The following is a 142,602-nucleotide window of genomic DNA, read 5'->3' on the forward strand; positions in this document are numbered from 1 at the left end:
TGCTAGTCTAAAGGATAGCAATGGTACACTTCAAGAGAAATTCTTATGTTTGGATGAAACCCATAAAACTCTTGAAGTGCAATTTGATGCCCTTCGGAATAACTCATCCTCTTCTAATGATGCAACCTCACTCTCTAATACTTTTACTAGTAATGGTTGCTCTTGTTGTTACAATATTGATATAAATTCTTGTGCTACTAATGCTCAATTCTTGCAAGCATTGCAAAAAGAGAATGTGAGGTCAAATGCCTTGGTTAAGTATGGGTGCATCAAGATATATAAATCTAAGGATGCATTATACAAGACAATTGAGGCCAAAAATAATAAGCAAAAGAGAGGGCTTGAATTTGATATGCACACAAAGCAAGCCTAGTGAGCGTGTGGTGATGAATGATAAGGAGTGCCTCAAGTTTATCGATGGAGGCAAGCAAAATGACCCCACCACACAAGCCAAGCAACCAAAGGGTCATGCACCTCAGTCTACCGTTTATGCATCTTATGTTTTGAAGAGGAACCACCGTGGTAAAATGGTTGCTCTAGATGTTGGTGCCCGCACAAAAGATTGAGTTATCAAAAGGAATATGTGGGCGTCAAAAGTGCTTGTGACTAACGTTAAAGGTACCAAGCAAATTTGGGTACCTAAAATAAAAGCATAAATTTGTAGGTATACTCCTCCAGTAGATCAAGTTAGATGCTTGATAGTGGATGCACAAATCGTGTGACCAGAAATAAGGAGATGTTCTCATCATTTGAGGAAAATGAAGGATCTCATAACAATATCGTCTTTGATGATGATGGGAAAGAAGAGGTAATTGTCTTAGGTAAAATTGCTATCTCTAATGATCATTCTATCTCAAATATCTTGTTACTTAAATCTCTTAGTTACAATTTATTATCCGTATTACAACTTTATGAGATGGGTTACAACTGTCTTTTTACTAATGAGGGTGTGACTGTCTTTAGAAGGGAAGACGCCTCAATAGTTTTCACTGGATGATTGAAGGGTAAACTTTATCTTGTTGATTTTTCAACGGATGAAGTGAGGCCTAAGACTTGCTTAATTACTAAGTCTAGCATGGGTTGGCTATGACATTTTCAACTAGCCTATGTTGGTATGAGGAATTTATCTAAACTTGTAAAGGAGGAGCACATCTAAGGACTTATAAATGTTTCTTTTGAGAAAGATAGAATTTATAGTGCATGTCAAGCGGACAAGAAAATTAGAGCTCCTCACCCCGCCAAGAATGTGATGGCGACCACAAGGCCATTGAAACTCCTATACATGGATTTATTTGTATCAATCGCGTACATAAGTATTGGCGGTAACAAATATTATTTAGTTATTGTTGATGACTATTCTTGTTTCACTTGGATATTCTTTTTGCATGATAAAAGTGAAACACAAGCCATATTCAAGAAATTTGCTAGAAGAGCTCACAATGTATTTGATATGAAGATCAAAAGGGTGAGAAGCGAAAATAGAAGTGAATTCAAGAACACTCAAGTTGAAGAGTTTCTTGATGAAGAAGGGATCAAGCATGAGTTCTCTGCACCCTACTCCCCTTAACAAAATAGGGTTGTCGAGAGGAAGAATATGAGTCTCATAGAGTCGGCAAGGACTATGCTTGATGAGTACAAGATTTCGGATCAATTTTGGGCGGAGACCATCAACACCGCATGCCATACCATCAACTGATTATATCTCTAAAAGATTTTGAAGAAGATCGCTTATGAGCTTATAACTGGTAACAATTCTAATGTATCTTACTTTAGAGTTTTTGGTAGTAAATATTTTATTCCAAATAAGAAGATAAAGAGTTTTATGTTTGCTGCTAAAGTACATGAAGGTTTCTTGCTTGGTTATGGATCAAATGCATACGCCTATCGTGTTTTCAACAAAATCACTGGTTGTGTTGAAATCATGCGTGACATGACATTTTATGAATCTAACGGCTTCCAAGTGAAGCAAATTGATCCTAATGTTTTAGGCGATGAAGAATTCGAGGCAATTAAGAAGATGATAATAGGTAAAATCAAGCCCAAAGAGCACCAAGTGCAACAAGTGGCCAATAATGATCAGGTTCATTCATCATCATCAACTCAAGTGGAGCCATCAATATCAACTCAAGATCAAGACCAAAGTCAAGATCAAGATCAAAATTATGCTCATGATGACTCCAATAAATTTCTTGATAATGATAAAGTGGAAGACATTTAACCCCCAATCCCAAGTGCCACATTCAAGAGTTCATCAAAGCATCCAAAGAGATCACCCGGTTGATAATATCCTTGGTGATATACAAAAGGGGGTAACAACTAGTTCTAAAATTGTAAATTTTTGTGAATATTACTATTTTATTTCCTCTTTAGAACCTTTAAAGGTACAAGATGCACTTGGAGATCCGAATTGTGTAATAGCCATGCAAGAAGAGCTCAATAATTTCAAGAGAAATGAAGTTTGGTCATTGGTGGAAAGACCCAATCAAAATATGATTGACACAAAATGGGTCTTTTAGAAAAAGCTAGATGAGAAAGGCATCGTGACAAGAAACAAGGTGATGTTAGTTGCTCAAGCCTTCACACAAATAAAATGTTTGGATTTTGGTGAGATTTATGCTCCCGTAGCTATGCTTGAGTCAATTCGCGTATTACTTGCCTATGCTATTCATCATGATTTTAAGTTATAACAAATGGACGTGAAGATCGCCTTTCTTAATGGACCAATATTTGAATTGGTATTTGTGGAGCAACCACTTGAATTTGAAGAACCCAAATATCCTCATCATATGTATAAACTCCATAAGTCACTCTATGGGCTTAAGCAAGTATCTAGAGCATGGCATGAATGCCTTAGATTTTCTTGTTAAAAAGGGGTTTGAGATCGGTAAAGCCGATACTACTCTTTTCACTAAGAAAGTTGATAATGATTTATTTGTTTGCCAAATTTATGTCGTTGATATTATATTTGGTTCTACTAATCAACTCTTTTGTGAAGAATTTTGTAGGATTACGACTAAAAGGTTTGAGATGTCAATGATGGGGGAGTTGAAGTTCTTCTTAGGATTTCAAATCAAACAACTCAAGGAAGGCACATTCATATGTCAAACCAAATACATCAAGGATATGCTCAAGAAGTTTGACATGAATAATGACAAACCCATCAAGACTCCCATGCAAGCAAATGCACATCTCGATCTCAATGGAGATAGAAGTGCCGTGGATCAAAAAGTATATCGTTCAATGATTGGTTCTTTATTTTACCTTTGTGCATCTAGGGTCGATATTATGCTTAGTGTGTGCATGTGTGTAAGATTTTGAGCCGCTCCAAAAGAGTTCCATTTAGAGGCCATTAAGAGAATTCTTATATATTTGGTTCAACCTTTAACCTTATCGGCTATTTGGATTCTGATTATGTCGGTTGCAAAGTGGATAGAAAAAGTACATCCGAGACTTGTCAATTCTTTGGTAGGTCCTTGGTTTGGTAATCAAAAAAGCAAAATTCCGTAGCCCTATCCACCGCCAAAGTCGAGTATATTACCGCGGGCGCTTGTTGTGCTCAATTACTTTAGATGAGGCAAACCTTGAGAGACTATGGCTACAACATGACCAAAGTCTCACTTTTGTGTGACAATGAGAGTGCCATAAAAATAGCCAACAATTCTGTACAACACTCAAGAACCAAACATATAGACATTTAATACTATTTCTTGAGAGACCACTCAACCAAAGGGGATATCAATACTCGCCATGTAAGAACCAAAAAACAACTAGCCAATATCCTCACCAAGACACTAGACGAGAAAATGTTTTGCGAGTTGAGAAGTGAGCCAAATATCCTAGATTTTTGTAACGTGGCTTGATATATTGCATAAAATTGATTGTTTTAGCTTTATAGCTTTGGTAGCTAGAAGTTTGCAAACATGTCATTTTAGTGCTATTTTCCAAAAGATTTGGTTCTTTGATCTTTTGATCATATTTTGCTGCTTGTGATTATAATTATGTATTTTTGTTTGTTGGCTGATCACAAGTGGTGAAAGTATCTTATATGTCTAACTATCCAATCTCTAAAAGATCCGTGTCAAATTTTATCTTCAAAATTAGTTCTGGCCTTCTCCAGAACCCAGAGTGTCTGGCCTAGCCCAAAGTATCTAGATTCTGGAGGCCCTTAGTCTCTATCCTATTGTGTCGAGTTGACAGAACCCGGAGTCTCTGGGCTCACCCGGATACTATGAATTCTATCACTCAACTCGGAGTGTCTGAGTTCCCCTCCGGTTTGGATTTAAATTCCAACCCGGAGTCTCTGGGTCCACCCAGATACTCTAGGTTATCCAGGCTTTAACCTCCACCCCGAGGAGTTACATCTCATTCTATCTCTTTCACTCCTATCTCTTCCTCTCACCATAGACACCTCCCCTCCGGTGATATAGGGTATCCACCGTGGGATTTTCAAGCTTTTCATAAAGTGACTTCATTTCTTGGTCGGATTCTCTGGCCCACTCTCTGGATTGACTCCAGGTGCTTCGTTTGACCTAAGGTAAATCTCAAGACTGATTCATCTGATCTCTCAATGTTGTGCTTTATAGTCGAATCCCTTTGGTAAAGATGATGCTTATCCATCCTAGATTCATGTCTCTCAAGGGTTTTGAAATGCTTTGGATAAATCCTCAAGCCCTAGCCTTTTTGCCTCAGAGTCGAGCAACCCAGAGTATCCGGGTTGTCCAACATCAGTTCATCAAGTCTTTGCTCATCCTTTCCAATTCCTGTGCAAATCTTTCTTGCATCTCAAGTATGTTATCCTTGTCTATCTTAGAAAAGATCAAGATGGGCCATGACAAGTTTGACTGTCAAACCTATAAAAGGTGAATAAAAGCTAAGTTTGATCAGCAAACTCAAAGCAACGTTCCTCCATAGCTAGCTGAGTCTGGAGGCAATGGTAGAGGTGGTGGCCAAGGCCATGTTTGAAAAGTTGTTCGAAAAGTGCAGGCCTCTTCAGGTGGAATCCATATTGATGAGGTGGCTCAAACATTCAATGCACCTCATGGTAGTGCTTTTCCACAAAGAGGAGGAAGGGGTGTAGCAGGGATAGGAAGAGGCAAAGGCAAAATATTTGCATCTGGCTCAAGGGCACAAGATGAGGAGATAAAAGAGGATGTGGATGAACACGACAAAAGTCCTGTCTTAGGACCATTAAAGCTTCATAGACCATACAGAGCAAGCCTTTTAACTCAGATGCCCAGAAAAATTGTAGATTACATGAAAAGGTCCGGCGGGGTGAAGAAGGAAAGATATGAAGATGCATTTGAATAAGATAAGAGTATGACAGATCATCGCTTTTGGAATGACTTTCAAGTAGATTTCTATGAAAGTGTGATTCTCAAGAAGAAGAAGCCAATCACCCTAATGCAATGGATTGACTAGGACTACATAGCAAGTAAGGATGATCCTACCTTCAATGAGGTCATAGCAACTTGTGAGGACAAAAAGGGTCAAAAGAATCATGGGTTTGAAGTATGATTGGAGTGTTGAGGTCATAGCCCAATTTTATGTCAAACTCCACTATGATTATGAGGAGAACCAAATAATGTATTGGATGATAGAAGGAGAAAGATATCAGATCAAATATAGAAACTTTAGTCACTTGTTTGGATTTGATGTCCGTAACACTAGCAAGATCAAAATCCATATTGAGAAATAACTCTCTTCTAAAGAAATGGATTTCACGTATGAGAACCAAGGTGAAGTGACTTATGGCACAACAAAAGACATGAGGCCATTTTACAAGTGTCTTAATTCCTTGTTCTGCCTCACTCTAGATCCTAAAAGTGGTGATGCCACTACTGTCCAAGGTATAATGAGGAACTTGCTTGGTCGGATGTCCAATGAGAGTGAACCTTTCAGTGTGATGGATTTTCATTAGGAAGAAATACATACTACTTCCCACACACCTAGTAGAAGTTGTGCCTATGCTCCGTATATTATGCATATGATCGAGAAGGTCACCAAGAAGAATTTCTTTAAGGAAGTGAAGCATGAGCCCTATAGTATTAGGTTGGTAAGCTCAAAATCATTTACTTCTATTCCACCTTCAGCTCCTAGTGAAGCACAAAGGGAAGCACCTATGCATCTTCCTCTCATGGCTCACCATCCTTTATCAAAAGCGTCCTGAAGACTATTTACAATATTTGCACCTATAGTATTGTGAAGATAAAGGTACACAAAGACAAGACAAATTTGAGATCGAGGAAGGAAGAGGCAAAAAACCATTCATACTCATTTGAGGATTGAGCCTCCTTGCTCTCCAATCGCCTATGAAGAAGAAGTAAGCGAGCCCAAAGCGTTTGAGAACCCGTGGGCTTGGTATGATGAGGCCCAAGCTGCGGCAGGGGGTGCTGAAACCTCTCATGCTCAAGATGAGGAAGAAGAGACCGAGGAAGAGGAAGAAGACTTGGGTGCTACTGAAGAAAGCTCTCCAGAAGATGATGATGGCAACAGAGATAGAGAAAGAGATGAGGACTATGAAGAGGACAACGAGTAGATCTTTATATTTGCTTCTCTTTCCTTTTTGGTGCTTGATGCCAAAGGGGGGAGAGAAATCTTGTTTCAGCTGTCTATTCTATTCAGAGTCTTCGGGTTGGGCAATGTCCTGTCTCATTTATCTGTTTAAACTATTTATCGCTTTCGTTGGATATGTAAGACTATAGTAATAATGTGTGATGAACCATGTGGTGTGCTTGTCGTTGAACTTTAATTTGTAAGAACTTAATTATGTTAGTGTGATGCTATGAGATGTTTGGTATAATGTTTGTTTCTCTATTTTTTTAATTATGTTATATACCATACCATACGCATCACGTACTATCATATTCAGTCACATTCTTTGCACCCCATGGATGCTAAGATATATGGGAGCTCTTGCAATTTTTTTTAAATATGTGCCTTGATCTTAAATTTAAATTTATCTAATGCACACATTTAGGGGAGCTCACATATATCTTAGAATTCAAAATCTTTATTTTAAATATCTTTTGTAAGTTTTAATTGTGTTGTCATCAATCACAAAAAGGGAAAGATTGAAAGTGCATTTAGGCTCCTTATGTGGGTTTTGGATAATTGATAACAAACGATTAAGGGAATAATGAATTTATTGAGGTTATGAACAGGTTTTAGTCCTTTAGATAAAGTTAAAAGGCGCTGGTGTCTCTCAAAAAGAAAAGAGAAGTGGCACATAGTTACTCATAGGTTTAAATTCATTTTATTTTCGAATTTGAGTTTAGAAAGGTCGTGAAATCAAGAGGGATTCATGTTGATAGTTTTTAAGGTGTCTTAGTGCTTGAGTTACCCTTTTAGACCTAAAAGTTGAGAGACACAATCATCCATAAACATCAGGGTAGTTGCAAAAGTTGTCAGAACCCGGAGTCTCTGGGTTAGACCGGATACTCCGGATTCTGGACAGTAACCTGGAGTCTTTGAGTTAGACTTCGAGCCGGGCTTGAGTGCCCAACCTGGACTCTTCGGGTTAGCCCGGTTGCTCCAGATTTTTCACAGTAGACCGAAGTCTCCAAGTTAGACTTCGAGCCAAGCTCTCGGTTTGGACTTGAGTGCCCAACCTAGAGTCTTCGGGTGAATCCAGATACTCCAGGTCAGTACAAAAAGTACTATAACGGCTGGTTTGGTGGGCTAGGTTTAAATACCCCTCTCACCCCCTCCTTCATTTGCTGCTGAACTAACTCGAGACAAACTCTTTCATAGCCATTCAATAGCCCCTCCAACTCCTTTAGTGCTTTAAATCTTGCTAGATTTTGAGAGTTGAGTTGGGACAGTGAGATTGAGTGCTAGTGAGCTTAATTACATTCATTGAGCACTTGAGTTCATCGTCAAGCCATCGATTGACTTTTTTACTCTTGGAGCTTAGAGCTCCTAGACGGTTAGGTGTCGCTTAGAGAGCACTCAAGCTTGTAGAGTGCCTCGGGAAGTTTGTGAAGGTTCTTCTCACCTCCGCAAGGGAAGAGGAACTCTTGAGTAAGCCCAAGTTCGATCTTCGTGGTCGCTTGGTGAGGACAAGGGTTGAAAGAGACCCGACTCTTTGTGAGCACCTCAACAGAGACGTAGGGTCATTTGATCCGAACTTCGGGAAACAAATTCTTGTCTCCTTTAGATTCTTGCATGTTTTCCTTGTTCTATTTTTTGGGGGGGTTTGCCTCGATCTACTTGTTTGTCAGGCTATAATTACAGGTGGTTGGTTAAAAGAAGCTCTTATATCATTTAGAACTTGCGGGAACCTTTATATCCAACTAGACTTGCTTAGTTTTGATCACTTTTCATTGTCCTGTACAGGCCGAACTATCCAGGTTAGGTCGGAGTCTCCGGTCTCCAGATTAAACCGGAGTGTCCGGATTCTGTTAATCTGTTGTGAAGTTTTCAGAAAATGCCTATTCACCCCCCCTTTAGGCGACATCATATACATTCAATATCATATATGCCATCGTTCATTCAGTGAACATGTTTATTATGATTGTTATGGAATGATCATTGTACGAGTCAATGGTTCGAATAGAATCACAAAACAAAAACAAGGTACATGAAAGCTATTATAATAGTAACAATAACATAGTAGCATGAAGAAAGACAATAATATAACACCTTGAAACTAGCAATGATGTAGCTACTTACAGGTTACATCCCCTCTTAGGGACGAGGCCCCTGGTCGCATTCGTCCTCAACACCTTGCGCCTCCGTGCTATCACCTAGTTAGTTGCGTATGTCACATGGTCTGGTGGAACGATTAGCCGCTCAGGCCATCCAGTGGGTGATGGAGTAATGTACTTGTCCTGGGAGGGCTATGTCCCCGGGAGTGGCACGCCAGGTAGCTGCGACACACTGATCTCGTTGCTTTGTCCAAAGATGAAGTTGTACCTAGGGACCTGAGTAACGTCCCTGCTAAGCAGCTTCATGTAGCTACCATGCACATCTACGTCATGAAGATCGTCGATCTCTGCACATGGAATAAAAAAAACATGTGAGCATTGATAAACTATGACATACGCAACAAGTTGTTATGCATGAAGTGATAAATCGTACCTGAGCTGAGGACACGAGAACTCGAAGGACCCGAGTCCGCGGAGGAAGGATGTGTCACCCTGCTGGAGGCATAGAAGCGGTCACCGCCACAGGTTAAGGGTGGCCTAGACGCTGTGATTCCATAGCGAGGGTCATCAACGCTAGAGAATGAAAGCTGTGGCAACATGCCACTGTACTAGGGGTGACTAGCCCCGGTGAAGGACCGTCTCGCCGTAGTAGGGGTCGAAGAGGAAGTCGGGACGGAAGACGTCCTCGACAGATCGACAGTGAAGGTCTGTCGTTCCAGTGGGTGCCGCGGCTTAGTGAAGGTGGTGGATGGGCGTGCTGGGATAGGAGCCGACGCTCGTGGTCCTATTGTAACATCTGATGATGAACTACAGCTTATCGATTAGAAGACCTTGGCCACGTTCTAGATAATCTGGTCAAACGACGCGCTCATCTCGGCCCTAGGGACCTCGCCACCATTGTCGAGCAACAGCTTCAACGCACGTGTCTCGACACTAATCTGGTGCAGTATGTCCCTTTGCAAAGGAAAGCTTAATTACACATCTTTTTACAATCTATTGTAGCAAATGAGGACGTGTGTAGTGTTATTCATACCTCAAGAGAATGTGTATGGTCCCTGTGTGTCGAGTACGTGTCGTGCACGTCCGCCACATACTGTAAAAGCTTGGCCGGTGTGTACGTGACCCGGATCCGCGTCCGAGGCATGAACCATGAGAGGTACTCTATGTACGTATCCTCAGAGTGTGGTTGATTCTCGTCCATGATGTGCTCAATAGCTTGGTCCCATTCATCAATCCACCGCTGCACACGCGATGCAAACATGCTTGTGGAATGAGCTCCCTCCATGTTAACCTGCAAAAACATATATACGTGAAAACAGGTGTAGTTACAATATTAAACACATGTGTATGTTGATAGGCACTGACCTAGTCACTTGTAGGGGAATGCTTGGAACTTCCTGAACTACCGCATCACGCGACACAGTGAGTACTCCTCGACATAGATGTCGAAGATGAGGGGCGCAAGTCGTGAGCTAGTACTTCTGATCACATAAGTAGAGCACCTAAAGTCCTAGCAGCGCGCATCGATGTACCTCGGCCTCCGTGTATGGACTCTAGCGGACATAGTCCATCGTCAACTCATTGAACTGGTGAACAAAGTTCGGGTACGCGCGATGTGTTGCACGCTGGACCAACTCAGCTATGCAACCAAACTAAGTTAGAGAAAAAAAGAAGTAATGAACATATACGTACACAGGTAGCATATCACTTACCCTATGTTTGCACTACAAGGACCCCATGGCCGGGCCGTCGACGCCATCCACAGTGAACTAGTATGTGCTATGGTCAACAACAGGCCTACAGATGGTGTTACGCTCGTATGAACACATCTGAAGCAGCAGGGGACAACCAATGAGGATCACGTTGATGTCGGTCTTCGTGTAGCCGTCACACAGGTCGTGGTACATCACAACCAGCATAGCTGAAGCCCAACTGTACTGCGGGACCTCCCCTGGGTTGATGTCTGCAACCTCTTTGGCATAGGGAATCATGCTCCTCGAGACCGTGTTGTCGTGGGTCTCGGTGAACATGACCCACCCGAACAATCACATGAGGTACGCCTTCATGTGGCGGAAGATGTTCTCATCACCAGCCTATGGGTGGATGTTGTCCGCCTATAAAAGAAGGAACAAGTATCAATATCTTCATCCGTTAGTAACGTAAAGGAGGTGAGAATACAATATAAGACATATGTACAACAAACTAAATGAGAAAGGTCTTCGTCGGGTCGTGCTTCTCAGTCCCTGGAAAAGGTCTAAATGAGGCTATGCCATCCCTTCGTTCAACGACAGAGAAGCGAGCCAACATCTCATCGCGTCAGTCCACGTCCACGTCCCTAGCCCCAACAGTAGCACATGCGCAAGGCAATTCCATTAGGAGTGAGACATCCTCAAGCGTGGGCATCATCTCGCCACACGCGAGGTGGAATGTGTGCGTCTCAGAATGCCACCTATCGATGGGAGTAGTGAGAAGGGCCCTGTCGTAGCTGAACTGCATGGCCGCATCAGAGGCCCCCGTCAATGCGTCCACCTCCATCAGCTAGTTGTGGGGAACCGTCCAAATAGGATAATCAATTTCCATAATCACACCCACAATGATTAACCAAAATACCATTCTGGTAGTCCCGTCATGTGTTTACTTTCAGGATCGGAACACATGCCTTTAATACAAGCACATCATCACAAGACATAATAAATAGCGAGTAAGTAAATTAAGTTACAAGTCCTCAAGTAGATTAAACTTTACAACAAAATACATGATTTGAACACTTGTTAGAGTAGTTATACAGCGAAATAAGTTACGTGATGACAAAGATGGATAGCGTCGTTTGCCCTAAGACGCAACCCCAAACTAACAACACATGAGTAGAATGGCACTACTCCTACCCATGACAAAGTAACACGACGAGTGTAAAGTAGCCAAAAACTAAATCTTCCTCACCTGAAAAGCAAATAAAGAACGTGAGTACGAAGGTACTCGCAAGATTTAATTTATAATGGACACTTATAAATATCCCGACTTCAAGGAGAATGCAATTGGATAAATTAACAAGGACTCAGCCACAAATGTTAAGTAACTTCATATGCAAAAGCAATTTGGACTCAAGTGTAAGCATATACACCTAACCAAAACACACTTGTATCCTAAGATCATCAACATAACAAAGCTGTAACTTGTACCATATCAACTCCTTATCAACACCACCAACCACTTCCCAACATACCATCACAACATCCCAATATCGAGAACCCTACGATTGATGTAAATAGACAGAAGCATGTCATAACCGAGAGCGCAACAATTTGAATTGATCTTACACCCTGTAAGAGGATACATCTTTACCCACACGACACGAGGACCATTCGGCTTATGTCAACCGCTAAAGTGCACACAAGGGGGTACTCGTATCAATCCTTTTCAATTGAGCACCGACCATTTGAACATGCACCTATATGTACGGAGCTCCACTAGGGCTACTCACGGAGCACCCTAGTTACGCCTAAAAGTGTGGAGGTAGCTAGAATTATTCCTTGAGCAAACTAGATACCTCTACAGGCCTATTATGCCCACAACACCTTTACGATGTTACCTCTATAAGCCTATTATGCCCACGACATCATAGGCCAACCAGTCAAAAGGTCACAACTATAAAAGGTATTCGGCATATCTACTATTATATCGATATGTGGGTAAATACGAAAAGTGCTAAAGCCAACAACAACAACGAAAGATGCTTAATCGATTCAAGCGAGCCTATAGCATCGGAGACTCCCTTATCGAGCCATCCTTATTGCCCACCCGAATTTCATCTCATCCTTACTAACTTACACATCTCATCATCATTATTGTATTTGTTAAATAAGAGTAAGCCCTAAGCTCACGAATGATGGTCGAACCACCGCTCGGCTTCTACCGATGACATAAGCCTTGCTAAGCATGACATATTCATTTTAAGTTAGACCATTGAGTGTTATACCTAGGATTACAATGGATCAAGAGATACCAAGTAAGGATAATACAATAATTAGGATCTACTCCAAAAACCCAACCTCAACTAACTATCATGTGTGACATACATATAGCATACTTTACCAAATTAAAGACAACATATAATCTAAAGTAATGGGTGCAACATGTTTAGATGTGTGCCTTGATCCACAGTTGCTTTACACACAAAGTTACAATCCGGTTCCACCTCAAGAATACCCCTGTCGCTCTTTGGTTCATCGATCACTAAAAGGAAGAACGGTGCATCACAATCAACATGACAAAATGCTATGAGAAATGCACCAAATGCCATGAAAATTTAATGGAGGATGTGGTACTGAGTAAAGATCAAAATGCAACAAGATTCACTTGGATTGAAGTAAATATGCTCATGGAATAAATTATTTATTTAAGATCTATCCAAAAAGGACCTTAATTAAGCTAGATATTAAGATTAAATGAGCTTAAATAATCTAAATAGAACTTTCATACCAAATTATATTTTTTCTAGATGTCACTGATCATAATATGAATTTTTCAAGTGGTTTCATAATTTTAGGACATGTTATTAATTAAATGTGATTTAATTAAATTGAAACACATTTAATTAATTATTTATTTATCAGAAAATATTTCGGGAGTTACAAAATTTTTAACATGTAATTCATACTCATACGAAGCTAACGCAACCAGTTTCATGATTTTTGGAGTTCGTATGAATTAATTACAAAATATAAAAGCTATCAAGAAAGTAAATAAAAAGGAAAATCGTCTGATGAACAGTAGCTTTGTAAGTTCCGATCCTCGGGTGGGAACATCCAATGTGGTTAGAACATCCGATGCGGTCAGGACATTGGTATTTTACGAAAATAGGGTTCTTGGGTTGCAGCTCTATTTAATCGAAAGTTCCGATATAAAAGTTGGAACTTTCAATCGGGTCAGATATTCTAGACTTATACGAAAACGAGGCTCTCAGTTGGGTTAACTCGAGGTTAATTGGAAGTTCCGATCCAAAATTCAGAACTTTAGATGCTTCCAATTTTCCTAATTTCGCGAAGAACTCTAGGTCGATTCGATTTTATGTCTCACTAACTCAAAGGAAAGATGGTTTTACACTAGTACATGAGTTCTAGTCTTCATCCAACAACAAAATATGCATGAATCCCTAGCTCTATCTCATCCATTCTCCTCCTACTATGTCATTTCATCAAGAACAAAAAGTACTTCGCAACCTCTAAAACACAACTGTAAATCCTATCCAAAGCCAAAAGAATTCGTGCATTCCCACCATAGGAGCCTAAGGAACTTACCCAACATTCCTCGTTGCGATTGGTGACCTTCGGTTGGAGAAGAAATGGAGGAAATGGCTTGGAGAAGAGAATCCAAGGTGCTGAAATTTCAGAAAAGAGGGATGACGAAAATTGATTGCGAAACCTCCAAATCTCCATGCATGCAAGAATTTCTTAATGGATGGAGAGCTAGAGAGGTGGGGAACTCGGTGGTGTGATATGCAAATCATGCTTTAGCTTCTAGAAGGCAGATTTTCAGGGTGGAGAGGGAGAGCTTGGGAGAGAGGAGGAAGGAGTTGCTGCTTTGCTTTCTTGGGCAGCTCGAGTGGGAGGGGAGAGAGTGAGAAAGTGAGGGAGGGGTGGGCTACTGGTGGAGCCGAGTGGGAGAAGGAGAAAAGGGGTGGGGCCGGCCAGGGGGTTCAACTCGCTAGAGAGAAGCTAATTTTAGCTGCGAACTTTTATAAAAGAAACATGAGCAACGATTATAACTTCTAAGTGAGACTTAACTAAGCGAAAATTCTAACATCGGGTACTTTCAAAAATACAAAGCCATTATCAAACCACCATTTTAATTAACAAGCAAATCTAAAATACTTAATGATTAAACATGATGCTTATGATGTATGATCATGCTTAATGACATGATTAAGGAATTAGGACGTGACACCGGCATATTGGAAGTAGGCCAGCAGCACGCAACCTACAAATATAATACAATTAGAAATGAATACCGATAAAAATTGGTATGAAACGTTAGACAAACCTCAGGATCCAGCGCTCGTCAATCCTCGTGAGCTCATCTGGCACATGAGGTCATAATACCAGGAGCTCCTCAGCCTGCGCCGTGGTGCAATACGAATGATGCTTAACGTCGAGTTCAGAGTCAAGCAGCTCCAGTTGCGCCATACCTGCATGTTCATAAGTTATTTACATTTATATATGCAAAACAAACACAGAGTAAGAAGTGTTGACCACTCTAGATCTAGTCTAAGTTGGTCTTTATTTATGAGAATTGAACAAGTAAACCTCTAACATATAATATGACATAATAGATTATTCAAATCTTACATAAATATGCGAACAAATCATAACCTAACACGTTACAACCTTACACATAATGACCGTCTCAGTACTAAAATAGTAAAGTATAATATTGTGTCCCGTGTACTTGTCGGTAAAAAAAGTGTCGTCGATGCACATGATAGACCCACAATGCTTGAAAGCTTCGATACATGCTCCTAATGCGAAGAAAGATCGTTTCAGGATGTACTTGCTAGGTTTGGATAACAATATATATTTATCAATGTAGTAATACGTTTCTGGGTTCTTTGGAGCAATGATCTGTAGCAAATGTGGCAGATTGTCATATGACGCTTCGTAGGTCGTGAATCTCATCTCAATTACTTTCCTCTTCGCCCTCCATGTCTTGTTGTAGTTGATAGTGTAATTTACCTAATTATGGATCCTGTTTCGTAGTTCAGGTTGTTCACAATATGGACGTACATCACATTAGCGACAAAGGCTGAGGTGATGTTACTATAGCTAGGCTCAAGTTCGTCTATCATGCAAGTGTGGTCGACCATAATCAACACCTTCCAATAGTCAGCCCACTTCCCCTTAAAGCTGTGAACCCTCCACGGGCAACCTGCCTTCACGCACTTGATATCATATTCTTTTTTGCTTAACTTCACAACATAAAACTACCGTCGAAGTGATGTCACCCATTGAGTCACTGTATTCTTTATGGCCTAACTGGTAGGACACCTAGTACCCTGGGTCACCTTATTCTGCATATACTCTAAGGCCGCCTGATTCTCCTCATTCACCACAAATTGTTGAAGTTTGGATTGTTCTAGTGCGCGGGGGCAGGAGCATCGTCCTTATCATTCGAGATGTCATACTCAGGGGATTCGTCAGCCTGAAGATCATCTCGCTCTATCTGTTCAATTAGAGAAGGGATTCATTCCCCCTCGTCTCCCTCATCGGTCGGTTCAGTCGAATACTCTGATGAATGTGCACCATCCATATCAAAATCATCCTCATACTCTTCTTCATCACCCTCCTCCTCCTCGTACCCCCCACTCTGTATCTCTCCCACTGCCTCCTTATTCTTCCATTGCACAAGCAACATAGGAGGCCAACCTCTGTGCATAACATCATGCAGATACCTCTTCTATACTGAATCTTCTCAGAGTGGGTACACCTCCTACTATACATCATCTCTCACTTGGTGGCCCACAATACTAATGGTCATCTTTTGAACCTCGGGATCTATTTAAAACCCCGCATCGACCAAGCGTACAATTATCCGACGCTTTTGTACATAGGTCTAGAGATATCCTTATCTATTGAGTGAAATATAGACAGTACTATCCCTTTCGAACCATATATTATTTCATTATCCCCATAAACAATACTAAAATACCACATATCTGACATACCTGACAACCATCGATAAAAATATTAACATTATTGCGACAAAATAAAAATAATTATGTAAAACTACATCTATAATAAAAAATTGATTACAAATATAATCTAATATGTAATCGATACTGCAACAAAATATTCCTAAATCGCTACATCAAACACATCTAAATCATATATTTATCAAACCAGTTATAACTATATTATGTACAAATCCTACATCTATTACCTAACATATATCTAAATACTACATCTAATTACTAAAACATAAGTATAAAAATAATATAATCGCTAGACTATATCCAACTCTAATTCTAAAACTAGATCTACATTCTAACCTACGTCTAGTGACTATCCTATCACGTTTATAAAAAATTCTACATCTAGCATCTAACCTATATCAAAATCTAGCACCAGTGACTATTTTACCGAATTTATAAAACAAAATCAGAGGAAAAGTATACCTCCTTCCTTAGGTAAGACTTCACCATACAATTCCCCCTCTCTCCTCCCCTCCTCTCCTCTGCTCTCCTCTTGGCTATATTGATATGAAATGAACGGGTGACATACACAGAGCTGGCGCGACCGGATTAAATACCTAAAAAATCTCGCACATTCAACAGACGAGAACTTTTGGTGGATCCGAAGCTACAAAGATCTTGCACGTTCAGCTGATGAGATCTAGCACACTGAAAACGGATAAAATATTCCTTTCTTCATTATTTAATGTATTAAATATTAGAGTTTATAAGTTCTTGCCTGTTGAACGAGCGACGACAGGCTCCGCATACAATCTTCTTAAATGGTGATGTACTTTTAAAAATATTAAAATATATATACATATATATATAATTCCGCCCTCCGGCATCTGTCGTCCTCAAGGCACAAACGCAACGCATAGACGCGCACGCGCGCGCTCTGCAACGAACCAAGAGGAGAGGAGAGGAGGGTCAAGAGAGAGGGGAGAGAACAGAGCAAGAAGCCAAGAAGATGGCCGCCGTCCCCGTCCCTGACGGCGTCTCCTCCTGCGAAAGCACCAACATGCGCCGCGCCGACCATCTCCTTCCGCTTCCCTGCATCGGCGAGCCCACTGCCGCCTCCCGCGTCTCGCCGGGCTCCTCCCCGGCCCGCTCCGAGGCCTCGGGGGGCGCCGCGTGCTACGCCGCCGACGCCGAGCCGGAGCCCGAGGTCGAGGCCTCCGCCGGGAGGAGCACGCAGATGCTGCTCGCGATGGCCGCCATGGGCGGACGCGGCGGGCACTACGGCCGCCGCCCGGCCTCGTCCTACGGCAGCTGCGCCGCGTGGAGCGCCGGGTCGCTCACCCACCACCGCCCCGCCTCGCCGTCCCCGATCTGCAGTCCCGTGAGCAGCCGCGGCGGCGGCGACGACCGCGAGCCCCACGGCGGCGATGACGCCTCTTCGTTCGTCACGCCACGGCTGGTCAGTTTTCTTGTTCTTTTGCGTTGTTCCGGACATGTTCTTGCTCGAGACGGAGGTGGCTCCGATCAATGGTTATTGGTTCTTGATTTGGCCTGCGTTTGATCTTCGTTGCTTAATAGTTTGCGGTTATTGAATGCTGTTGGAATATGGCGATATATTGTGTTCGTTTTTTTTTTCTGGAGTAGAGGTGGTTTCTTGGATGGAGGTGCTTAGATTCTTCCATGACTTCCAGGAACAAATGGCTCTATTTCTTTCCATTGTCTCGTGTTTTGCATAAATTCTTCATGGGTTAATATTGCTGGAGTAGTGGAATTGTTTGGAAATTCCCAGGCTACACTGACAGGCAGCAAAGCTTGCACCTTTGACGATTTGGGCTTCTTGTCTCATTTCTGCTTGCCGATTCTGGAAAGGGCCAAAAATTAGAGCAATATTTGTTCACTCATCTTGATTGTTGCATTTATTTGTTAACTTCTGCATCATCTAACCAAAAATGGATTACTTAGTGTCTGATTCCATCCAATTGTTACATGTAGGTGCAAGCTTTTTATGCATTTTGTTAGTATATTCTTTATCCGTTTGATCTTTCATAGCCCATATTTAACAAAGAAATCAACAAGCCAAAACTACTACCGCAGGAAGATGGGCAAGGGAGGTTGCCAACCAGAGCAGATCTCATGAAGCCTTCTGCTACGCCGCGAAACATCAGACTACAGACACCCAGGCACCCTTCTCTGTTGGATAGGAGAGGTAGCACTTTTTGCTCTTCTCCGTTTATAGATCAACCACACATTTTTCTTGCAATGCATATTCAATAAACCGTTTTCAAATATGCAGTTGAGGGGGCCAATCAAGCGCCTCCAAGATTCATCCACAGGGCCACGCCTGCTAGATTGATGCGCCGAGCTCGCTCGTCACATAATTACCGTCAACGTGTGGGGGCAATAGATGCTATCAATGAATGGAGATTGCCCAAAGTCAGTGAAGAGGAAGATGAGGCAGGGGATCAGAAGGATTGGCAGACTGATACTGTATCATCTCTCATATCCTCAGGTATTGGTCAGAATCTCACCAGGTTCATCAGATCTTCAGCATAATCTGAACTTAGGGATAATTCTGTATGTTGCAGCTCGTGATTGGAACTTTGAGTCTCATGGTGCCTTTAAGGGTAGAAATCATAGCGGTGGTGCATTTGACCATTCAGATGGTGAGAATTGTCCAGTTGGAGCGCAACGGATGGAGAGACGGCTCCCGAGCTCTGTGTTAAAACCTCAAGGCAATTTTGTCCATGCCAAGTTGGTTGCCTGGAAGGATGCACAGGTTGCAAAGCTCATTGAAAAGTAATCCCCTTATCTTTCAGTACATCAAAATTTGATACTTGCTAGCAATCAATTTTGGACTTGCTCAGAGCAAGAATCATAGTATAGCAAGATTGTATTGTTATGATGACCAGGCCTTATTCTCGAATGGCCTTTTAGCTGATTAAATGTAGCACAATATTACTTTATCCTGAAATTGTGTTTGAAATAACAAGCTCAATCCATTGTTGGTGTGGGTATGAACACGTGTGAGTTGTCAATATGCTATAATTCTTAATTTTTTTAGTGTCATAGCACACAGGATGCCATCACTGATAGCATTCATTGGATAACTAATTTTTGCTTTCTATGTTCATTAGGAGGTCTTTTAACTTATCTAATCAGAGCACTAATGTTACTTAAATCAATTAGGCTGAAAAGGAAAGAAGCCGATATTGATGATTGGCAGAAGAATAAGATTGCAAAGGCCAGGCAGAAAATGAGACAAACGGAGGTACACTTGACAACTGCGGTTCTATTTGAAATTAATAGAAACCCTTTCCCAGTTTCACACCCATTTTTGTACCTCGATTGAAAACAGGTGAAGTTGGAGAACAAGAGAGCGCAAGCAGGAGAGAAGATGCAGAAGGCGATAAAACATGCACAAAGGAAAGCTGATAAGAAGAAAGTCAAGGAGCAGGCAGCCACTGCCAATCAGATAGCTGGTGTTGAGAGAGCACTGGTGAAGATGTCAAGGACAGGGAAGCTCCCGTGGTCACTGGCTTTTCTGTGATCTAGTTCTTCATTTCTGCTAGTCCAAGAGAAGCTGATTTGCCAAACCGTGAAAGCTATTGGTGATGCTGGCAAGAGTGATTGATTGAAATCAGCTGGTAAATACTTGGAATCAGTACATAACGGATTCATAAAGAAAAAGGAGATACTGGTGGTTGGCCATTCTTGATGGTGGAAGTTTTAGGTCATGCAACACTTATCAGTATCTGAACACTGTTTTTGAACATGGCATGAACAACTGGGGGTGAATTGTAGTACTTTCCCTTTTGTTCAGCGTTCACTGTTCTGAGAAATAACATCCTTTCTGTTTCATTGTAATATATGATACTGGTATATTGACAACTTTGCAGTGTTAGTGTACAGTAGCACTTAGGATTTATGAGTGTGAACAAAGTGTTCATAAGATCATACTCATAAATCCGAAGTACTACTGTACACTAACACTGCAACATCCAACTGACCCATAAAGTCCTGGAATACATGAATTGGAACTGTGAGACATCCATGAATTGCATGAAACAGTTTGCTCTTCAAATAAAAGAGCAACCCAACCCAATCCATCTTTTCTTTCTTTTTGCTTCGGGGAATATCATGACATGGAGGGATTAATTAATACAAATGCCATCTGTTCGCATTGCCGGTTTGCGTGATCTCCATCCACGTTTAAGAAACATGCATGGTTGTGATGAGAAAATTATATAGCATTTATCGACTGATTGGCATAAAGTAGTATCAATTGAAACTGAGATCCAGCTTGGAACCTTCTAAATTGAACGGTGTCATTCCAAAATCAACAATTTAAAGCTGCAAAGGTGAGAATTCTAGTGCAGATGACGAATCTGCAGATCATATTGGTTAAACTTGCAGACCATTTCAAAATCAACTGTAGTTCTAACGCTCATTTGGTTTTGCTAATAGTGCCGCTGAGTACAACGGAACGTATGGAACACACGGGCTACCGTGTGACGCTTCGGAGAGAGTTCGGATGACACGCACGTCCCTGCGATCCACGTCGTAGGCCCTCGGCACCCGCTCTGAGCCATAGAAGAAGAAGAAGAAGATCATATTGCAGTCCGGATGAATCGAAACCACGGCTTCAAGCGGTCGAGACCCCGGTCCGAACAGACCCGACGCGCTGACGTTGTGCTCCAGCTCAGGGTCCATCCCGCGCCGCCGTTGTCCTTGAGAACGTAGACCGATAGCACGTCCGCGTCCCCTTGGTCGGGGCGGCCATGTAGAGCAAGCGCCCCTTGGGAGCGGCCAACGAAGCCGCGACGGCCCCACACAAGGGTCACCCTCGGCGCCTCGCCCGCCGGGACCACGCGGATCAGCCTCCAAGCCTGGCCCGTTCGTGGCGGAGTGTAGGAAGCCATTCAGGTAGGCGAAGCGGCCGGTGCCAACGACACGGCGGCGCCATAAGCTCGCCTCCAGAACCCATCTCCCGGTCTCGGACGAGTAGATCTTCCACCGCCTCAACGAGGTGGTGAGCCGCATCCACCAGCTGAAACACGTGGAAGTGCGAGGCGGCGGCCGGGTCGAAGGCTAGAGCAGCGAAGCGGGTCGTGCTGGAGCCGGCGGCACGGCTGGGTTCAGGCAGCTTAACCCACTCCTTCGTTGTGGCGTTGCACACGATGTCTAGTGATGCAGCGTAGGAGGAGCCCGTTGCACGAGTCCAGCAGCTCGATGCTTCCCCTGCTGTAGCTAGGGGGCAGGAAGGAGAAGTCGGAATCGACCGGAGGCAAACCTGCCCAGATAGAAGACAAGCCGGCGAAGCTCCAGGCTGAGTGGTAGATGGTGTGGACACGGAGGAAGAAGGCTGAGAGAGTGCGCGAGCCGGCACGGTGGGCAGGGTGGGAGATGAGGCGCCGCCGCACTTGCAGCGGCAGAGCGACCTAGGCGGCAGCCGCGATAGGATCTCCACGGTGAGGTCCTCCACCCCCAGGATAGGTGAAACCGAACCGCAGCGTGGCAAAACTAGACAAACCGCACCAGGCAGGATTGGATCTCTCACTTCGAAATAACTCAAGGGAAAAACTGGCTAATTGTATTGATCATGAATATATTTATGAGTTCAACTTGAATCCATAGCCATGCAGTTATAGGATGAGAAAATTGGAACCTAAAACCGTAACGGATTTGAACTCTTAAACATATATACGAGGAATACTGTGACTCCATATGCATTGTCTCGGCAGGAGATCTGATCTCATACAGGCTTTCCGTTCATACCCTCAACCATAACGCATAAGCATGCATCAAAACGAGAAGACCGCCGGACAAGGAGAGAAATGTGAATACGCCGTAACTGATAACCAGAGCAAGCCTGAGTCTCGGACCACATTCGGATACATCACTAGAGAGACATTTTTCAGGTTCTGACCGTCTCATTGACAAAATTGAAGAAGGTAGCATATGCAATACCAACATAAACACCAACACGTGTCATCAAATTGTTTCTCCCTATCATATATCACAGAAAGGGAATTCAGAATTGTACAAAACAAATATTGCCCAACTTGAACAAACATTACTCAGGTTCGGACCATCTTATTGACAAATTGAACAAGCAGATAGCATATGCAATACCATCATAATTTCCAACGCCTGATCTCAAATTGTTTCTCCCTATCATTGTCACAATCAGGGCATTCAGAATTGTACAAAACAAATATAGCCCAGACTTTTGCAATGTATCCTTGCATATTTTTATGGAAGGATATCAGAAGACATGAACTCAAAACCTGGAAAGCTCTAACGCGACCAAGATTGTAGCTGGAGTAAAAAAAAAAGTGTAGCACCACAGACATTCATTTTGTTTACTACTCTACAAAATCCAATCAGTCAAATAGCACAACATGAGCATGTCTCCCAGCGTTTTATCACCTTCGAACAAACTGACCCATCTCTATATAAAACAAAGAAATAAAGCATACATCAGAGGAGTGGACATCTAACCAGAGTAAATGAGTAATCATTCTTCAATTATAAGTGTGAAGCATACACTGCTGCATATTAGGCCTAACAGTAGAAAAAAGGAGTTTACAAGTTTGAGCCTAAAGCATAAAATTTATGACTACAACGTCTGTTGCAGTAATAAGTGTGCATCGTTGCCACAATATCCAAGCACCCACCTTAAGACATTGTGTAAATGTTTCACGTATCATCATTTTCATCTGACAAAAGAAGAAGAATCATATGTAAACTACAACGGCAGCCAGATGTACGAAACTTTCTTTGTCGAATTAAATTTCAAGCAAGCATGCGACTGTCTGAAGATGCAAACAAGATAGTCTTGAACAATTATGCAAAGGGAGAGAAAAATTGCATAAATGATAATTTAAACATTGCGCATAGAACGATTAAGGAACTATCAGCTATTGACTATAACGTCGGAAAAAGAAGTAACTTTATTCCATCAAGCTATAAGTCAATAGAGGCAGCTAGTAATTCTAGGTAAATAACAAAACATAGTCTTCAGCTACAATTTGACATGTTTAGGCACTCATTCTTGATGATTGTGCGAAGCAAAACAGCAAGCTCCAAGTAAAACCTTTCATGAACTAGCAAAGTCATGTGCCTGCAGAAACCAAATGTCTTGCTTAATTGACCTCAATTCATGAAAGAATGTTTTTTTTTTTGAATAAGTGAATTTGGAATCCATGAATCATTATAGCTTGGAAAAGACTATAATGCTTTGTGTTGCAAAGGCAATGCAGAGACCTGAAAATTAGTTTTTTCTTTGAACCGGAGACTATGTGATGGTCTGTTGATGGATAAAGAACATCGTGAAAATAAGCTGCAATCCAAAATATCTGACACATAGTCTTATTCCTACCCAGACATGAAAAAATATCCCTAAGAAAATAAATGGATCAGGGTACACCACACAAAGTTTCATCATGGGAACACAACAAACAAATAATTATGCCACAATGTTGATCTGTGTGGCATTATTTCATATGCATGCACAACAATGTCGTAATTAAATGTAATCAGTTAAACATAGTCAGGATAACATTTCGCTGTTAGAGCAGAATAAACGCTGCCTCCTTTAAATACAGATCAAAAGGCAGCATCAGTTCATTCAACATGCACTACAAGTAACTATATCAACCCGCGAAGGAGAGAAAATACATGGACACCGTTCTCACCCAAACGAAAAAACACAGACAAGAGCATAATCTTACGATGTTAAAGCCCGGGATAGGTGCGACAGAGGATACCCTGAGAGAGAGCGCTGCAGGTCCGGGACGCCGTGCTCAGCCGTGACGTCAGCCTCGCAGCCGCCACCGCACTGTGCAGCGGAAACAACGACATTCCAGTGCAGCACCCGAGCTCCACCGGCATCCTGCAATCCACCACAAGCCGCCACCAGAAACCCATCCATCACAGATCCGGCACCACCGCACTATCACCCCGAGTACAGCAACAGCAAGAGAACAGCGGAGTGGTGGCTGTTACCTGGAGAAGCACGGAGCGCGGCGGGCCGCGGCGGCGGCGGCGGCGCGGGCGGCGGAGGAGGCGGAGTGGGGCGCCGCCGCCGAGCGTCTGGCGGCGGAGGCCATGCGGGCGGCGGCTCGGAAGCAGGTCGAGGCCATCTCGCCGCGGGGCCGGGGTACGGATACGTGGGAGGTGGATGAGCTAGGTGGAGGATGGCGATGCGATGCGGCGGCGGCGGCGGCGGCGCCACGAGTTGGATCAGGATGGTTTCCTTTCCTTCGAGAAGGGGTGGGAGTGTTGGGCCGTAGAGCCCATTGTAACGGGCTGAATGGGCCTAGAGGCGAGTGAAGCCTTTGTTCGATATTTTTCTGGGCTTTTATGGGCCTATATGAATCCAACCTTATTTTGTTGGGCTTCCATGAGTTCCTGTCGCGAGTTTTTTATATTTTTATATTTTTTTCATTAAATATTTAAATAAATAGACTCCTGACGAAAAGATTTGCAGAAATAGATGCTTACTATCCTCAGAAAGGACGGGTGGGGCTAACCACCATCTGAGAGGACGGGTAGGAGGTAACCGCCCTTCCAGGGAGCGGGTAGGCCTAGATATGGCAAAATTAGTTTGTTTTTTTTTAATTTTATGTTTGTATTGCTCAATATTAAAAACAGTGAACATTCGTTAGGTGAAAATTATTTGAAGTTGATATGTTACAAATTTTGAATCAAAATGGTAAAAAAGTGGCCAATACGACATCATGGATTAGTGATATTTTGGAAATTCTGGATCATTGTAAATTTGTCGATATTTGATGTAAAATTGTATCAATAATTTTTTAGTGATGTATTGTTGGGAGGATGAAAAATCAAATTTTGTGAACAAATTATACATGTGAAGCACTCGTAGCATATTATCCGACATGGAGGTTACAAACAGCGACAAACATGACATGGGACATACATTGGCAAACATTACATGGGACTCTAACCTAATAGCGACAAACATGGCAGGAAGAAGACACGACGAAAAAAAAATGATGGCATGTACGGTACGCATAAAGATCTACTTAATAGCGTGCCACTCCTAATCATAACATGCCTTAGTGAGTGAAAACATATCGGGTTATATTAGATGCTCTCTATTGAGTGCACCTAGGATATTTGCCCTTTCTCAGGGCATCGGGACCTGCCACCTTTGCACGACGGGTCCTCCCCTGCTTCCTTGCCCTCTCAGCTTCGCAAGCCTGAGCCGCGGTATGGTCCTACGTTGCTTTCCTCATGCGCTCTTCTTCCTACCGTTTCAGCCGTAGTTCTCCTTGTTATTGCTCGTACTCCTGGCGTGCATAAGCTTTCCTCCTCCGCCGTATGGTCATGTCGACCTACCGCTTCTGATCTTTATTTTGCTCAATATCGAGCCATTCAATGAAGTCACAGATAGGCGGAGGAGACTAGACAAATAAAACAAGATGAAAGATCAGTAAATAATGCGTGAAGTCAGGAACAAGATGTGGAAAGTGCCACATGGCTAATTTATGTCGCTATACCGATGGGTACTCATACGGTCCGTGTTGAGACTTATTGTATTGGTAGTTGGAACACATGAAGAAGCATAGGCCATAGGTGTAGGAGATATCCTGGGACTCGCGAAGCCTACAAAGGTCGCCACAGAAGCACATCGGTGGTTTGACCTCCTGAGGGATGAAAATCCCCCAATGTTTCTTGGATGGACTTAGTGGAGCTGAGGAAGACATTGCAGCTGAGAGAGCTAAGAAATGAGTGGTGTATCCATAGATGAAAGTGTGGTTATTTATGGTGGCGGGGGGGGGGGGGTAGGTGCATGGAGTGAGTGTATGGGTTTGGCGGGGATGGAGCATTGGATTCCTTATTCAAGAATGAAAAAGTTGTGGCATTGATGCTGAGCAGAGATTCTATATATCAAGATACATGTGTTGTCATTTAATTTATGGTTAAAGCTCTCCCGTGTGGTCACTTCTTGTCTACAGCCTGCGCCAGGACAAAGGTGTTATCATTTCATGGTTAAAGTTGAGTCGTGTGGTCATTTCGTGTCTACAGATTATGCGAGGACAGAGGTGTTGTCATTTCATGGTTAAAGTTGAGTTGTGTGGTCACTTCGTGTCTAAAGCTAGACTCTCGACAGAGGTTTCGAGTGGTTACTTCGTGTATAAGTAGCTTTGTAAGAAATACTTTTCTAGATCTATCGTGAACAGTTCATACAAAACCGAGGACGATAGAAAGTAGCGTGTGATCACGTTGGATTAAGAAATGCAACTAGCGTGCGGTCACATTGGAATAAGAAATATAGTTATGACATGGTAAGTAGACCATAGAGAGTAGACATGTCCGAATATGTAGAAATAGTTCGCTAATCGAAGATGCATATGTAAGTTACAAAAGTAAAGGTACAATCCTATTGTTGTCTCCCCCGCTGATATCAGCCGATCCCACCATCATGGTCCTGATGCCGCTAGTTCGCCCTCACGTGCCCCCTAGAGTAGGTCAAGACGTCAGGTGGACCAACCTGCCTGGTAGGCCTAGTAGGGATCAAAGATGTTGAGGCATCCTCCTGGGTGTGCTGTGTCTGAAGTAGAGCACTGGGCAGCTGGGACTGCGCGACGATGTCGTAGTCCAGTGTGCTCCCGAAGAAGTCCCTCACGAGGTCGAACGGGGGGTCTGGCCCAGGCTCATCCTCCTGACTCGGGTATGACGACAACGAAGGTTCCGTCGACGTCCATGTGTACTGACTGGAGGTGCCTATGAACAGATGAATTTATTAGATACGGAAAATATGCAAATGAAAGTATTTGTATAAAATGCAATATTATACATGTGTGGTATGCAGGTGCAGATGCAGCAGTAGATGGCCAAACCTGCGTGCTGTAGTAGGGGGCGAATGGTGGTGGTGTGACCGGTCAAGGTGCAGCTGAAGACAGCTCGGTCTCATCACCGTAGTAACATGTGGACAATATTAGATATATTATTGAATATGTTGAATACGGCAATGTAGTGTCACCCATTACCTGAGAGGAACGTCCCTTCCAGGCAAATGATGGGTCGATAGTGCCTAAATAATTTGATGGTTGCCGAAAATGCAAAGAAAGCACGCTGCAATACTCGTTTCTCGCTATACTTCACATCAGTTGAGGGGTAATACTTCATGTCATAGTAACTTCTAGGGTTTGTTGCACATATTGTGGCTAATTGACACGGTAGATTGTGATATGAATCTTCATATATCCCAAACGTCATCTCAATAGCCTTCTGTTTCATCCTCCATGCCTTCGCGTAGTTTATTGTATACTGAAATATTTCCTCAATAGCACGGATTATTGATCGTGGCTCATACTTTAGGTTGTCCATAATCTCCTCATACATAACATTACCAACAAAAACAGATAATAGGTTTCGGTGGGAGAATTCTATTTTCAATGTAATAATTATACTCCCTAACTATTAAGTATTGCCAGTAGTCAACCCACTTCCCCTGAATATATGCACCCGCCAAGGACAATCAGGCACCAAACACTCTATGTCCCAAGGACACTCTATGTCTCTCTCTCTCTTTCAATCTTTATCTATCTGTATTTCTTTCTGTATGTTTGTATGTATATATGTGTGAATTTATGTTTGTATGTGTATATATATGTATGTATGCTTCTCTCTATATGTTTTTCTTTTTTATATCTCTCTTATGTTGTTTGTTTCTTTTTTTTTGTCTGTTATACTGATTTTGATTTTAGAATCTATGAGATATTTGCTTTGTTTTTAAGATTGCAGCATGTGGTGATGTCCCCCCTGATCAGAGCACCTAATCTTGACCATTTTATGTAGGTGATAGAGGTCATGATGCACGAGATTAGCACCTAATACTACTCTCACCTAGTACAGTATCCAGAGATTGGAAATAGGCTAAAAGCAGTTAGTAGCGGAGACAATACCTGCTACTAAATGAAGACAACCTTTCAGATTTAAACATATGAAACAAAGGGAGTTTGCCATGCAGTTGTCTAATTACAAGATGCAGTAGATTTAAGCATATGGTCTTCTTTCTTTTTTGAGTTCCTTATGTATTTTAGGTTTTTTATTCTTCTGCAAGTTGATCTATGATGCTAGGCTTTTTTTTTTTGGCTGTGATTCCGTGTTAAAAGTAATGTTGGCTGTTTGGCCATTTTTTGGTTCCTTTTGTTTTTTGGTTTTAGTCTTTGCACCTGTTTGTATGTTATCGGGTTTGGGTTGCTATGCAGATCCGTTTTAGACAGATGCGGTGGCAGTGTTTTGTTTGTTGGGTTTTAAGTGTTTTAAACTAATAGCACACTTGGCAGCTGATGATTGGTTCAAAATCTAACAGACCCTATTTATTGATCATGGGCTGAAACTGTTTTTGTACAATTTCAAAAGAAAGAAAGAAACCGCCTTGCTCTTTGATTCCAGATAAGTGCCTGAGCAGATAAACCATGGGCATGTGTTCCAACTTCGGAGTGCTGTCACTGTGCAAAGGTGGATACACATGAACTGTGAAGAAAGCAGTAACACTTTACTCACCAAGGGCAACTGGGCAAGTGAAACAGTCAGAATCAAGGCTTCAGCCAACTGGACAAGGGATGTGCGAGCCATATGCCATAGATTCCAAATCCGCAATGCAGACGTGCTTCCTCAATCATTAGCGCAAAGCGATGAGGTAAAGAACAATTGGGGCGTTGTTAGCGTGGCACGGCAGAGCCCTGCGTCTGAATAATAATGCAGAGGGGCATGACAGCACACCTAATCTCTCTTCAATTAGTGGCCAGGAGACACGCATCATGGCCCAAAAGTGCTAACCACTGCACTTCAAAAATGTGCGCGTTGCAGGTTAGTACAAACTGGCCGTTCGCACAAAAGAACCTACCTCCGTTTTAATACTTGTCCACTTTGATCACTTTATTTTTTATAAATACTACACGTTTTTTAAGATTTTATTTCTAATTTTGCTCTTAATAATACCTACCATAACATCATAGGCACACCATAAAAAAAATCTGTAGACCATATTGAATTTTGAGTAGCACGGCCCACGCGCCAGACGGCTGCGCGAATTCCTTCCAAAAATTTCACCATTTCACTCATGAGCCCCAACTTTTTACTAAGGGGCATTTTTGTCACTTCATTAAAAAATGATGTTGTCTTGGGATTTGTGCTTTGGTCAAAGTGGTCAGTTAAATAGAAATGAGGTTGGTAGTATGAAAAATTACAAGGTTCTCGCGGTTTCGTTAGGATGGAAAATTGTGAAGACTTGTGCATGACAAGTGCACAAACCTTACATATTTGGCAAGACTTTGACTTGAACAAAAAAAGATAAGGGAAGGATAAGATGCTAGCCAAAAAAGAAGAGGAAACAAAACAGAGCTAGCGTGATGCACTTCGTGTTAGAACTCATAACTTCAAAGCTATGTTCCTAAAACAAAATTATTGGTGATGGTTGAAACTATATAGTAAAGTTATCTGGTTATCTATTATATTATTATAAAAAAGAAGTTACCATATTCACTCTTAATATCACGAAATTACCATGTCAGTCTTAAAAAGAAAAGATCTAAACCACTTATTATTATGAACATCTAATGATCTAGATTAAATCAAATGTCCATATCAAATACGATTAATAAATACCAAAATTTAGAATTAAAAATTATGAAAATATATCTATCTACTATATTATTATTTGAGGAAAAAATGAGCCACTACGTTCACTTTTGAAGTCACAAAATTACCACGTTAATCAGAAAAAAGAAAAAGATCTAGTCCACTCATTGTTACGAACATCTAACGGTCTAGATTAAATCAAAGGTTCATATCAAATATGATTAGTAAATAGCAAAATTTAGAATTAAAAATTATGAAACTATATCTATCTACTATATTATTATTTGAGGGGAAAAGGAGCAACCACATTCACTTTTGAAGTCACGAAATTACCATGTTAATTAGAAAAAAAAAAGATCTAGATCACTCATTGTTATGAACATCTAACGGTCTAGATCAAACTGAAAAACTCATATCAAATATGATTAATAAATAGCTAAATTCAGAAACCAAAGAATTCATATCAAATACAATTAATAAATACTAAATTCGGAATTAAGAATTATGGAAAATTATCATTTCGATTTCCATACGGTTTTTGAAGCAAAATATCTAAATAAAGAGTCCAAATAAAATAAAATTAATAATGATTAAAATTGGGGTTAGAATAGAAAAAATAAAGACCCATATCAAATACAGTCTTATAAAAAATCAAATTATTGTAAAAATCAATACTAAATAAAAAGTTCATGTAAAATACAATTAATAAATAACTAAAATTTATAATTAAAAAATCAAAATTCTTACTTAGATAATAGATTAAAAAGCATTGTGTTTGTCAAGGTCGTCATATCAAGCAAGGAGTAGGGAAGGAAATATTTTGATTTTGGTTAGACTGCCTACACCTGACGTACAATTTTGACAGTTGATTAAAATATATACGAATCGAACTAATATGTATATATGATTTAGGTATAAGTTTGGAACATAAATAATTTTCTTTTCCACTAATATAGTTTTTATTTTTACTCTAATTTTATGCTTTTTAACTAAATGACACTAACCTTATAAAAACTAAAGAAACTAATTTTTAATTAAAAATTATCGTGACAAAATATTACAGGAAAGCTAGCAACTATACTAGCTTGGACCACTTTACTAGTTATATTATTATTTGAGGAGCAAAATGAGCCACCATGTTCACTATCAAGGTCACGAAATTATCACATTAATTGAAAAAAGAAAAAGATATAGACCACTCATTGTTATGAACATCTAACAGTCTAGATTAAACCAAAGAGCTCATATCAAATACGATTAATAAATAGCTAAATTTTGAAACCAAATAGTTTATATCAAATATGATTAATAAATACCTAAATTCAAAATTAAAATTATGAAAAATTAGCAGTTCGATTTCCATACAACTTGAGAAGCAAAATATATAAATAAAGAGTCAAAAAATAAAATAAATAATAATTAAATTGGGGTTAGAATAGAAAATTAAGGATCCATATCAAATATAGTCTTATAAAGATTCAAATACCTAAATAAAGAGTCCATGTAAAATACAATTAATCAATAGCTAAAATTTATAATAAAAATAATGAAATAAATTCAAAATACTTATTAAGATAATAGATTAAGAAGCATTATATACCTTAAGGTTGTCATTGATCAAAACGTATACGAATCAAACTAATATGTGTATATGATTTGGGTAGAAGTTTGGAGTATAAATATTTTTTTTCCACTAACATAATTTTTTATTTTTTCTTTTAGTTTATGCATTTTGTAACGAAATGACACTAACCTCGTAAAAAACTAAAGAGACTAATTTTTAATTAAAGGTTATTATGACAAAATATTGTACCGAGGTTAGCTATACGCTAGTTGAGTAAAAAAGATGCCCCTTGCTACAAAATTCCACTTCTGTTATTGTATAATCATATTACTGTGCTTTAGATCATTTACAACTTTGGTGTCATCAGGACCCTATTTGAAATGAGAAGGGAAGCATCATATTTAATTGTGACAAGATTTAACAAGATACCAAAAGGCTGGTCCTAATCATACGTGCTTATCTAATGAAGTTATTGCCACCAATTACAGAACTATCGTATGGTTGTGATGCTCAATTGCTATGCCTGACGTGAACACAACGGTTTTACTATTCTTTGACTCACCGATCTCAAAATGGAGAACGCTCATTTGGTTCATGTCACGATCGCTGATTCGTACTATCTAGAATGGCAGGCAAAGCTGATTGGACAGATAGGCTGGAAGTGCACTGATGACGATCGATGCGAGGGCAATGATCATTAGCCAGATTACGGCAAAAATTCGATTTTGTACAACATACGTATTTACTGAAATAGATAACTATTTTCCGTATTTACAATTTTAGCATATGTATTCGGCGTACGGTGTGCCGAAAACGAATTTTCGGAACACGGTGTACCGAAAAAGTCATTTTCGGCACACCGTGTGCCGAATACAACAAAAAGCGTATTTTGGCACACGGTGTGCCGAATACCAACTGTATTTGGCACACCGTGTGCCAAAATACGCTTTTTCTTCGTACTCCTTCCATTTATGTGATTTGACTGTGTAATTTATGTAACAAAATTAAAAATTTGCTAATCTAAAACATTTTTAAATGCATGAGTAAAAAAATAGTCTTTAAGGCGACCAATAGTCTTAACAGGGTATATTCGAACATGCGCAAGATTAATAAGGTATCAGTGATCATCTTAAAATGGCAATAGAAAGTGATGATGTAGATTAACGAAATCGTCGAGGCATTAGTGGCATGAAATCGTCGTCGTCATCGTCCGGAGGTATCACGATTGGAGCACGTGCTCTTGTATGGTTCGTTGAACCTTGTACCGTGTGGCTGTAGCTGGTGGAACGTCGAGGCATAGGTGGCATGAAATAGTTGTCATCGTTGTCGTCCGGAGGTATTACGGTTCGAGCACGTGCTCTTGTATTGTTCGTTGAACCTTCTCCTGTGTGGCTAGTGGAACGCCGAGGCATTGGTGGCATGAAATCGTCGTCGTCGTCTTCGTCTTCAGGTATCGTGGTAGTAGGATGTGCTCTTGTAGTAAGAGTTGAACCTTCTCCTGTGTGGCTGGTGGAACGCCGAGGCATTAGTGGCATCAAATTGTCATCAGCTCTTGTACCCCTTGGATTCGCTGATCTTCGTCGTCTTCGACGCGAACCAGGCAGCACACCCTCGCCGAAGAGCATTTGCATTGTCAAGAGGTGTGGTATTTCTTTAATGATTAACTCCGCGTCTTCTGGGAATGCCTAAAGTAGAAGATGGGTATTCGAATCAATAACAATAAGACAACTATGGTGATGAAATAGAAAATGACGAACCTGTATGTGGGATGCATACTGGTCGGGCAACATCGTCATCCTTCGTTGCCTCATACAGAAACCCAGTAAAGAAGGATGGTCGGCTAGTTCGCAAACCCTGAGGTATTCGGCGGCGCTCATGTAATAGAGCCCTAAGGTCGTCGATTGTTACATGTAGAAGTGGAACGGTGAACGCAGAACATGGCGGTCTTGTATTCAATTTAGACACAGCTTGTATGGCATAGTACAAATGAGTACATAATATAGTGAATATCACTTAGTACAGATGAGTACACAAAATAGATGAGTACACAATATATTGCACGAGCTCTTTAACGATGCCAACGCCGCAAGAAATCCTCAGGAGTGTAAGCGTCTGGCAGGTGTGTGGCCCTCATCCCAGCCGCCTGAGTTGGCCCCTGCCACGTGTGCCCTTGGTCCTCATCTTCGTCTTCATGATGTGTTCCAACTCCGCCGAATGTGTATCCAGAACCGCTAACTCGGCCCTGCATATACCACGCTGTAGGATCGTCATGCGGGAGTGTGCCTGCCGGTAGTACGTGCTCGGTGGGAGTTTGAAATGATGAAGTCCCAGCTTCCTGGTACCAGTGTGAATCCCCTGGTGCATCGGGATATTGGGGGTATTGGCCGCTCAGTAGCTCGGTGAAGCTGCTCGCTTGCAATGCACCAGCTCAGTCAAAATGTTGAGTGCCACTCCAGGTGGGCGTCTGCTGTGTGCAGTCAATGACATCCTCGTGGTGAGTTGATAATCCTGGTGGAGTTGTCTGCGTAGCCTGAGTAGGTTGTGTGAACGGAGGGGGCTGGGAACACAGTATGCACTCCTCAGGAGCGGGAGCTTCAGGTATCACCTCCTCGGCTCCAGCAGAAGAACGTGTCCCATGATGTGCCGCAGATGAAGGGGCCTCCCGTGAATGTGCCTCATGAGCACTGGATGAGCGCCTGCTGTGGGAGGCACGGGACGGGTCCATGACGGGTACGTTGTATCCCCTATAACGCGGGGCGCAACCACCTAGTCCACGTATCGCGGAGAGGGTGCCTATCCCTTCGCGTGGCTGACCCACTCGCTTCCCCATGTTCATGCTCCGCATGCCTATGCATTTCGATCCCCGCTTCGGTCTATTGTTGTTGAGGGTTATGTCAGTAATACGGATGAGAAACTAATGAAAATCGTTATAAGTACAACATCACTTACCACCACATGTAGAAGCCGGGCATGATCTTCGGGGAAGGGTCTAGGGGCTGGCTGTACGCTGCCGCTGAGTAAGGTGGGACGCGTTCGTGATTGATACCACGCAAGGTACTCCCAGTACGAGCTATCGTCGTACTATCCCGCAGGAACAACAACATCCACTGGGCCAGACTCCATCTACCGGGTTATGTGTTCTGCATTAATCTTTGACCAGTCATGGGTGCTTACGTTTCCTTGGGCACTCCTCTTGTATGTGACATAAATAGTTAAAATTTTGTAACATAAAAATGGTACATACAGTAACACACTTACTCGTGCGCCTGACCAGCGTCTCGTGGGGGAGGCACTGGCACCAACTGACGATGACCAAACTTCCTCTGCACACGGTCAGGAGAATACACTTCTACATTGTTCATATAAAGCAAAAAACATCTAGTCATCCATAGGTCAGAGTCACGGAAACAAGATGGTGCGATGAGGCCGCTAGTCGTAATTTTGGCCACTCGTTCACTACGCCATGGATCCCACTCCACAAGATCGGCGCTGAGGACATCAAGGTCACTGATCACTCGGGAGTAGTTTCCATGGTCTTGGTGGTGACTCCATCGCAGCCTGGCTTGAAGCCACCTATAACCCATCGTTGGCCTCATGTCATCGGCGACGCCGTCAGAGATGGGAACTAGATAGTAGGTCTTGCTCACCCACGGTCGACACACCGGGAGATAATCCTAGCTCCAGAGCTGTAGAAGGTGTAGACAGCCAGAAATAGATCACATCTTCGTTGACCGTTGGGTTGCGACACACAATCCTTTGTATGTAGCAGCCAACACAGCAGATCCCCAACTGTAATGTGTCGGCTCGTACGGACATGATGTGAGCTCACATGCTAACTATACAATATGCGGAAGTACATAATCGCCTGCCATGTTGCAAAACATTATGCCTCCAAGCAAGATGTACAAGTACACCTCGTAATGCTGCATAACTATTGCCTCGTCCGCATCCGGTGGGCAAGGGCTGAACTGTGGTAGGCCATGAATCCATGACATGGAAATCCCTACATCTTTCATGTCATAATGCACGTTAAACCTACAAGATGCAGAGAATCAATGAACCACGAACAACACTGCAAAACAAACGTAAATGACCAAATAACTAATTAGATGTATGTTACATACGTACTCTATTTTAGCCAATACATTAGCACGGAATAAATACTATACTTGCTCTAATTACATTTTTTATTCTAAGTATTACAGTTAATGTTACACTATAGTTGCTTCTGTTGCGAGATAATAGAATATACAAATAGTATACCTACTCTATTTTACCAACTTAATATCATTTATCCAATTTATTCGAACGATCTACTTGCTCTAATTACATTTTCTATTCTAAATATTACGATTAATATTACACTATAGTTGCTTTTATTGCGCGATCATAAAATATGCAAATATTGTACCTACTCTATTTTTCCAACTTAATATCATTTATCCAATGTATTCGAACAGAATAAATACTATACTTACTCTAATTATATTTTTATTCTAAGTATTACAGTTAATGTTACACTATAGTTGCTTTTGTTGCGAGATAATAGAATATACAAATAGTATACCTACTCTACTTTACCAACTTAATATCGTTTATCCAATTTATTCGAATGGTCCACTTGCTCTAATTACATTTTCTAATCTAAATATTACGATTACTATTACACTATAGTAACATCTATTACGAGATCATACAATATGCAAATCTTACACCTACTCTATTTTAGCAACTTAATATCTACATGCTATAACTATATTTTCTAATCTAAATATAAGTACATACATAATCTATGATTCAAATAACTAGCTGATTCTATTACGACATCATAAAATATGCAAATATTATACCTACTATATTTTATCAACTTTATAAATATAAGTACTTACTACTAAGGAAGGCTGTCATGCTGTACCGCAGCTCCTCGTGCTCGACTGCTCGCGCTAATCTGCTGCTCTACTATGCTCTCCTCCCTACTCTCCTCCCTGCTCACCTCTCTGCTCTCCTCTGCTCGCAGCTCCAAACGCAAATTAGCGCAAGCCGTTGTGCTCTCCGCTGCTCGCCTCTACGCTGCAATTTAAAGGCTCAATGAGCAGACAAGAAAACAAGTGCCATGTGGGAGAGCAGACATGCAAACATGCGCCATGCGGGAGAGCAGACATGCAGCGTGTGGGAGAAAGCAAAAAGCGAAAAGGACAAAGTAAAAAGGAAATGAAAAAAAAGAAAAGTAAAGCGCGACGTGACTTGACGTGACGCAAAAGTGTATTTCGGCACACGGTGTGCCGAATACAGTTGGTATTCGGCACACTGTGTGCCAAAATATGTTTTTTGTTGTATTCGGCACACGGTGTGCCGAAAAAAAAATGACTTTTTCGGTACACCGTGTTCCGAAAATCTGTTTTCGGCATACCGTATGCCGAATACATGTGCTAAAATTGTAAATACGAAAAATAGTTATCTATTTAAGCAAATACGGTCACGCATGTTGTACAAAATCGAATTTTTGCCCCAGATTACAGAACAAAATCCTTCCTAACTATTGTGGTATTGTCATGCATGCCTCTAAAAAGGGAAAAAAAACATTTGTCTTGCATGTTTGCCAAATAAGAAATTTCCTGTTTACCTTGTGACTAAAACTAACAATTGTGATCACTCCAAATAAAATTAACACTTGTGATTATTACACAATACCAAATAAGAAATTTCCTGTTTACCTTGTGACTAAAACTAACACTTGTGATTACTCCAATCCCTTAACACTTGTGACATTGTGCAACTCTTCTGCATTGTTTACCGATTGACCAACTAAGAAATTTCCAAGTATTTGCAACAACAGGACTTCATATTTCATGAAAAGGAAAAGGCAAGGCCGCTGAAGAAACGTCGAGATAACATATCCTCCAAATGACAGCCCATCGGACGCTACCAGCCACTCAAATGCATCACTGACAAAATATTTAACCGTTACATGAGATAACATATCCTCTTATTAAGGTCTTCAGCATAGCCATTGCCTTTTATACTCACATGGCCTGCCTAGAAGCTCAGGATAACAACAAGCATTTGAATAAAGCAAAGTGCGTCTGCCCGGGCGGGCCGGTACCAATCATGGAATAAGCTAGTACTCTAAATGGAATTAAAATGTTTGTGGCGATCATCCACACCGCCCAGAATACTCTAATCCGCAGTTGAGGTCGACCATTAAGCAGATTAGCGCGATGCCGCGTGTATAAAAGTGGCCTAAGCCCATTGAACTTCCTGCACCAGTGAACTGCAATCCATAAGCTAGCTCTCTTGAGTGCAGAGACCTAAATTTTTAAGGGTGGCACCAGGAGAATAAGTGAAAGCAAGATGGTGAAGCTCGCATTCGGAAGCGTCGGAGACTCCTTCAGCGCCACCTCCATCAAGGCTTACGTGGCCGAGTTCATCGCCACCCTCCTCTTCGTCTTCGCCGGAGTCGGTTCCGCCATCGCCTACGGTGAGTCCCCTCCGGCGATCTTTAGCCGTGTTGAACACTTACTTCTGTAGTTCAATACACATGCTAATAAGCAAGTGTGCATGCGCGTGTACGTGCAGGGCAACTGACCAATGGCGGCGCGCTCGACCCGGCCGGTCTCGTGGCGATCGCGATCGCGCACGCGTTGGCCCTCTTCGTCGGCGTCTCCATCGCCGCCAACATCTCCGGCGGCCACCTCAACCCCGCCGTGACCTTTGGCCTCGCCGTCGGCGGCCACATCACCATCCTCACCGGGCTCTTCTACTGGGTCGCTCAGCTGCTCGGCGCGTCCGTCGCCTGCTTCCTCCTCAAGTTCGTCACCCACGGCAAGGCCATCCCGACCCACGGCGTCACCGGCATCAACGAGCTGGAGGGCGTGGTGTTCGAGATCATCATCACCTTCGCGCTAGTGTACACCGTGTACGCCACCGCCGCGGACCCCAAGAAGGGCACCCTCGGCACCATCGCTCCCATCGCCATCGGCTTCATCGTCGGTGCCAACATCCTCGCCGCGGGACCCTTCAGCGGCGGCTCCATGAACCCCGCCCGCTCCTTCGGCCCCGCTGTCGCTGCTGGCAACTTCGCCGGCAACTGGGTCTACTGGGTCGGCCCTCTCATCGGCGGAGGCCTCGCCGGGCTCATCTACGGCGACGTGTTCATCGGCGGCTCCTACCAGCAGATCGCCGACCAGGAGTACTCATAAGGAGGATGAACTGAACCGAGTGCAGCGTGTCCATCTGCGTCGTTTGCTTTGCTCTTCGCCACGCGACATGGTCACGAATGTGTTTGTACGAATCATGTGCCGTCCATGGTCTTGTGTTCCCTTTCCTTCCATTTTTGGTTAAAAAATATCGATGTAAAGATCTCGTCCGATCTGCGGTTCTCGTTTGCAAGGAAAAAAAACGTGATTTGCCTTCGGTTTCGTTTATACATTGATTTCTTGTTCCTTTGTGGTTTTCACACATGTGTGCCCCAAAATTGTGGCGGTTACAATTTGAAGGATCAGAACGGTGACTAAAGAGTGGTGAATATGAGTTTTTTTAAAAATTCTTCAAAAATAACAATGTCTATATCCAATTTGCACCGACACGCCTCAAGAACGAATCACAAATAAGTGCAACAAAATGCACAGCGGAAACAATACGAAGAGTACTCACAGTGAACACTAAAAGTTCTCCGATCAGATAAACAATACTCCGACCAGTACTGATGAAGAGTGCTCCGATCAGCACTGATGAACAGTACTCCGACCAATACTAATGAACAGTGACTCTGACCAGTACACTGACCTACAGAAAGGTCTAGAAAAGATCTGATTGCTAAAAACACTGTTCACAAAATTCCAGATAGAAACTGAAAGTTCCGAACTGATAGCAGAACTGATACCAAATCTTTAAGAACAAGATATTAACAGGAGGGAGATCAACAACATCACGAATTTGCTAAACAATTGATGGATAGAAATAAGAACATAGTAAGATTCATAGATACATAGCTTGGAAGTCACCCTTCATCCTCCCACTCTTGATGAGATTAAGTTTTGAGCTATGAACCTAACTTCTCTCTCTTGAAACTCTAACTAAGCCTAAGAAATATTCAGAAAATAGGTCTTAGAGAGGTGTTGACGTGTATTTTTGCACCAGCCCTCTCCCATATATATAGGTAATTGGAAAATTTTCAAAATGGCCCTAAAGACTAATACATAAATATTATCCTCAAAGGGCAAAATGGTCCTTGTCCATCGGATGGACTCGACGCCTTCACCACTCTGTTTCGTCTCTAAGCAAGCTTTGTGATGGTGCCATGCATCCTTCGACTCCACCCCCGATTTTGAGAAAAAATTGACAAAAACTGCCTTGCATGCTTCTCCAAGCATGACTCCTGCACGTCAACACGTGTACGACCTCTACCATGACCTTTGACGCCTTCAAGTCTTTGCGCTCCCTCCACCGGACCACCTCTTGATTTGCCATCGTCTTTCCATCTTGACTTGGTCGATGCCATCTTCATTATCACCTTTTCTTCCCACAATGTTTTCTTGTGCCCTCCTTGTGAGCGATGTGGATCGCCCATGGCTCCACCTAGTCTATCACGGTTGTCGGCACCAAGCCTCCACTTGCCTTTCACCGCCCTACCGTTGACCACCATGTCGTATCAATACACCTACACATCATGAGCCAAGAAATATGTCTCCCCACCATCCTTTGTTTTCACCCTCGGTTAGCCATGAACATAATCAAACATAACTGAAACATGCTGTGCAAACCGAAGGCTCCAGATAATAATTCCATCAATCACTCATCATTAACAACACAATTCTCTCTTGTGTTCTCAATCTCCCCTAATGATTGCATTGACAACACTAGAACACAAAGATATTAAATTGTAATTATAAAAGAAAAGAAATTCATCTAAGTGACCAAAAGCCAATGAAAAGCAAACACAAGGTCATTTAAATGAGAAAAACAAGAAAAGCTGGAGAAAAACAAGGATTCTCAAAGAATTGGGTAAAAGCTTAGTGCAGCCAAGAAAAAACAAAAACTCACTCAAAAGCAACGGTTTTCAAGATAATAGTTAACAAATGATTGCAACCATGCAAAATGAGTACAAGCTCCCCCTCAATTTGTGAACACTTTGGCAAAAATGGATGCAAAACTCCTCCTTTCTTGTGCATCTCTCATTTTCTCTCCTTTTTGGCACTTCCAGGAAAACTCTCCACCTTTCTTCCCCTTTCATGTAATATCTCCCCCTTTGGCAATGCAAACATCAAGCTCACAAGCAAGCATGCCATGAAATAGGGTGCATATGAGGTGCAAACCTACAAAACTTCATATATAGATCACAAAGCACTTACAAGGACTAGTAATGTCAAAGCACTACGAGAAGTAAAGAATATAGCTCAAAGGCGCATAAATTCTCAAAGTGATACTATGTCACAAGCACTAGAAGCAAAATAAGTTTTGATCATGTCTTTCAAATTATCAAAAGACGTCACCTCGCAAGCATCCACAATTCCATGATCAGTACAAGGATTAAGTAAAAACTAGTGTTATGTCAAGCTTACACTAGTCAACCACATTCCACCTGATGAGCTTTGCAAACACTCACATATTAATCCAAGCCTTAGTTTGACGAGGTGACAAAACATAATCAGCACACTTAAGTAGCACAAATTACCTTTTTCATTAGTTGATCAATTATTATGGCCCATCTATCCATCCCAATCGAGCACATACCAACGAGCACTGCTCAGAGGAGCTGCTCGACCATCCAGCAAATACTCACGAGCCACCTACGTCCACGTACAAGTCACACACGACCGCGTACAGGACATCAACGACCACAGTTAAAGAACACTAGCGACCACAGACGAGTACATGCGACCACTCACACAAACACGCTATGATGAGCACTAGTGTCCACAGACGGTACATGGTGGTTATAGGGATTTTTCTCAAATCAATTTTAGCCACCATGGGTTCATTTCCTTGGCAAGCCACATGAAGCTTTCATTATGATTATTCAATACTTGATCATTCATTTTGATTGACTTAACAAGTGAAACAAAAAATACACAAATTTTCACAAGGCCAAAGCAAGTTGTGCCTTTTCGACATAAAAGAGCACAAGCTCTTCCAAAGGTTAATCGTAGGCTAAACATTTACAAAGACAAAGAATATAGTGCAATATTCCTTAATCCGTTGAGCTGAATAAGGAGGCTAGCACAAGCTTTTCACAAAAATAGGCTTAATTCAAGAACTGATCATGTTAAAGCAAATACTCTTGGTGACAAGTGATTAAGTTCAATTTTCACATTTATTATAGCATATCTTCGGAAAGACAAACTTGCTCAACATATTTTATATCATATCTCAAAAAGAGCCTAAGCATGCACATATTGTTATGCAATTACTTCACTTAAAGCAAATTTATAACTAGTACACGAAAGTGCTATGAATATATACGAGAAGCTCACTAAAATGCATTTTGCACATGATGATCATATGATACATGGTGAGATGCAATGCATAAAAGGAATACACAAAAGTACACAATCTTACAAGAGAACCAAAAACTCCCCAAATCAAAATGGAAAGCATACACCAAGTTCCCCTCGCAAACGAGCAGCTTAGTGAATATATCTGCAAGCTGTTTATGGGTATCCACATGGCAAAGATCAATATCACCCTTTTCATAATGGCCTCTCAAGAAATGAAATCTCACATCTATGTGTTTGGTCTTTGAGTGAAGCACGGGGTTTTTGGCAACACTTATGGCACTGGTGTTGTCATATAACAGTGGTACACTTTGGAAGCTCAACCCAAAATTCTTTAAAATAGCAATCATCCATAATAGCTGGGAGCAACAACTAGCGGTTGTGACATATTCGGTTTTAGTGGTGGATTGGGGTACACTGGATTGTTTGTGGGAAGACCAACAGACAAGAGAGGACCCAAGAAACTGACAAGTTTCAGAAGTGGACTTGCGATCGATACGATACCCAGCAAAATCCGCATCAAAGTAACTGTGAAGTGTGAGTATCGCTGATGCAGAGTACCACAGACCATACTCAAGAGTAAAATGAGATACCTCATAATCCTCTTGACTACTTGGCGATGTGATGTTCTCGGAGAAGCTTGAAAACAAGCGCACAAACACACAACGAATTATATGTCTGACCTCATAGCAGTTAAGTACAAAAGGGAGCCAATCATGCTCCGGTACTCCTTTTGATCCACTGCTTCTCCATCTTTATCCATATCTAGAGCTACCAACACAAACATGGGAGTTGACATGGTCTTTGCATTTGTCATGTCAAACTTCCACAACACATGTTTGGTATACTTGCTCTGGTAGACGAAGGTGCCTTTCTTGGTTTGCTTGACTTGAAGTCCAAGGAAGAAATTTAGCTCATCCATCATGGACATTTCAAATTCTCTGCTCATAGTCTCTGCAAATTTGGCAACTAAAGCATGAGATGAATCAACAAAAATGATATCATCCACATACATCTGAACCAAAAGAAAGTTATTACCATGCTTGAGGAGAAACAATGTTTTATCCATCGAACCCATTTCAAATCTATTTTTGAGCAAAAAGGTTTTCAACCTAGCATACCAAGTTCTAGGGGCTTGTTTTAACCCATACAAGGTTTTGTGGAGCCTGTACACTCTGTTTGGGTGTTTTGGGTTCTTTAAACCTGGGGGTTGTCTAACATACATTTCCTCCTCTATGTACCTATTCAGAAAAGTACTCTTGACATCCATCTGAAAAAGCTTGAAACCCTTAGAGGGTGCAAAAGCTAAAAGTATTATAATGGCTTCTAACCGGACAGCAAGGGCAAAAGTTTCCTCATTGTCTATACCCTATTTTGGCTATATCCCTAGGCCACCAGCCTAGCCTTGTTTCTCACAACTAGACCATCCTCTCACTATTTTTTTTTTTTTGAAAATCCATTTTGTACCTATGGGATGACACCCTTTGGGAGACTCAACTAGGATCCAAACTTGGTTTTGCTTAAATTTTTCTAGCTCCTCATGCATAGCATTAACCCAATTTGAATCAGATAGCGCATGTCCAACATCTTTGGGCTCAAAATTAGCAACAAAAGTAGAATGAGCAAAGTGGTATATCTAATTTGACCTTGACCATGTAGTACGTTCATGCAACCCACCAATCATTTGTTGTGAGGGATGTCGGTGTTGAATGTGCCGAGGTGCTTCTCTTGCTGAAGTAGCCTCCCCATCAACTACAGCTGGAGCTTCTGCTTAATTATGCAGTGGAGCAGCAAATGTGGAAGCAGTGGTAGCATCAGGACCAATTGTAGGACCTTATATTGATGTAGTGGAAGCATCTAGTGATGGATGGAAACCCACATCATCATCATCATCAACTGGAGCTGGAAAGTCCTTATAGATAAAGATGCTCTCACTCAATTCATGTTCACCTGCAGTCACAAAAGTAAGGGTTGTGCATGGCATAGTTTCATCGAAAGTAACATCACATATTTTCATGATTTTGTTAGTTTCTAAGTTAAGCACGACTATGTAAGGCATAACCAAGAAATATGTCATCTGAAGAGCGGGACTCAAATTTGTCCAAATTACCTTGCTTGAGAATGAAGCACCTGTATCCAAATACAAGAAAGTGACTCGCCTTGGGTGCCCTTCCAAATCTTAGCTCATAGGAAGTTATGTTCAAGATCGAACGCAAGGAAATCCGATTAGAAACATGGCAAGTGGTGTTAATTGTCTTGGCCCAATACTTTCTATGAGTCCTATGCTCATCGTGCATCGTTCTAGCCATCTCAACAAGGGTTCGATTTTTTCTTTCAACCACACTATTCTGTTGAGGCACATAAGGTGAACAAAATTGATGCTCTAGTCCATGTTTAGCAAAAAAGCCTAAAATTGAGAAGTTTTGAATTCCTTACCATTGTCACTGCGAATAGCTCTCATGGTATTGCGAGAAAATTCATTCTTAAACCTTCAAATCAAATCTCAAAAATGGGAAAATGCCTCATCTTTTGCTTCCATAAAAAACATCCAAGAGTACCTCGAAAAATCGTCAACGATCACAAAAATATATCACTTTCCACCTGTCGAACGCACACGGGATGGACCAACGGTGTCCATATGCTAAAGCTCTCCCGAGTGGTCATTCATCACCTGTTTAACAGGTGGGTGAGAAGCAGCAATCATCTTTTCATGACAACAAGGGGCACAAACCAATTTTTTTTCAAACTTAAGCTTGGGAAATCCTTGGATAAGGTCAAGAGCACTCAAATGAGGCGTAAATCAAAGCTCATTTGACCAACCCTCCTATGCCACTTCCAAAGCTCAGAGGTCAAGCTGGCCATTAAGCAACGAGAAGAACCAAAAGACATTGAAAATTCCATTTTGAACACTCAGCCAGCTGGAGAAATACCACACACAAGATCACCAGAAGAATCATTAACACGGGAAGCATTTCTCTTAAAGTGCACTTCAAAGCTATCCTCAAGAAGTTACAAAACTGAAAGTAAATTGTACTTCAAGTTGTCGACCAAAACGACATCATTGAGTATAAAGTAATTATTTACCTTGATGGCACCAACTAATATTACTTTTCCTTTGTTGTCATCCCCAAAAGTGATAAATTCTTTTTGTATCACTCAGGTGAAGTTGGAGAACCATTTGGGATTTCCGATCATGTGGCGCGAACAGCTAGAATCTATGATCCACATGTTCTCCAAGCCTCCGTCCTCCTGCTAATAATGGGAGAAATTATGAGCGAATGACTCAACACTGGGGTTAGTGAAATATGAAGCATTCCAGTGTCGAGCCACACGTCCAAAAGCAGGATTAGAACAATAATACTCATTCTTTCTCACAGGCGGGGAGTGAGAACCATGATAAGGAAAACGTGGTCCGCCAAAGCATTGAGAATCACGACCACGAGCACGTGATCCATAGCATTATAGAGCATGACCAGGTCCATGCTGGGCAAAAGTACTACCTGTAAACATGCGACCAGTTCCACCACGACGAGAGCGAGCAGCTTGTTTGTGGCTAACCTGATGAAAAGGTGCACGTACACCTTGGGCAGTATAGTACATGTCCCGGTTGTTCCACTCAAACTCATGGCTCTTGTTTCTTTTACGCCTGAAACAAAACTCGACTAGGTGGCCCTCACGGTGACAGTACTCACATTGATATCTAACTCCTCTGTTAGGTTTGGGATTCACTCTAGGAGGCTATCTTAGCTGTTTAGGCTTGCCTTTCTCAGGAATTGGTGGTAAGGTGTCAAGCCTGATTTGATACTCGTTGGGTTTGGGTATCCACATCTGTTTCTTGGGAGGAATTTTGGGTGGCACAACTAGGATAACCTCACACTTGTTTTGTGTGTTGGTGGCAATGGATTTCTCACAAGCACTCACTTCATAAGCATTGCACTCCCCAATCTTTCCATACTCATAAGGCACTCTGGTGTAGTCACGCCCAATGCTAGCCCTATCCTCTCTCTTGAACTGTTCCACAATCATACCCAACTGTGGTTCTCCAGTCGACACCCAACTCAACACAGACCTATGTAGCTTGTTCTCATCTTCCTATCTAAGCATTTCAACTTGACAAGTATACAATTCATTTAACAAGAAATCACATGTACCAAGGGCAGAGATAACAACCTTAAAGCAAGTAGCATTAGCTAGTTTTTTCTTGAAATCTTTTAAGCTTAGCATAGTTATCAGAAAGCTCAGATTTCAAGATTGAGTAATTTTTGCAAGCTTCTAGCAAAATGGGCCTAAATTTAAATTATTCTGAAACAAGCTTACCTTTCTCAATTTTCATCTATCATAGAGGTGTGCCTAATTTGTAGATCATACATTTGAATCATGTAAACACCATAAGTATCACATTCTGTCTCATATACAATTGTGGAAGCAGATTTTAGCAATTTAAGTTTTATGGTAGCATTTTCAAATTTCTTCTTGTATTCTCTAAGCTCACGCATAGCTAACTTGAGATTGCGATCTTGAGCTACTAAAGCATCTTCTAGTTCATCTACTTTCACAGAGAGCTCATTGGCAGAAAGTTGTACCTCCGAGTCAAGCTCGGAGTCATTGTTGTCGTCGACCATGAAGCACAAGCTGTTGAGGTTGTCGATGATCTTCTTCTTGTCCTCATCCTCACTTGAGCTTGAGGAATCATCATCGCTGGAGTTGATGTCAAAGTCGCTGAGGGAGGCAAGGAAGGCACATTCCTTCGCCTTGAACTTCTTGCAGAAGTACTTCTTTAAAGCCTCACGATCAAAGTACTTCTTCTTGTTGTACTTAGGCTTGTCAGCCTCGACCTTCTTCTTCTTCTTGGGGCAGTTGGCGATGAAGTGGTTCGGATCGTCGCACTCGAAACAACCCTTTGAGTTGCCTGTCCTTCGGTTCCTTCTATTGTCATAGAAGCGGTTGAACTTCTTCGTGATCAGTGCTAGCTCCTCATCTCCAGGAGCATCCACCTGTTCTTCTATGACAAAAACTAGAGATGATAAAGCAAAACCAAACTGTGAGATGTTAGCAAAACCAAAACTATCACTCGACTGGCCACCTCCTGAAACCACGCCTATACTCTGAAAGTTTGGTGGATTCTCATATTTGGCTCTAGTCTCATTGTCAATCTCGATTGATCTAACATTACTATACTACTTATCCACAGTGAGAGTCTCATAGTTGGGGGATCAATGATAGCAGTGATATTTACCTCTCAAACCTTGCAATCTAGATTATAAGGCAGTTTTATAGCTCTCTTGTGATCATCATAGGGAAGTCTACCGTTCGTTCTCATCTTGTTCACTATCCCCTGAAAGCTGCTAAACATGGACTCTACACTCTCACCAGGCAATTATCTAAAGTTCTCATACTCTCTTTGATATGTGTTTAACAACCTGGCCGTGACCTGTGTGGTTCCCTCATGGAAGTTTTGCAATCGTGTCCAAATAGCATAAGCAGTAGTAAGATCAGAGACGATCAAACTTAGAGTGACTCAAGTTAGAGAAGAGAATGTTTCTCGCCTTGCTATTAGCTTCGAACTCATCAACTTGAGCTTGGCTAATACGAACATGGAGAACCACAAATTGAGTGTTCTAAACTACGCTCCACACTGCAGATCCTTGGCTTTCAAGGTAGGATCTCATGCGAGTTTTCCAGTAGGCATGGTCAGAACCATCAAAATACAGAACTTTGCTTCCTCGTTCCATTGTCGTCTTTTTGGATCACAAAGCCGATAAATGTGTGGTGATCCTTGACTAGACTCTGATACCAATTAAAGGACCAGAACGACGACTAGAATGGGGTGAATAGGAGCCTTTTTAAAAAATCTTCAAAAAGAACAAAGCATATGTCCAATTTGCATCCGACGCACCTCAAGAATGAATCACAACTAAGTGCAACAAAATGCACAACAGAAACAATACAAAATAGTGCTCACAGCAAACACCAAAAGTTCTCCGATCATATAAACAGTACTCCGATCAGCACTGATGAATAGTACTCTGACTAGCACTGATAAATAGTACTCTGACCAGCACTGATGAACAGCAATCTATCCAGTACTGATGAACAGTAACTCAACCAGTACACCGACCAACAGGAAGGTCCGAAAAAAGATCTGGTTGCTGAAAACACTGTTCACGAAAGTTTACGATAGAAACCGGAAGTTCTGAACTGATAGCAGAACTGAAAAACAATAGCACATAACTCAAAATCTAAACAAAAAATCCACCCAACATATGGTCCAAATCCAACAAAATTTTAGCCAAAACTTATCACGTACATGGCGAATCTTTGTCCAAAAGATCTCCTCAAAGAGATAAAGATTATACCCTCAATTTCGTGGATTTGACCAGTATCACACCGAGAGAGAAATTTTAGAAAAAATCAACTGAAATGTGCTTGTGTGACGAAATCATTTTGGAATCACTCGGGATGTTCTCACATATGTCCTAGCAACCTTTTTCTCCAACAAAATCACTCGAAAACACTGCCAAAAGCAAAGAGTGGGAAATCAACCAAATCTTCAAGAACAAGAGATTAACAGGAGGGAGATCAACAACATCACAAATTTGCTAAACAGCTGATGGATAGAAATAAGAACATAGCAAGATTCATAGATACATGGCTTGGAAGCCACCCTTCATCCTCCCACTCTTGATGAGATTAAGTTTTAAGCTATGAATTCTAACTTCTCTCTCTTGAAATTCTAACCAAGCCTAAGAAATATCCAAATAAAAATAGGTCCTGGAGATGTATTGACACGCATTTTTGCACCAACCCTCTCCCATATATATATAGTCAATTGGACAATTCCCAAAATGTCCCTAAAGACTAATACATAGATATTTTCTCCAAAGGGCAAAATGGTCCAACTATTTTATTGTCCATCAGATGGACTCAGCGCCTTTACCACTCTGCTTCGTCTCCAAGCAAGCTTCATGATGGTGACGCGCATCTTCTGACTCTGCCCCCGGTTTTGAGGAAAAATTGGCAAAAATCGTATTGCATGCTTCTCCAAGCATAACTCCTCCATGTAGACGTGTGTCCAACCTCCACCATGACCTTTGACGCCTTCAAGTCTTTGTGCTCCTGTCACCGGGCCACCTCTTGACTTACCATCACCTTTCCACCTTGATTTCAACGCCGTCTTCATTATCATCTTTTCTTCCCACTATGTTTTCTTGCACCCTCCATGTGAGCGATGTGGATCGCCCATGGCTCCACCCGGCCTAGCATGGTCCGTTGGCACCAAACCTCCACTTGCCCTTCACCGTCTTGCTGTTGACTGTCATGTCATATCCATACACCTACAAATCATGAGCTAAGAAACATGTTTCTCCATCATCCTCTGTTTTCACTCTGGTTAGCCATGAACATAATCAAACATAATTGAAACATGTTGTGCAAACCGAAGGCTCCAAATAACAATTCTATCAATCACTCATCATTAACAACACAATTCTCTCTTGTGTTCTCAAGAGAGAATTGTGATGGAACGGAACTACGTTAGTAAACGCTGGTAACTACCACACACACTTCTACTGCACAGGCGTGCCTCTTCTCCCTTTTAAAACAAGTGAGAGGTCTATCAATTTCACGATTGGGAATTCTTCAATGGCTCATAAACAAGAAGAAGAAAACGTGTGATTAGTTTGCATTCATGGCGTCTGTCACGAGGGTCTGCTCGTAGCAGTGCTTCTTGCCGTCGGCACTCCGATCTTACCTCGCCGAGTTCATCTCCACCTTCCTCTTTGTGTTCACCACTGCCGTCTCTGCACGACCGTCGATTCCCCCTTCGCTGTCCCACCAAACATTAGTTACTCACAAACTGGAGTATCTCAGTTGGTTATGGTTTTTATGGTGGAACCTATTCATCCAAATTCGAGTTTTAAACTCAACACGGATGCTTATACGTATTTCTAAAGAAGAAATAATATATGCACACGTAGGTGTTTTAATGGTAAAAATGTGTGCGCATCCAACCTTGTACTTTAGAAAAACCGTAGTTACTCACCTACTTGATGCACCCTGTAAGTATGCTCACGCTCAACGTCACCTCCGACGCCTCATCCCTAGTGGCCACCGCCGTGTGGCCCAGGCGTTTGCACCCTTCGTCGCGGTGTTCATCGCGGCCGACGCGTTGAGCGGCCATGCCAACCCTGCCATCATTCGCCTTCGCCATCGGGGGCCGCATTGCCGTGCCGACCACCGTCCTCTACTGGACCGCGCAGTTGCACAGCGCCACCCTCACCTGCCTCGTCGTCCACATGCTCTCCGCCAGCCAGGTAACAAAACCACTCATCATCCCATCAGCACAGAATGCACTTATCTAGTGCACATATCCGCATTATTCGGCATAACGTGTGACAAGTGACAACGATGACTAAACACATATCTGCAGGCCGTGCCGACGACGAGGGTCACCATGGACATGACCGGGTTCGGCGCGTCGATCCTGGAGGCCGTGACCACGTTCATGCTGGTGTACACGGTCCGCACTGCTTAGACCCCCGAGTCCGGGCGGGCGGCAGGAGTAGGGGTGCCACGGAGACGGCAATGTGCGTGCTGGCCACGGGCTCGCTCACATGCGCGTCCATGAACCCCGCACGGTCCTTTGGGCCAGTGGTCGTCAGCGGGGACTTCAAGTACCAGCATCTCGTGTACCCGGCCTCGGCGCTGTCGGAGTCGCGGCTCGGGAGCGTGGAGATGGTGGTGATACGTTTCCGATCATACCAGCCTAGACTGCCTAGTTGCCTTCGCATGATGTGACCTTTCGATGTTTAGCCCATGCCTTACTAGGCCTTTGGACCCGTTGGTGTAGCTTAGTGTGACGTCGTAGTTTTTTCTTCTTTTTTTAAGGACTGTGACATGTTGTAATAGTAATCGTTGTTCGAATGATTTCATCGGTGCTACGTGAAGTCGTGAACCGGTGGTGATCTACGCATAAGAAAAATAAGTTAACGTTGTGATCTTCTCACCACGCCATGTCGTAGATCTTGATGAGAACCTTGCCATGCCACAGCTATTTTTCCTGTGAAAATGTGGTAGCACTGCGGCCGGCAGCGGCAATGTGCTTGTCAAGAGGGAAGTAAACACCATGATAGATAGATGATTTTGTTAGCTTTTCTCAGTACAAACAGGAAAACTTAGCTCGGTATATCTTCGTCCTAGATTCGCCCCCTTACTTGCAGCTTACCAGTGTGCCGCGACACATGGCAAATGGCACCAGATGTTCGCTGATCCACCCCTCTTTGTGACTCGTGTCAGTTTGCTCCGACAATATCGGCGTCAGATTCACCGGTAAGAATAAACTAGCAGAGAATGTACACTGGAAGGCTCACGAGTCCGAGGTGTTCCTTATACCCTCGACATTTTTATATGCAGCAACGCAGACAAACCCCGACGCGCCTGTCTCCCTCATGCCCTCCCACCCCGCCGGTGCAGCGTACGCAGACGGCAAATGGCCACTCCGAAAGCAACGCTATTTACGTGTCGCTCGCTACGGGGGAGGCAGCGGTGTCAGAGGCGAAGCGTTGGTGTTTCCTGCCGCACACGCAGCCTCTTTCCCGTGCTTCCGTGTCGCCGTGGCCTCCGAGCGCCCAATAAGTAGGCGGCGGGTATCACCGGCCGGATGCAACCAATGTGAAGAACACTGCGGTAGGAAGGCAACGGTTGAAGAAACGAGTATGGAGGATCACTTGTTGCTCATGGACGGCGCCCAGACTGGTGCTCTGGCGGTGCAGTCGCCGATGGAACCCATGGAGTTCCTGTCGCGGTCGTGGAGCGTCTCGGCCTCGGAGATATCCAAGGTGCTGACCGGCGGCGTCGGTGGGAGGCGGAGCTCCAACTTCGTTGCCGACCGCCTGTCCGGGATGCTCATGTCGGAGACGCTCGCGCTCGCCGCAACCTCCGGCACCAACTTCAGCCCTCGCAAAAGCGTAAGAAATTCGATCGAGATGTGGCTCGTTTCTGCAATGCTAATGCAGTTGAACCAATGGATTTGGTGTTGCGTGATTTACTGTACAGACTCTCAGGAGCAGGAGCGCGATCTCCGCGCACCACCAGGTCCACCACACGGTCCACACGATCGAGAGGTGGTTTCACCACCGGGACGCGAGCAGCAGGGTGGACAAGGCCCGCACCGAGAGGGCGCGCGTGCACGCCGCGGTCTCCGTGGCGAGCGTGGCGGCCGCGGTAGCCGCCGTGGCCGCGGGCGCCGCAAGCCCGGAGGTGGACACCGAGGGCGCCCAGATGGACACCGCGCTAGCGTCCGCGATGCAGCTTCTGGCCTCGCACTGCATCGAGATCGCCGAGCTCTCTGGGGCCGACCACGACCAGGTGGCCTCCGCCGTGGAGTCCGCCGTCGACGTGCGGAGCTCTGGGGATCTCTTGACCCTGACCGCCGCCACAGCCACAGGTTAGTGATCAGTGAGCACACAAGCAATTGCAATTGCATTTTAGCTGCATGCTGAGGCGTCACACTCCGCCAATCGTGACAGCTCTCAGAGGAGCCACGGCGCTGAGGCAGCCAGTGCAGCGGGAGGCGAGGAGCAAAGCGGCCGTGGCGTCGTATGAGAAGTCCGGCAACTGCCGTGCTGACATCTGGTGCAAGGAAGGGACGCTGCTGAAACGCAACCACAAAGGTAAGCAACAATCGTTCTTTCCGACGCTACACGCCGGACGTACGTGACACAACTTTTGTGTAATTCAAATTGAACCGTCGTCGCCAAAGGCGCTCTGCACTGGAAGCAAGTGGCCGTCTACATCAACAAGAAGTCGCAGGTGATGGTGAAGCTCAAGAGCAAGCACATCGGCGGCGCCTTCTCCAAGAAGAAGAAGGGCGTCGTGTACGGCGTCTACGACGACATGCTGTCGTGCCCGGCGCACGGGGGCGGCATGCCAGGTTTAGCGGCAGAGACATGCCACTTCGGGCTGAGGACGGCGCAGGGCCTGCTCGAGTTCCAGTGCGAGAGCAGGATGCAGAGGCTGGATTGGGTGGAATCGGTGAAGAACCTGCTCCGGCAGGTGGCCGTCGGGACTGCTCAACTCGAGCAGTCCTTCGAGTCCCTCAGGCTTAGTGCCTCGTGAGTTTGCGTGCGTGTTGCGTGTAAATTTGCCTCCGTTTGTCGTTCGGTTTTAACATTTGGAGCAACCGGGGTGTGATTTGCAGAATAATGTGCAGAGTTGTAAGCAGGTGGTAAATGTTAGTGCCAAGATGCTGGTCTATCTATCCTATTTGTCCAATCTCTGTAAACCTCGAGTTGAGCTAGTTGTTACTCCTTTTTTTGCGAATGTTTAGTCATTACTGTGATGCAAACATTTACAATCTAATATTCAAATTGGCTGCTTCTTTAACGGGCCGCATGTTCTATGGACTGGGTCTGCATTACAGAGCTCGGCGCAACAACCAACTTTTTTTTGAGAAACAAGCGATTTTTGTGATTTGCATAAAGATTCTAGGCACCTGCACGGTGACATGAACAGAAGTACCTAGCCGCCAAGCAGGTGGATGTGGACTCAGCAGGCTCAAGCCAGCGAAGACGTGGAGCGGCGGCGGTAGTTACATCATCCGGCGGTAGTGTCGTGGAGATTAATTGGGCTGGTATTGAAATCCAATATAGGAGCATTCAGACAACAGTATCCACAAACAAAAACAAAGAAATTAGGTACAGCTAGAGACCAGAAACAAGATACAAGCAGCAGATTTAGAAAACTAAGTACAACCATTATACACGACTTGATCAGACACAGAGTAGCTAAACAACACAACAACAAAGATGGAAGCAGCTCCACCACAGCAGATACTAGCAGTATAAACAAATGGGGTGATAGAACCACTGCAAATCATTGGTAGACTTCCAACCTTCTAGTCTTATCCTCCAAGTAGGAACCCAGAACATAGAAGTTAAATCTCCCAGACATTAGATTGGGCAGTATGACTAGGTTGAAAGCCGTTGCAACACTCCATAGTTGCACTAGAGCCGCGTCACGTTTCTCCTTGTCGCCTTCCTTGAGCAAGATTTTTCACTTCTGCAAGTAAGAAAGACTGTTTAGAAGAATATCAATCGACCTGTTGGGGAATATCCTCTCAATCGCTATTTTGTTATGAACCCGCCATATCGCCTAGCACAACCCTGCAAAGAGGAGCAGACCCAGATTTGATGATAGATTAAGTTTCTAACTTAGCCAACCAATAGAAAATTCATCAAGGTTCCTAGTTTGTCTAGGCCAACCAAAACATTCCCTAAATCCACTCCATCTGAAGGTAGTAAGAACGCATTGGAAGAAAATATGATTCGCATTTTCTTTATTGCCACAGATACAGCAGGCATCACTACCCTTCTAATCTCTTTTTTTAAGTGGTTGTCATTTGAAGTCTATTGTTAAACATCTGTCAGATAAAATCTTAATTTTTGGGGGAACTTTGATTTTCCAAAAATTTCACTAATTGTGCTTCTTATCCTACCATCCAAGATAAAACGGTATATGAGGATTTAGTTGTGAAATTCCTAGACTTCTCTAACACCCAGTCTATTTCGTCGTTCAGCTCATCCAAGTGAATAGAGTTTATCAACGTCCTCAACTCTTCAACACTCCCTAACTCTCAGGGGTCAGAGCTCTCCTGAAATTGATCCTGAAGGTGTCGTTATCAAAGCAATCATCCACCTAGGCAGTTGCATCCAAGGTCATATTATAAAGATCAGGGAATTGGACTTTAAGGGGGTGGTATGAACCCATGTGTCAGTCCAAAATCTAATCCTTTTTCCATTGAGAACTTTGTAGACGACCCCCAATGAAAAAGATGCTTAACCTTATGTAGACCTTGCCGTAATTAAGAGGAACCTTTCCTCTTAGAGCTAAAGAAATACCCATCTCTCATGCACTTTGCCCTTAACAGTTTGCACCAGAGGTCATCTCCATTATTCAAGATTTTCTAAATCCATTTCACTATTAGGAATAGATTCATCACCTATATAAGTTGATGATACCTAGACCTAAGTATCCTAAGCACCTCTCCAGAAAAATTTGGCCCTGATAGAGTTCATTTTGCTATGGAGGAGATAAAAACCCATGATGTACATGAGGAGACTACTCAAGCAGGTGTTAGCTAAAACAAGCCTCCCCTAATGACATGTTTTTCCCTTTCTAAGGATCCAGTCTTTTCCAAAGCTTTTGTACCAAGGTATCAAAAGCAGCCAGGCCTATACGCTGATCATCAATTGGAATCCCAATATATTTGATTAACATGACCCCTAATTTGCAGTTGAGCATATTGGCATATTTATCTTTTGTTGTTTGGTCAACCCTAAACACAAAAGCCTCACTTTTATGGAAGTTTATTTTATATTCAGACATCCATTCAAAACATTACAAGATGACTTTCATATTCAAAATGCTATCCTCCAAACAATTAGTCATAATCACTGTATCATCTACATATTGGATATGTGTAATGCCCCATGGAATAAGATGTTCCATCAAACCTGAGACCAGACCTCTATCCCTAGTCTTATTCATCATTGAGTCCTAGTCTTATTCATCATTGAGTCCAGAACCTTTGCCACTAGGTTGAAGAGAATAGAAGACAAGGGATCCCCTGTTTAAAGCCTTGGTATGTGTAGCGAAAATAGCCTTATTAGGCTATGATTATAATTTTAATGATTAATGACAATATAGTCATTAAAATTAACATGTTTGTCAAAAATATATATGTTAGTAGGTTTTATAGAAGCAATACATCAAGAAGCCACCACAGCTAAGATAAAGTTTGATTGAATTAGAGAAGTTCCAAGAGAATGGACCTCACCGAAAGGTCTGATGTAGAGGAATTTGTACTCACCGGAGCATTGTGCATAGAGACTGATAGCCTCACCAGATATTTCAGTGAATATGACATGAACTAGAGTATTTCTGATAAAGAGGGAGAATGCTGAGAACCTCACCGGTGATCTGCACAGGGTAATACCGGAGCATTTCTTGTAGAAAAGAATGCAAGTATAGAAGACTGAAGATCAATCCACCGAAAGGTCCAGTGCTTTGTTTGTGCATACCGGAGTATAGCACCAGAGCATTTCTTGTAGAGGTTACTGCAAGTGCTGAAAAATGAAGATCAACTCACCGCATAGTACGGTGATCATAGAGATAGTTGCACCAGAGCATTTTCAAGGAAAAGGAGAGAAGGTTTAACTCACCGGAAGATCCAATGTGAATGGAATGAACACTGGAGCATTTTAAACAGAGAGGCTGTAAAGGCTTAGATAGCTAAAGATAACTCACCGAAAGGTCCGGTGATGAATTTGAAGGCACACCGGAGTGTCCGATGTTCACAGGGATTTTGAGTGGAAGTCCAACAGCTAGATTCTGAGGTTGTACTCACCCGATGATACAGTGTTAGTACTACTGTTCTCACCGCATCATCCAGTGTTAACAACTTTTCTGAGCCATTGGAAAAACGACTAGTTGGCGGGTTTGAGGCTATAAATACCCCTCCACTCAGTCATTTGAAGGTGTGGCATGCTGCTGGAGTCTAGAGGAAGCTCATGTACACTTGAGACATCTAAGCCACCAAAATTCTTAAAGTAATTATTCAAGGCAATTAAGTACAAGATTAGAGAGTGTTTAGTGCTTATAGGTCTAGAGTGAGTTGTAGCTAGGTGCTACAGCTTAAAGAAGGAATCAATGAGTAATTCTAGCTTATACCGAGTGATACATCGACGCTTAGAGTCTTGGTGACTCATCGGCATCTTGGGTCTTGGTGACTCAAGCTTGTTGACCCTCCGACTTGGTGTTGAGCGGCGGCAAGACGCGTGTACGGGGACACGGAGACTCTTGCCTTGGTGGCTCAAGCTCCGAAGTGATCACGGTGCCAAGTGACCAGATGATAGGCTAATGGTGAGACCTTGTCTTGGTGGTTTGGTGGCTCATCATGTTTGAGACTTTGTCTTGGTGACTTGGTGTAGTTCAAAAGTCATGACCAAAAGAGTCGTGCCAACCGGGAGCATATCTTTTTGTGAAGCTCCAATGTGAACTAGGGGTGACATTCATACCATCGATACAACAGGATAAAAATCTCTTGTGTCGAGTTTGTCTCTCTACCTTATTTAGGTTTTCACATTTATATACTTGCAATTTACCTTGCTAGAGTATGTTGCAAATCCTCTTGAGCGGTAGAGTAGACACACTAAATAAATATAGAGCATATTTAAATAGAAATTGAGATAGTTTTATCCTGTGAAGTTTTTAGAGCCAATTTTATTTAGGTTTCTAAGTGTCCTAATTCACCCTATTCTTAGGACGTCACCGTTCATCACAGTATGTTTTAAAATAAGAGCCCCTTTGTCCATTTACATTAATGCAGACATGACCTCCTTGAACTGTTTGCATCACCTAATGTGTCCATCTTTTGGAAAAACCCTTCTTAATTATAACTTCTTTGAGAAAATCTCATCTAATCTTATCATAGGTTTTTTTTTTCCAAAGTCAATCTTGGAAGAAGCCCCTGTTTTTTAAATGTCTTAGCTCATGGATAATCTCATGAACAATGACCACCCTGTTCAAGGTGTTCCTCCCCTTGATAAAAGCTGACTGACATTCATCGATAACCCTATCAGTCATAGGGCTCAGCCTATCAATCATCATCTTTGTGAAGGCTTTGTAGTCCATATTTAGAAGGCAAATGGGTATATATTTTCTAATATTATTGGTCTCTTTTTTTTGGAATCAGAATTATAATTCTGTAGTTAAGTCTCTTGATATCCAAATTGCCATCATTGAAGTCTTGTAACATGGCATACATATCACCCGTGATAACATGCCAAAATTTCTGGAAAAAATGAACTCTAAACCCATTAGGACTGGAGCAGAGTCCACCCCATGGTGGTCTGGATTGCCCTATCTAAGTCCTCTCTCTTAAAGGGGTTCCAAGGACTCCTTGTCCTGAGGAGCAACTTGCTTATTCTGACTCCAAAACTAAAGCTTGGAGTAGATCCCTTTATCTAATTGGGAACCAAATAAGTGCTTATAGAACTCTATGATATGCTTCATAATATCCTTTTGTTCCCTCACCACTCCAGAATCAGTCTCCAGCTGCATTATTTGGTTTTTCCTCTTCCTTCCATTAGCACAAAGGTGGAAGAACTTAGTATTAAATCCCCATGGAGAATCCAGTCTAGCCCACCTCTCCTCTGCCAATAAATCTTCTCCATGAGATAAAGTTTTTTCTATATCTAGCTCGATTTGGTATCTATTATTCTATTCCTCAACAAATGAACCCTCTTTATCTGCTTTGGCATACAAGCTCTCCGAGTCCTGGGAGAGGAGTTTCTTTTGAGCTTTACTTGACCCATTTATTTGCCTACTCCACCTAACAAAGAATTATCTGTTTTTAATAGGCACCTAGGCCATCAATCTAGTGAATAGATTTTCTCAAATATTCTTTCTTTAAAGGAGACCCATTTTCCCTCGAACAGGTCCTTAATCCCAGGCTAAAGCAACCACTGCTTCTCAAAGAAGAAGTATTTTGGCTCCTCACTTTGGCCTCCCCTGAGTCCAAGATGATGGACTATGCTCAGATCCCACTGCGTTAATGCTCCATGCACTATATAGAGGGAATCTTTCCTCCCATTCAGTGGTGATCAAAATTCTGTCAAAGTTCACCATCACAGGGTTTTCTTGTTTGTTAGTCTATGTAAATTGCTCCCTAGATCTTTGAATTTCCCATAATTGGTAGTTACCAATGAAGTAATTAAACATCCCTAACAAATGGTAATTCACATTGCCATTGTTTTTATCAGTAGTTGACCTTATCAAGTTGAAGTCACTGCCCATAACAATGGTCATGGGTTCATCCTCACAATAAGATCTTAGTTCTTGAAGGAAGTGCTCAGACCAGCTATGGTCTATAGGACCATACACAGTTATTAGGTTCCACTGAAGTTAGTGCTTTTGTTCCTTAAGATCATATTGATAAAGTAGTTACCAATGTGATATCCCTTCATTTCAATGGTTTCCTCCCTCACACCCATGAGGATTCCACCTAAATGCCCATTCGTAGGCAACCGTTTCCAAGTGAAAGGGATGTGACTAGAAATATCAGCTAGTTCCTTACTAGTGAAATCATTCTTAATGGTCTCTTGTAACCCCACACCATCCAATCTTTCCTGCAAAATATAATCTCAAATTTGTTTTCTTCTGGATGGTTTACCTAGCCCTCTAACATTCCAAATTAGAGTTCTTATGAGCACTCCTACATCTTCTAGGCTTAGGAGCTTGTTTATCCAAGTCTAAGTTCTTATCCTTCACTGCCCCATAGCCTCAGATAGTGTTATCAATGATCTTCATAAGATCAGCTGAGTTTCCTTCCTCACCATGAGAGGAGGTTTTCTCAGCAAGTTTGGCTAAATACTCCTTGTAATTAACTTCTGCTATGGCTACCCTAGCCCTTTCTTCAGACTTAAAAGCTAAGATAAGTTCAGTTGGATTATCTACTTCTACATCAAACTTATTGATAACTTCAGCAAGATATATATCAGAAGCATTATTCAGCATAACAAATAGATTGTTAGAGGGAGTACCTATTTTTTCATGGTTCTTGACTCTCAGTCTGTTGAGAGTGTCTTGCCCATTTGTCGCAGACTCTATCCTGTGCCCTTGGTTTCACTTCGCACTGTTGACCGCCAGGGTTCTACGCCGTGTTGTGCCAGGCCTTCTCTTGATTTTTTCCTGTCTCGGCGCCCAATTGCTTTGTGGTCTTATATTTGGAGTATCATTCGTCATAGGATGGTTAGCCAGGAGTTGCCGTGCCTACCGCCGTCTCCTAGCCGAGGCCTGGCGCACGCTTAGTGCATCTTTGAGCATTGCCGATCTGACGCATTAGGGCAAAACTTTGAGTAGAAATAATTCTAGTATTATTTTAATATACATATGATAATATACAAAAATTTATATAATCATATAAACAAATTAAAAAATCTTCAACCTGATGTCAGTGTACCACCTGCATATAGTTTCGTTCGTGGAAGTGTCGTGGCATGCTCTCTTCCATGTCGCGTTACGAGATCGACGTATGGTGCGTGATGACACCAATTAATCTGACTCGTGGTTCAGGTTTGCATGCCCGATTCTGAATCCGCCGCAGGCGAGAAGAGAACTCACGGATGAGAAGAAAAAAAAACTCACGGATCATGAGATGATGAAAACCGAGGTTATTACGTGCCTTGATTTGCTTGGCTTCATGCACGTTCTCAAAAACGGATTTGAGAATAATCACTGGGTTTGACAGCATTGCTAAACGCTGATTACTAGGCAGAGTAGCGTGTGTGAACTCTGAAAGCAACTGCGTGTGGGACCGGAAGTTTAAGGGGGAGCCACGTCGGCCAACCTCCGTACACACGTGGGAATACGGCCATCTTTGGCTCTTTGCTGTGCAGGATATTACGGCTGGCAAATGCCAACGTGGATAAATTCCACCCAAGAACGAGAAACGGAGGAAGCAATGTTTGGGGGATGAAAAATCGTTGGCGCACAGTAGAAGCTACACGGTCATGAGTTGTTCTTTTTTTTCTTGTTACTTCCGATCAGAAGCAATAATATGATTTTTCTGTGAAACAGGGCAAAATTCTGTTTACGACATATGCGCCAAACGGTTCATTGTTTACTTGCAAATTCACATAAAAAACTTTATCAAATGAGGATATCCTTCTTTCAAAATATATAGATTATACCTATTCCATTATGCTACTGGATTTCTATTACCTATATGTACTGCAGCATTTTTAGCTTATTCCTGCAGAACTTATTATTATTGTAAACTAACTCGGTTTACATTATACTCGTAGATAGGTTGGGATTAGAAATTCTGCATAGAAGTATTGTACCATGAAGAGATGTTTTTAATTAAACTCATTATTTTTATAAAAAGTGACATAGTATTCCTTGAAAGTATAACAATTACGGAAGTTATAAAAAGTAACAAAGATTTTTAGACCATTACAGAAAAATGAGAAAACTAACTTGACTCATCAATCATTTACTAAAAGAGTATAAAAGAATTCAACCAATAAGAAGCTCAATAGCCCAAGAAACCGCAGGAAGTAGTTTGGTGACCCCTAGCAATACCCAACCTCTCTCTAGAATCTAGATATATGAGGGAGTGTAACAGATAGATTCGTTGGTTCATTTTTGCAACGCCTCAAAAGCCCAAATTTGGTCCTGCTCCCACTACGCGGAAGCGGTCGGAGACAAGAGAAGGGGATTGGATAGAGCGTGCGCAGGCAAGGAGACCACGAACTCGACGATAAGCTCTCCGCCATGAGGAACCCGCCGGGCAGGCACCTCCTCCGCCTCACCAGCCGTGCCGTGCGCTCCTCCTCCTCCTCGTCGGCGCTCGGCGGCGGCGGCGCTTCCACCTCCGCCGCGTCCCCGCGCCCGCGCACAGTCGCCGGGGGACGGCCCCTGCGCGCCAGCTCGCCGCCCCCGCCCTCCGCGGTTGCCGCCGCCGCGTACTGGGATTCCCGCTCGCTCCGCCGCGACGGGGAGGAGGACTGGGAGGAGGTCGTCGCCCCTGGTCCCGGAGAGGCGGCGGAGGATGAGGAGGACGAAGAGTACAGGGTGGTGTTCTGGTCCCCACCCACCATAGACGAGGTCACCGGCGCAGTCACCAGCATCCAGCAGTAAGATTTGCTTGCTCACCTCGTTAAAGAAGATTTTATTTTCGTTCACTCGCTTAGATTGGATCCAACTGTGCGTTTTGACGTTCCTTGTGTTGGTGATGGGCGTGAAGCGTGATTGTTAGGGCCCAAGTTAACCTTGCTTACATGGATTGGATTAGATTGGAGCTGTTCTTTTATGCAGTTTGATGCGAGGTAGTTAATTTCTAGATTAGATGGGGACTTAGGAGCCTTCCATGCTCCAGTTAATTGATTAGTTGGAGTTAGCATCCTTTTGTCGTCATTAGTGTTTAATCTGGGCTCTAATTGCCGTGGTCAACTGGTCATAATTGTATTTCTATTATAGGATGCTGTTTTAGGCTTGTTTCCCTGCCGTAGTTGGCTGGAGTTCAGGGGAGTTGCACGGAGGGATGCCCATTGCAACTTGAATACCATTACTTGTCACGCAGAATTCATGAACAATTATGAATGTGGTCCTAACGATGCTGTGTTTCTTGAATCGTTGGATCGTTCTGCGGCATGTACGGCATGGTAGGCTGTGATGTATGGATTGTTATTGAATGTTTGGATCCACCTAAGTACATTAACTTTCAATTAGGGTTAGTAGACACAATATGATGAATTAAAGTTGCAATTATGATAACTGCTCAGCCTCAGTGTTTGTTTGCTTGCAACCTTTTCCAACCCTATGGGTTGCATTTCTTGAATACATCATTCATTCCTTCCTTGTTAAGTGATCCCCAAAAGTAGCTTTCTTGTGCTATCAAATGGTACATTTAGGTTTTAACAAAAAGATCAAAATTTGCTATCTTTTGTGGTTTTGACGTTTTATACTTACATATTTTTTTCTCGCATTCACAGCATTGTGGCAATGTTTGAATGTTTGCTCATTTTGTACAGTGTGAAAAGAACCTTTTTTCTTAAATGAAGCTGCTATGTACCTTTGCTCAGTAACTAATACCAAAAAGGTGAGCTTTATATATAGTTGCTGTTTATTGCTCCCACTAATTGAGTTACCTGTTTTGTTCAGGGTATTTGAGAATCCTTTTGGCTTGGATTCAGATATAACCGACAGACAAATAGCATTACTGTCCACCTCAGGACATTCATCTGGCGATTCATCAGGATCAGATGACTGGATTGAACCTGCTGCGTATGTTCTCAACTCAACTGCTCTTCTTTCAAGGGAACATAGGAATGTTTTGGATGCTTTCCGTATATTGCAGAAGGATCCTGCTGTTCAGGTCTGAACTTAACCATTTTTTTATGTATTCCAAAACTTTTAGATAGTAACATTATTAATCGCATCATGTTACACTCCCCTATCAAATTTTGATGCTATTCGTGACTTCTGATCCGAGCTTTCACCTAGAAGTTTCTGAACCGCTGGTCTCTTCATCGCTATGTTAACCTTGTCCTTCATGCAGAAAATGGTTATGTCCTTGTCATGTGATAAGGCTGTATGGGATGCTGTCATGAATAATGAGTCAGTTCAAGATTTCAGGAGATCCTTACATGATGGTACGCTATACTAAGCTTTCATGCACATTCATGACTATGCACTCATGTGTTTGTTAAACCACACAGCAGCATTGTGATGACCTTTTGATCTTTAGATGTGTAACATTTGCAAGAAACTTGCTACTTTTGATTGTTTGTCTTTATGTCTTGTCTTACTGCAATCAACCTCATTTTCAGGGAAAGAAAATGATAATAAGGGAAACAGTGATGGTCCTGCTGAAGTGCTTAAGTGGATCCTGGACTGTGCCCAGGCGAAAATAGTGGAATTCCTTGAGAATGTAATGAAGATTGTCAACATGCTGATCCGCCCCCACGGTGATGAGAAGACTGATATGTACAGTGATGCGGTGAAGGCATCCTTCATGCTCACGGTGTTCGTCTTCATCGTGGTGGCCATTGCTCGTATCAAGTGAGCACAACAATCCGTCGACTTTACATTTATATTTCGTGGTCTCTTAGTTATACACGGGAGCACCTCTAGTCAGCTTACCTTAATCAAAATTGATGTCAGCCTTAGCTTCACCCCAGAATTTGCATTTGCTACTGTGACAGTGTCATTGTGGTGTGGGGAGTTACCATATATCGTAGTAATTACAACATTTTTTTATCCTTTCCTTCAACGTACTTATCCTTTTCATTTCCTGGTGCTTTTGACTACAGTTCTGAACATTGGGATTTCTATGTGTGGTGATGCAAAGATTCTGCAAGCCGTTTGTGTATTGTTTGTAGGAGAACATATCAAAGCTTCATAATCACATCCACACGAAATTTATACATTTATTCTTGGGCTGTACCATTTCACCCTGGCAGATCATGCAAGGGAACGGTTGTTTTAGGTCCCTTTTTTTCCATTTGTGTGCTCAATCCTTGGAGCCATATACGTTCGGTTCTTTGACAGCCGGGGTTGAACTCTAGACCAGCCGCAGTGCTCAAGCAACTGCACTCGTCTCGGGTCGTCGGATGGACCTCGCGCTTCCTGCTCCAGCGTCAGCAGATTGTGTTTTGCAGTTCTGCATTCCGGTTTAAGCAAAACATTTGAATTGACACGACTCATTGTCTGAATAAAATTGCACATAATTGATTTGAACCAACTCACGAATTACATGAAGTTAAAATCTTTCATGGAAACACAAAAATCTTAAAGATTCAAAATCACAGCCAAACGGCCGCGAGTGTAAAATCATTCGAACCAATGCCACCACTCAGTATCTCCCACAGAAAAGATAGCGAGGCTCACGAGAAGTCTATAAGCATTAGCCGGTGATCATAGTGCCGGTTCCCTCGTCCGTAAGGATCTCCAGCAGCAGCGAGTGCGGGACGCGGCCGTCGATGATGCTCGCGGTGCGCACCCCCTGCGCGATCGCGCGGACGCAGCACTCCACCTTGGGGATCATCCCGCCGCCCACCTTCCCCTCGGCCACCATCCGCCGCACCCCGGCGACGTCGACCTCCTTCACCAGGCTCCCGGGGTCGTCGCGATCCGCGAGTATGCCGGACACGTCAGTGAGCAGCAGCAGCTTCTCGGCGCCCACCGCCGCCGCGATCTCCCCGGCCGCCGTGTCGGCATTGATGTTGTAGGCTTGCCCGGTCTCGTCGGCGGCCACGGTGGCGATGACCGGGATGTGGCCGGACGCGATGATGGGGTGGAGCACTGTAGGGTCGACGCGCGACACCTCGCCGACGAAGCCGAGGGAGGCGGCGTCGGGGGAGGGCCGCGCGGTGAGGAGGCGCGCGTCCTTGCCGCAGAGGCCGACGGCAGTTGCCCCCGCGAGGCTGATGAGAGAGACGAGCTGCTTGTTTACCTTACCGACCAGCACCATCTCCACGACCTCCATGGTGACCGCGTCGGTGACGCGGAGCCCGTTGCGGAACTGCGGCTCGACGCCGACGCGCGCCAGCCAGGAGTTGATCTCCGGCCCCCCGCCGTGCACGAGCACGGGGCGGAGGCCGACACAGGACAGGAGGACCAGGTCGCGGATCACCGACGCCTGCAGCTCCGCCGACTTCATCGCCGCCCCGCCGTACTTCACCACCACCGTCTTGCCCTTGAACCGCTGGATGAACGGGAGCGCCTCCGACAGCACGTCCACGCGGCTCACCGCCGCGGCCGCGGCCGGGGGCGACGAGGGCTGCGCCGCCGCCACCGATGCGGCGGAGACGCGGAGGACCCCGCGGCGGCGGGAGGAGGATGACGAGGCGAGGGGCGCGACGCGGTTGGCGGCCGGGCCGGACCTCGGGAGCGACGTAGAGGGGGCGACGAGGGAGGGGCGGGGCTTCGCTAGGAGCATGGCTGCGACTGGGGCCACGGTGTTCGACGAAATGCCTCGCCCGGGCCGCGGCTTCGGGCTCTTAGTGGGAGGGGTTTGGTGCTCGGGCGTTGGACCTTGGACGTGTGCCGATGCGGCGCGGCGGAAGATGGTACTTGTAATGGGCACGGCGGCGGAGTTGGTGGCGACTCCCGGAGTAGGTGCAACCGGCTGCGGTTGACCGGAGAACATGTTTCCTTTCGGTATCGACCGGATGTGGTCAATGTGGAGTTTGCTATTTCGTGCTCCATAGTTAACAGTACATTTGAATAAGGAATTTGTACCAAAATCTAATTCGGCACAATTCACATTGCAACAAACCTCTACGCTATTTGATACAGATAGAAAGATGCAAGCAGGCAGACTGTTTATTTATTTTAAGATTTATGCAGAAAGTAGATAAAAATAATAATAAAATATATGAAAGAATCAACGGATATATATGTATCAGTGGGATAAATGAACGAACATGAACGACATATGAATTTGCATTTCTCTTCCTTTTTGCCCTGTTACTTCATCGATGATCCATGCGACACCAGAGTTCACTTCTATTTATCCTCCCTGCCATCCAGAGGCTGACACTCCGGACCCACACCACGCCTCAAGCATGCTTGCAAACAGCTTGGGCATGCACGCAACTCACGTGATGACCCTTCCGGTCATTTGCCGGAAAGTTCACAGTGCCTCTCCTGCCGCTGCCGGCGCATTCCTGCTAGGCGCCTTCTCTTCAGGCTTGCGCATCCCCTTGTCTTTTCCTCTTGCGCCTTGCTACCTCTTCAGTCATGACATAAGTCACAAGAGTTTTGGTTCATATGAACTATCTTTTCTTAGAAGATGAACTATGTGTATTATGAAGCTGGTTCGATAAATTTGTAAGATCACAACTACAACAGAATAAAATCGAGTAAATTTCATAGATCCACTAATACTTCACGCAAGCTATCACAAACCCATCAACTTTTGTGCCTATTTTATAGACACACCAATACTTGGGACAGCCGTCTCACAAACCCACTATTTTTGCTCTCCTCTCGTTTCCTGTTCACCCACCCCCACATGTCAGCGACTCACCAACGTGGTCACACTATGCATATGGTGTGACTGAGTCATGCCAAAGATGAACAGGAAACGGGAGGAGAGCAAAAGTGTTGGGTTTATGAGATGACTGCCCTAAGTATTGGTGGGTCTGTGAAATATGTATAAAAGTTGGTGTTTCTGATAGTTCGCCACAAGTATTGGGGGAAATCTTCTGTGCAAGTCGTGTTTTGGGTGCAAACACGTGACCTCAGCCGTCCGATCCACATCCAACGAGCCAAACTGATCCCACCATCCCGACAACGGCTTTTCATAGAACTTCCCCACCCCCCTCTCGCACAAATTCAATATTTTGTGACATGGTCCCTCTCCTTCTCCACCTGCTGCCACAATCAAAATTCCCCAATCTCCATCTCCTTCCCCGCCCGTCGCCACAACCTAGGAACTGAAACGCTCAGGCTACGCAGTGCGACTGTGACACATTGGACAGTGAAGCCCTGAATGTCAACGGGTGCGGCAAATGGTGCAACACCCTAGATGGCTACGGTAACGCCCTCGACATTGACAGGGGTGACAAGAAATGGATCGACGGTGATGCCCTGGACGTGGACGGGCGCCACAGAGACATGCTCAACGATGACGGACTGCTAAACACAATCTGCCGATGGTGACAATGGTCTAGGGGGAAGGGTGCAAGCGGAGCGCAGCTGGCATACCAGCAGAGTATGAGCTTCAGGAGCTTGGTGGAGAGTGACTCACTCAAGTTCCGCCCTGATAACTCTGACGACATGGTGGTCTTTGGCGCTCTACGAGATGCGTTCGACTACGGCTGGATGCCCGATGGCTCCTTCACGTAGGTCAAGCCCGAGTCATTGCCATCCCTAGGCTCGTTGTACTCGTACGGGGGTTCGTGCTTCAACATCATGGAGCCGGAACCACATTGAATGTACTAGATATCACTTAAGGGGAATAGGTGTTCCTGAAAATTAAAAATTGTGTAGGAAACATGCCCTTAGTGAGATTGCAATATTTACTTTAGGGCATGTATGCGACTTTGGTGATTAATGACAACATAGTCAATAGTGTAGCAAAAATGATTCTATTAGACTATGATTATAATTTTGATGATTTAATGAAAACATAGTTAATAAAACTTACATGTTTGTTAAGTATATGTTTTATTAGGCCACTGTAGTTGGGACAAAGTTTAGTTGAATTGGAGAAGTCTCAGGAAAAATATATTCATCGGATGGTTCAGCGCTGGAAGAATTGTACTCACCAAAGCATTGCGTCCAGAGGCTGTTAGCCTCATAGGATGGTTTGGTGCTCATGAATGTATACGCTGGAGCAATTATGATAGGAGATGAGGAATAACTTCACCGGATGATCTGATGTTCAATAGACAGTTTACACCTGAGCATTTTGCTTCTGGGCAGAGGAAATTCAAGGCACCAGAAGGTCCAACGATCAAAGAGAATGCACAACAGACTATTTCTTACAGAAAAGAATTTAAACATAAAAAATAAAGATCAACTCATCAAAAGTTCTGACATTTGTGTTGTACACACATGATATTTCACAGTTTACTCAACAAAATCAATCTGGCCTGACAGGGCCTATTGCTGTCTCAGGCAGGGCTTGGATAGCAGGTTGTTGGCTGAGCTCAACTGTTCGGCCTAAGCCCAGCCTAGTTTCTTTTTCCATGTCAAAAGTGAAAGGAAAGGCCCATAAAAAAAATAGACCCGAGCACCCTTGCTGGATTTGGCCTGGACAGCCATTCTAGGAACGACTTCACCCAAGTACTAAATTCTCATGAGGACGGCCCAATATCATAGCCTAAATTTGTTGGGCTATGTGCCTGTGGGTTTACCCCGGTTATGAATATTTAACATTTTGGATAAGATCTTATAAACTTCTAAAACTTTGAGTATCTACTCTCCCCAGTTCGAAATAAGTGTTGTTTTAATATAACACAATCTCCGAAATACAATTTTTACTATTATTTTTTATAATATAGTGATAAAATTAGTAAAATTATATTATTATGAAAGTATGTTTCTAGACAAATCTACTCGTGTTATTTCAAGTATCAAAACTCAATACATTGTAGCTAAAGTTTGAAATAGTTGACTGAACCTAACATAAAATGACACTTATTTTAGACTAGAGGGAGTATAATTTTAAAAATATTTAGTTTGGACACATGAAAGTCACATGTGTAGTTGTCGTGAAAAACACTTTCATAATCTCATATATTTTTTGTCTTTTATAAATATATTTAATAGTAAATAGTGGTCAAATGCACTGTCTTACGTATAAAACGTCAAATATTTTTTTACCAGATGGAGTATATTATTTGGAATATCCAAATCGTTACAGAACATAGTCACATGCCATGCATAGGTTTTAGCTCTTGTTTTGTAACTTATAACGGCTATATGCAGGTTTTATCTGGTGCTTAGCATTGTTTTTGTACATTTGTTTAATCTTTGTTTTGGCGGAGAGTGAAATTGTAGTCAAATGCCGTGCGTGCTTCAGCAGAATACGAACTTCTAGCTAGTTTGGACAATACTTATGTCGGTTGAAACGCTCGCCATGTATTTGGCGTTGTCGGCATACGCTGCATGTGCAAGTGCTGATTATGAGTAGGATCACCAATATTTGTGGTTTGTGGGTGTGTGTTTTGGCCAGGCCCGCTTATAAAATCTGAGTTTTTTTTTCTCGAATACGTAGCAGAGTTATGTATCATTGAATTAAAAAGAAGTAAAGTAATTATAGACGGGTTTACATAACGACCCTCAGCGAGTCACAAAAGCTGCTCGTTCGAGAAAATATAGATGAAGTATTACACGATTAGGTAGCTACCAACAACTAACCCAAGTGGTAATCAAGTGATCAAGCCAAAAGAACGCAGCCTAGCTATGTTGGTCACTAAGTGCTTTGCCCCAGCCTCGTACCACCGACCAATGTCACCTCTTATGAGAGCTACCAAGGAGTCCGAGGAGATACAACGATCGTTGAAGATGATGTCGTTGTGCGATAACCAGAGCCTCCAACAAGTGAGAAGGACTAACGAGTCTACTCCTTTGCGAAATTCAGTAGCAACTCGACGTCGTAGGTCAAGCCACCAATCAATGAGTGGAGTTTCCGCCATCGGCACTTGGACCCCCAATATCTGCCACCATGCTTGTCTAGCCAAAGTGCAATGAAGAAGCAAATGGTCGGTAGTTTCTAGTAGTTGCGAACAATGTGTGCAAGAATCATTCACCTGGAGTCCATGGCAGCGCCTATAAACTGTCGTCCAGAGCCGGTCATGAAGACCAAGCCATACAAAGAATTGAACGTTGGCAGGAGCCTAAGTTTTCTATACCAAAGAAGCACCTTCAAATCGGATAGAGCCTTGGAATATTGCATGATATGCCAACTTGGATGTATAATTTCCTGTAGTCGTCCATTTCCAGGTTACACGGTCGCATCATTGCTCGAGGTGACTGAATCAATGTGTTGCCAAACATGCAGATATTGTACAAGCATCGGTACAGATAGAGAACTAGTAACGTCTCTAACCCAACGTCGATTGTTCAACTCCTCCTTCACTGTCCTTTTCTTGGCGGTAGAGGGAGCAACACAATTGAACAGCTCACGCGCGACAGCTTTGATAGGTTGGCCATTGATCCAGGGTCGGTCCAAAAGAAAATGGAGGTGCCATCACCCACCTCAAACCTGATTGATGCCTCAAATAGTGCGACAACCTCTCTTTTGTGATGTAATGGGAGCAAAGCCCATGGTTTCGAAGGGTCACTCCGTTGGCACCAAAGCCATTTGAGGCAAAGAGAAAACCTAGCTAGTCGGAGGTCTTGAATGCCAAGTACTCCGAATCCCAACGGCCGGCAAACACGAGGCCAGGAGAGGGAGCAGCAACCTCCTGTCATTGCTCTATCCCCCGCCCATAAGAAAGCATTTTGGATCTTGTCAATCTCCTTGATCATCCACGGGGGCACTGCGATCCACAGGGGAGAGCTTCATTGATTGAGTTGATGTCCTCCTTGGAACAATATATGGGGACAACAACACACTTGTCCAAATTAGTTCTTAAGCCTGAAGCCTCCCCAAAGAAATCGAGAATGGCCAAATGTGCATGAATGTCCTGCAGAGTTGGCGACAAGAAAACAACTGCGTCATCCGCATAAAGGGAACAACAATGAAGGATTGATCCGTGTCCCATAGGATCAATGACGGCTACCTCACAAGCCAATGTCAGCAGGTGGGCAAGGGTGCCCATGACTAACACGAACAAGAAGAGGGGGATTGAATCACCTTGCATCAAGCCTCTGGCATGAACAATTGTAGGCCTGGGCACAGAATTGAGGAGAATTCGCATTATCGAAGAGCTCAAGATTGCTTTGATCCAACTGCACCAACAAGGTCTGAACCCCCATGCTCTCAGGGCCTCTAAGAGGAAGGCCCAATTGACCGAAAGCAACATCTTCGGTCGCTTGATTTTCTTTAGCAACTTTACGGTGGCATGAACTAGCTTGAAGTTGTCATGTATGCATCGTCTGGTGATGAAAGGGCTTTGGCTGCACGTGGTGAGCGAATTGAGACAAGGAGCAAGCCGGATGGCGATGGCCTTGGTTATTATCTTGCCTACATTGCGTATTAGGCTAATGGGTCAAAAATCAGAGGCAGTGATAGCTTCTTCCTTCTTCGGTAGCAAGGTGACCAAAGCATTATTCAGTCGCACTAATCCCCTGCAATCACCAATGGTGAAGGCACAGATGGCCAGAAGAACATCATTCTTTACAACCGACCAAGCATCTTGGTAGAATTCAACGTGAACCCGTCGAGCCCCAGAGCCTTGTTGAAGGGCATGCACCTGACAGTCACCTCAATTTCCTCCCTGGTGAAAGGAGAATCCAGTGAACCCAAGTCGATGGGGGAAATCCTGAGCTTTGGAAGGTCGATGGTGAAATGTCTTGGCAGAGCCACCCGCAAGATATAGTTGAAATGAGAAAACAATGCTTCCTCCATAGCCGAGTAGGAGGAAGCTAGGCCGACCGGCGTGGAAAAGAAGAGATAAGACTCCTCGCGCAAAACTTCGCAAATGAATGAAACAGCCAGGTGTCTGCATCACCATCCCACAGCCAGGCGACTCTAGAGTGACTCCTTTCGATTGCGCGATCAAGGGAGGACAAGCTAAGGCAGAAGAGCTTGAGATGCTTGCGGAGGCCGGACTCAGCAGACATGAGAGGCCTGCCATCTTGGGTCGTCTCTAGACGAGTGATTACCTCTTGTGCTAGAAGAAGCTATTCTTTGAGGTTGCCAATAGTTTTGCTATTCCAGCGTTGTAGCTCCTTGGCGATGCGCGTAAGCAGAATATAAAGCTGCAAAAGAGGAGGTTTAGATTGCTCATCTGGTTTGAGCAACCAGTCTCACTCAATGACTTGACAAAAGCTAGACATCTTTACCCAAAAGGCCTCGAGCTGAAAACGTTTCCACCTTTGGGAGAAGACTGAAGTTGAGAGGAGAAATAGGCAATGATTGGAGCAATCGAAGGACAGTGCTTGCAAGAAGCAGTCTGGAAAGGCCACATCCCAATATGAGGACACTAGAGCTTGATTAAGATGCACCAAATGGGGATAGCCCGTTCGTTAGACCAAGTGTAACGCCTGCCAAAAAGTTGCAAATCCTTCAACTCCTGGTTGAAAAAGGACGTTCCAACTAAGAATATTAATGTTATCCATCCAGAGAGTCAACTGGTAGCAAGAGGCGCCGCTCAAGCCAGAGGCCCTGTGGGCGATGCCGTCACACCGGATAGGATACCCTGGGCGAGGAAAAGTTCATGGATTGCCTGAATATGATGATCAATCAGTGGCTGCTCAAAAATGCGTCAATCAGTGGCTGCTCAAAAATGCGAAGGTAGCTCTAGTGAAGGCGGGGCGATATAGCCTCGCCATCCTTTATGAGACCTAGGCGGCGCATCAGCAGGATCTCCCCCCATTTGGACGGGTGCACGACAGAGATTTGAGCCTGGGCGGCCAAACGCACACTCCTCTTGGAGCCCTACTTGGGAACTGGCGCATGCCTACGGAGAGGCATCGCGGGAGGGGCAGGGACTTCCCTGGTTAGGCCAAGAAGGAAAGACCAGACCGTTGGTCCCTCGGTGACTGGAGCTTCGACATTGCTCGCTATGTCAGCATGTACCACAATATGATGAGGATGAAACCTACGGTACATGTTGGTCATCCAGCAACGTGCCCTGGAACAACGCCTCGAACCCAGCAACAATATTGGGCTCCTAGTGCTTATCTACGCGGAAGCTAAGGTGGGTCGATGTCCACGGCCTGCTGGGGATGGGCTACCGGTAGTGTGGCCTAAGCCAATGCATGAGACAACAGCCGAAGCAAGAGACCTCGCAAGCTTTGGACCCAAAGTAGGCCTGAGGACCTTGCGACACCTCAAGTACACTAGTACACGAGCACAACGTATCGTTCGCGCATGGGATGAGGCTAGGCATAGGCCACCGAACTATCGTGGGAGATGCGCTTCTCAGTCACGAGACTAGAGACGCGCTCCATAGAACTCAACCTAGAGAATTGCTCCTCTGTCATAGGGTCAAAGCCCCTAGCAATGGCCTCATCATGAGTTGGGAATAAAAGGACAATAGGGTCCGTCTGTGTAGCCTGCGACACGCCGAAAGATGTCAGCATGTGATGCGAGCCCTTTGTTCCTGCCGGGGGCACTGGAATAGAAACCGCCTTGGGAGGCGAGCCATGGACCGAGCCAAAGGAAATGTTCTCCGAATTCAATGGCGTTGGAAGAACTCCAGTTGCCCAGCAAACACCCTGAGCACGACCACCCATCGGTGAGGAGGTCCCCGTCCAAAGGCAGGTAAAGGAGAGACGATAGTCGCCTTCCCCGAGGCAAGCCAGAATGACCCAAACCACTGGCTAGACAACCGTCGAATTCCTTGTTGCCGTCTTCTGAAGGAATTGAGTCATCGCTGCTCGGTGACAAAGGAACTCGAAACTCATCTAGAGAGACGAGGCAGACAGAGATGTTGTATCGCAGCGACCTCTTCTCCATGATGTAAGGCGGGAGATTGCCAAAGAGCTGCTGCATGGAAGGATCATCATACCAAAGCACACAGTTCAGCTTTGTCACCTTCATCACAACATTGTTGGAGAAGCTTTGAGGTTGGTCACACCAAGCAACAACATGCAAATTCGGAAGGTCCGCACGATCCGCCAAGATGACCTCGTCGTCGAACCTCTCAACCTGGTAGTGATAACCAAGTAGCTGTTGTGCCGTGGTCACCGACCAGGTGTGAGGTGGGATGTCGCGTAAGAAAACAATCACACAGTAGGCCAGAACAACACCAGTCATGTATGCCAACCTCTTCCATGGCTAAAAGAACCAACGTACATAAGCAAGAAGAGGCTTGCCATTGGAACCTAAGATGGCGTCATGTACAGCTTGAGATGTATAGATGACAAGGAAGCTGTTAGGGAAGAAGATCTTGATGCTGAAATCCTCCGTCGGGATTGAGAGGCCGCTTAAGAGGAGTTTGGAGAGCTCAAGCGTCGTGAAACCCTAGCGAGCATGATCAGCGTAGGCGAGGAGCGCCCACCAGAGTTGATTTTCCTCCGCGTAGAACGCACCCGTCCAAGGGACGATGCAACGGACTGGAGAGGGTGCAACACCAGCGACAACAACCTCCTGATTGGAGTTCAGAGAGCCTTTGATCCACCTCCCCCTCCCCCGCTCTGGAGCCGACACAACGGAGAAGGAGGAGCCATGTTTGCCCAAGGGGAGCCTGGTGGAGTTGGCCCCAGAGCCATGGATTCGAACGACATGGAGTCGGACCTGGTGGGGTGAGGTAGGGTGGGAGATGTGGCTACCGAGCCAACCGGCATGGAACCGTTGGGCGAGATTCAGGCGAACTGGCGGCAATGACTAGAGTCCCTGTACCCCGAGGAGGCAGTCTGAGGCCGCTTTTAGTTCTTGGCATGGTGCCAGAACCCTCGACAACAGAAGCATAGGGGGGGACAACAGTCCACTCGACGGTGCATCCAAGACAAACAATTGAGGCACTGACTGTCCAACGCAGCGGGTAAGCTCCGCTTAGGCGGGGAGGGTGGCTTACAATTTTTGCCAATCTGCGGGGAATGACGTCGGTGACGATCGGTGACCAAGGTCTAAATGTCGCTAGGGGCCCGGTCATACGGGATAGCCGTCGGTTGGGGAAGAGGTTGGCGGCGAGGGAGAGCCATGGCAGATTGGGCCCTCTTAGCGGCAACCATGAAGCCATGAGTAGAAACCTGGCTGGAGAAGAGTGTAGGCCGTTCCTCGTGAAGGACGGCCTTCCCTTTCAACTCTGACGGCAACCGGACAGCAGATGGAGGTGAAACAACCTGGTGCGGCACAGACGGAGAACGCGCTGACGAGGGAGAAGCAAAACGAGGGGTGCCATCAAGACAATGTTGCACCTTTGTCCTTTCCGAGCTCGACGCATCAGGCCAGAATGAGCGAGCAAGCGAGAAGAGACAGAAGGATGTTTCTAAGTGCAAAGGTGGCTGCAGCTCCGGTGAAGAGATGGCGGTGGACGTCAGGCTCGGGGTGCGACCCAACGGAGGTGAGCAGGGGAGTCTCCACTCTCATGGGTACCAGCTCACACCAAGCAACAACACGCCTCCTGAGCTTTTTACAATCTCCGATTTCTGGCAGTAGTAGCACATTGATGGCTCCATCTGTTCCTTTGTGGAGACAAGTTGGTAAAGATTGCAGCAGTATCAACCTCTCTCCCATGCCTTTTTTTTGTCATACTGCTATACTGGTGAGTGAGTCATGTCGATCGGTGATGCCTGCATTGAATTGCGTATTGAAGCCTGGATATGCTCTGCGTTTCACTGGGATGGCGATTTACCGTAAGCTTCGTCTGTTGCTTCCCTGTGGTGCGGGGGTAGCTGGTCTCGACGGCCAGACAGGGGTCAGTCATGTCATGAAAGGCAATGCCATGCGCTTTGAATGGACGACTTGCACATCATTCGTGTTTTGACCGTGTGGCAACGGCTGCTACCAGTGTGCGCTGTCTGGCCATTTGTTCAGGCTCGTGTTTAAGCTTCGTGCCAATCTGGTTTTAAGTACAACTGAGAAGCGGACTGTATCAGGAACTCAGAATTCAGGTCTTGTTTTTCTTGGAGCTCTCCATAGTCCATGTCCATCCTCTGCAACAGTTACACTCTCCTCTGCGGAGGCAGCGCGTCATGTGGGCTGCCGCCTGCCGGCAAGCAGCGCGGCCGTCTACAGAAGAGCAGAGGAGCTCGCCTCGCCATCTCGTGTTTCAAGTTTTGCAGTATAGCTAAGCTGCATAAGCTCCACCACAATCATCCAAGAAACCACTTTCCAAGGGAATGAACCTCAGAATCCTCTTGGAGCACGCAGCGCAGTTGACTCGCCGTGTGGTCCTCCTCTCGGTACAGAGTCGATTGCGGAGTACACCGCAGCATCCCTGCTCCGGTGTCCGGACCAGCATTTCCAGGCGTCCAGCTACCACCACACGTCCCACCGTGCTCCACAGGCATTTAAAGGCCATTCCCCACTCTCACTTTCCCATTGATTCAGCGCGCACAGAGTAAGAGCGTCCCCATAAACAGGATTGTTCCCGACGCCGAACAGTCGCCGACGCGTCTGCACCGCCTGCGACCGCATCCCTGGGCCGGCCGGTGAGCCCCGCTGCTCCGACAAATCGCGCGACGATTCATTGACGCCGCAGCGCTGCGCTAGCTACGTACGCTCCCGTCACGAGCTGCCCGCCCTGCATGCACGCGCGCAGTCCAGCCAAACGGTGACGGCGCCCGAATATTCTTGATCGCGATCGTGCACGCAGCTGCGCGTAGTGCTTGGATATTACACGATCGATCGACTGACTGGGCATCCACGTCATTCACGTCGCGGTAGGTGCTCCGTGAAAATCGTGAGAAACTCGTTCCACTTGCCTGGCCGGCGCAGCGGCCGGCCACGCCTCCCCCTTTCTCCCTTTCCTGTAGTGGACGCACATGGACGGGCTGAGAGCACCACACCGAGAAATCATGTGGACGCCGCGCCGGGCTAGCCGAATGAATGATGGGTGCACGGAACTTCGGCTGTGACGCTGAGACACTCACCTGCTAGCACTATTGCTGGCATGAGAATACTCCTTCCGTTTAGAAAAGTTAAACTTTATATATTTTTTAAAAAGTTAAACTTTATATATTTTAACTAATATTTAATTAAATTATAAGAATGTTTAATGTATAAAAATTATACAATTAAGTTCATAATTTAAAATAATTTTATATTATATATTTTTTAGCTATAAACGATATATTTTGTAAGAAAATCTTAATTAAAATTCAACTTTGAAGACAAGACAAAAAATATAATTATTATTTTTGAATGAAAAGAGTACCTTTAATCAACCCCAATTATTTTCCCAGATAGGTTGCTGAAACCATTTCCTTCTCCTGTCTCCTCACTCGTATCACATGGAACTTTTCTCCATAACAATGCATGTGAAATGGAGCCAGCCTTGGCAGGTTCATGGACCTGTAAAAAGCTTTGTGTCACGTACAACAGCAACTAATGTTGTTCAAAAAGATCACTCTGATCATCTGGTGCAGCGGTGCCAAACACTTGCATGGGCATTCCATGCTCTGGGAGGTGGCCCAGAGTCCGTAGACTTTGCCTCCGACGCGCTCTGTGCACTGTTCCCAGATGCCCAGTACAAAAAGGAATTTATGCGCACGTACACCGCTCCCTGGTAACTTTCACCAGCTATTTGCACATTATTGAAGTTGACCCCGAGATAATCGTACTGTAGATCCTCTCAGATTAAAGCGGGAAACAAAACTGTGCTACTGTGCGCACACTCGTGGCTGGCTCTGCCGGAGATGGGGCCTGGAGATCACCAGTACACCACCATCACGAGGCGATCGAATTGGATTCCAATTTCATTGCCGCCTCCACCGCGACGCACGAAGGACTCCCTTCGCTTTGATGGGGATTTGGAGCTACTCGTGCGCGCGCTCGCAGCCAAGGGAAGAGACCGTGTACAGGCGCAACCGAAAGGGAGCTCGCTCTTGTTCTTGAGCCACCGGGTGGGTGACGCAGGATGGCTAGGGGCTTTGGCGCAGCACCGTGCAAAATCACGAGACGGACGGCGCGCGCGTGGGCTGCGCGGCGCTCGTGCCCTACCGCCCCCGATGTGGCCATATTGGCGAGAACAGACATAGAGTAAAAAAAGAGAGCTTGGTATCAAGAGCCACATATGTAAGGTCTGCGTTATGGTAGTGACGATTACTGTTGCGGGTGTTGGCTTCGTTGTTGTAGGGTTTTTTTACCTTTCCTAAGCTCCCCTGCCAGCTCCCCTGCCAGTTGGTGGAGCTCTGTTGTTTCTGAACTCTTCTTTCTTTAATAAAATACGGCAATAATCTTCTTGTTGTTGTTAAAAAAAATAAATCAGTTTTAGTAGGTTGATGACCGATGATACGTGTGAGACATACCACGAGGACAGATCCAAATTTATTTTGTGAAGTGAGAGGTGAACAGTAAATTATGAGAAGCTAAACATTATATTAACACCAAACACTATAGAAGAGCTAATACAATATTTGATAATATAGCAATACCGTAGCATCATATCCTACGCTACAATCCAATACTGTAGCAGAGGTATTGTAGCGTCAGATATTACTGTAGCCATATTGTAACGCCAGATAGGATTCCAACTCTCACCTGTGATCTAATGTCTCACGGTGGAGTAAAGTCACTAACTTCACTTCAGCGTGAAATCAGTGATCCCATTCCTGTTGGGACTCGGGCGTCGGCGATATAATTGGGCTGGCAAGGAGGTTTTCTTTTTCTCCTTTTGATCGAGCGTGAGAGTTGGAACCGGGGAACCTAGTACCAAAGCACATCTGTAGGGATGCACCTGCATTGCTTTGTTCTTTGTTCAGGCCTTTTTAAAAAAAAATCTTGTCTTTCCCCACGGTTCAGGTTCCTGCCATGATTTGCTTTGAAGTCTAAATCGAACTGACGATCATTTCTTTGGACTCTTGCGTGTGCATATTTCCTTTCTGCTTTTGCTGATTAGTCAGGATGATAGCTGCAAGTACCTTACTACTGCTCCTAATCAATGGAACAGATTGTGCTCGCCAATGTGTAGGTGTACTATCTACTATCTGCCCTTTGTACCCAGATACAGATTGTGTCTCCAGCCCCATCATGAGAGTGAGGAGATGGTGAGAGATATGGACCCATGTCGATGTTGGCTAGATTTTCCTGCCTAGTTGTTATTATCATCTGTAAGTGCATGCATGGCGCAAGCGAAGTATACTCCGAGTTGAGAGGAGTAGGAGACTGTGTCCAAGTGAGCGTGGATTTCCTAAACGCCGAACCATCAACATGGTAAGAAAAATTTCTGTAATGGCACGCAAATGTATGACTTATTACTATGTTTATTTATATTAAAATTTATATTAAAAAGGTAGATAAAAAATTATAAATACGTGAAAGAATTAATAAATAGATAAGTATTAGATATGAGGAATGAATGATTGAGATAGTCCATACGTATGTAACATATTAGTTGTATTTTCAATCAACATACCTTCTTTATCGCCCCAGAAGCTTCAGCCCTCTTTTGTTCTTTCGCCTGTTCATTTCTTCGGGCCATCCTTGAGCCCCTACCATGCGTCGCACACGATCATGAGGAATCTAATCTCCTTGATCCACGTCATTATGCACGATGCTTTATTCACCCTGTCTCTACGTGCATAGTCGCCCCCATCAAAACCGAGCTTTTAATGGTGGTGGGTAAGGCGTGCTTTTCCTTACGCTACGTCAGCGGTCCTGTAACGCTACGCGAGCGTGCATGCGGAGTAGAGGCTAGTAGCTATCTCCTTGCCTGCTTCAAAGTGTGCTCGCTTCATGCGGAGCAGATTTTACATGGATGGCATTGGTAGAAAAAGAAAGGAACCATTTTGCTCGCTTGCACAAGTACTGCATCATCGGCGTAAAAAAAAAGAGAGTACTGCATCATCAAAAGATGCTTGGCTGCGTAAATTTGTAAATTTGCATAACTGATCTTATACGTCGATCTATTACTATCGATTTATAAATTATACGAAAAGAATTAGCCATCGTAGCTTATGAACCATCAATAATAAGGGTTATCACTGTCGGCCGATGGATTGAACCGGCAGTGATACCCTGCTTCTTTATCACTGTTGGCTTAATCCACCGATCGGTAGTGATAGCATAACATCACAACCGGTTGGTTAAATAAGCCGGCTGTGATGTTCCGGCTATATAAAAATCGTCATCTCCTTTCGCAAGCTAGAGCACAACAGAGAGTAGCTCTGTTCTTACTCGGTGGCGGTCATTTTTGCTCACCAAGATCTTCGTGGCTTCAAAATTTAAGGAATCCTCATGCACTAGGTGTTCCAAGGTGTGTAAATTCCTCTCCAATCTATTTCTATTTAAATTTTATTTGCTAAATTGCTCTAGATTTTGAAATGATGGAGATGAACCTATGACCATGATGTTTTGAGACAATGTAGATGCAATTATACCTTATTTATGATATGAAAGCTTCAATTCTCGTGGAAAGTATCTTTATTATTGATTTACATTAGCTATACGTATGAGCATATTTATTTTTGGTTTTTAATAAATTAGAAAATTTAGCCATGATATTAAGGTATAAAGTGAACTCCAATTATATTTTAATTAATTAGCAAGCCCCAATATAGAAACTTTAGGTATGAACATATTTATGGTTGATTTTTAGTGAATTAGAAAAATTAACCATGATATTTAGGTATGTAGAAAGCTCTAATTATATTTTTTTCTATTTTAAATAATTAGCATGTATCTAATATGGAAACTTTAGGTATGAGCATATTTATTTTGATTTTTAATGAATTAGAAAATTTCGTTATGATATTTAGGTATGTAGCAAGATACAATTATATTTATATATGAGTGTATTTATTTTTCGTGTTTTCTTAATAAGTCATAGATAAGGTGTTGAATAATCAAGAAAATTTCTAGTGATGGCACTAACAAATACTCATCGGAAGCGGACGCGAAAGTACGCAAAAGGTGACTCCTCCAACCCGGACCAATTACTGGTAGGAGATGACGAGGTAATTTATTTGTTGGTGATTGTAAAATATTCTAGATGTTATGAATTTGAATTTACAATAATGATATAATCGTAGATGGACAGAAGTTGGATGTACGATGCGAGCCGTGTGAGCGCAGAATACAGAATGGCGTGGATTGTTTCCTGGTACAAGCCACGACGCACAAGTCAAATACACAGTCTCAATACATGTACTGTCCATGCGTCGATTGCGAGAATAAGAAGTAGTTTTCCACCACCCAGCGGATACATTCCCACTTGATACCAAGGGGCATTATGCCTAGCTATACCCGTTAAACCGAGCACGATGAAGCTGAGATCGTACAGGAAGGGTAATACATTGAAAGAGAAGACAAAGACATGTGCACCGATATACCGGTGGACGAATACATCGATATGCCACCTACCAGAGATACGTTGGCCGATGATGGTCTAGAGGAGATGTTGGTCGATGCCAACGTCGATGATCTGGAGCAGATGTTGCGCGATAGGGAAGGGAACTTCACCAATGAAAGAGAGTTTCAAAAGTTCCAGTGTATGTTAGAGGACTTTAAAGCACCGATGTTCCCGAGCTGCGGGAATGAGCACACAAAGTTGCGTACCGTCCTTTTACTGCTGCAATTGAAGGCAAGCAATGGGTGGTCTGATACAAGCTTTACAGAGTTATTACTGTTTTTGAAGAAATTACTTCCAAAGGAAAATGAGTTGTTAGAAAATACGTACCAAGCCAAACAAGTTGTGTGCCCATTGAAGTTAGAAGTACAGAAAATACATACATGTCCAAATGATTGCATGTTGTATTGCGGAGAGCATGCAGACATGCAAGCGTGTCTCGTCTGTGGTGCAGCACGGTACAAGCGTGACGGTGATGATATCGATGTTGAAGGAAAGAAGAAAAGGTATCTCGTGAAGGTGATGTGGTATTTTCCTATAGTCCCCCATTTAGATCGTTTATTCGCGAACAAAAGGCACGCCGAACTGATGTGATGGCATGCCGATGAGCGTAAAGATGATGGAATGCTGAGACACCCCGCTGATTCTACGCAATGGAGAAACATCAATAGGAAATACAAGAAGCCCTTTGCAGAAGATGTGAGGAATATAAGATTTGAATTGAGTATAGATGGGATGAATCCATTCGGCAACATGAACAGTAGTCATAGCACTTAGCATGTGACTCTATGTATCTACAACCTCCCTCCTTGGTTGTGTATGAAGCGAAGTGACGCAACCGCTTGCACAAAATCTTGCAAAAGCCCACGAGCAGTCTGCACAAGGCTCTTTCAAGCTAGACAGAGATAGGGACGAGCTCACTTTGGTCCTGGGAAATAAGGAGCACAATGGTCGCACACGAGGTGTTAGGGTGATGGGTTGGAAATATAGATTCCTAGGCGAAGTCGACAGTTACAAGAGCTGAAAGAGATCCCAAGCAGAGCGAGATGCAGAATAAGCTAGGATGATGAACATGCTTAAACAAGCGCTAAAAAATGAGAGGGAACATACAAAAGAAAAAATATCACAAGCAATAGCACAAGCCCTCATGCGTGAACGAGGCACCATTGTGAGCGGACAAGAATGGCCGACAATATTTCCTGAGTTTGTGCGCTCCAGCCCCGGTAGTCGTTGGAGTAGCTGTGCGTCCACGAGAGTTCCGGGAGCCGACCCCATCACTTATCCAGTGGACCTCATCACAGCACGGACACCCTGTGAACTACACATTGGTGCTAGGAACATTACCATCAAGGTGGTTTCCGGCGTGGCTTATCCCCATGACTCCCATGAACATTTGCATAGACGTTCGAAACCGGAGCGCTACACTGCGGTCGAAGTAGATGAGGCAGTTGACTAGCACCGCCATGTTGAGGTGGACTACCCCGCAGAGGAGGGGGCGAACATTATAGGAGAGAACGAGCACACATTCATTGCATGGGAGAAGGTCTACATAGTTTTTCCATCAGGCACAACTCCTGAGACTCTTTACTCTCCACTACACCCTGGGTCGTCGTCGCCTCAAAGATCTCCCTCTCCTCAGCCATCTCCCAAAAGAAGTCCACCTCCTCAACTATCGCCTCAAAGAAGTCCATCGCTCAAGAAGTCAGCACCATCAAGAAGCCAACTATCAGCTCGAAAACAAGATCAGCTTCTGCAACATTTAAGTAGACGACATCATCTAAGAAGTTGGTGGCATCTAAGAAGTTGGCGGAACCCTAAGATGTCTATTCACTCACTGCTGAGGAAACAAAAAAGGTTGTGGACACCAGTGTCACGTCTCATTTCCATCCTCCACCACCTCCACCGAAGCCTGTTGTGCCTGAAGATGCCTTGAATGTTTTCACAAAAAAGGCCAAAGCTAAATAGACGGGGTCGGCTTCAAGTAAGCTGCCGACTGACTATGAACGCATCAGCAAGATGCAGGCCAAGAGCAAATCAGGCTCAATCATTAAGGATGCTCCAAGAATTGTGGACTTCCTGCTTCTTCTAGATTAATAGCAGAATAACTAGCACGACTTACTATGTGAGCAGATATATCAAAGTCGGATGTTATATGGCCGTTTGAGTTAGGCAAATCTTTGGTCAAATCAGATATAGAAAGAAACCTTACAACTCAAATGCATCGATTACATCAATAGTACTTGGAGCAGTCCATGCAAGGTTTTAAGGCGTTCCCGTGAGATACAAAGAAGAATATTTTCTCACGGGGATGACTTCTTCTGGTTGGAATTCTTGCACTTGTATGGACTGTACAAGTAAGATGCCCTTGATGTGGCTATAATCAAAGCGTGGACTCTGTAAGTGACTTATGCATATAATTCATGTTATATGATCTTGCACCTTGTAACTGCGTAGCTAACCTCTATCTTTCGTAGAATGGAGATCCAAGCATATGAACAAGACTTAGATAAGAAAGTAGGATTCATCGATCCTGATCTTGTGAACCAGAAACTTGTAACGAAGAATCTAGACTTCATCGAGACCTACTTATTGAAGTGTCTGCTTCACCACCAATACAAAAAAAATCATAATATTACCCTACAGCTATGAGTACGTGTTTGCGCGCAAGGGAATCCTCATTTTATGGGCAACTCGATTCTAGTACTAATTTGCTATGGTGACATATTCTACAGTTTTCATTGGATCCTCTTTGTCATCTACCCAGACTTAAGCAAGATCATTGTGTTGGACTCAGCAAAGAGAGATCGGACGACTTACCAACACCTCATCGACATGCTAAACATGTTAACTCGATCATTTAATCTTCTCGATGATTGCATATAAGTTCAATTGGTATTCATATTCACGTACAGGGTGTACACAAGATACCGCAAGAAGAGTGTTATCCACTTTCCATTTAGGAAGGAGTATGCTGTAAAAATAGACTTTCTGGTACACAATACATATTCATATATTGCATATCCTACTGAATAAAAAGGGTCAATTCATTCCACTGACGAATCCTCTTCTCTTGAAGTGTATGAGGCAGCCACCTAGCAACAATCTCTACACGTTTTATGTTCTTACTTTCATGCACGCATTCAGCTCGGACGGAGACACTGTTAGGTTCAATGACCTTGAGGTATGAAATAACATATCGATGCCTTCTTTTTAATTTCTACACGTGTTCAAGGACTAATTCTTTCGATTCTTCAAACGCGGCGCTCCAAACTACGCATAAGTGTGTTACAAACTGCTGAAATACATGTCCTTCAAGAACAGATGGCCGACTTCTTATTGGAACATGTTATCAACCCAAAATGGCGAGTTTCATGAATTGATCATGCCATCCACGCGTGCGAGACATTCAGATGACACCTTACCTTCAAGCAGAGAGTATGAGATAAGGAGGAAGCCTACCGAGGGGCTTGACAATGTATTCTATTTCCGCAATTCACACAATATTAATGAATGGCATTACCCCACTTGTCATCCTCACAATGGATGGTATATCGTAGAACCATCACTTATTCAGTTGTAAATTGTAGATTTTCTATTTATTAATGAATTATATGAATTACTATGTATGATGCGAAGTTGGTATCGTCGAACGACTCTTGGACACAATTGCCTTCCAACGATGATACGAAGGAGGAGCAAGAAGCGGTGTCTCGTAAACGTGCCCAAGAGGAGGAGGAGGAGAGGCTAGCCTGTGAGCTGTGCACTGCAGAGGAGCAAGAAGCAATATCTTGTAAACACGCCCAGAAGGAGGAGGATGAGAGAGTGGCCCATCAGTGTGCTGTGGAGGAGGCCAAAGGCTCAAAACATAAAGGCGTTCAGGCGTCAGACTTCGATGTCTTTGACATGCCGGCGAGCCTGGAGCATATGCGACATTGCGGTCGATCTGGTGTTTCCGGGTCCTCCGCTCCACCACCATCGGCCCCCCGGCGTCCCCGGACGTACTCATGCCATTAATCGTCAGTGCGGGGACGCGGTCCTCGTCGCGGGAGAGGTAGAGGGATACTGGACTGGCTCAACTCAACTGACTTTTCAGGGGGTGACTTGTAATATTGTGTATTTGTTGATGCCTGACTTGTAATATGTGTTCATTACTATGTATTAATGATGATATTTTTATTATTGATTTACAGTAATTATATGTATCATTGTATGCATGTATTGAGAGAGATGGAGAGATTGAGGAGAGAGAGAGAGTACATAGAGGACAGAGAGGAGGACTATGGAGGGGGAAGAGGGAAAACATTGCCGGCTCAAACCTCGACCAACAGTGATTCCAATAAATTACTACCGGCCGAAGGATACAGCCGGTAATAATGCCAGAGAATCACTACCGGTTAAATCCTTTAGCTGGCAGTGACAACTCCTTCACTGCCGGTCTATCGAGCTAGCAGTAATAGTCTTTGACTATTATTATCTGCTGTTCACTGCTAAAACTGATAGTGAAGAGATTTTTAATAGTAGTACTTAATAATCCTGGCCTAGCTAGGTCGTGACAATGAGCCAGGATCAGATGTCCCACCATTTCGACCTCGTCCTGCAGAGTTTGTCTTCAACGCTTAGGATAAACTATGTTTCTGTACAATGCCATTGACAGCAGCGAGCAGCCAGTGGTAGGTACTTGGTTGTATATGTTCCTTCGTACTGGACGTGCATGATGGCGCACCGGACACGTTGGGTGCATATATATTTCGACGGCGACTGCCGTGGACGTGCGGGTTTCATTGGACACCTCCAGCTAACGTGTTGTGTACCTTGCAGCGTACGTACACTTGTCTCGCACATCTATCCTTACCGGTTTGTCTCAAGTACCTGAGCTCAAATCACTAGGACAACAATCATTTGCTGACTTTAAGAAGCACACGATCGACCTATTTAATATGGTCAAAATAGAGAATAGTCTATCTAATTAACCACTTTTTATATGTAAGTCAAGCCCAAAACGAGATCTTTTTAGAGACTAGAGGGGGTAGTAAATCAAAGGCTTCGCTGCTAGTACGAGGAGATTTTTGAGCCGGGCGTGAGATCGGCACGCGCTCGTGTCACAGTATACAAACGGCATGAATGAATGAGTGCTCCCAGTTAGTAATGGATTTAGTATAAAAATATGTGTAGAACAGAGTTAGCTATTTAATTATAAATTATTATAATTAGAGATAAAAAATACAATACAGAGTAGTCGAGTGAAGATCAACTATAAATTAGTATTATCTAACTTGCTCTATTGATCGCCTATGATCTCAGTCTCAACCACATGGCAATGTTACGTGATCTGACTTATTGCACTATGCAAATCAACATCGGAAAAAGATCGAGCATGCAAGGAGAAAACGAGGCGCTGTCGTCCATCAGCTGTTTGCATTGCACCATTGCATGGCTGCCTCGTGACCTTCGCGCCACAAGATTCGACGGCCTCGATCCCGTGGGCGGTTGCTCTTGCCGCCGTACGACGACGACCGGCCGGCCGTATGGTACATGTATATTGTTTTGGGGTGGTTTGCAGCGAGCATCACGCGTACGACGGGCACCGGTTACGTGGGAGACAACACAAAGGAGTTGTTAGGGATTTGGACGCGGGAACCACATATTTACGTAAAAAAAATTCCTCTGATGCGAAGCTAAAAAACCACGGAACAATTTCCAACCAAATAAATATATGCGTTGACTGGTGGTTCTATGTGCGCGTAAAAAATAGAACCAAACGGACGGCGAAGAACAAATGGCGCGAAGGAAGCCGCAGGTTGAGGCGTGCGAGGAAACCATTGGTTCAACCCTATTTTTATTCTCTTTATTTTCTCTTATCTCCAACAACTTTTTTTTGGAATCATGAAGAAAAAATAAAGAGAATCCTGTCCTGAAAGAAATGACCTTGGGAATCCCTTCGTGACAGGAACCATGAAGGGAAACCGTTGGAACGTTGAAGGGAACGAAAATCTCTTCACGACGGGATTTTGGTCCCCGAAGGAAAACGGTTGGGCATGGTCTAAGGCGCGTGAATACGGCGCAAAGTCGAGTGACAAGACCCGGGTGACAGTATGTGAACGCTAATCCTAGGGCAGCGCGATCGCCAAGAATTCCGGTGGGCCCAGTGACATTTTGAGTTTTAGTATATAGATATAGCAAAATTGACTTCTTTTAAAAATCTAATTGTTTAAATCAATATAAAATCAAGAAAATATATATTTGAATATATATACACTTGTATATATATTTGAATATATTATTTTAACTAGGTATTTCAAAGAGTATGAAATTAAATTCTAAATTAAACCTTCTGTTAAAATGATCATGTGCATTTTGATTTATTTGTTTCTATAGTTCTTCGAGTGGAGATTTGAATTTGAATGTCCCTTAAATTCAAATATTTCTCTTAGATTCAATTCAGTTGAATTCCAAATATAATTCACATTTTTTGAATTCAAATCCTCTCTCGAAGTCAAGGATGCAAATCCAAATCCTAATTCAAATACTCTATTTGAATTTATGCCAAACCAAAATCCAAATCCAAATCCAGATTCAAATAAATCCATTTGAATTTACTCTCAATCAATTCTAAAACCCTTTTCCCTTCTCGAGTTGCCCCCCCTCTCTCTACGTAGCCCAACCGCATGGCCTAGCCGGCTAGCTGGCCAGGCACTTCTCCCCCGTGCGCCTTGGACCGCCGCTGCGTTGTCCAGGCCCAGCTTCTGCGCTCGCCCAACCCAGCACTCGTCCAAACTGTTGTGTGTGGCCCACGAGCCGGCATCTTCTCCCTCCTCCAGCACACGCTATCGCACTGTCCACCAGACATCGCCATCGCCAACGCATCGAATGTTTCAGCAACTTCTTTGCTCCACTTGCTCTATCCTTCTATCACCTCTAGAGCGCACCACCCAAGGACAACCCCTGATACGGCCTATGACTTCGGTGATCGCACACGCGGATGGACAGCGCAGAGATATCGTCGTTGCACAAAATGCGGCAGGCGCCACAATCGAGAAGCCACATCGCGCCACATCACCACTTCCACCTCCTACTCTCCCTCGCCCTATAAAAAGGGAAGCCCGACCCCTTTCTCCCCATCTGTTCTTCCGTCATCACTACCCTGTCGTCGCCACCTCTTCCTTGTGAGTAGTTGAGGAGCACCAGAAGCCCGCCGTCTTCCATGTGTCGCTCTTCCTCATCCAGAAGCCCGAAGGGAGCGCGTGCATGCCGAAGATCGAACAGACACCGCCACCGACCACCATCCTCTCCCTCACCGTCTCTGAGCTCGGTGAGTTCCCCCATCCCCTCCTACTCCCTCCTAGATAGCATGTCGTCGCCCATTTGCCTCGCCTTCGCGAGGTGACGTTCGACTGCGAGATTCTTCCCCACCACTGATGCTCGCCTTGCCCTCTGTTGAGCTGGTCATCGTGTCGTGTAGTTGTAGGAGCTCCTAGGGGTAGCTTGCAGGTATGCAGAGTGCACCAATCGTGGGATTGTGTTGCCCAATTTTGCCGCCACCTCCTTGACCCGCTCTAGCCACCGTCTGACATCGCTCAAGCTGTCTCCTGCCATCGATAAGCCCCTAAATGGATCCCCGTAGCACGTAGATGCCCGTCGTGTGTTTCTCGCCGTGTGCCTCTGGCGGGAAGCCATTGTCGGTGAGCTCTCCAGCGCGAGCCACCGTGATTTCTCGCTGCCCCCCTCCCCCCTCTTCACCGCTGTTCCGATCTACCGGCGAGCCCCCACTGCGCGTGCGTGGTTGGCCTCTAGCCTGCTGGCACAGCCTGGGCAAGGCAGGCCACTGCTCGACTATGGTTGGCTGACCTGCTGGCCAGCCCAGCTGCCTTAGCTCGTGAAGCCCAACCTAGTGGGCTATCCACTGTGCAACCCACCTTGGGTCAAAGCCCATATCTAGCCCAACCCTAGCACTGTGCAGTGGGTCCTATCAATGCGTTGTACAGTGGTCCCCTAGTATTGTTCAGTCGGCCCCACCCATGAATAATGCCTTTTGTAATTTCTCAATTTAATTTTAGATTAAATCTTTCAAGAGTCATAACTTCTCTGTTCTAACTCTGATTCTGATTCTAGTGATTCTTTCACTTAAATTCATATAAATTCGAGATCTATCTTTCTATCTCGGTGTGATATCCATTAGTATTCATTTAGTTGTCCATTTGGTGCTATTTGATTTTTCTCTAGTATAGGCAGTCGTTAATCGTAATCTCATTTGCAAAATCCGAGGAATTCGTTGAGGAACCAGAGAACCCTGACTTTGACCAAGGTTTAGAAGAAGACTTTGAAGAAAGCAAGTCTTAACTCCTTGATCATTTTGAACCCATAGTTTCAATAATCTAATGATCAACTTAAAACTTTACTTATCATTATATGTGCTATATATTATACTATTTCAACTAGCTGCAGTAGTTAAATCCTATCAAACAATTTTCATGTCTTAAATGTCATTATCTAGATTACATATCACCATAGGAATTACTTGTCATTATCTATATTAACATCGGATGATGCCATGATATCTAGCATACATAGGATAGAATACATCTCTTCGGAGATGTCGCTTCACTGACTAATTAGTTTAATCCATATGCCATGAATCTTTGTTGAGTGTGGAATCCTTGATATCATGTGGGATAAGGTAGGTGGTGTGTAAAATAGGTGAAAACTGATTTGGCGGGGGAAAGTAGGGTAGTCCTCCAGTGAAGATACTCTTGGGGGCTTGAGTTACCCACGTGGTATGCATTGCAAGCTGAAGATGCCTACACCGACCGTATATTAATCGAAACATTGTGCCGTGTTAATCCACCCCAGTGCAACGATACGTTATGTTATGTGCATGACTTGACTTTTCTATCTCCTGGCCAAGCTGAACATTTTACTACGAGGCCAGGGGAGCAACGAGAACCCAAGCGTCTGTCATGTGCTTCGCGGGATGTCTATTAAACCAGATTCTCTATGAAGATCCCAATGGTATAGTCTAGCAAAGGGAATGTAATTGAAGCGTCTCGGTATGATTCACTCCTTCACTTGCAACGGTGGGAGGTTGAGCATATCCTATGGGTACCAGTATACAACCCATGCAGAATGTAAATCTATTTGAATAGTCGTGTCCACTATGACATGCAAAGCAATGACCTTAGTTAGTTAGATTTGGGGCGTGTGTCCTTGATGAGTGAGTGTATGAACTAGAAGTTCGTGTGATGATGTTGTTGGCTCGATCCACCAGAAGCTATGTGGTACTAAAGGTACACTAGACACAATGATAGAGACTATAGAGTGAGGTATAGCCCCTCTCATGACCAAATACATAAGTTATATTTTGTTACATTGTTTAAACGATTTTAAAGTTATCAGTAGAGAATATAATTGGATATCTGCATTAAATCTGATCACACATAAAACTAAACTGTAAAGCATTGTCCATGAGTCATCCTTTATGCATCAATGAAACCCCTTGCAATAGTATATGACTTGTTAAGTACCTTCTGTACTCATTCTTGCTATCATTCAGATCAGAGAGCACATGCTGGCTTCGCTGGAGATGAATGCATGGATGAGTGGTCATGTTCGCACCTTAGCTGTCTGTGACTTTGGGTTGTTGTTTCGCTGTGCTTTTATTGGCTTATTGGCCATGCTTTAATACTCTGTGGTTTAAGATATTTGTATTGTTGTAACCTTAATATTTTTGCATTCAATGTATGACCGTGATGCAACAATTATTGTACTATACATATCAACTATTTGATCCAGAGACTAATACTGGAGACATAGGAGATCCCAAAAATGGGATCTTACACGCACGATGGTGAAGAATACAGGGGGTGGCGATGGTGTTAAAATCTGGAGAAGCAATGGCGCAAAACGTGTAGGAGCGTGACCCACGATGGGCACGAGCGAGTGCACATGAAACCCGAGCGGTGGCACATGAACATGGCGCGAAGTCGGGCGGACATCGTGAAAAAAATCTAGATTTATGGTCTCTTGATTTAGATATGAATTTTGACCTAGATGATTTTTATCATTATTTAATAATCTATCTCTAATAATTAAAACCTTAGCATTAACTTCACAATAAGAATAAACATCAAATTCTCCTGAGACAACAAATCTCTCCTACTTAAAAATTAAGTAATGAATCTGCACCCACATGAATTCCACGCCCACCCCTGAATCCCTCGCTCTCGATGTGTGGGCTGCCTACTCTATGCATCCATCCAATGATTTCTCCCCTCACTCGTCCCACCCCGTCCTGCTCCTCTCCCACGTGCCCGAGAAGTGGGGCCTACATGCCGCACGCCCACCCCTCATATGTGCCTCTGCTATCCAGTCTCCCAAGCTGCCGCCGCCTCCTCCTTCATGCTCGAGCCATGTTGACGACGCAACCCACGCTCTCCCTTCTCTCCCCCCCCCCTTCCCTAACCCTCTCACGCTCCTCGCCTCCTTTCCTCCACCTCATGACTCAGCTTCCTCCCCACCATCCAGCCGATTCCCCACACGACACCTTGGCCACGCCACCTCCCCACTGCCTCTCACTTTTGCCTTATCTCGCGGTGCCGCCGCCCAAATCCAGGGTACCACCACCAGATCTGAGTCGCCATCGCCTGAATTTGCCTCCCTGATTCCTACAACCACCCTTCACCGACACCGTTGCCACCATCTTGATTACGTTGCTGCCAACAGAGGTGAGCTCGCCTCGCCGATGAGATGCTACACTAGGTGGACGCGCGCCACAGTATCCGAGCTGGCACCACCAGATCTGCCTCCTCGATGCCTGCCGCCACCCTTCACCGACACCTCTACCACCATCTCGACCATGTTGCTACCATCCGAAGTGAGCCCGCAAGCTCTGCTATCATGCACGGCGAGGTCCGCCATGCCATCGCCCTCTGCCACGAGGTCCACGGTGTCGGTGGAGCTGATGGACACCGTCTGCACATCGTTCTTGTCATTGGCATTCTGGGTGTACCTGTTCGCTGATGAGGACCATGTGGCAGGGCTCATCAGCACCTCCATCCGCAGAGCGCTCGACTGGCCGCTCAACTACGTGCGGTCCTACCTTGCCTCCATGCTGTCGTCGTGCGTGCGCAACACCGTGTACCTCGACTCCTACGTCATCCTCACCGACAGCATCGCGGCCATGGCAGCACCCGAGTACTGTGGCGCCAGCTTCACTGCCTACTTCACGCTGGGGTTTTAGGCGTCTCCCACGCTGCCGTCGATGTTCACTCACCGACGCGCGTGCTACTTCTACATCACTCGGAGCGGTTCCGACCAGTACGTCCTCGTGGTGCTTAGAGAAACCAACTACAAGCTCTCAAGGTTATTCCCTCCCCATTTCCCCCCACATCCATAATGTATTGGATAAAATAACAAAACAAGTATAGTGTGGTTCTTTTTTATCTTTGGCCTTATCTGGAAATGTTAGGTCCATGTGTACAATCAATTCACCATGATGTACAATGTTTTAGTAATTTTAGAGTTTTTGTGATAGTTCTTGCTATTTCTTTTCTGGTATATAGGATTAGCAGATTTAGAATTATGCTTATTATGGTGCCTTGTGGAATGACACCTCAAAAGTAAATTTCACACATTGTACCTACTCTTTGGATAATCATGTTAAAAAAGGAACCGACTAGGAATTAAAGCATTGTATCCATGGGTCATAGGTGTGTTACACTTGATATGCATTTAATCTCATTTATTTATGAGTTGTGATTCTCGACTTTCTTTAAAAAAGTTGTTACTTTGGTGAAATAGTGTAGAAAGTTCCACCAAAAGATCCCTAAATTGTTTGGGAATTATGTGGCCATATTTCACTTTTACAGATCCATTAGTAACTTAGTGTGTCTTTATGACTTTTAACTCATCATATTTGTTGGGGTCTCACCTTTCTGGCCTTGTTTGTCATTGCGATATCACCATCATCATGTGCTTAAGAGAAATTATAAGTAAGATATGCTTAAAGAACTCAGTGACATATTATTACCACTGTTTTAGTTTGTGTCATTATAATCAATGGTATCCCACCGATGATAAAGACCGGTTCTATTCTTTTTTCTACCCTCAAGCAGCATATTGATGAATCAATTCGAGTATCTGTTACAACGCGAGCAAAGTTCAAAGATAATTTGAGAAGGCTAATCTTTTTTTTTTTAGTTTTTGCTTTGGCTATTTAATTTTACCACGTTGCAAGTGATATTTGCATATGTATTGCATGATATAACTTAAATTTTGCATATCGGTGTTTGTAGATTTGTTTGGTATATTTTTGATTTTGCGTAATTAATTATTCAATGAATACGGTTCCTCCCACCTTTATGTCAATTCAGAAGTTCTTACTCTTCTCACATGAGGCAAAGATTCCTCTTTATCAACATATAGATCTTAGTTCGACGTAATGAAGATAGGGGGCAGATTTGGGAGTACTTGTGCCTGGACAGAGGATATATTATTGGACTTCCATATGAACTGGCTTGTCTTTTTTTTCCAAAAGAAATTTTCATTCTATGTTTTCACTCACTAGGTGCATTGGTTGCTAACATTAGTGGTTTGACCTCTTTATTTATTGAGTGACTTACTTTATGGAAACATTTGGTTATCTCAACTCAGAATAAGCCATATCCCTGTTTTGTAGTTGCAGTGGGTGCGATAAAACTTGGAACACATTCTACATATGAGGAACCATGTAAGACTTCATTTAGTTGCTGCTGACAGAGACAATTTAGTGTGCTGCCATGGTGCCATGGTGGTTTAACACAATGATTTTAATTAGTTCACACAGTAATTTTTGTAGTTGCCATGGCGCTTTAATACATTGATTTTAATTAGTGCCCACGGTGATTTTAATTTGTTCAGTGTCACTCTACATACATCGTTGGTAATTTTTCAAGGGTGTGGTTTTAGCATTTTCATCAATCATGTCATTTTTGAAATTGTTCCTTGGTGCAATGTTTAACATTTTGTGCAACCATGCAGCACTCTGCATTGCTAGATCTTGGTAGCGAGACGACATTCTTTAGCATTCTTTATGGCCATAGAGGTAAGCATACTCGCAAAGATCAATGCTTTTCATGTTCCTTCATTGTACTAGACTACTCATGAGGGACACCGCCATGCCAAATATTTGAGAGACCAGTGGTATCTCATTATGGAACGCTTTACTCAGGAAGAGTGGTTACAAAATTCTATGTGAAAGATCTGCACAATCAAATTCTCAAAAGTGAATCCTATTTAGCTGGTGACCTAGGCATTGTTGTCCATAGAGCTTTCTTCAGGTATATGGCTAACTAGATTCCATATGAAATGGTGTAAAGCTTCAACATTTGTTAACATCACTATCAGCATGAAGATGATAATTTCTAATGTTGTGGCTGTGCTACTTCAGAATTGATGAAATGATGCGAGGACAAAGAGGTTGGAAAGAACTATCTGCACTTGGAGATAAGATAAACAAGTTTAGTGGTATGATAGAAGGGTTGATTTGGTCTCCAAGGGGCAGTGATAATCAACTATATGATTGGGCCTTTGAGGAGGTACATATGCAACTGGATACAATCATTTTCACTTTTCTAAAAAATAGATGTACAACTAATTTTATTTCTCATTGAAATATAGATTTTATCTGTTTCAGATTGTTAAATATTTATAAGCGATGTTAGATGTGAATTGCATTAACAACTGAGCTTTATGTTGGAAAATGAAACCAATGCAAAGAGAACAAATGTGACCCAAACATGAAGGATGTGTTGTCAATAATGATGTACTATGAGCTAATTATGAAATATGAAGTTTCAATGTTCCGATATTCTGAAGTCCACATATTGCAGTCTGTCACGATTGTTTGAGTTATGGAATCTCACATAGATAATCTTTTGTAAGGGGGCTCACTTTGATTTTGTTGGGCCGACATGTGGGAGTACAACATGTGTAGCACTAATAAGAAATAGCCAACTTGTTGTGGCAAACGCTTGTGATTCCTGGTGTGTAATTTCAAGGGGTGAGTAGTTATGTATTCTTACTCTTCCATTAGTTAGTAAAGAAGATATCCTTGACAGCCTGAGTATATGTTCTCTGTGTCACATCTATAATAGGCATACAATCTATCAAGGGACCACAAACTGGAGCTCGTAGCTGAGAGAGAGAATACTAAATGTGTGGGGCTTCATCCATATGGGATGAATAAATGGAAGTTTAAACTTGATAAGAGCAATTGGTGAGCATTCTCTTGCTTTTTTGTTAACATTGTGCACCTTGCTTCGTGCCTTAAATATGTGAGTACTTTTTTAGCTCATAATTATGTTTTACTTATAATTGATCGATGATCCATGCTTTTTCGTTAACATTGTGCACCTTGCTTTGTGCCTTATGTATGCGAGTACTTCTTTGTAGCTCATAATTGTGTTTTACTTATAACTGATCGATGGCCCACATGATTGATCCTTCTCTCGTTCTCCTCCCTGCACGCTCGCCCTATTCGCTCCCTCTTTCGTCCTTTCCCGTCATGAGTCACCGTGTGTCCTACGATGTGCCTAGGATGCCAGTGTCTAGGAAGGGATCACCGTCAGCCTCCCGGTGGGCGCAGTCATCTAGCAGCCATGTGAGGTCGCACCGCTTATCCCCAGCCTGGACACCAGCATCTGCTCGTCATCGCTTGTTCAACTGCCACAACACATATTATTGCATAAAAATATTCGGCTCACGTTGTAATGCACAGGCACATAACTAGTTTAATTTAGCATTCTCAAAACTAAGGGTATCATGATTGCCATAAAATATAATTTTTTAAGTATTTAAAGGTAGTAGACAAAGAGACAACCAGAAGAATAGCCGATGAAAATTCGGAGCAGCGACGACGCAAATCGAGCAAGAGTGTTGCACATGACGGGCGTGGGTGGGCGAGCAAAGTGGTGCTTCCCTCTAGTTTAAGAAACCAGTTCCTCTGTCTCATGTCTTCTCTGGTTAAACAACCCTGTCCGAGTGAACATAGCACGAAGTCAGGCAACCAACGGAAAAACCCAAGTGATGACATAGAACGAGCAGGGGCGCAGCATGTGGCGAGTGTGGGCGGGCGTGTATGGAAACCCAAGCGACAACACAGCTCAAAATCCGGAGATGGCGCGATGGAGACGGCGACGAATCAGACTCTGATATCACATGTTAGAGAATTGAATATGGGAGATAGTGCTGACCAACTGGACTAGCCTGAGGCTCACTACTGCATCGGCCCGGCTCGATTATCTACCGGCAGCCCTCGGGCCCAGACTGATAATGTGCTTCACAAATTGTGCCTTCGGTATGTAGATCAGCACGACACTATCCGATAAATTATCCGAGTCAACCAGGCTATGCTGGATGGCTCATTTGCCTGTGCCTAAAGGTGGCAAGGATTTACATGAAAAACCCTTTAATTTAAAGGTAAAAAATCATAAGGATAAAAATCTTCATTAGTATAACTCAATATTATAAATATAGGAGTCATTCAGGTGTTATAGGACTCATATTTACAGATGTTATAGGAGGCCGTATCCGACCAGTACTTGAGTTTGAGTCATTATCGAATAGGAGTCATTCAGGTTATAGCGAGGTCGACGCGGACGTGACACCAACTCTATGCTACCGCCCATTCGACGCGATTCCTCTACCACCACTATACCAGTAGTAGTATCTTCCTGCTCCGCTTAGCAGACCATTGCTACTGTTTGCATGGGAAATTCCGTCCGGATTCGCTCGGTTGGAAGCGACAACCAACAATCGGCGCCCGGGAGCCTCTTCCCGACACGACCGTGGGGGGATTTTCCCCGTACGCGGCAGCGATTTCCCCCCTGATCACAGCGGCCGCACCTCCCAGCGCCGTCCCTTCCGCGTTGCAGCCTTGCAGGTGCTTCCCGCTGCCCTCCGCACTGCTGGCTCTTGCTGGCCGCACACCTGGTCTGCCCAGTGGCCGCGTCATTGACCACCTTTTCACCCCGGTTTCTGGGCATTCACAGCTGTCAGCTGCCCGCCGGCTCCACCGGCAGGACCAAATTGACCGCGTGGAGGCACGTAATTGCACGCAAAAACACCAGCTGATCACTCGTACCGGGGGGTCGCCGCGCAGCCGGCCGGCGCGTGCTGCCGTGCAGGTGCGCACGAGCTGCTAGTATTCAAGCCCTCCGACTCCGGCTCACTACTAATGGCACACGCTACGGCCGCCGGTCGTACGATGTGAGGCTGAGCGCTTTTGGCCATTTCTCTTTTTTTTAGAGGGCTTTTGGCCATTTCTTGGTGTGCCCGAGCGCCCCTACACAGGAAGCCTTGGCCACTAGTGCAGTACCAGTACTCGCCTACTGGTATTATTGGCGTGTCTAGCCCATTTGGCCATTTAATCTCGTGAAACGAATGGAAGGGAGAGGGACTTGTAGGACTCCACCCGAACCAGACTCTAGCTGCGCCTTTAGAGGTAAGCAGTAGTGAACGGACACCATGGCCCCATTGAAAGACCTCCAGAAATGGAGCTTGTGCATGCTTTGCATGTGTGTGGGCGTAGCGCCGTAGCTTCGTGAGCCGTAGGACCGCTAGACGGCCCCATGAAAGCCCGCACGGTAGGTGGAGGTACGTAGAACACGCGTCATGTTCCTTGGACACACTGAATGCTGATCTCTCTTGCTAGCGTTGCTCGCTTGGCGTCTTAGCAGATCTTTTGACTCAGAAAAAGAACCAGCCATGATATGAACAAAAATAGATCTGTTCTCGTTTCTTCTTGATAAATAATCTATGCACCTAAGATGCTGTTCTCTCCCTTTACTCCTGTAGGTATTAGCCAAGATAAATAATAAAAGTTGAGTAAATTTCACATAACTACAACTATTTTAACCCAATACCTATAAAACTACAACTGTTTTGACATTTGATACCACACAACAATTTTCACATAGAACTTCAACTATTTTGACATTAGGTAGTTGTAAGAAAGTTGTAGTTTTGCAGTATATAGTGTCAAAATTATTGTAGTTCTATTAAGCATGTCAAAATTATTATAGTTATGTGTATTAGATCAAAGTAGTTATAATTTTGTGAAATTTGTAAAAGTTAGTAAAAACTTCCCCTACAGCATAAATTCATACAGCCTACTATTAGCAAACATTTACCCAGGATGCTTGACTAGAAGAAAAAAACGACAATAAATAAGTAGGAACAACTAAAGATTTTTCATCAGTAAGAAAAAGAAAGGCACAGAAGGTCCAACCCCAAGACGTGTCAGTCCAGCCCCCCTGGTTCATTTCTAGCCTGGCTCCTGGTACGAGTGCTAAGCGTATCCACGCATCGCACGAACGTGCTGAACTGGTCTCCGTTCGTGCCGCATGTGCACGATGACGACAGGACCTAGAACCCGAATTCTTGCAGGAAATGCAAAGAGTTAACCCGTAAAACAAGGATCCCCTATACCCCGCTAACACGGATGACTAAATAATACTAGTACTTTTCTATGAGATGAAATGACCAGCAAAGAATCTCGGGTCTTTCCCACAAGCATTCGCCATGCCAAAGGTCTCGTACACGGAAAACAATGGCTCGCCAACCGTACTGCCGTAGTACACCGCACCCCTCCCGCCATCCCCACCGTGGAAGCCTTGGAAGGCCTTTGATGCAGCCACCTCGCACTTGCACAGCTACGCCACGATCACTCTGCTGTGCATGCAACCATGAACGGTGTCCTCCACGAACGATATGATGGAGCAGAGCGGGGCAGCAGCGGCATCAACTCGTCGCTTGCGGCGGATAAAGCAATGATCAGAGGCCGGAGGTGAGGGGAGGCACCGGCTCGGGATCTCGCTTTATCCTCGCGGCACGACGTCCCTCCCCGGCCGGCCAGAAAACCGCGCCAGTTATGCCGGAGCGCGCAGCCACTCAGCTGTCCTCGCCCCGGTGGCGCCGTGCATGGCCGTCCGCGTCGTCAACGCGCGCGGGCAGATCCGACGAAACGAAACGTTCCAAAGCGCCACCGCCGAACGGTGCGCACGTACGAACCTACGTACGCGAGCACACGCGATGGATCGAGCCGAAGGCGATTTGCGACCGATCGCGCCATACAACTCGGGATCACGACCGCTTCCCGTTTCACTGCCCGGGATTCGTATACGCCGCTTTTTTCACAGTCACCGTCGCTTTCGCTCTCCCGGTCACAATCTCACGACTTTCTGGTTCGTCGTTAGAGGTAATTAATACCGTCGTTGTTGCGTGAAAAGCCACTGGTTCTCATGCAAGGTCGAGTGAATTTCTTTTCAGGGATGATTGGTGCGCGCGCTTTTTTTTGTGCCGAAGTGGAGAGGACGAATCGGTCGAATCCTGCCATAATTTTAAAAGGTGCATCTTTAATCAAAGCATTTCGTGTGGCATTAGTCCAAATCAGCCTAGATCACCTTTAATACTTGCACTACTAAAGAAAACCCGCAGGGAAAAGAGCTAGATGCGCGGTTAGTCGTGCACATATTCTTGCCCCACAATACAAGCAAAGACAGGTCGGAGGAGTGAAAGGAACGGGGTTAATATTCTTACATGGTCTTGCTTTCTAAATCTGGGAGCGCAGACGCAGCGAGAAATGGCACTAAAATAGGTTCCATTTTTGGTCCACCACTGCATGGTTACACGATTTCTGGTCCAGTCCAGCACGAGAATACGAGAATTACAAAGCCATACGTACACGAAGCAGCTCGAAGCCGGCCGCTCGGTTTAACCTCGGCTTTAATACTCCCACAGCAGCGGCTCCTCGAGGCGGAACATGCCGGCTCCGGCACCGGTGCCGGCGAAGCCCACGTCGTCGTCCCACGCCGCGGCGCACGAGAGCTGGCATGACGAGGGCCCGTGTCTGAGGTCGAGGAGGAGGTCAGGGAGGTCGAACAGGGCGTCGTCGGCGTTGACCGGCGGCGGTGGCGTGGGGGAGGCGGCGCTGGCTACGGGGCCGTCGTCGGGGTCCTTGTCGCCGGCATTGGCGGGCGCCGGGAAGTCAGCGGCTGCGGCGAGCGCGGCGGCGGCCTGGACGTCCTTGGGCGCGGCGGTGGCCGGGCGGGGGAGCTCGTTCGCGAGCTCCGGGAAGTTGAGGTGCGCGGCGCGGCCCTTGATGGCGAGTGCGGCGACGTCGTGGGCTCGCGCAGCCATCTCGGCGGTGGCGAAGGTGCCGAGCCAGATGCGCGACTTCTTGCGGGGCTCCCGGATCTCCGACACCCACTTGCCCCAGGCCCGCATGCGAACGCCGCGGTACGTCGGGTGGTGCCCGTCCTTGTTGCGCCGGCGCTTCTTGCTGGCGGCTGTGGCGTCGGAGGACGACGCGGTGGGGGACGCCGGCGCCTCCGCGGAGGAGGAGGTGGTGGGCTCGGAGCCCGAGGACGAGTCGTCCGTGGCCATGGCTCCTGCTGCCTCTGCTGCTGCGTTGGTGGAGTTGGTTGGGAGGAGTGTGACTGTGCGCGGAGGTGAGTGGTGTGGTGTGGTGGGAGCTGAGGGTGCGGGAGTGAGGGGGCTTTTATGATGCGGAGATGAGGAGCAGGGCGCGACGTGGAAAGAGGAAAACAATGCTGCGGGGAAGGAATTGCGAGTTGGTGCCGACTGCTGTGCTGAGGCGAGTGACCGTGGGGCACTGCATGCGAGAGAATATCACAGGTTTTGAGACCTGAGCGTTGTTTCCATGTGCTTAGAAAACCTTAATCTCAGGTTAACTGCATTGTAAACACTATTAAGGCTATCTCCAACGGAGTCTTCAAATCTGTAAATTCCAGTACTACAGTACTTTGCGGTGTACTGTAGCATTAGAAATTCATCTCTAGCAGATCCTGTATCCAGTGATATATTACTGCTACAGCGTTAGTGATAGGAGATATTGTAATAGTGATAGGGATACTGTAATAGTATTTTGAGAATAAAAATTTAAGATAGCTGTTGAAGATGATCTAAACGATGTGCAGTATATGGCACAAACAGTCCTTTAGTTTTTTCCCTCTCTGTCCATGTGCACCTTTTCCCGCCACAACCTGCCAATTCCGTCGTCAAATCGGAGCATTTTGCCATGATAGTCTCTGAAAACCATGGCTCTCTGTATTTTAACACGTAGCATGCTGTTGAGAATGACCCCATTTTATTTTTATTTTTATTTGGGGGGGGGGGGGGCGCGGGGGGCAACCCCTTGTTGAATTCGCTAGTAGAGGTCCCGATGCCATGTACTGTAAAAAACCACACAAGTACAGCTACCATGATGATGTTTCATTCAAGTATGCCAAATTTTAAATCAAATGTGATCTCAAACCACGAGTTTTTGTTTTTGTTTTACTCTGTTGGGTGGGCGTTGGAGAGTTAGTAATAAGCTTTCTCACGGTGACATCTGTGCACGCTACATGTCCTTCATGCAGATTGGTGTAGCATAGTGCGTGGAGATATTCAGTTATGGACACCTACAGGTACGTACTCCATGGTGAATATTCTATATCTAGTATATTCCATATACACAAATGAAACAGGAAGGTCACATTTGGTTCAGTTTCTGGTGCTTTTGCCGATTTTTATTTAATAAACAGAAAGCTACATCAAATAATCTATTTAAAAAATGACTTTTGAGAAGCAAAAGCTGACATTATTATTGAAAAACAGAAGTTGATTTGAAGCAATTTTTTAGATCCTAAGGAATTATGTTTTGTGAAGTATTACAATATTATACATTTTCATCTGTATTAAAAAACAATTCAAAAATATTTTTTTATAAACAACTTTAAAAGTAGCTTTTGAAAAAAGCTCAACCCAACCAAACATACCTAAGATGAGCTGCCAAATTGCCTCTTACAAAAAATCCTGCCTCTGGTCACCGAGGACAGTAGGTCTAGACGTTTCGACCATTGATTTGTAATGTAGTATTTTTGTAAAATGATAGTATTTTCAAATGCCCGATTAAAATATTTGTAAGTGGGTACTGTAGAGTTTTAAAAAAAAAGGAAGTATATGAATCTGCTGTCAATTGCAAACTGTACTTATGGTGCCAGCAAGTTAGTTGCATTGATTTCACATTAATAAGGCATGCTATTCTCTAGCGTGTTACACGCACGTCCAATTTTTACCGGATACGGACTGGTAACAAAATGCACGTGCGTGGTGTCACGGCGTACTACACACTTTTACTTTCAATATTTATTTTATAGGCAGCAGCTAGGAGTGAAAAGAAAGTCACTTCTCCCATATTTTCGGCATGGATCACCTCAGCGAAGATTCTGAGATGAGATGGATAGAATTGCTTCTTACCCTTATTCTGAGATGGATAAACATAACATCCTTTGCCAAAATTTTGTGACAATTAAATGTCACATTGAAAATAAAATTTCCCTTTGGTATCTAGGAAGAGGGGTTTTATTGACCAATAATAATTTGGTATTTTTTTTAATGATAGTCAAAAGTGTTGTTTTTTTTAACCATAATGAAAATATTTAACATCTCTTTTGTAATATTATTTTGCTAAGTCAGTTTGGCGTACAATCCACATTGCTCTAAAAATTAATACACCTAGGAGTATTTCCCATATGACGGGGGAATGACTCAACGGAGTTCGAGCTAAAAAAAAGATAATAGTCGAGGGTGGTTGTTTTATGTTGGGCTATATTATTATACCAAAATGATATTGCTTTGGTCAAATAGAACTACTCAACTTTTGGTTGGGAGTTTATTGGTTGCGACATTAGGTCTTGCTGCAAAATAAAAGTGTATCTAGGTCCCTTATGTGAATTTTAGATAATTAATGATAAAAGATTAAGGGACTAATATATTTATTGAGGTTATGAACAGATTAAGCAAAAGAGAAGCGGCATGTAGTTACTCATTAGATTTAAATTATTTTTATTTTTGAACTTGAGTTTATGAATGCCATTCTATCAAGAAGGATACATTTATGTTGACTTAAAGATGTCTCTGTGCTCCAATAACTCTTTTAGACCAAATATAAGAGACACAATCACTCTACGAACATCAGGAAAGTTTTAGAGTTTTTTTGCACCTGAAGTGTCCGGGCTGACCTGGAGTCTCCGGGTTGCCGGAACCTTTGGGTGAGGCTCCAGGCATGGTGCTCAGGTAGAACCTAAGTGCTAAACCCAGAGTCTCCGGGTTGTTTTGGATACTCCGGATTCTGGTCAGTGGCCCAGAGTCTTCGGGTTAAACTACGAGTCAAGCTCTCTGTTTGGGCTTGAGTGTCCAACCTGGAGTCTCTGGGTAGACCCGGAGACTCCGGGATATGGTGAAGATCCAGACCCTCCGGATATGGCTCCGAACAGAGGTCTCTATAGAGCTTTCGAAGGTCAACCCGGATATTCCGGGCCAGTACAAAAAGTAATGTCACATCTAGTTTTTGGGGGCTGGGTTTGAATACCCCCTTTCCCCTTTCATTCATTATTGCTGAACCAACTGGAGACAAAAGACTTTATAGCCTCTTTAGAGCTCTCCCACTCCTCTAGTGCATTAATTCTAGCAAGCATTTGAGAGTGTGGGTTGAAAAGTGGGATTAAGTGCTAGTGAGCTTAAATCCATCTTTGAGCACTTGAGTTCTTCGTCAAGCCATCTATTCGCAGTCGTTACTCTTGGAGGTCCAAGTTCCTAGACGATTAGACATCACCCGGAGAACATCCAAGCTTGTGGAGTACCTCGGGAAGTTTGTGAAGGTCATCCTCACCCCCGCAAGGGAAGAGGAAGATTGAGTAAGCGCCGAGCTCGATCTTTGTGGTCGCTCGATGAGGATAAGGGTTGAGAGAGACCCGGCTCTTTGTGAGTACCTCAACGAAGACGTAGGATCGTTCGATCTGAACTTCAGGAAATAAATACTTGTCTTCTTTACTTTCTTGCATACTTTCTTATTTTTTGGATGATTTGTACAAATCTACTTGTTCGTGAGTTTGTGATCGCAAGTGGTTGTTGAAAAGAAGCTCATACATCAATTAGAACATGTGGTTCATAGACTCAACTAGATTCGCTTAAATATTCATAGTTTTTAATTTTCTGTTATTTCTGAACTATCCGGGTTCACCTGGAGTATCCAGATCCTGTACAACTCGGAGTCTTCGGATTGACTCGGAGTATCCGGACTCTGTAATCTGCTGTGAAGTTTTATATTTCAGGAAACGCCTATTCACCCCCTCTAGGCGACATCACGTACATTCAATTGGTATCAGAGCCAGAGTATCCGGACCATGAGCGCCTCGTTTAACCTAAAGGTACATCTCAAGTTCGATCCACCCGACCTCTCAATACCATGCCTTAGAGTCAAATCCCCTAAGTAAAGATGCTCTTTTTCCTTTCTAGATTCACATATCTTAAGGGCTTGCAAATGCATTAGGTACATCCTTCTTACCCTAAGTTTTTGTCCTGGGGTCGGGCAACCCAGAGTATCCCTCCGGGTTGTTCAGAAGTTGCCTATCCAGTTTGTGTTCCTCAATTCAAATTTTTGAGCAAATCTTCTCGTATCTCAAGCATATCTTTCATGTGTATCTCAGGACTTCTTAAGATGGGAGGAGATCATTTTACTGGTCACGTATTTCATCAGAGAACAAAAGCCAGGCATGATCCGCTAGCACAAAGTGATGCTCCTCCGCAGGAAACCGAGGGCAGTGGCAGTAGCAACGACAGTGGCAGCCGTGGTGGACATGGTCGCATTCGCAAAGCTGTTCGGAAGGTATAGGTCTCATCAGGTGGTATTCACATTAATGAACCAGCACAAACCACAAATATGCCCCGTGGCAGAATAAAGATGCAAGCAATGAGAGGGAGAGGAAAAGAAAAGGTTGTGGCCTCCGATTCAAGGACTCAAAGGCAAGATGATATTGAAGAGGAACAAGAGGAGCAAGAAAAAAAAAATCATGTTTTGGCCCCTTTGAAGCTTCATAGGTCCTACAAGACATATGCAGAAAACCAGACGCCTAGAGCGGTAGTTGGTTACATGAAGAAATCAAGCAAGTGCAAGAGAGATAGATATGGAGATCCTTTCTAATATGAGAATAATGTGTCAGATCATCATTTTTGGAATTATTTCCAAGTTTATTTTTGTGAGACGGTGATCCTCAAAAAGAAGAAGCCAGTCACTCCAATGCAGTGGATTGATTGGCATTATATGGTAAATAAGGATGATCCTACTTTCAATTAAGTAATTTCAGCTTATAAGGACAAGAGGGTTAAAAACATCATGTGTCCAAAGTGTGATTGGAGTATAAAAGTCATAGCACAGTTCTATGCCACTCTTTATTATAACCATGAAGAAAACCAAACCATGTTTTAGATGATTGAAGGAGAGCAATACAAGATCTCATATCAGACTTTTGCTCACTTGCTTGGATTTGATGTCCGTGACACGAGCAAGCAAAAGTTCATGTTGAAGAACAACTCTCCGCCAAAGATATGGATTTTATGTATGAAAATCATGGTGAAGTGACATATGGCTCAACCAAAGGCATGATGCCTCTTTACATGTGTCTAAATTTCTTGTTTCGTCTCACTTTAAATCCTAAAAGTGACGATGCCACTACGGTTCAAGGTATATCAAGAAATTTACTTGCTAGGATGTCCAATGAAGATGATCCGTTTAGTGTGGTGGACTTTTTTTGGGAGGAAATACACATTACCTCCTACACACCTAGCAAGAGTTATGTCTATGCACCATAAATCATGTACATGATTGAAAAGGTAAAAAAAAAACTTCTTCAAGGAAGTGGAGCATGGGTCCTATAGGATGAGGTTAGTGAACTCCAAGTCAACTTCATCTATTCCGCTGTCGCCTCCTTTGGCTCCTCCAAGGTCAGCTCCTAGTGAAGCACAAAGGGTGGCACCAAGAAGAATATCTTCTTCACGTGGCTCTCCATCTTTTATCAAGAATGCACTCAAGGCCATTTTTCAAGTCTACACTCATAATGCCGTGAAGATAAAGGAGCACAAAGACAAGATCGATATGAAGTTGAGGAAAATTGAGGAGAGGCAAAAGGATATTTATGCTAATTTTAGGATTGAGCCTCCTTGTTCTCTAATCGCCTCTGAAGAAGAAGTAAGCGAGCCTGAAGCCTTTGAAAACCCTTGGGCTTGGTATGATGAGGCCCAGGATGCTGCAGGAGATGCTGAGACTTCACACACTCAAGGAGAAGAAGAGGAAGAAGACTTGGAAGGCGCCAAGGAAAGCACTCCTGAAGAGGATGATGGTAGCGGCAGTGGAGATGGGGATGGGGACTATGAAGAAGGCAGCGAGTAGATTTTTGTCTTTGCTTCTCTTTCTGTTTGGTACTTGATACTAAAGGGGGAGATAAATTCTTGAGTTAGCTCAGCGATGTTTGTTCTGCTCCAACCCAGAGTGTCCGGGTTTCGGGCATGTTCTATCTCCTGTTCAAAACTCTTAATCTTTATCAATTCTGTTAGACATGTAAGACTTTTGTAATAATGTGTGATGAACTATGTGTGTGCTTGTCGTTGAGCTTTAAATTTGTAATACTCTATTCAAGTTAGTGTGATGCTTATGACATTCTATGGTGTAATGTTTGTTTCTCTCTTTCTTTACATGATATATCATGGCATGCGCATCACGTAATGTTATATTCACTCACACTAGTAGCACCCCATGGATGCAAAGATATAGGGGGAGCTCTTTCAAAAATCTTTTAAATATGTGAATTTGATCTCAAAATTCAAATTTTAATCAATGCACATATTTAGATGAAGCTCACATATATCTTAGAATTCAAAATTCTTTAATTCAACTATCCTTTGTAAACTTTAATCGTGTTATCATCAATCACCAAAAAGGGAGAGGTTGAAAGTGCATCTAAGCCCCGTATGTGAGTTTTGGATAATTGATGACAAAAGATTAAGAGACTAATGTGCTCAATGAGGTTATGAACAGGTTTTAGTCCCATTGGATAAGTTAAACGACATTGGCATCCCTAAAAAAGAAAACAGAAGCGGTATGTAGTTACTCATTAGGTTTAAATTATTTTTATTTTTGAGTTTGAGTTTAAGAATGTTGTTCTGTCAAGAGGGATGTGTTTAGGTTGACTAGAAGATGTCTTAGTGCTCAAATGACTCTTTTTAGGTCCAATATGAGAGACACAACCACCCCACGGACAGCGGGAAAGTTTTATTGTTTGTTTGCACCTCGAGTGTCCGAGCTGGCCCGGAGTCTCCGGGTTGTCGGAACCTTTGGGTAAGGCTCTGGGCAGGGTGCTCGGGTAGAACCTAAATGCTGAACCCAATGTCTCCAGGTTGTTTCGGATACTCCAGATTCTGGTCAGTGGCCTGGAGTCTTCGGGTTAAACTCCGAGTCAAGCTCTCTGTTTGGACTTGAGTGCCCAATCCAGAGTCTCCGAGTAGACCTGGATACTCCGAGATATGGTGAATGTCTGGACCCTCCGGATAGGGCTCCGGACAGAGGTCTCTATGGAGCTTTTAGAGGCCAATCTGGATACTCCGGGTGAATCTGGATACTCCGGATCAGTATAAAAAGTACTGTAACGTCTAGTTTTTGGTGTCTGGGTTTAAATACCCCATTCCCTCTTTCATTCATTGCGGCTGAACCAACTCGAGACAAAAGACTTCATAGCCTCTTTAGAGCCCTCCCACTCATCTAGTCCATTAATTCTAGCAAGGATTTGAGAGTGTGGGTTGGAAAGTGAGATTGAGTGCTAGTGAGCTTAAATCCATCTTTTGAGCATTTGAGTTCTTTGTCAAGCTGTTGACTCGCATTTGTTACTCTTGGAGCTCGGAGCTCCTAAACGGCTATGTAAGGGAACGGACAGGCTACGCTAGCCTAAAACAAAAATTTTCTACTGCATTCACCCAGGAAATTATGCTACTAGGAGATCAAAGATTGTTACTACTTAACGTGCAGTGCAGCGGAAGAAGAGTTGGAGTAGATCGATCCAACATCGTGCGCGTCAAACTCCTTGAACAGCTTCTCGATCAGATCCACGACCTACCCCACGCAGGTGGTCACGCTCCTCGACCAACTCCAAGTAGGTAGTCGTGCTCCTAGACCAACTCCGAGCAGGTGGTCGTGCTTCTCGACTAACTCTGAGCAGATGGTCGTGCTCCTCGACTAACTCCTCGACCACGTCACGTTCAACTCGACGAGAAGATCAGCGCCGCAATAGCAGTAGGGCCTCTACGGTATCCACACATTCTGAGCAGAAATACTGAGCGTCAATGTGCTAGCACCACACATACGGATAGGGTTTTGGGAGATCATGTGGAAGGCTGTGGCTAGGGTTTCAGAGTGGCTCAACCTGTGCTCGCCCTACCCATGCCTCTCCTTATATAGAGCTCACCAATGGGCTCCCACGTTGGAAACCCTTTAGGATTCTAACTTCTCATGGATCACAATCCAATCAAAACACATATACAAATCCAATTCGCATGTTTTGTTCCAACTCATTAAGTGTGTGATCTATTAGGTTCATGTACAAACGGCTACGACTCGGAAATCCTTTCCAAACCGAAATCAATAGCGGTCCCTAGCAGGATATGTTGACTCATGAGTATACATAAAAGATCATACCAATTGAACCTTGATATACATATGCACCGATCCCTTCGCCTCACGATACCAGTCAAGCTCAAGCCGAGATATGTGTCATCCTTGTGGTAGCTCAACCATTCACTCGATCAAATAGTGGATTCATCATGATTAACTCTTTAATCATATTGGCATGGCCATGCATTTTTTCAATCCAACTACCTCAAGGGATTTAAAGATATCTCTCCCGTTATCAAGGAGAGGCAAATTTCATCTTAATCACTCATACCCCACGACATGTTTCATAATAAACTCAAAAACTACCTTTATGACTACCCAGTTATGGAATAGCGTTTGATACCCTCAAAATATGCCACTACACATTCTGGGAATCAATGATAATCTCAGATCTAAGAATCCTGCAGGTACACCATTTGAGATAACAACTGATTACACATCATAAATAACAATCCCAGCAGTATCTCAAGGTGTGTCTATCCAATATCATGGTCTCTAACATAAATATCTATATTATTGACCAGGTATCTCTATACCTATGATCATGAAACGTGATCATCAATCAATACATGTGCTAGTCTTATGTATCACCATAATGATATACGATCAGGGATCAACTAAGAATAATATCTTGATATAAACAAAGAGTTTCATGAACAAGTTACACGCTTTCCAATCAATGTAAACAATAGTCATTCTTGGAATAACATATTATTCGGTAGTACATAAACATAGACGTGTGATACAATCATCTCTATGATTGCCTCTAGGGCATATCACCTTCAGGTTAGGCGTCACCCGGAGAGCACCCAAGCTTGTGGAGTGCCCTGGTAAGTTTGTAAAGGTCAACCTCACCCCTGCAAGGGAAGAGAAAGGTCGAGTAAGCCTCGAGCTCGATCTTTGTGGTCGCTCGGTGAGGATAAGGATTGAGAAAGACCCGGCTCTTTGTGAGTACCTCAACAAAGATGTAGGATTGTTGGATCCGAATTTTGGAAAATAAATACTTGTCTTCTTTACTTTCTTGCATACTTTCTTATTCTAGTTGATCTTTTAGGTGATTTGCCCCAATATACTTGTTTGTGAGTTTGCGACTGCAAGTGGTTGTTGAAAAGAAGCTTATACATCAATTAGAACATGTGGTAACTCATAGACTCAACTAGATTCGCTTAAATATTCATAGTTTTTGATTTTCTGTTATTTCTAGAATATCCGGGTTCACCCGGAGTATCCGAATCTTGTACAAGTTGGAGTCTCTGGATTGATCCGGAGTATCTGAACTCTGTAATCCGCTGTGAAGTTTAAAATTTTAGGAAACGTCTATTCACATCCCTCTAGGCGACATCACGTACATTCACAAAAGAAAGAAGAAAGAGATATATGGAATGCTTAGCATATGAGGTAGTGGCCATGTAATTCTTTGCTAAACCTGAGTGGCCTGTTATTTTTAAAAAAAGATTGTAGTTGAGGGTCATTGTTTTATGTTGGGCTATATGGCTATATTGAAATGATACTGATTTTGTCAAATAGAAATACTCAACTTTGGTTGGGAGTTTATTGGTTGTGATACTAGGTGTTGTTGAAAAAAAAGAAGGAAGAGATGAGATATATATGACATGCTGAGCATGGGAAGCGGTGGCCATGGGGAATTCTTCGCTAAACATGTTCAGTAATAATTATGTGTTGTTTGAAATTTCAAATCATCGTGTGGCTTGTTTTTTATTTCTCGTGAGAAGTTAGCCTTAAGCTGATATGACATAATAAGATACAAATAAGGCTGCCAACGGGTCGGGCGGGTCGGGTCTCCGCGGGTTTTATACCCAGCAGGGGTAGGGTGAGTGTAGAATTTGCCCCACGGGGATCGCTGGTCGGAACCCGAAAAGTTTTCGGGTCGGGCATGCGGACGGTTTTTCGCTCGTGGGTGTTCGCTGATGTCTGATAACAGTTCACAGCATCGACTCAGCTAGCCCAGCCGCTCAGGCTGCTCAAGGCAGCCCATTCGGCACATCTGCCACCCCACCCCCTAACCCTAGTCTGTTCCTGGCTTCCGACTCCCGCCGCCTCTCCCACCCGCCGATGCCACCCCCACCTGCCAGTGTTGCTCCCATGCCATTGAGCCACTGCCCGTGACCTCCTCAGGCCTTAACGCTGCTTGCACCTGCCACGTCGCAACTTGTGCCCGTGCTCCCACCCATGGGTTCTCCATCAGGTTTTGGGTCCCCACGAAGTTTAGGGCCGAAGGTGAATTCTCACCCGTTAGAAGTTTTAGGTCGGATCGAGTTTTACGTATCGGGTTTCAAATCAGGTGTGTTCTCACTGCACCTAGCCCCGACTCACCCTATTGCCATATCCATATATAAGGAGATATGCATAGGGCAGTGCAAAAGGCTGGAACGTTTTTTTCTATTTTCTAAAAAAAAAAGTTGGGTAGCTATACGAAAGACCCTACGTGAGGGCAGCGAATCTCACGTATTCAAATGGATGAATTGAACGGTGTAGAGCATTGCATCGTGCGTGTTGTTTCCGCGAACACCATGATGACCGCTCCAATTTTGCTTTCGCTTCACTTTGAACATGTCGTATTGTCCTCCTGTTTTGTAGCTTCTGGCCAGGGCCTTTTCTCCCTGATCCAGTCTCGTGCTCCTTCGGATATTGATCGTTCATGACTCGTTAGTCACAACCCGGAGACTACCTTACGGATTTTACATAGCTTATAGCTAGTCACTTAGTAGCCGACAGAAGCACACTTGAGCTACGATGGTTAGCTAACTGATATTTATGAACTTGTGGTCAAGTTTGCAGAAACTATGAGCAGGGAGTTCGAGATGTCGATGATGGGCGAGCTCAACTTCTTCCTTGGGCTGCAAATCAAGCAATGCAACCAAGGTACATCCGTCCACCAAATGAAGTGCACCAAGAATTTAGTGAAGAAGTTTGACATGAGCAGTGCAAAGTCGTTGGTGACACCGACGGCTACCTCGACCGTGCTTGATCCGAATGAAGATGGTGAGGAGGTGGACTAGTGGGAGTACAGGAGTATGATCGACTCCCTCCTATACCTGACGATGATAAGACCCGACATCCATTTCACCGTCTTCTTGTGTGCTCGCTTCCTGGCTTCACCGAGGACGTCTCACCGCCAAGTAGTGAAACACATTCTGAGGTATCTCAAACACACTCTCGAGTATGGTCTTTAGTTTTCTGCATCCTCTTCACTTTCTCTTCGTGGCTTTTTGGATGAGGATTTTGTTGGTTGTAGAATTGACAGGAAGAGTACCTCTCGCACTTGTTATTTCTTGGGTACTTCTCTTGTGTGTTGGTCTTCTTGCAAGCAGTCTAGCGTTGCGTAGTCTACCGCTGAAGCTGAATTTTATGGATGGTTGCTACCTTGAGGGATTTTAGGTTAAATTTTAGGAGTGTGCCACTTTTCTGTGACAACACCAATGCCATAAGTTTAGCCAATAACTCAGTTCAACATTTCAGAACCAAACACATAGATGTAAGATTTCGCCTCCTGAGAGACCACAATGAGAAGAGAGACATTGAGTTGAACTACATAGATACCTAACACCAGCTAGCCGACATCTTACCAAGCCTCTAGATGCAACAAGGTTTGTCTTTTTGAGAGCAGAGCTTGTTGTGTGCCATCCCTATGATATTGTGTGAGGGGAACTTGACTTTGTACATACTCTATCTTACTTTTATTGTATTTGCATTGTATAACTTTTTTGTAAGATAATCATGTTAGCAAACTTCACTTATATGTTCTTTGCACTTTCTTGTACTAATCGTGAATTTGTGCTAAGTATAGTGGATGTATAACAATTTGTATAAACCTAGGCTCTTATTGAAACATGACATAAAATCTGTTGAGCAAGCTTGTCTTTTCTAAGAATGAACTTGAAATATGAACATAATCTCTTGTCACTCTTGAGTGTTTGCTTTAGCTTGATCAATGCTTAAAGTAAGGCTAGTTCTATGAAAAACTTGTGCTATGCCACTTTGTTCAGTTCAGCAGATTGGAGGTTTTGAACCTTTGTCTATGTAAATGTTTAGCTAATGATTAACCCTTGGGAGAGCATTTGCTCTTTTGTGTCGCAAAGGTACGACTTGTTTTGGCTTTGTGAAAAATTGTATATATTGAATCCTATGTTGAGTTAATAAAATGAATGATCAAGTTTTGAGCTAAAATTGAATCCAATACGGTGGCTTAAGGCTTCATGTGGTTTATCAAAGAAGTGAACCCATGATTGCTTAAAACTCACTTGATGACAATTAAATGATCAAATGAGAAAGTTAACTTGTACTTTTTAATGTGTTAAGAATATTATTTTTCATGTTATCAAACTAAGGCTTAGATTGATATGTGAGTGTTTGCATAGCCCGTCAGGTTGAATTTGGTTGACTAGTTTGAACTTGACATAGCACTAGTTTCTCTAATCTTTGTAGTGATTATGAAACTGTGGATGATTTTATGATGACATCTTTCGGATAATTGAACAACATGATCAAATCAAAGTTGACATCTTGAAATCGACTCGCATGGGCCAAGTAAGTGCTTATAAAAGGAGGCAAACTTGATTCACTTCAGTGCTTGTGACATGAACTCACTTCGAGACTTTGTGCGCCTTTGAGTTATATTGTTTACTTCCCCTAGTGCCTTGACATCTCTAGTCCTTGCAAGTGCTTTGTGATCTATATGTGAAGCTTTGTAGGCTTGTATTTCATTTGCACATCTTTTGCACAGTTTTGTGTCCTTGATGTTTGCATTGCTAAAGGGGAGAAAATATGCCCAAAGATATTATGCATAAATATTCAATAAAAAGGGAGAAAATTGCATTTATCTAGAAATAAAAGAAAAAAAGGAATATGTGCAATCATCAAGGAGGAGCATGTGTTATTGGGTTTTTGAGTTTTTCTTGCTCTTTTGAGGTTTTTTGCTCTTCTTTGCCTCTCTTAAGGTTTTTGCAAACTTTCTTATGCCAAGTGACATATTTTGCTCTTTCTCGAGTTTTTTATCACTTAAATGAGTTTATCTTAATTTCTTCAAACCAAAATATTTGTGCTTTGAGGGTTGTCAATACACTTATTAAGGAGGAGATTGAGAAATCAAGTTAAAATGTGCATTGGTTTACTTGTGATGAGTGATTGATATTTGTATTTATTTGGCTTGATGATCTTCGGTTCTGCATGATCTTTGACGTGATTTAAATTGATTTGAAATTTCATTTGAGCATATTGATTATGGACTAACTAGAATTAGTGTTAGAGATATATGCTTGCTTATCTTATAGTGTGCAGGTGATAGATGCAACTTGTCAGTCGATGATGGGATGATCTGGGCCAAGCGGAGTGCTTGGTGCTGGAAGATCAAGGAGGTTGGGTGGAGTCAAGGGTGATTCTAGCTGAACACATGGAGGTCAAGCAAAGTATGGAAGGTGAATGGAGATGGCGTGTTGACAAAAGTCAAGCGAAGGAGATGCCGGTGCAAGTAACAAGGCGGCTTGAGAGATCGGGAGTGGGAGAGACTTGCCGACAGTCAGGATACATGACGGAGTACACACTTCGATATCAAAGCGCTTGCTTAAGATATAAGTAAGGCGGGGAGTCACGCTTTAAACAGCGTTGCAGGCGGTTTCGCGGTTTGACCTCAAAACCGTGGGAGGACTGGAGGATTACATGGCACCATCGCGAAGCTTGCGTCAAGGGAAGTTAAGTCGTGAAGGCGCCACGGCCTTCCGATGAATGAAGAAGAAAATTGACCAAAATACCATCGGCGGTAAGTAGGAGTGTACTACAAGAGAGGAGTATTTTAGAAGAGAGCTAGGAAACTTAAGAGTCAAATTTTCTAGCCTATAAATAGAGAGGTAGGGCTATGAGAGAGTTTGAAACAGTCACTTGAGCCCCCTTATGCCACCCATTTGAGAGCTTAGAGCTAGGGTTTTAGAGGAGAGAAGGATGAGTGATTAGCATATCTAATATATAATAGGTGAGAGTTTTGATAGATAAATCTTTGTAATTTGCCTAAAATAAAACTGATCTCTTTGAGTAATGAAGTTTATATTTTGCATATGCTTAAATTCCACTGCTTCTAGTTTCTCTCTATTGTTTCTCTTGCAAGTTTGTAAGTTTTTCGGTTTTTGGTTTTGATTTTTGTTTTGTTTTTTGACTGAAATTTCAGCACATTGTGATGTCATTTTTTTGTTGTTGCTAGAGGTATAAAATTCGCATACACACGCTTATGTGATGAGGTTTTGAATTCCCTTGTCTCTAGATAATTAACTTGAAGAGTTTCGTTGCTTGGATTATTTTTTCTTGTTTATTTACAAATTATGATGCGAGTGCTAAGACACATAGATTGATCTTAAATAGAATATATGTTTCATATACCATCCATTGAGTCGTGCTGCCTCGATTTTTTCTGGTTAAAACTTTTCTCTATTTTTGCTTTCGTTTGAGTTTTGAGGTACATTATATAATCTAAATAGGAGAAAATCATCGATTTAAAAAAATTTGTTGAGCTAAATATTCACCCACTCTAGTCACCGAATCTCGTTTCTACACCATCTTATTTGAAGTATGATTTCGTTTTGTTATATATCCCGGCGAAAAAAAATATTGCATGACATCGAGCTGCCTCCAGAAGCGGGATCGGATTCTGATAAAAAAAACCTTCAACAATGATCCGTGCAAGGCGGAATCGGCAGGTTATTTGGCAGTTTACCCCGTTCACTGAACACAACATACTTTGAGTCTTTTATATATAGAGAGAGAGGATCTTTTTGGTAGAGTTATAACTCTAAGATATTTTTTAGTAGGGTGTTTCTAACTTAAAATGAAACTAGAACTATGATACTTAAGAGTATTTATGTAAGTCATTTTATTTTAATTTTAATATTAAAATAGAGTATTGAATCACTCTATCTTAATTTACAAATCAAACTCCGATACGGAGGTGGAGCTAAGAGTAGCAGGGGCCATATTCTGCTAGCAGGGGCCACTCTGTAGGCAGAAGAGACAACTAAGTACGTAGCGTTAGATTAATTGGGTCGTAGCAATCAATGCCAGCACCTCCCAAAAGCCGAGCACCCGTCCATTCTTCTTCTGAAGATCGATAGATCGATAAAGCTGCCGTAACCTCTTGCCTAATAATCACGTCTTCAAAGTTCCACTAGCCTTTGCATGATTGCACGAGTAACCCATAGGTCATACCCGTCCAAATAAAGCCATCATCATCAGCTCAAGTGGTGGTAATAGTAGTATGGGAAGAGGGGATTAACGAAGCAGCTGCAGGCAAGGCACTCTCGTCGCGTGAGCACCGAACGGAGAACGCCGCCGCGCCGCGCCGCGCCTTTACTGGTCGATCATGGATCATGATTCATGGAGCAGAGGCACGAATCTGTCTTGGTAACATTTTTCTTAAAGCTAGGTTGATCTGATCTGTGAGTGTGGGTTTATTTACTGTCCAAGAGGTCAAGCTATATATGCTTCCTCTTTCTTGCAAGAATCCGATGCTCGACCGAGCCCCAGTGCACTGCTAGCAGCTAGAAGAAGGCTCGCTCTGGACAAGATGATTCCGGAGGAAAAGGTCCGTTAGGTAAAGAAGAGCAGGCTAATGATGGCTTAGTTGTGGATTCGTTTCACCCAAATTATTGAAAAGGCAATTGGATGAATCGGAGGACAAGAGATTATAAGTCACGGATTTAAAATGTACTACTAGAGCTTTGAATACTGGCCGGCTTGGTCTGTCTGTCCTATTATTTAGGCGAGTGCCCCGCGACTGGTTGGGCAATTTGCGATTAGACTGCAGGTTTTGTTCACAAGCAAGCGATATTTCTTTCCAAAATGCGAGGTGTATGTATCTGTCGTCAAGCGTCGGATTAACAAATAACAACGTGGAGCTCGTTAAGCTTTGTCCCTACGTTCGCACTGCTGTGTGTTGTGCAAGCCTCCCCTGTTTTTCCTTTTCCTTTTCTGCGGTACTCTACGGTCTAATGAATTCTGTATCGTGCATAATTAGACCACTGGCCTGTATTCTATCAGCCATTGTTGCATGCAGCTCACGATCAGAGATAGTTTAGGGCACAATGCGTCATCCTACCGGTGGTATGGTATGTACCTGAGATCTGCACCATCGGTATCGGATTCAATCTCTGATCACCTATTTTAATTTCCCCGTTCCGTTCTGGTCAAGATTTAAAAACCGGGTTTGCTTTAGCTTCAATTATTCACTTATTTAGAAAGAAAGCTAGCCAGCACTGGTTGACAACGACTCTCCAGGCACTAACAAACAGCTCACTGTTCCCATGAATGCATGATTAAAGCCAAATGGGAGAACTAAAGTATTGTCACAACGTCCAAAAAAAAATCGCATGAGCGCATATGCATATTCATACGCTAGTCTAGTACCAAATGGTTACAGAACAGCATATTAGAAAAGGGAGATGCGAATATGTGCATGATCATTAAACGACGAGATAATGCCACACTGATCATGCACATGCACAGAAAAAGCTTTGTTAATCAGGGCGCCCACATGATCATCCCTAGAATATTGTGTAACATGAGGCTGGCCCCCTGCCAACTATTCAAGGTCACAAGAACAGAATGACATCCTTCTTTCGGATGGTCTCAGCTACAAATTATCAATCGCGTAGTAGACTAGCGTACCCCGCGCGATCGTAACCAATCATTCTCGATCCATATGAGCTAGTAGAAATTTCCCTTCCAAGAACGGAGGGTGCAAAGGCTGACAAGGCGATGTAGGGTGGTGGTTAGCTGGATCCAAATTTTAATGGAGAACAGAGTCAGATCGTTCTGGAATGCAGTTAGTACATGCCTCCATGCAATGCAAGGAGTAGCGTCATAGAATTAACAGTAGGAAACGGGCCTACATTCTGTACTAATTTGTATCCAGTGTGCAGTGGGGGTCCGCAGAGACTGTATACTTACTCCTCTAATATTCAGTGCGTACAGATTTTCTTCGAAAAGACAGGGTAGTTTCTGAACCCAAGTTTTTTACATGAACCGTGATGGCAGTCTCGGCACATTCCCTTGTGCGCCGCACCTAGTTCCTCAGGACATCACAGTCCAGGACCAACCCGCGTCATAGTCCGCACACCACGCTACGTACTCCTACGGTCGGTGACCCATGCCCTCCTAAGTCCCAACCCTATTTGGTAGCCATGACACCAACCTACAGCAAGATTGTAATCCCTAGTAGCATCCGCCCTGTCCCTCTAATCCGCAGGTTTCTTTACCGATGGCATGCTTGCATTGCCCGGCATGTCAATCTATTCGCAACCAAACATGACCATCTAGAAACGAGCCATCACGGCCTCACATCACATATTTGCAGAGGTACCAAACGAATTTTTCTCTTACTAAGGTACCACAAGCCCCTCATCGTGAGGGACTTTATTTCTTTTTCAAAAATAGAGTAACAATATCTCGGTTCTGATTTGTGAGATGCACACAACCATTACTCTTGAGAGTAGTATAAGCAATGGCCGTCAGAACTCCTCCTTGCCATTGCACGGCTTCCCGATTGCCATGAGATCATCCCCACCCCCCCCCCCACCCCCAAATTTCCAGTTTTTGGCTAACATATATATACTCATTTATTTATTTACAACAGTTTTGATATTTTTCCTGGCGGTTTACACCCATTGGGCAAAAAAAAAAAAGGTTTCCTGGTAGCAAAGGCGTGTAGCTAATACGGTATGGTGCGTGTGATAAATTCAAATCCCAGTATGCCCTCCCCCTCCAAGCTTTTCTCCAATTGGAAATACTATACATGGAATATGAACAGTTGATACCATATCTAGCCATGTCTTGAAGTCTTTGAACACAACTTGAAATGGAAAGTAATAACTACTGAACTTTATTGTGTTGTAACAACATCGTGTATCGATAAACTATGTAGGGTACCCACTATGTATAACTTTTGTGGAAACTATTGTATTGCATTTGGACATGTGTTAGCATCGATCATGACTAGCGCAGGAACAGATCGAATTAGTAGTGTTCAGTATCACCATGCAGATCATCATGAGCACCTCTAACTTGAAGCTAAAAGTGACATGCATGCCGCCTTTCGCCGGCCCCTTGCTCCTCAGTGTTCCCATAGCAGCAAGGGCTCGTCCCATGTCAGATCGTAACAGCAAGGCGGCGTCAATGGCGGCAACGCGAAGCCGAACTCGAGCGTAACGTCGGGCAACTCGAAGAGCGCGAGATCTAGGACGTGGCCATCCGCCGGCATCGCATTCTCAGACGACGGCGCCGCCGTCTCTTCGTCCTGGGCATTGCCGGCGCCGTGGCTAGAATTGCTAGATGCGGCCCGCGCGCTCTCCATCGCGGCCGCAAGCGTGGCCGCGGCGCGCACGTCCTCGGGGGCCGCTGAGGCGGCGCGGGGCAGCTCGTGCGAGATCTCGGGGAAGTTGAGGTGCGCGGCGCGGCCCTTGATGGCGAGCGCGGCGACGTCGTGCGCGCGCGCGGCCATCTCGGGGGTGTCGAAGGTGCCGAGCCAGATGCGCGACTTCTTGCGGGGCTCCCGGATCTCGGACACCCACTTGCCCCACGCCCGCATGCGCACGCCGCGGTACGTCGTGCGCTTCAGCTCCCGGCGCGGCCGCTTCCGGCTGCTCGCCGCGCTGGAGCCGCCGCCGGACTCGTCGAAGGACGGCGACGAAGCGACGGGGGAGCCGGAGCTGCAGCTGCTGCAGGTGGCCGCGGAGGCGTTGGACACCGGGGACAGTACTCGCTCTTCTTCCATTATTGGTCACTGAAACACTGACGGCTCACTGTGCACGTCTCACACTCTCAAGCAAAGCTCATGTGATCACTGCTTGCTACGAGTTACGAGCTGTGAGAGTCAGCGAGTTGCCGAGGTATATACTTGCAGGAGCGATGCAGCGCGAGGTGTGCGACGAATTAACAATGCCGAATCTATACTTGTTTTGCTTTCCCTAAGAAGTGTGATTGTCATGCACATATGATAAGGACAGGGCTACACAGTGTATTAGATGCGCTTTGTTCGGACGTTTGGTGGTCCGGTGAGTTCCAACAATCTGTACTGAAAGCCTTGGAAAGTCAACATGATGAACCTTCATGGCGACGGTGACAATTTCCGGGCCAATAAACGTGATTAGTTTGGAAAAGATGGCCATTTCAAGTTAGTTGAGTTTGTACTGAGAACATGGGATCTGACAGATATAAAAAAACAAGAAAGTACTTTGGTCTGCTTACTATTTTAATTTATAGCACGGTATTATCGCACATAAATCTTCAGCCAAACTAGCAAAGCGCCTCACGTTCTTCTAGTAACTAAAGTTCACCATACATACATCCGAGAACCACATAGCGCTTACCACCAGTGTTCACTAAAATTCGAAGTACGTCTGGACAAAATTCGGCCAAATTTGTAAGTTTTTTCCAAATTTCAAGCAAATTCCATCCAAAACTTTAAATTACCAGCTGATAAAAATCAATAATCACCAAATGGGACGGTCATTTTTTTCTACCGGTAACAAAAACCCTAAAACTATGTCGGATCGAAGCCACATTGAATGCTTCTTTTCCAAAAAGAAAAACTTAAATACCACATGGTACTACAATTTTAACCTAAATAGTATGCAATTTTAGATGTCCGGGACAAAAATATCTCCTGGCAATTGCAATTTATCAAAATTTGAAAAAAATTATCAAAATCAACATAATAATATCCATTTCTTAGGTCATATTGCAATTCTTAAATCAAATATATGTATTTTTCTGATAGAATCGACAGTTTGAACATGTCAAACAAAAAACTATCCTATCTAAGATCCTAACATCCTTGGTCAAAACTATAGTATAAAATGTCAAACCAGGGCTCAAGAGTTTAATAATAGTCCCTAACAGTCAATCAACAAGAAGCTTCTCTTTGTGATCTCGTAAAGAATCCAACATTGCACCTTTGACACGAGGCATGCGAACAATTTACCGTGACAATAAATATTCTAGAGAACATGTGTAGAGATAAAAGAGAAACATTAAGGGCCAGGGATTGGGATCGAAATCCTTAAAATTTCTAGAGCAACAGTACAACTTTGCTTTGCAAACTGGCCCTAGCTAGCACTTTTATAGTTCACAACTGAAGTAGGAGTACGAGGACTTCTGTGCACAAATAGCACGACAGCGGTATAACCTAGTAGGAGCACTAAATTAGGTTCGTCCAAGGATTAAAAATGGTCCGAATCTCCAACGCAGAGATCCTAAAGATTTGGATCTTGCTCGCTACAGGCATCCTTGCAATAATGCAAACTGTGCACTGATGGAAAGCACTGCTAAGTGTTTTACTGAATACTCCTACATCTTATCTAAAATGCAATTTTGGGAACCCCGATTGCTCTCAGAATGTGTATATGCATAATGTGGTCTACGTTCTGCAACGTTGATTAAGCACAAACACTGGGGGATTCCCTGAACAGATCCCATATTTTGAGATATGAAAACTGCGGCTGTATCGCCATCAAACTCTTCTGGTAGAAAACTATGTGCTCCACATGAATAGCCCAGCTCACCGATTGGCGAGCTGCCCAGAGAAGAAGGGTGCCCTCATGGGACGCGAGCCTCGTGATTTGCATATAAATATGATATTGCTATAGTTTATCTGACTGCTTCTCACCTTCTTAATACCTAAATTATCTCATTCTCTGTTCACCCCCACGTTCTCCATCTCCGGCGAGCTCCGACCCCGGCTTCTTCATCTCCAGCGAGGTTAGAGCTAGGGTTAGCATTTGAGGTTGGATTGGGGTGGGGATTCAATGGCGGACAGTGGGTTTAGAGGGAAGTCGGCGGCGGCAAGTTTGCCCAACGGTGGCGACACGGGGGAGGTGTCAATGGCTGCAAGTGGCTTAGGACGGACATTAGGTAAAGTTGCGGTGGGGATATCAAATTGAGATGGGTTAACGAAGGAGCGAGTGGCGGAGGTACAACTGTGGGAGACGTGGCAAGAGGGCAATGTGGGAGAGATCTGAGAGGAGGTCGGGGAAGGAAAAAGATCAAATGGGAAAGAAAGTGATCGGTTGTAGGATTGAGATGAAGTAGGAGAATTCGACGTCCAAAATTCGGGTGACAGAGAATTGCCTGAGTGGGCAATGGACTAGGCCTATAAATAACCTCATCGCCTCCGTTGTTTATTCCCTCCAAAGCGCGCGCATCATTGAGCGCCTTTGCCAAAGGTGACACTAGCTAGACGTAGCCACACATGAACACTTAACTAAGCCTTAAGGATACCCTGCTCATGCGCCTTGCTTAATCTAAACTAAGACCAGCTCGAGTAAACAAATCACGCGTATGAAAATCAATTTATTGGCAGATGCACTCGCTCCACAGATGCGTCCAAGTGCTTAAAGTTTGCAAGCGCTCGTCTTAATAACCAGGTATTATAGGGTGGTTAGCACGTCCATGGCCGTGCCATGCTAGGAGCATTTCCCATCAAAGTGCCGAAAGCTACGTTGCAAGGGATCGGCTTGATGAGCAACAGCAGCACACGGCCACTGATGCGAACGCGACGGTCTTGCAGCCGTGGAACGACCGCAGGGCTCGAATACGAAAGCACCACCCCTGATGTTTTTGTGTATGTACACTGTACATAGATGCAGCTGCGTACGTACGTGCTGGATCGACGGTAGTGTCAGGGTCGTAATCCACGTTTCTCTTGCATGCACCCTGGTGCTAGTTAGTTGGACCTCCTTTGCCGGCCATGTAGGTTTGTGTGACAAAAGTGATCACATGGCTAATTACGTGCCAGCCTCCTCTAAAGTGCACACTTTTGATCTCAAAGATTCTTCTTCTTTTTTGCATACTTTACATCCTGCGGCTTGCTTTTGTATATGCATTAATTGGTCTAAAGCAAAAGAAGATTAGATCGACATGGCAATAATCCATGGGCAAAATAATCTTCTTGATTACCAGGGGCCAATAATACATGTAGATGTCGGCATCATAAAATGAGCATTAAACAAATCGTACTCAGGCGCAGATCGATCATGAGCTCGGATCAGATGTCTGCAACGACATTCTCGTGTATCTAGAGAGCCAGAGCCAGATTACTCGTCCCTGCAAGGCTGCAAGGTAGTGCAGCTGCCAACACCGACGGACTCAGAACTAAAATATTTGAGTCTCACTTATTAGACTAGTTACCTAAGTATCATATTTATTAGGCTAAAGATGTACTTACAAGTCTGATACATATGATATATCATTAAACATAAAAAATTATCTAATGTCCTCTGCATCCCACCTTCGGTCCACCTCTGCCTGCCAATTAGGTGTGACGACGAAGAACTGGCTGGTCCAAAGCCCAAATAATTTGCGGCTACCTAGCTAGCCTAAACGCGATTGAGTAATTGAACCAGCGAATGGCACGGTACGTCTAACCAACCGCGAATACCACCCGGGCAGGGAAGCTGCTGATTCTTTCATCGCCAAAATCAGACAGAGACAGGTGGCCCCGGCCGGATGTGGGCGAAAGCGAAACTCCACGGCATTGGATCCTCCTCCTAAGCTGCTATTGAATCTTGAGCATTATTCTCTCCGTCCATGTATATAAGGTGTATTTTTATTTGAAAAGGCTAAACTTTGTAAGGTTTGATCAATAATTAATCAAATTATATATATGTTGGTTTAAAGAATTATACCAAAGGAAATGTATTTTAAAGTGCTTTAATATGATGCTAATTTTGTAGCAATTGACAATATATTACAAGAGAAATTGAAAGTCAATATATATATATATATATATATATATATATATATATATATATATATATATTTCGAAGACCTTTTATTTTAAAATATATCTTACATAAATGGACGGAGGAAGTAGTTGGCCATTCTTTTCTCAGAGAAGTTGTTGGCTCTGCCCTTTCCTTGGCATCATTAATTAATTCACAGAATCACAGTGCAACACAGGCTTGTGTATACAGTTGGGCTTAATTTTGAGTCTTGCTTGTTAGTATTTAATTTTCAGTGGATGTTAGAGCTCCTGCCTATTTTGCCTCAAAGAATATTCCTATCAAATTCCGTCGAAAAGATATACTTATCAAATTATTCTTTAGACTATGGGGTGTAAATCAGATTGGAGGTAAGAAAGTACAGGTAGGGTGTCATGTGTAGGTTAGTAGGTATGTTTCAATAGGATTTTTTTAATTCGGAAGAGATAAGAGTGGATTAATTAAATGCATCCTTTGTTGGTGTGTTACTCCCAATGGATAGTACTTTCATGGACATAAATAAATATCAATTTGGTTATCGACATGGTTATTAAAATATAGATTTAACTATTTTTCAATATATTGCTAAACTATTATAAAAATATATTATTACAAAAATACTTTTAGAGATAAATCTATCCGTCCAAAAGAAGAAGCATATTGCTATATTTAAGATTGACACGTCATATGGAGAGTAATAATTGGTGTGTTGAAAAAACTCCTTATGCATAGTACTATATCTGTTCTTATATAGATGTGATTTTAGAATACGTGCAGTTAAATTTTAAAAACTTTTATTATTAATATACAGGAAATTGCTATGATTCAACACATAAAAATTAATACGAGTGGATTAACCGTTAAAAAACTTTCATATAAATATATGTTTCAATAAATTTCATTAAAAATAATTATAAAAAGTAATATTAAATATGTGTATTGGTATTGAGACCCAAATGATAAGTAAAAAAGAAGGAAGATCGTATTGTTGTTTCCTAGGCTCCACAAAACAATTAATTATTGTATATTTTATGAGTAATTATGTCGTATGATACAACCCAGTGCACCTCTACATGGTTTTGTATTATTGGATTCCATGCCGGAGCAGTATCCTATACTCCTTTCGGTCGTAAATACTTATCGCTTTGGTCAAGATCCAGTCAACTTTTAAAATTATGACCGTCAATAGCTTCCAAAATATTTAGTTTAGAAGCATAAAAATAACACAGTGTATATTTATCTTTAAATATACCTTCATAATACTATATTTTTAGTAGATATTATAAATATAGTCTAATAAAAAATAATAGTCAAAGTTGCATGTCAAACACTGTGAAAAATTAAAAGCGACAAATATTTATGATCGAATGGAGTACCATAAGATTAAGAGAGAATACAGGTACATGATAAGAAAAACCCTCCTAATACATAATATCTATAGTTTGTATCCAGAGATCTTTCTATAACTAATAGATAAATATGAGAACATGTACTGATATCCCAGTACATATTTGATTGTTTCATGTCTCTTGAACTTCGAACCTAGCTTTTTTTTGTCTCACAGAATGCTAGCTTCTTCTCTTTCCTCAGTTAATTACTTGCCATGTCAGATTTAATTCTATATGGACGTGCATTTAATATTTAAGACATAAGTCAAGACAGAGTATTGAAAGTAGGCTAATAGTATCTCTATGAATATTTAAATCAACGAAAAAGTTTTTCCTTGATATATCTGTATCGGAAAATTCTTCTATGCTACTATAAAGTCATTATATTTTTAAAATATACCACAACAGAAAAGATAAACAAAGCTATAATTTTGGTGGAACTGTCGGTGTCCGTAGTAAAACTTATTTATGACCCGAGGGACTTCTAGCATATTCAAACTGAAAATTGGTATTTTGGTATTTTGTTCCGAGTTTACACACCTCACTCTTAAAGGGCAAGGATATCATTTCATAACACATTAATGCCCAAAAAGTGCCATATGGTAGTGTGCACATAGGCTATGCAGCAAGTAGATCATGTATTGTGCATTTCTGACAATTACTTTTCGCCAAATTTCCGACGATTACAATAAAAGAGTGTGATATCAAAGAAGACAGGAACTTCATAATATAACACTAAATTCGTAGGACTTTCAGAATTTGCTACTCTACTCCGTATGCCAGCGTGATATGAGTGAGAAATCCTGAAGAAAACAGGCACTCAAGTATATATATGTAGTAGTAATATTGTGTATATGAAGCAGTAGTGGTATCGTCACTCCCAAATTAATTTTCGAAATCAATATAATCATGAACTAGTCAAATGCCTGGCCATTTAGCCAATCTACTGTTTCACCAAATCCCAAAGTGACTTGCCATCCGGAGATCACAGCGACGCCACAAACGCCCACGGCCGTGCGACCATGCGTTTCTTTCTCTCTGCACAATGCAAAACAAGCAAACGCACGTGGTATTGGTCCTGTTGCAGGCCAACTACCGATTGGTGACGGCCGCTGCGTGCCAACGGAACGGCTAGTTCGGTTGCACCGGCGCGGTGGCGTCCATCCAGCACTGATCGGCCCAGAGAAGCGGCTCGTGCAGGCCGACCGCGTCGTCGTACTCTTCGGCCGCCGCTGGAGTCGCCATCGAGAGGGTTGACGACCAGAGGCCGTACCTCAGGTCCAGCAGAAGGTCGGGCAAGTCGAACAGCGCGCTCTCCTCGGTATGGCCGGCCCCGGCCTCCTCCGAACAGGCTGCCGATGACGATGACGTCTCGGGCACGGCGGCAGGGGAGGTCTCGCATTGCTCCACGGCGGCGGCCATGGCGGCTGCGGCCTGGATGTCAGCCGGGGAGGTGGACACCGGGCGGGGGAGCTCGTGCGCGAGGTGTGGGAAGTTGAGGTGCGCCGCGCGTCCCTTGATGGCGAGCGCGGCCACGTCGTGCGCCCGCGCGGCCATCTCCGCGGTCGGGAATGTGCCGAGCCAGATGCGCGACTTCTTGCGCGGCTCCCGGATCTCCGACACCCACATGCCCCAGCTCCGGCGCCGCACGCCGCGGTACGACGGGTGCCTCCCTGCTGTCCCCCCCTTGCGGCTCGCAGCGCGCTCGACGGCGGCACAGCTGCTGCTGATCTCCTCGCCGCGGGCGTTGCCGTCTTCGGCTTCCGCTGCTCGGCTGTCTGGAGCACGCAGGGACGTGGTCCTCTTGCGCCTCATGTGCCTGGGCTTGCCGTTCTTGGACAGCTCTTGCGCGCCAATGATGACGCATGAGCCGGGGTCGGAGGAAGAGGAAGACGTGGTGGGTGAATGGATCGCGTCATCTTCCATGGCTCTTAGTTACAGCTACATGACAAGGTGCAAGCACACTGGAATGGAGGGGGAGGTGCTCGGAGTAGCGCGCTTCCGGGTTGGTATAAATAGCGCGGGCTTGTGTGTTGCTGAACGCCACCACTGCCACCGTCTACCAGCTATCAGGCGGAGCCAGAAGCCCAGAAGGTAGCGAGTCTATCACTTTACAGGCTACAGGCTTCTGAGTTAGTTAGGATTTCCTGAACTGAAAAAAAATTTGTGAGGAATTCTTGAAACAGTAAGATATTTGCCAAGTTGGTGTCACCAGTCAGAGAGTCTGATGGCATGCGTTGGTCAGATTATAGTGAAATGATAACCGTCTAGTCCTAATGATTTTGTACTCCAATTGTATAAACCTCTGGGTATACGATTTCTTTTGTTTCTGAATTCCGGCCAAAAGGAGTTTGGAGAGGCAATCGTCCATAGAAAAGTTACACCTCAACTGCTGGCCGTTAATTCATGAATGTGAGGCAGACCGGTTTGTCTAACCTTGTTCCGTGAGCTGGTGCGACTAAAGCCAATAAAGATACGCAAACAGCAATGGTGAACGTGTTGGTCCTGAAGATTCAGAGCTAAAAAAAATCATACAACGTTGAATAACATTTTGCAACGGTTCTCGTTTCACGCAACCTGTTGGGTTCACTCTCCGTTGGAAGATGCATTTGCCCCTGCATCATTCCCCCCATGTGCACCACGTGAGAAACCTGCACGATCGCTTCGATTCTTTCGAGCAAGCTAGATGCTTGGCACGAAAAGCTTCTGCAATTCGTCAAGCCGAATCAACAGTCTGCTCGCCCGTCGTAATCGGCAGTTCACACAAGCAAACGGATGAATGAAATGCAGCGATATTTCACCCAAAAGCACGGAAAAGATCGGCATTGTTCTATAGGCTGGCAGATTTGCTAGCGAGCAAAGGTTCAACAAAACGAAAGCAGAAACCATAGGCTGCAGAACATCCGCTGCAACATAATAGTACCCTAACATCATAACAGGTCAACTCTAATGCTGGGTGACAGATTATCATCAAACAGAGAGGTAGCACGAAAGCAACTCAGACGACTCCATGGAACAATCTTCCCAGCAAGACTCACGCCATTTCCAGCACTCTTTTTCCTTTTCTTCCCCCAAGCCCCCCAATTCTATTTTGGACAATAGTTGCTAGCTACATTCTTGAAATTTGAAAATGGTTAAAAATTCAAAAGAAAAAATGACAAATAAATGAGGCCACCAGAAATCGGCCGATAACTAGCCCACGCCCAAGGTACACAGGACTTTTGGAAAACGGTGTCTGGTACACCGTGAATGACCCCTGTTCTTACTGCTGGGCACACTGTACCCGTGGTCCAGCGGCATCCTCCTCATCTTCGTCATATGCTTCCTGCCGCCTCTGCTGTTGCCTGCGCCTCATCTCCTCTTCTATGTTGACATCATGCAGGGTGGTCTCCTCACACTGATCCAGCTCCATGTCCGATAGTTGGCTCCCAGGCTTTGGTGGCAGAATCTTCTTAAGTGATCCACATTGGTCAGGCGTAAGTATACCGGGCTCAGGAAACTCAACGTTGAATTCAACAAACAGACGGCCCTTCATGAAAGGACGGCCATGTTGAGGCATACCCTCATCATTTATAGCCTTGTGTTGGCCTATTCAAGCAAAACACAATATAAATATGTTCAGAACAGAGATCAATTGATTTGATATATAACAAAGGTAAACAGCAAACCAATAAAAACAGTTTATTACCAGGTTTTATGACCTCTCCAGGATTAGATTTGATTAGAAGCTGTCGGCCATCAAGATGAGTCAGAACAAACTGGAAGCTGCACAGAGCCTCAGTGAGAGAGATTGCGTGCTCAACATATAGGTCATCATACTTCCTCTTAAATTTTGGATGATCTTTAAGGTTCAAGACAAAAACAATGTCTCCTGTCACAGTATCAGGCTGAAAAGCAAGAATTTGTAACATTAGATAGATAAATATATAAATTGAAAACATGAAAGTGCTGAGTAAATGCACAAATGCAGATATGTGACAGAGACTCACAGCTTCATCAGCTTGACCCTGGAATACGATCTTTTGGCCATGTTGCATTCCTTTCTCCACATGAACCTCCAAGACCTTTTTCTCCTGGAATACTTTGCTTCCTTTACAGCTTGCGCATTTATCCTTTTCACTTATCATCTCACCTGAACCAATACAACCATAAAGACAAACTCAAAGGTACAATATTTTCAAAGGAAGATACAACAGCAACATACCTGTTCCTTTGCATTCAGGGCAAACAGTATTCATCTGTTGGATCATGCCAAGGCCTATCTGTCTTGTTATTGTCCTCATTCCTGCACCACGACAACCGTGGCAAGTTCCTGATGCCCCACTCTTGGATCCTTTCCTGAAGGTACAACAACAGCGAACAGTGAGAAAAAAGAACAAAAGGCCATATCTTGTAACAGAGCAGCAGCTACAAATAAACAAGTCAAAGTTTCAGCTTCATTTGAGGGGAGATATACAGTGTAATCACCCTTTAGGGTGCAATCGTGAAATCAACTTCGGTTTGGGCACCAAATCAACTTGAAGTTTTAAAAGAAAAAATCTAGATGTGCTTCTTGATATACTCAATTGATGGAGAAAATTTCAAGTTAAAGTCCATTCCACCTTAGAACTAAAAAATAACGACAAAATTCTGACAATTGGTAAAGCAAAAGATCAGGAATATAAGGACAAATGTTAAGATTCACAACCGGAGCTCTTTCTCTCTCTCTCTCTCTCTTCTAGCACAGTTTTACATTATGAGTCTGAGTTGAAATCTTAGAGAGCAAAATAACACTCAATACACTACATTCTTTTTCATTGGAATTTACCATGTGGGTTTGGTGCCCAAACGAAAACTGATAGCATGATTGCACAAGAAGAGGTGAGATTTGCACTTAATATTTGCGTAGTTAGCCAAGGAATATCCACAGAACTAAAATATGCATGAGTTGCAGGAGAAGTCCGATTGTACATGCTTAAATATGCTTGATGCAAAGCAAATTGCCCATGATGTATAAAATAAAGGTGAAATTCAACACATATGAGATATGAAACCATCACAACTCACAAGTATTTCTTACAGGCCCTTAAGTGTTCTATACGTGCAAAAAATAAGTAATGTGTTACTGACTAGGCTTAAGTGCCTTTGCCAAATTTCTATCGGTGTTCTTTAAAATGGTTTTTACAAACTAGAGTACAACTTATAGTTTAATGTGACAAATTAGGATTTTGGGGGTGAGGGAGGCAAGAAGGACAAGAACCTACTGTTGTTCTATCACAATCACATTATACATTGATCATTACGTACCTTCAAGACTTCAAGACAAATCACCATGGCTAATCCCGAATTGCTATTGAAATTTTATGGTAGGCAAATAAAAATTGAGATTGGCATCGAAAGTAACTTGAACATAGAAATTTAAGACCACATCATATAACAGAGGAGCAATTGACAGGCTGTAAGTTCAAAAATACAATTGTTGCAAAGACCCAAAAAACACACCACTCCCAGTCATGTTACTATTAGTCAGAACCGACAAGTGCTTGTTTCAGCAACCACAGCTGGACAGAAGCAAGTTTAACACAACACATAAGTTCAATACATCTACAACACAAACGTGGTCCTCCTCTGGCAAGACAAAGCCAGACCTCATTTTGTGTGTGGTAATGTTATTATGTTAATGTCCCAACTTCAAATTAAGTTTAGAGCATCACCGCACAAACACATCCGTGAAAATTGTTGATGCATCAATAGTTGAACCAAAACTAATTTGCAAGGGAATCAGTATATAAATAAGCACTGCACACAATTTCTACGTTAAAGCCAACAAAATTTACCTGACTAAACTCTGCACAGTTAGTTGTCATAGTCATTCTTATAACTACTTCTCGCTCAAAATTTGAACAGCCCTTATATAGAAGTATTATAACAGCATTGGCCACAAATTTGAACACAATAACAACAATTATCAAGGAAAGATAATTTATCAATTGAGACCAAACAAAAACTTACCCCTTGCACTTTGTGCACAAAGCATTCCGTGATAAAGATAGTTTTTTCGTTGCCCCATTATACAGATCTTCTAGAGAAACCTTCATAGTGTGCACCACATCATCACCACGCTTTTGTCTGCGTCCTCTTGAGCTACCTCCTGTTAACCATAAAACAGTATACAAGCATGCCAGTCTTTTTTCTCGAAAGGAAGCATGAAACAACAACGTACAAAAAACATCATAAGATAATCCAATTACCCCCAAAGGTACCAGCACCCGGAAAAAGTTGCTCAAATATATCAAACGGGCTATGGAAATCGCTGCTGCTGCCTCCTCCCATTCCTTCTTTCAGTGCATCTTCTCCATACTGGTCATAGACCTCCCTCTTTTCTGGGTCGCTAAGAACCTCATAAGCTTGAGACAATTCTTTAAACTGTCCAGTTCATCAAAAACAACCAATGAGAACCAAACCAATAATTGCAGAACTAAATACCATACAAAACAGTTTGTCCCCGGCCACACCTTCTCAGGGTCTCCGCCCTTATCAGGATGGTTTTTGATGGCAGCTTTCCGGTATGCTTTCTTCAGCTCGTCCTGGCTTGCGGTGTTAGATACACCAAGAACTTCATAATACTTGGTGTTGTTGCTCTTCCTTGGCATGCGTCCAAACATGGCTGATAAATGGAGCTTCCTATGAATGGAAAACTCGAACCAAATAAAGTGATTAAGTGCTACCAAAGTCCAACAATTTTCAAACGAGAAAGCACTCTACAGAACAAAACTCACAATAAAAAAATCCCAAAAACAGGGAACAGCAAGAGATACAGCCATACAGGGACTTTCTTCCCTATACTAATTCGTTCGAAAAAAACAATCACACCATCTTCGAGCAAAAGCACGGGCGGACCTAACGAGGGGCATGGGGTTCGGTTGAACCCCCCCAAAAAATTACGATAACAAACTGATATCAGTAGTTCAGTACTCCGCCGCAGAAAGTAAATCGAGCAACGCACTAGATGGACTGACACATCCATACCAGAACGAACGATTTGGATTCCAGGGTTCGCAGCAAACAAAGGATTCCGCAGAACAAAACGAACGATGCGTCCAAGCATCCTAGGGTTTCCTTACCAGCAAAGGAAGAAATCAGTCCGAGCACGGAGGGGTCTCCGCAGCGCGCCGGCCCCGGGGGGGGGGGTGTGCGGACGACGGCGAGAGGAGGAAGAGAGGCGGGGTTGCGGCGGAAGGATCCCTGGATCTAGATGGAGGCGTGGTCGGCGCGGAGAGCATATAAGAGTCGGGGAACGAAAGGTCCGTGGGCTCGATTGGTGAGTGGTTGGTCCGTGGGCTCGGTTGGGTCGAACCGACTATACAAGCCTGGACCGTTCGCCGGACCTTTTTATTTTTATTTTTATTTATTAAAAAATTAAATAAATAGATTTTTCGTAGGAAAAATTATAAAGCTAGTCACTGCAGCCCCCTGAGAAGGTTGCAGCCCTCTAAAAGGGCGGTTAGACCTCCCAGCTTAACCGCCCACTAAAAGAGCGGGTACAGCTTGCCTGCCCGTGGCCAGCACCTTACCGCCCCCTGAGGGGACGGGTAGGGGTACTTACCGCCCTCTCAGGGGTAGTAATGGGGCTCACAAGTATGGGAAAGGCAGAGAAGGGACTAAAGCACAGGGCCATAGGGTAAGAAAGGATTTCATGGTACAACCAAGTATAAATCATGAAAAGAGCATAGTGCTGTCCATCGAGCCAACATGGACTCCTGTTGACAAGAGAGCGAGACAGGTATATACATACTGCATAGGCTGATGCTTTTGTATGCTAGTGTTTGAGATGCAACCAAGTTACTCTGGATAATTTTTTGCAGAAACTTTCATTTGCAACTTATGGGAAGGAAAAGCAAAGCAAGCTGGTCTGGAGACACCAAAGCAGCCCTGGTGTTGGATGTGGCTTCCGGAAAAGCAGCTCTAGGCATCCAGAGCATATTGATTTTGGGAGAAAAAGCACCCATAACATGAAGTTTTAATATTTTAATTGGTAAAGACAATCCATCAAATATGTTTTAACCAGGACTTACACCACAATGAACCTTGTGGAAGATAGAATACATTGGACATTCTATTGCCTGACAATGTACATATTTTTTAGCACTCCTGGATATCATTGAATGTTGTTGCATCATTGTACATATTTTTTTAGCACTCCTGGGTATCAACCTTCCAAATTGATCTACAACTAGCATCTTCCATTTCTGGAGCTTTGCAGTAGCTATTTCTTTTATCAGGAAATTTCATTCGTACCACTAAACCAAGGGTGGTACCCGATAATACCATAAAAAAATTCCCCCTTCCATTCATACCACTGTCCTTTCAAATTTATTTCATCCATACAACCAAAACGTCAGCTTCTCCTTCACAGTGCTGTTCCTTATTCTTCTTTTCCCCAAATACCCTCCTGACCCGACTCAATCTTCAACGGGATGACCCATGCGACAACGAGGAGAGGAAGAAATGAGTGCCGGGAGAAGGGGCATTAAAAATTGTCGTAGATGCAGAAGTAGAGCTGGACAAGGCAGAGCGACGTCTAAATGACATTAGCTATTTCAGTTGCATTTGTTTCCCTGATTCCCATTTAAGGGATTCTCTCTTTTCTCTCTCTTGCAATCAATCAACTTTGATTCTGGTTTCCCCTTCACATTTAGTGATTGCATCAATTTTCCTTCTTTAGCATTGATTCCTCGTCTAGAACATGGTCTTCCTCGGACCAAGAGCATCAAACTTTCATCAGACCAGGAGCAGCAGAAGACGATGGAGGCCATGGGCGGAATTGGGAACACGCGGTGCAGGAAAAGGGATGCACGCGGAGGACAAGAGGAGATAGACTCGATCTGGACAAATGGGTCGCGGTATTGAAGGCCATTGCAGTATCAAGGTGGCTGGCGACATTGGATGGCGTTATGCTGCCCTTTTTTTGGGGTGGGAGGGGGGCAGCCGGAAGAGACGAAGGTAGGGTTCAAAAATTCGTTGAAAACAGGTCAATTCAGTCCGCATCGGATTTTGAATTCGACCGGTTTTCGAATTTGAATTAAAAAATAAAAAATCATAAAATTCTAAAAATACTATAGACAACTTTAAGACCTCTTGTGATTTTTTTTTGAAAAATAATATCCTTTGCATCATATTTCATGAAGAGAAAGTTTGGAGAAAAAAGAAAAAGCGTGTTTTAAAAAGTGTGCAACTCATTTAGTATGGTTCAGGTTAAGGAAAATATTAACATCCAAACACATTTTTTATGTGTAGGGCGTACTTAAGAGGATCTATAAAATTAGTTTCACTTTATTTAGAGTTTTATTAATTTCTCCATAATTTTTATAAAGTTCACAAGCATAAAGTGAACATATTAAGAAAAATCACTACAATTAATATTATTTTTCCTCCATAAAGCATAGTATAAATAAACTAATAAAAGTGGTTTCACTAATTTTAGAGGCGTGATGGGTTAGTTATGAATTAATTTATTTGCAACATATTTATAAATTATGCATGTTATCATAACTATTTCATGAGTTCATGTATTTTTAAAAGACATAGGATCATGTAAGAAGACTAAAAGAATCGGTTTCGTGATTTTTGGATTATCAAATAATTAACTATTTATTAAACTAGGTTTAGTAAATGCATTTTCTTTTCTCACAGAAAACATTCAATTTTTTATGATTATAGATACTTTAATCATGTACATCATGTTACAAGGAAACTAAGGGCCTGTTTGGGTCCTAGGAAATGAATTTGATTCTAGTAATTAGATTCTAATTCTAATTACAAATAGAATTGAATTTGATAGAATCTGATTCAATTCTATTTTTCTTGTTTGGATGCAAATGGAATCTCTTTCCAGGAATAAGATTACAAATGTTATTTGGATGATTCAATATGGAATCACCCACCAATACAGTATACACATGTGTTGCATATCTCTCTCTCACCCTTTCTCTCTCTCTCTCAGATTGTCAGATACACCCATCTCTCTCTCTCTCTCTCTCTCTCTCTCTCCACAGATATTGCAGATTCAATGGTGAGTCATGTTTACTTGTTTGCTAATGTGAAGGTATAATACATAATTGATGATCTCTCTCTCTCTCTCTCTCTCTCTCTCTCTCTCTCTCTGGCCCCAAACACTTTCACATTGGCCATTTATAAAGGAACTAGATAAGAACCAAACACTTTCACATTGGCCGAGCTAAACACTTTCACATCCTCATAGCAAGCTAGTAACATTCAAATGAAAAATAATAATTCATAAGCTAATCCAAACGGCAATCACAAAAGTCACCAAAACTTGGAAAGAAACATACATATAGATATCAACAACCACAATGCATGCATATCAGGTTCCTAGGTTGACAAAAAACACTTGCTTTTTCTCCAAAATATAACCATGAAGATAGATGACACTTGCTCCTACAAACACAAAGCCACATAGACATTGGGAGAGATTAAGACCATGCAGATTTGAATGCATAACCAGTAGAGTTCTCAAGGCTTCACTTCTTAAGTTGCTTCAAAAGCCATCTCTTCCTTCTTTCCATTGGAAGTGCCAGCACAAACTCAAGCTTGTGTGCTTCAGAAGTGAGGATATCAAACAAGTTTAGCTCAATATCTTCATCCAACCCTTGTATCTCTTGCAATGCGGCAAGAACTTCCTTTGATGTAGGACCTTTTGGCGCATTGTCTTTCAGTGCTTCAGCAAATGCATCCAGTTTTTGAGACATCATTGAGGTGAAAGAATCTTCAGACCGCTGTCTTTTTAGACTTCCTGAAGTTGATATTAAACAAGGTTCCTTGGCAGCACCACCCTCCTTGTCCATTTCCCTAGAACCCTCAGCTGCAGTCCTTGCTGCCTCACCGTTAGCATGATCTTTGCAATACACTAGGCTTATTAGATCCCAGAATTTGACAACCTTGTACCTGTAGCCATTTGCTTCCTTGTTTGCCTGCAAAAGTTCAAACACAAGCATGTCAGCTGCTAACAGGAGGAAAAAGCACAAGTGCAAATGGCTACATATTAATATATGCTATCAGATTTATATTTCTACTGTGCACCACTGAGCATTAATATGCGCGGATTTATATTAATATGTGCTACAGAAATGGGATTTAAAACAAATTGACAAAGTGAGAAGGAATCTCCTATGGATAGGGACTAAAGAAGCAAACATATGTCACTCTTGATCTGAACGGGTGAGTCGACCAAAGCAACTGGGCGGTTTGGGCATTCTTGATCTGAACCATTTCAGCAAAGAGCTACAACTACGTTAGCTTTTCGTATGAATGGGCATATCCAGATTAGCCATGGGTTGGCACTGATACACCTTGTGATGATTCTGATAAACAGCTCTTCAGAGCAAACACATATGTGACCCGGGGCAATGGTAGGCAAACCAAATTCTGAAAATGTACTAGCAAGTGAAGAGTAACAAGTAGATTATGAATTTGTCACTCTTTGGGACAATATGCAGCAGGTATAGTTTAATTTAACATACCTAAATAACTCTATGCAAATGTACTAGCAAGTGAAGAGTAACAAGTAGAGGGATTATGAAATTTACCGCTATATATTTGTCCCAAACAGCATCACTATCAACTGATAGCCTGTTCTTGTCCCAGTCCCAACTAAATCCACTTGTACCTAGTATCTTGCTTATGATAGAGTAGTGCTTATCAAATATCTTGCTCCTAGACATGATGTTATCCTTTGTGATATCCACACCACACTTCTCTCCCAAACATTCTTCACGACAGCGGTGTAAATATGAGGCTTCCATCCATTTTGACCTCTATCTCCTTTGTTGTAGTACTCCACAAATGTGTTCAGTAGAGCTTCGTCCATGTCATCAGTCCAAGAGACATAACCCCTCCCATATTTCTTGCCTTTCTCCATATCCTATAGCCAAAGAAAATTACTAGATATTAGTAAAAGCAATGTCAATCAAGTAAAAGGCCAGATACATGCAAAGGTAATAATGTAACTTAGAACTTAACTTGTAATAAAGCAGAACTGAACTTGCAACTTAAGTAAACAAATAATAGGCAACATCATGCAAAGTTAAGAATGTAAATTTTAGACATGCAGGTACATACATACAAAGGTAATAATGTAAATTTGAACAAAAAATGTTGGCCTCGTCTCGCTTCGTAATCATCAAACATTTGGTTAGCCTTGGGATCTCTAAAATTGCTCCATTCATTCGATGATTGAACATGTGTAATCATACTCATTTCTCCTTGAATTTCAGCATATTCAACAGATATCACCCTATCAACTTGACGTATAAGTAAATCATCCGTATCCCTTTGCCTATCAATTAGAAATTTGTTTAATATGCAGCAAGCATTAATGATCCTAATCTTCACGAAGTTAGTACGAGTGAGTTAATAGATGCTTAAAAAAACTCAAAACTGAATTTTTGGCTAGTCTACTAACTATGGTATATTTGATTTTTTAAAGTCAAAATATGAGTTGCTTCTCAATATAGCCCACCTCATCTTCCACAGCCCAAATGTTCTTTCTACCACATTTCTAGCTGATGAATGGCGCAAGTTGAATAACTCTTTCGCAATAGATGAGTTATTCCCTTGAGCAGCCCACTCATTCAAGTGGTAGCGTATGGATCGATATGGAGCAAGGAAACCCGGACCATTGGTGTATCCAACATCTACTAGATAGTATTTTCCTATTATTTAAGCAATAAGCATAATTAAGTTTCAATTCAGATTGTGTTAGTAAATCTAATTTAGTGTTATGATATGTGTAATTACCATTTGGAACAGCAAATGCATCCTCCCGGGTCATTGCATCATGTAACACACGTGAATCTGAAGCCGATCATTCCCACCCTGCTAAGACATAAAAAAACTTCATCTGTCGATCATAAACCCCTAAAACATTGGTGGTAATCTGTTGCTTTTTATTCCTATACATCCCTTGGTCAGCCATGGGCACAAAAACATCGTTGTGTGTACCATTTAGTGCACCAAGACAATCTTCAAACCACCTCCATTTGGAATCCTCTGGTTGTACAGCTGATGGGTCTGGAAGCTTAATAAACTCAAGGCATAACGATAGAACAACTCTTAAAACCTCATTGAAATGTTAGCTAATTGGCTCAAGAGACCACCCGTATGTGCTACGAATTAACCTCATCTTCGTGCCATGCCCCACTATAAGTAAAAAGATTGCCACTTTTTCTTCTGCTGACACATTTAAATTATCATGTAGACCACACCTCTCACGTAGGATAGCACATAGGTCAGAAAATGACCTCATAGTTAGGCACAAGCTATCATAACAATAAACATTTCAACCCTGGTACAGGTTTCTCAGCATTTTTTTTCTTCTAATAACATCTCTCTCTACCATTTCATCAACATTAACAATTTGCCTAGGCCTTTTCCTACGATACCAATGTGCGATCATAGTCAAAAACAATAACTAATACAGCAGCTGCCATCTTCCTCTTCTTCCTTCTCTTCCTCCATATTTCATCCTCACTTGTATTATTAGAAACCAACATCTAAACACATGTACATACAAGGAATAAAAAATATTATACATGAAGTGCATATATAGGGGAAAAATATTGGCGTGCATATACAGGGAAAAAGAAATATTATACATGAAGTGCATATACATGAATAAGAAACACAATTTGATGGCTGGATTCAAATAGTAACAACAAACTGGACTACATAACAGAATAATCTAATATTATGTGTATCTAGCATTGGGGGTTTACTTTGTAAATCTAGTAATAATGAAACCTGAACCCCAATTCCTAACTGCAAAGCTTCCCTAAACCCAACTAATGAGCTTCGAAGTGTTTACTTTGTATAACAAAAAGCTGCATAAGATCCTCATCACTAATGCTAGCAAACAAAGGGGACTTACAAAGATGTTAATTTGTCTCTTAAGCATGTAGCCGCTCACTCAACATCACTTGCTGTCCAAACAATTTGGAGGTCAAAACATTCAAATCGGAGCATCATATTTCAGATATTGTAGTGGTGGACCGGCCTTGTGGAGTAAAACTCATCGAGAGGATCCCTTCTCGCCACTGACGAGTAGCGATGCTGAGGATGCGGTGACCACAACGAGTGCGACAGTCGCAACAGGAAAGAATTACAGTACGGCGGCCGGCTACGCGCGGAGCACCTGGTCGTCCACAAACCCAAGCGTGCGACGGATCCCGTAGGCGCACCGCTAGCGTGACCCGCGAGTCGGCGAGTAGATCCAATTGGTGTTGGCCTCTATCAAGAAGTAGATCAAGAAAACGAAACCCTACTCCGAATCACACCACCGGAGGACGAGGGGAGGAGGAGGAAGAAGAGGAGGAGGAGGAGGTACCTATGGTGGCATACCGACAACCGGCGGCGACAGGGAGCACACGGCGGCGGAAAGGAGCACATCGAGGCAGAGACGAATGAGTTGGGTGGATTGAGGAGCGGATGGAATGCCCCTTTCCTTTTTTGGGGGGTATGAATCTAAAGCAGGCCTCCGGTGGAGTTTGGAAAGCGCTAGAATCACACTTTCCAATTCCATGGTCCATCCAAACAGGCCGGGCTTGAAAAGTATTTCCAATTCGGCCCGATTCAGAGGATCCAAACAAGCCCTAACAAATTTTGTTTCACTTGATTTGAAGCTTAGATGAATTAGTTATCAATTTTATAAGGTTGAGCTATATTTTATGGTTTTTCTTGAATTTTACTGAAATTCAATAAAACCAAACGGTTTTCTATGGAATTCGAGCATTTTTCAACCACAAATGAAATGCAGAAATGTGATCAAATACCAACGAAATTGAGGGATTAATCGATGAAATCGTTTGGTTACTAAATGCCTAATTTGATCAGTTTTTGTCGTGGTCAAACCAATTTGACCAAGTAAATTTGGTCGAATTCTCGTCAAATTTTGACCCAATTTTTTGAATATCATGAATTCAATGACCTTTGTATTTTGGGGTTCAAACAAATTTTTGAACCTTGGACCAAGGTGAGGCGAGACAGAGGACGAACAAGAAGGGCAATTTTTTACCTAGCATATGGAAATAACAGGGAAAGTGACAGTTGATGGTATGGACGAAACAAATTTGAAAGGATTGTGTCATGGAAGGAAGAGGGAAAATTTTGATGGTATTATTGGGTATCACCTTTGGCTTTGTGGTATATTTTCATCGTCGCCTTCTTTTATTAAATTTTGAATATATGACATATCCCCAAAGGAGCGTATCCTCAGAAATCCTTTCTTTATGTGTTGTTTCAGTGCACACCACATTCGCATCAGAAGACTGAAGTTCTTAGGCTCATAACACACAGTCTACTGCTTGATTCAGTATGTTTAGGGTCTATTTGTCTTTTATTATAAGTCTGCTGCTTGATTCAATATGTTTAGGGTCTATTTGTTTTTTATTATGATTATAAGAATTCAGATTTTGATTCTTATAATCTAAATTCTGATTATGCAATCTAAAACAAATAGCACTAGATTATTAAAATCTCTCTCCTCTCTCCTTCCTACATACTCGCTCTCTCCCTTTTCTCTCCTCATTTTTCCCCATGGAAGACTGTTACCGTCGATCTCCCTGCTCCGGCCACAAGCCACCTCCCCTCACCCCCGGTGATCAACATCTCGACCTCAAGCTCTCTTGTCACATCACTCTCGCTCTCCCTCACTCTCCCGAGCTTGCATCGAGCTCCCTCTGCCGCCACCGCAGGGTGCTCGTTGTCGGCTTCCCTGGCGCACCCCTGAGCCGAACCCAGCCCCAAAATGGGTTCATCGTGACCCGCTGCTACTCCCCGACGCCTAAAAATCCCCTCCAAAACCTCACCTTAGCCGTTGCCATTTTGCGCCACTGCCTCTGCCAACTCCGGCATGGCCTACCCGCGCCTCTGACCACCTTCCGTCGGTGAAGACCCATCACGGTGCCCGCCATCATAAGTAGAGCCTCAGGTCCACCCTTTCGTCGATTCTAATGCTAAGAACCCCATCCCCGACTGAGCTCGAGGACCATTGTGACCGGCTGCGTCGTGCGATGGCTCAGGAAGCATCGACAGTGAGGGAGAGAGTGAAGGGGAAAAAACAAAACGTTATGTTTGTAATAGTAATGGTGGGTAAATATATGTCACAATCCACAATCTAGAAACAGTCTTTTCCTGAATTATGGATGATGGCATAATTTGCTTTCAAATTTTAGAATCGGTATGTTTGTTTTTTATTGTGATTTTAAAATCAGACTCTAGGATCATAATAGACAAAACAAATTAGCCCTTAACCAGCAATGCTATGTGTAATTGTGCATCCGTCCCATTCCAATATTTGAGTTCTGACTAATAAGCATCAAGACCATAACTACGAAAGCAAAATGGGATGTGCTAAAACGGTAGCAGAGATCTGACAAATGTTGCACGACGTGGTATAACTAATACGGACCTGACAAAGTCGTGCAATTCTCAGGCTAACCTGGTGAATAACTTTTGTTGGCACTTGGCAGGATAACGCCGGATTAAACAACATGCACCACTAGTCCACTAAGCCGCTTGCTCAACAAACCTCGCACTACTTGAGTCCTTCAGAAAGCAGCCAAGGCCAGCAGTCCAAGAGCCCACCACACATACGATACAAATACGGCTCTATTTTTTTTTACCTGTAACTTAGAAATCAGTAAGTTCGTCAGCCCTGAACGACCGATAATCTCCGAATTCCAAATAGGACGCTACAGCATCTCCAAACAGAAAAAAAAAAAAAAAAAAAAAGTGAGACATGATGCGTCAGTTCAATAATAGACACCTCCAACCGCAAAAAGGCCAAATGAACAACGTGCGAACCGATCGGATGCTAGTTATAAAATTGGCAAAGAGTGCATGCCAAGGAATGCAACGGAAAAGAACTTATAGATAGGTGAAGTATCAATCTTCTCAAAAAAGTTCAATGGAAAGTACAGTAAAGATCCCACATCTACATGTTGATCTTTTAGGCTGAAGATCAACTTGCATCACGCATCATCACGAAACAGATCGATTTATTCCATTAGTTACATCATGTGGGGTTACCGATATTACCCTTGCTGAAATCCAAAGTACATCGTTGCCCTACCCCTACTGTCTACAAATAAAATAAAAAATCGGAATTATTAATTTTGTAGAATGCCAAACAGTGACTACTGTGATGATAAGCAATAATTTAGCATGCAGATAAGACAAGCCTTCCAAAGAAGCTTATATATGCAAGCAACCATGGGGGGAACACAAACACGAGCTGCCTGGTGAAGAAAACCCAGAAGCCTCACAAAAACCAGGCAGCTATGCTGATACTTAAATTAGGGATCTGGATGATTCCAATGACGCTCGTCTTCGCACCATGCAGGCACCTAGTTCTCCTTGTTGCCAAGCTCCAGCAACTAGAAGCAAGCATCATGCGCATGAGGTCATCATCTCCAGCAGTATGGAGTCGCATAGCAAGGATACAGACAATGAGCATCACGCTGTGAAGCTTGAAGTAACCCCGCTGGAGATATGCGATGGCACTAGTTTCATCAGGTGGGCAACCCTCACTAGAGCTGTTTCCCTTAGTCTTATGTTGGGTGAGTAATGACCAGCTCCCAATTCTTCTTCTCTCACAACTGTTATCTTGATGTATTGTTACGTGCTGCATGCAAGATAGAAATAGTAAAGCAAGCCACCTTTCTCTCTTGTACATTTACACTGCTCGTCCAAATTTCCCAACCAAATAACTTATCTGCAGGTCAACT

At 43.5% G+C, this 142,602-nt stretch overlaps 13 protein-coding genes and 4 pseudogenes across 19 annotated transcripts in view; 7 read left to right on the forward strand and 10 right to left on the reverse strand.

Moving 5' to 3' along the window:
• The first annotated feature begins 17,256 nt into the window (after window positions 1-17,256).
• On the forward strand, window positions 17,257-20,196 carry LOC133920441 (uncharacterized). Its single transcript, XM_062365060.1, has 6 exons — window positions 17,257-17,788; window positions 18,424-18,535; window positions 18,623-18,838; window positions 18,915-19,125; window positions 19,516-19,597; window positions 19,685-20,196. Exons 1-6 carry the CDS (start codon window positions 17,339-17,341, stop codon window positions 19,874-19,876), a joined length of 1,263 nt encoding a protein of 420 aa, XP_062221044.1. The 5' UTR covers window positions 17,257-17,338; the 3' UTR covers window positions 19,877-20,196.
• A 477-nt stretch (window positions 20,197-20,673) lies between these two features.
• On the reverse strand, window positions 20,674-22,114 carry LOC133922933 (uncharacterized; annotated as a pseudogene).
• Window positions 22,115-22,446: 332 nt separating this feature from the next.
• LOC133921615 (protein NUCLEAR FUSION DEFECTIVE 6, mitochondrial-like) lies at window positions 22,447-24,597 on the reverse strand. Of its 7 annotated transcripts, none has more exons than XM_062366563.1 (4): window positions 24,337-24,597; window positions 24,099-24,223; window positions 23,007-23,048; window positions 22,447-22,780 (listed from the first exon to the last, which is right to left on the reverse strand). In XM_062366563.1, the coding sequence occupies exons 1-3, from the start codon at window positions 24,471-24,473 to the stop codon at window positions 23,029-23,031; spliced, it is 282 nt and encodes a 93-aa protein (XP_062222547.1). In that variant the 5' UTR covers window positions 24,474-24,597; the 3' UTR covers window positions 22,447-22,780; window positions 23,007-23,028. The 7 variants fall into 7 exon arrangements, with proteins under 7 accessions (XP_062222547.1, XP_062222549.1, XP_062222546.1 ...); XM_062366565.1 differs by lacking the exon at window positions 23,007-23,048 and adding an exon at window positions 23,426-23,452; XM_062366562.1 differs by lacking the exon at window positions 23,007-23,048.
• A 13,162-nt stretch (window positions 24,598-37,759) lies between these two features.
• On the forward strand, window positions 37,760-38,956 carry LOC133920442 (aquaporin TIP2-1). The gene is made up of 2 exons (XM_062365061.1): window positions 37,760-37,991; window positions 38,090-38,956. Exons 1-2 carry the CDS (start codon window positions 37,865-37,867, stop codon window positions 38,710-38,712), a joined length of 750 nt encoding a protein of 249 aa, XP_062221045.1. The 5' UTR covers window positions 37,760-37,864; the 3' UTR covers window positions 38,713-38,956.
• A 3,720-nt stretch (window positions 38,957-42,676) lies between these two features.
• On the reverse strand, window positions 42,677-43,075 carry LOC133922934 (uncharacterized mitochondrial protein AtMg00810-like). Its single transcript, XM_062368445.1, has one exon. The coding sequence runs from the start codon at window positions 43,073-43,075 to the stop codon at window positions 42,677-42,679; it is 399 nt and encodes a 132-aa protein (XP_062224429.1).
• A 6,618-nt stretch (window positions 43,076-49,693) lies between these two features.
• Window positions 49,694-50,802, forward strand: LOC133922935 (probable aquaporin TIP5-1; annotated as a pseudogene).
• Window positions 50,803-51,719: 917 nt separating this feature from the next.
• On the forward strand, window positions 51,720-53,121 carry LOC133922936 (VAN3-binding protein-like). Its single transcript, XM_062368446.1, has 4 exons — window positions 51,720-51,971; window positions 52,060-52,450; window positions 52,533-52,676; window positions 52,766-53,121. The coding sequence occupies exons 1-4, from the start codon at window positions 51,720-51,722 to the stop codon at window positions 53,119-53,121; spliced, it is 1,143 nt and encodes a 380-aa protein (XP_062224430.1).
• Window positions 53,122-61,214: 8,093 nt separating this feature from the next.
• Window positions 61,215-64,061, forward strand: LOC133921617 (uncharacterized). The gene is made up of 5 exons (XM_062366568.1): window positions 61,215-61,703; window positions 62,731-62,944; window positions 63,128-63,221; window positions 63,399-63,630; window positions 63,882-64,061. Exons 1-5 carry the CDS (start codon window positions 61,342-61,344, stop codon window positions 63,910-63,912), a joined length of 933 nt encoding a protein of 310 aa, XP_062222552.1. The 5' UTR covers window positions 61,215-61,341; the 3' UTR covers window positions 63,913-64,061.
• A 13-nt stretch (window positions 64,062-64,074) lies between these two features.
• On the reverse strand, window positions 64,075-65,746 carry LOC133921616 (uncharacterized). Its single transcript, XM_062366566.1, has 2 exons — window positions 64,459-65,746; window positions 64,075-64,231 (listed from the first exon to the last, which is right to left on the reverse strand). Exon 1 carries the CDS (start codon window positions 65,717-65,719, stop codon window positions 64,475-64,477), a length of 1,245 nt encoding a protein of 414 aa, XP_062222550.1. The 5' UTR covers window positions 65,720-65,746; the 3' UTR covers window positions 64,075-64,231; window positions 64,459-64,474.
• A 26,309-nt stretch (window positions 65,747-92,055) lies between these two features.
• LOC133922937 (probable galacturonosyltransferase-like 1) lies at window positions 92,056-92,379 on the forward strand. Its single transcript, XM_062368447.1, has one exon. The coding sequence runs from the start codon at window positions 92,056-92,058 to the stop codon at window positions 92,377-92,379; it is 324 nt and encodes a 107-aa protein (XP_062224431.1).
• Window positions 92,380-94,151: 1,772 nt separating this feature from the next.
• Window positions 94,152-97,321, forward strand: LOC133922938 (probable protein phosphatase 2C 11; annotated as a pseudogene).
• Window positions 97,322-99,689: 2,368 nt separating this feature from the next.
• LOC133920443 (ethylene-responsive transcription factor ERF039-like) lies at window positions 99,690-100,762 on the reverse strand. Its single transcript, XM_062365062.1, has one exon. It carries the CDS (start codon window positions 100,560-100,562, stop codon window positions 99,903-99,905), a length of 660 nt encoding a protein of 219 aa, XP_062221046.1. The 5' UTR covers window positions 100,563-100,762; the 3' UTR covers window positions 99,690-99,902.
• A 17,754-nt stretch (window positions 100,763-118,516) lies between these two features.
• On the reverse strand, window positions 118,517-119,580 carry LOC133920444 (ethylene-responsive transcription factor ERF039-like). The gene has a single exon (XM_062365064.1). It carries the CDS (start codon window positions 119,447-119,449, stop codon window positions 118,790-118,792), a length of 660 nt encoding a protein of 219 aa, XP_062221048.1. The 5' UTR covers window positions 119,450-119,580; the 3' UTR covers window positions 118,517-118,789.
• Window positions 119,581-125,455: 5,875 nt separating this feature from the next.
• LOC133921619 (ethylene-responsive transcription factor ERF024-like) lies at window positions 125,456-127,026 on the reverse strand. Its single transcript, XM_062366570.1, has one exon. It carries the CDS (start codon window positions 126,746-126,748, stop codon window positions 125,954-125,956), a length of 795 nt encoding a protein of 264 aa, XP_062222554.1. The 5' UTR covers window positions 126,749-127,026; the 3' UTR covers window positions 125,456-125,953.
• A 721-nt stretch (window positions 127,027-127,747) lies between these two features.
• On the reverse strand, window positions 127,748-132,069 carry LOC133921618 (chaperone protein dnaJ A6-like). Its single transcript, XM_062366569.1, has 8 exons — window positions 131,926-132,069; window positions 131,317-131,485; window positions 131,053-131,227; window positions 130,814-130,952; window positions 129,027-129,160; window positions 128,812-128,954; window positions 128,511-128,709; window positions 127,748-128,410 (listed from the first exon to the last, which is right to left on the reverse strand). Exons 2-8 carry the CDS (start codon window positions 131,464-131,466, stop codon window positions 128,085-128,087), a joined length of 1,266 nt encoding a protein of 421 aa, XP_062222553.1. The 5' UTR covers window positions 131,467-131,485; window positions 131,926-132,069; the 3' UTR covers window positions 127,748-128,084.
• A 3,273-nt stretch (window positions 132,070-135,342) lies between these two features.
• LOC133922939 (uncharacterized) lies at window positions 135,343-136,739 on the reverse strand (annotated as a pseudogene).
• Window positions 136,740-141,748: 5,009 nt separating this feature from the next.
• Window positions 141,749-142,602, reverse strand: part of LOC133921620 (anaphase-promoting complex subunit 8-like) — a 4,546-nt gene continuing 3,692 nt past the window's right edge. The window contains exon 4 of the mRNA XM_062366571.1: window positions 141,749-142,602. This exon is cut by the window's right edge and continues 90 nt beyond it. The gene's annotated coding sequence lies outside the window, so the exon portion shown is untranslated.

The sequence above is a fragment of the Phragmites australis genome, chromosome 6 (genome assembly GCF_958298935.1).
Source record: "Phragmites australis chromosome 6, lpPhrAust1.1, whole genome shotgun sequence".
Lineage (NCBI taxonomy): Eukaryota > Viridiplantae > Streptophyta > Magnoliopsida > Poales > Poaceae > Phragmites > Phragmites australis.

What these genes read in the sequence shown, in the direction of transcription:
- LOC133921617 (XM_062366568.1), top strand. Translation starts at nt 61,342, where the DNA reads ATGAGGAACCCGCCGGGCAGGCACCTCCTCCGCCTCACCAGCCGTGCC. An exon ending in GCAGTCACCAGCATCCAGCA is followed by an intron (nt 61,704 to 62,730) that starts GTAAGATTTGCT and finishes TGTTTTGTTCAG; the next exon opens with GGTATTTGAGAATCCTTTTG. An exon ending in GTGGCCATTGCTCGTATCAA is followed by an intron (nt 63,631 to 63,881) that starts GTGAGCACAACA and finishes TTTTGACTACAG; the next exon opens with TTCTGAACATTGGGATTTCT.
- LOC133921615 (XM_062366561.1), bottom strand. Translation starts at nt 24,473, where the DNA reads ATGGCCTCGACCTGCTTCCGAGCCGCCGCCCGCATGGCCTCCGCCGCC. An exon ending in CGCGCTCCGTGCTTCTCCAG is followed by an intron (nt 24,224 to 24,336) that starts GTAACAGCCACC and finishes GGTGGATTGCAG; the next exon opens with GATGCCGGTGGAGCTCGGGT.
- LOC133921618 (XM_062366569.1), bottom strand. Translation starts at nt 131,466, where the DNA reads ATGTTTGGACGCATGCCAAGGAAGAGCAACAACACCAAGTATTATGAA. An exon ending in CCCTGAATGCAAAGGAACAG is followed by an intron (nt 128,955 to 129,026) that starts GTATGTTGCTGT and finishes GTATTGGTTCAG; the next exon opens with GTGAGATGATAAGTGAAAAG. An exon ending in TGGAGAGGTCATAAAACCTG is followed by an intron (nt 128,411 to 128,510) that starts GTAATAAACTGT and finishes TTGCTTGAATAG; the next exon opens with GCCAACACAAGGCTATAAAT.
- LOC133922937 (XM_062368447.1), top strand. Translation starts at nt 92,056, where the DNA reads ATGCCATCGCCCTCTGCCACGAGGTCCACGGTGTCGGTGGAGCTGATG.
- LOC133922934 (XM_062368445.1), bottom strand. Translation starts at nt 43,075, where the DNA reads ATGGATAAAACATTGTTTCTCCTCAAGCATGGTAATAACTTTCTTTTG.
- LOC133920443 (XM_062365062.1), bottom strand. Translation starts at nt 100,562, where the DNA reads ATGGCCACGGACGACTCGTCCTCGGGCTCCGAGCCCACCACCTCCTCC.
- LOC133920444 (XM_062365064.1), bottom strand. Translation starts at nt 119,449, where the DNA reads ATGGAAGAAGAGCGAGTACTGTCCCCGGTGTCCAACGCCTCCGCGGCC.
- LOC133920441 (XM_062365060.1), top strand. Translation starts at nt 17,339, where the DNA reads ATGGCCGCCGTCCCCGTCCCTGACGGCGTCTCCTCCTGCGAAAGCACC. An exon ending in TTCTCTGTTGGATAGGAGAG is followed by an intron (nt 18,536 to 18,622) that starts GTAGCACTTTTT and finishes TCAAATATGCAG; the next exon opens with TTGAGGGGGCCAATCAAGCG. An exon ending in AGAAAATGAGACAAACGGAG is followed by an intron (nt 19,598 to 19,684) that starts GTACACTTGACA and finishes GATTGAAAACAG; the next exon opens with GTGAAGTTGGAGAACAAGAG.
- LOC133920442 (XM_062365061.1), top strand. Translation starts at nt 37,865, where the DNA reads ATGGTGAAGCTCGCATTCGGAAGCGTCGGAGACTCCTTCAGCGCCACC. An exon ending in CGGTTCCGCCATCGCCTACG is followed by an intron (nt 37,992 to 38,089) that starts GTGAGTCCCCTC and finishes GTGTACGTGCAG; the next exon opens with GGCAACTGACCAATGGCGGC.
- LOC133921619 (XM_062366570.1), bottom strand. Translation starts at nt 126,748, where the DNA reads ATGGAAGATGACGCGATCCATTCACCCACCACGTCTTCCTCTTCCTCC.
- LOC133921616 (XM_062366566.1), bottom strand. Translation starts at nt 65,719, where the DNA reads ATGTTCTCCGGTCAACCGCAGCCGGTTGCACCTACTCCGGGAGTCGCC.
- LOC133922936 (XM_062368446.1), top strand. Translation starts at nt 51,720, where the DNA reads ATGGAGGATCACTTGTTGCTCATGGACGGCGCCCAGACTGGTGCTCTG. An exon ending in ACTTCAGCCCTCGCAAAAGC is followed by an intron (nt 51,972 to 52,059) that starts GTAAGAAATTCG and finishes TTTACTGTACAG; the next exon opens with ACTCTCAGGAGCAGGAGCGC. An exon ending in GACCGCCGCCACAGCCACAG is followed by an intron (nt 52,451 to 52,532) that starts GTTAGTGATCAG and finishes CAATCGTGACAG; the next exon opens with CTCTCAGAGGAGCCACGGCG.